Below are 144,179 nucleotides of genomic sequence, written 5' to 3'. Positions count from 1 at the left end.
TTCTATTTTTTCTTGGAATGTATTTATAATAGCTGCTTTGAAATTTTTAGCTGCTAATTCCAGCATCTGATTCCCCCTCAAGAAAGTTAGTTTCTATGGATTTTTTACCCCATGTAAGGATCCCACTTTCTTGTTTCTTTGCATTCTCCCTCCCAATCTCTCTCCCACCCTCCCTCTCTTTCTCTTTCTCTCTCACACTCTCTCGCTCTCTTTCTCTCTCTCTCCCAGTTGAAACTGGACACTTTAGAGAATATATTTTAGAAACTTTGAATTCTGATTTTCTCCCTTTGGGAGGTTTTTTACTGTTTGTTTATTTGTCTGTTTTGTCAGGTGACTTGGCTGGACTAATGAAATCAGCCACACACAGGAATTCCCCAGGCTACCAGTAGCTTTTCTTGAAAAAACATTTCTCAAATTGTCATGTGCCTTTGGTCAATTTTTAGTCTTGAAATCATTGTTTTTGTAAATGCTGCTCACTGTCATCATTGCTTTTTTGGACAGGGGAAGTGCTAAGTATCTCACTAAACCATTCTGGAAGTCCTGCCTCCTGCAAGGCTTTTTTAAGACTTAGCCCCTAAAGACACACAATATCACTCTGCCTCATTCTACTGGTCAAACTAGTCACAATGCTAGGCTTATTAACTTTTTCATGGGAAAAGTAGCAAAAAGTTAAGAAGTTAAGTGTAAGCATACAGGGACAGAAGAATTGTATTCGTCTTGCTGGGACAATCTATCACAGTATGAAGATAGATGATTAATAGGTAGATAGAGAGAGAAAGGGAGAGATAGCTATGGTTACACAGGTGGCTATAGACACGGGTATACATTTAGATAATTACAGCTTCCTTAACCTTACATAAATACTTAATGAGAAATGAAAGATACTTTAAGGAAAGGACAGAAATAAAATCAGTTATTGAAAAGAATCCTTTCTTTTAGATATAGTTTGCAATGTCTAAATTTAGGTAAATTTAAGAAAAACAGTTTCAGAGGGGGAAAATGTGTACTTTTGAAGGGATAAGACTTTCCTAGTCTGGTTCACTAGCACAGTCGGCTATACCATAGCCTTAATGAGGCATAATTGTGAGACAGCTTCCTTTTCAGAGAGAACTTTTTTTTTGATCCTCCCTCATAACAAGACCACACAGTAGATAAATCTACTAATGAGAAAACTAAGAGATTAAATAAATTGCCTACATAGATGATAAACAGTGGAGGCAGAATTTAAACCCAGGCAGTCTGTTTCTATAGTCTGTGCTGCATTCCAAACATAAACATAAATTCTCTAAACTATCCACTGTTTGGAGTCTTCTGGTCCCTTTCAAAGTCCTCTAGTTCTTCCTAGCAATCTCCTGGTATGTCCCAGGTATATAGCACTTTTGCTTCTGTGTGGCATCCACCAGTTTGCTCCTCTAACATGCCTGTCTGGCTCCCTGTGGCTATGTCCATGGCTGAGACCACCAAATCAGTCAAGCCTCACGGAGGCAATGTCTGTTGATGTTGTTGCTACACCACTGCTACCTCTGTCCTGCTAATGCCCCACCATGCTGAGCTGCCTCTGCAAGCCTAGATGCTGCCACGAATGCCCAGCAGGTACAGCTGCTGCCAGTGCTAGCAAAGCTTCAGCCTGCCAACAGCAGTGCTGAGCTAAGCCTGGCCTCTATATCTCTCTCCCACTCCACAACTTCAGGCAAAAGTCAAGGTGAGCAAGCTGGGCTAAGCTAACGATGCTGCTGTATCCAGACATTATCCTTCTCCATCTGATGCTGAAGTCTAGATCGCACTTGTGGGCTCCACTCTCTTCTTCCCTTAGGATGAATTTATTTCCAAGAGGTGATTTGATCCAGAAGTAACTCAATTTTTGGCAAGTCTGCTCCACCAGGGCTATATTGAGACTCACTGTGACAAGTCCAGTAAGGTCTATTAAGTTCTGTTAAAGTTAAGCTGAGATCCCCACATTGTCATCTTTAACATCAAGAAGTGTTTGGCACTATTCACTAGATATATCTATGTAGACTGGACCAATATATTAACATTAGTTCCCCATGTTATTAACCAGTATTCATTTCTGGTGGCTCTCATTCTGATAAATGGCATTTTCATATACAGCAGGAAAGAGTTATTTTCATGAGAAACATAAGGCTGACTTTTACCTGGATATTCTGACAATTGAGTACAATTTGTTGCTTTAGTGTGAATTTCAATATGTTATATTGCCTGGAGATTAAGGCAAAATCTCCTGGGATGGCTTGGTACAAACATTTTAAACCAAAGATGATTGACCAGTATAATTATGTTTTTAGTTTCTCATTTTCTTTTACTTGGTAATATTTCCATGAATGAATAAGCTGTCTTCAGGTTAAAGTTAGATGTTTTTCCCTAATGTTACATATACTTTTTTAGGTAAAGAAAAGTTCACTTAGCATATTAGAGTTGAATCTTAGTAAACCTAAAGGAACGACTATACTTCCTATTGAGATTCTATTTAATAATTTATCTAGCAAAGAGATTCTGGCCCTATGGGAAACTATAGGTAAAGTATACAGAATTGAATACTTAGTTTTTTCTTGAATTTGAAGTATTTTATTGCCTGATTTTTAACACAATGTATGTAGAAAGACTAGCACTATATAAAGTAAATACCTGAGAATTTTATTTTTTTACTTAAAAATTTGTAAATTATTCTTCCAACTCAACTCTGCAGTGTTTTATGTTAATAAAACTAATTTGGTATTAAAAATATGACAATTCAAAAAGAACACCCACTGAAGAGGTATTTCTTTTAAAAATGTATCTCACAAGGAATCTGAACCTATTAATTTCCAAACATTAGTATATTTGCTAGGTCGTTGTGCTTTTAGTACTTACACTTTTGGAATTATTCACAGAAGAGCTATTCTTTGACTACAATAGACATATTGAGAATGACATGTTAAAGAAACAGGTAAAGGGAAGATAAACTCCACATTTCCTTTTGGGGCTGTGCAGTTATATAAATCATAATTAGGAAGCATATTCTTTTTAAATACAAAATAGTTAGAAATAGTTTCCACTGTAATTAGGCAGAAGAGGAAGGGAGATTTAACTGAAATTAACAGTGTTAGACTTTTTCCTGAGATCTGCAGGCATGGGCAATTCTGTTCAAATTAGTACAACCCCTTCCTATTACTTTTCTGTTCCCTGGTCTCATTTTTTAATTCATGCACAATTTAAGGGAAACATTTTTATAAATCTGATGCTTTGCATATAGTTACAAGTACCTTTGTATAACAGGCCCCAAATCATAACATTTAAGTATAACCATGTCTGCATGTCTGAATGGTAAAGACTCTGCAAAAGGCAATCCGAGTAACATTTCATCGTGTGAAATCTGCCAAGTAAGTAATTTTAATCACACATCGATTTAAGTCTTGCATTGGCGACATTTATTTTCACACCTATGTTTCTCATAAAGGAAATGTTTCACATTTTAATAGTGGTTCTTTTACAAACACAGATAGCTGGATTTGAGATTTCTTAAATGAGTTATATTTGTTGAGTTAAATCAATGTGCAAAGCAATACTTGGCATATAATAAATATATGTATGTGTTAGCTATTACCATTCACAAAAGCAGTCGTAGTAGACAAAGGGGGATTTTAGAATTGGATAAAAGTCACATATTTGTCCTGGTAACATCTTTGTCACCCATAAAAAAACAAAATGTCAACAAGTGAAGTTAGTGGACTCTGGGCAGAACTACACTGGACAGAATTTCCAAAGCTCTCTATTCTAGAACTATTTGTTCTTGCTTTATTTTATTGCCTACCTCTACCACATTTTAGCAAATAAACAGCTAAGAAACATACCTTTAAATTCTGTTTTTAGACTATTGCACACCAAAGATTCAATTTGGTGTGCAATAACTGTTCCCCAAGAGCAATCCAAAGTGTAATACTTACATCCACCAGACTGGATTCTCCTCCCACTAGGTTCTCCCTCCCTTGGTATGTCCCAGAATCCTCCAGGACGGTTATCTGTTATGGAAAACATGACATGTTCCCCTTTGTCTTGTGACAAAACTTAAGACGGTTCCCTTCCCAAGGCAGCTGAATTCCACAAATGCTTCGAGAAGCTGGATGTCCAGAATATGTTGCATTTGTTTCTACTTGTTATTGCAGCTAAAAGATGGATAGTTCAAAGAAAGTCTCCACTTGTACACAGCTGGCATTGGGTCACACTACTGCTCCTTCATGATGATTGTTGTTGCATTCTCCAGAGGTGCAAGTATGTTAGCACAAAAATTGGTCTGAGCCTCCAGTATGACAGAGCTTAGCGTCACTCAGACAGTCACTTCTAACTGCAAGGCCTTCTCCACTGCCACACCAAGGTGAATGGCTACTTTGGGAGTGGTTCCATTTTCTCCCACTCCATGCGCCCAAATTCACAGTTCCCTCCTCACCATACACTCAGAGCAAACCTCAGCTTAACAATTCTGTCTCTATCTATTGTTATGGGAATTTTTCACCCAGAAGCTTCAGTGCATTATCCTGACCTTGTCAGGGTACCGGGATCATTCATTTTGGATAATTTCTGACATTAATGCTTCACACTCACTGATCTTGCCACGTCTAAAGCAGCCATTAATCCCTTCCAGTGTACTTTTCAATTCAGACATTGTAGTTTGCAGCTCCAGAAGTCCAATTTGGGTCTTTTAAAAATACCTTCCATGTCTAACTTTTAGAACATATGAATACAGTTATTATAATTACTTTAACATCTGTCTGCTAATTTTAATATTTGTGTCAGTTATGGTTTCAAGTGATTGATTTTTGTCTTTAGGGATCGTAGTTTTCTGCTTCTTTGCATGCCTGGCAATCTTTGATTGGATTCTAAACATTGTGAGCTTTAACTTGTTGGGTGCTGGATATTTTCTAATTCCTATAAATATTCTTGAGTTTTGTTCTGGAATGCAATTAAATTACTAGGAAGTAGTTTGAGCCTTTTGAGTCTTGCTTCTAAGATTTATCAGGTAGGACCAGAGCCATGTTTAGTCTTTGACTAATTACTGCCCATACTGAAGCAAGATCCTCTGCGTACTCTGACCAATGCCCTGTGGATGAGAATTTTCAAATCTGGCTGTTGAGAACAGGAGTTATTCCCACATGCCAATGAGTCTTCTGATGAATGGTCTTGGGGTCACCCTGAATTCCAGGATTCTGTATGAGTGTGTAGTTCTTTCCATTTTGGTACTCTTTCCTGTGAATTCTAGCCCCTTTGGTCTTCCTGAATTCTCAGCTCTGTCTATTCATCTCAGGGAGTCTTCCAGCTCTGCCTCTGTTTCCCCTCCTTGTGCTACAGCTTAGAAACTCTCTCAAGGCAATAAACTGGTACAACCATAAAGGTCATCTGATCTGTTTCCCATCTCTTAGGGATAATTTTCCTTTGTTGCCTGATTTCTGCTGTCCTGAAAAGCAGTATGTCATATGTTTTCCCCATGAATGTGGGTGTGCTGGTTTGAAACTGTTATGTACCCCAGAAAAGCCATGTCTCTTTAATTCTAATTCAATCTTGTGGGGGCAGATCTGTTGTTTAAGGTGGGACCTTTTGATTAGATTGTTTCTATGGAGATGTGACCCCCACTCATTCAAGGTGTGTTTTAATTAGTTTACTTGGGTCCTTAAAAGAGTCAACACAGGAGATGAGAGAGCCATTTGAAACCACAAATGTTTGGAGTTGTCAGGCCAAAAGATGAAATCCAGACCTTGCTGAGGAGAAACTATTTGAGGACCCACAGATACTTGGAGAGACAACCACTGGAATCAGAAGCTGGAAGCAATGGAGCCCAGCAGCCAAGGACTAGTAGACATCAGCCACATGCCTTTCCTAGCTGACGGAGGTCTGGCCTTTCTCGAGTGAAGGTATCCTCTTGTTGATGCCTTAATTTGGACATATTTGTGGCCTTAGAACTGTAAACTTGTAGCTGTAAACTGTAAACTTGTAATAAATCCCATCTGTAAAAGATAATCCATTTCTAGTATATTGCATTCTGGCACATTAACAAACCAAAACAATGGACATCGTTTCACTGAGGACATAATATGTGAGGAATCATCCATCATTTTGATCATTACTTGCTTCAGTGAACCAACTAGTGGAAAGAGACCAAGCTGTTTTAATATTACCACACATGTTCATGCAAGACTGGTAGCATCATTTTTCTGCTTCCAGTAGAAGTTACAGACTAGATGCCAAGAAAACTACTGAATATGGCCCTGTTTGCCAATGAAGCAGAGAAAGTGAGCTTGGGCACTCTACTCTCCACCCTCTAACCCCACCAAAGGGCACAGAACAATGATGTTCTCCACATAGGGAGTGAAATGTTAAACAGAGCTAGTGAAAGTGAAGACTCATGGAATTGGACATATGAAGAAAATTAAACTCACAAAGAAGGAAAATAAAATACTGTGTACCCTTCTTTAGAGTAAAGTTAAATCAAGGCGAGTTAGAGTAAAGTACATGCAGCTGGTGTGGTGAATGGAGAGAGAGCGATCCTGTCAATGAGAACAGCATCTCCGAGCCATCTTTTGCATGCCTTATAAGTGAAAGCAAACCACTTGGATTATGTGGCCTTTTCCTGACTTGAGCTTAATTGTGCCATTCAAAAACCAGAGTCTTAGTGTCAAAACACCTAAGATGAAATTCGGCATTTTATTTTACAAAATTATAGTCACAATTATAATTACTGTTTGAAGGGTAAAATTTCAAGAAGCCTTCTCAAATTCATTCCCCAGTTCCTACTATAACTGATTTTTAATGTCCAATTGAATGCTTTTCTCCTCATGCTACAAATTTATCATAAAATGAATTTCCAAATACTATAATTACATGAAGGACTCAAAGATATTTTCCAGATATAATGCCGAATCTTTGTTTTTATTATTCCAGTGCTAATTAAAATTTTAAAGCAGTTCCTCTCTGGAGAACAAATATGACAATTAAATCCAGGAATTCCTTCTTAAATGATTTTCTTTTTAAAAGAACTACCAATCAATAAGTAAAGCAGCATCACTGTACTGTTCACATCAGAAGTGAAATTATATACATTCATTATGAATACTGACATGGATACATATCCCAGGTTGTGTTCAACAGGCAGAGGTGACTGCAACTGCAGCTTGTAAGAGACAGATAATATAATTTTTTATTAAGTCACTGTGCGTAACAATCATGCTTGTATTTTGCATCCTAAAAAGGCAGAGATAAGCACCAGACATCATAATCACCATTCCAAATATGAGCCAAATCCATAAAATGACAAATGTTTTTAAAAGCCTTATGTCATTCATTTATTGCCAGTTTTATTGATTGTCCTCTATGGAAAAATGTGACAGAGAAGAAAATATTAATCATTGCAAAAAAGTTAATCCTATAACTAGTAGTCATTGAATTTTACTCGGTGTAGTACACAGAGCCTTGGACTGGGTGTCTGACTGTGGTTATACTAGCCCATGGCTTAGTGACCTTTGGAAAGTTGCTCACTTTACCCTGCACTTTAATTTTCTTATCTGTAAACTAGATTGTATTTTAATTGCATTGCAGCTCTAAATTTCCAAGTTCTTACAAAACATGAATTTGTCTTTATTTTTAAATCAGCGCAAGTAGAGTTATGGGTTAAATACGTTCTTATGATGAATTAGAAAAATTACTTAGATCACAATGAAATCATGTTCAGAATTCCCATTTTGGTAAGTTGGAAGGATGACCTAAATTCTAAAGCAGATGCTGCTACTTGGGCCCTAGTGAAAGGCTTGCATAAGAAAGCTCTGACTCAAGGTTGGGTCATGGGTGTGATGACGGGGGACGATAAGAACTTAGCTACACAGATGACGATTCAACTAAGGCAATAAGTTTCATCTTTGTAGACAAAGGTCGACACAAAGCTATATTGACTCAGATGACTTTCTGTTGCAGGAACTAACAAGAAGTTCTCTAGGAACTTCGGAATGTCAGAGGGTAGGGCTGTAATTACGGCCGTTGCCCTTTTGATGATGGCCTGATAAACCACTAACAGTTTGAGAATGGTGGCTAAGAGAAGCTGAAAGAACTGGAAGAAAGACTTTCTCTATTTATAGATGGAGGTGTTCTCTTTCTGTCCTCAATAGCAGAATTGAGGTAACCACTTGTAGGAGTGAGTGAGACCCAAGCACTCTGCATTACTCAAAGCTGTTTTTTTATTCCATCCACCAAGCAAGAGCTATTTACTTTGTACCTACTAAGTCTTGGCCCTTGTTAAGTAAAACAAAATAACCAACTGCGTTGGGCTTTATCAGGAAGGACCGCTTTCCAAGAAAGGTTTTCCAGAAGACAAAAATATTTGACTGTAGGGGCTTTCCACGAAAATGGAACAGGGGAACAGAATTGCAGGTAAGCAAATACCTGTTGATAAACCAGTTTTGGTCCAGTAGACATAACTTATCAGAATGGGCAATCATGTCATACTAACCAACATATATCTGCTCCCCCCCTTTGTAAGGCCACCTTCATGTAAAGTGGAAACTTAACATCAGCCAATCAGAACAGTTCCTTTCTTGCTTCTGTCTTTGCCCTAAACAAGCCTTCCCTTATCACTCCCTTGGCAGAGGTCCTTATCACTCCCTTGGCGGAGGTCCTTACCACTTTTGGTTTGGTGCTGTGTTCTGGTTTGCTAGCTGCCAGAATGCAATATACCAGAAATGGAATGGCTTTTAAAAGGGGGAATTTAATAAGTTGCTAGTTTACAGTTCTAAGGCCAAGATAATGTCCCAATTAAAACGAGTCTATAGAAATGTCCAATCAAAGGTATCCAGAGAAAGATACCTTGGTTCAAGAAGGCCAATGAGGTTCAGGGTTTCTCTTTCAAGTGGAAGGGCACATGGCGTACACAGAGTTTCTCTCTCATCTGGAAAGGCACAAAGTGAACACAGTCACAGTTCCTCTCTCATCTGGAAGGGCACATGGCGAACGCGGCATCATCTGCTAGCTTCTCTTCCTGGCTTCCTGTTTCCTGAAGCTCCCTGGGAGGCATTTTCCTTCTTCATCTTCAAAGGTCGCTGGCTGGTAAACTCTATGCTTCTTGTGGCTATGTTGTTCTCTGTTCTCTCAGAAATTTCCTTTATTCTCCAAAATGTTTCCTCTTTTATAGGACTCCAAAAATTTATCAAGACCCACCCAAATGGGTAGAGACATGTTGTCACCTAATCCAGCTTAACAACAACTCTTGATTGGGTTACATCTCCAGGGAGAAGATCTAATTACACATTCAAACATATAGTATTGAATAGGGATTATTCTGCCTTTATGAAATAGGATTTAGATTAAAACATGGCTTTTCTAAGGGACAGACATCCTTTCAAACCAGCACATGCTGCCAGATTCATGAATCATTTATTGACCAAGTAAACTTTAACACAATTTTAATAATGCTTTAGTTTATCTTTATCACATTCTTCTAGGTAATGGAGATACAAGAAAGACAAAGCTTCTGCTTGGTGGAGCTTTCATTCTAGTTAGAGAGACAGACGATGTTCAGTGAAATAATTTCAGGTGGTGAGAAGGTTATGAAAAATATGAAAGAGTGTAATGGAATAGAAGGTGTAATGAGGAGGGAGAAGACAGTAGAAAGGTAGCTAAGGTAGTCAGTGAGGTCCTCTCTGATGAGATGACATTTGAGATGATTCTGGAATGGTGAAAAGACAACCTTGCAAAGATGTTGGGGAAATGTTTCAAGCAAAGAAAATAGCTCATGTTCCAACTCACCTCTTGAAAGGCTTGGGTCAGGGCAGCCTGAAGACCAAAGAATATGCCAGCCACAGGCTCAGACATGAATTTTAATTAGGGCTTATGAACAGGAGAGGATTATTCCTGTTGATACCCATTAGGAAATGGAAATCTGTGCTCCTCAAAAGGTAGGGAGTGCCAAAGGGCATCTTATTAGGGTTAACGACAAAGAATTTTCATGGGGTGTGACAACAGAGTTTTAGCAGGGTCTTGTGACACAGGAGTTTGAAGATTTGTTGCCCGCAGTGATCAGGGGAGGGGAGTCCAAATGCCTTGTTTACTATACCATTTGTACATTCTTTGTTCCCTGAGGAGGTCTGATGACCTTCCATGTCTGTCCTGGTCATATAGGAGGCAATGGGCAATGACCTGCTGTCAACATGGTGGGGAATCCTGGGTCCTGGATCCCCACAGCCTAGGAATGGGACTCCAGAGTATTCCAGGAACAGAAAGAAAGCTAGAGTGAATGGACCCCAGGGGATAGTAAGAAAAGAGGTCTTGCAGGTGCTCTTAGATCATAAACAATATTTCAATTTTACTCCAATTGTATTGGCATTCATTCAGAGTTTTATGTTGGGAAGTAATGCAATTTATATTTTTTAAAAGACTACTCCAATTGCTGTGTATACAGATTTGTTTCTGATTAGAAAGGAAAAAGCAAATTTCTTATTTTAAAAATTTTGTCAAGATTTCTTCAATAAAAGAATAAAATTATATTTTAAAAAGCATTCGCTTTATCTGTGTGTTCATCTGAATGTCAAATATTTGCAATAGACATTTATGAGGAAAATTTGTGGTCTGATTGTACTCTAATCCATGTAATAAAACAATCTCTGAGGGAAGAAATAATGTGTAATAACATCTAAATGACTAGACACTAAAAAAGGACTCTGGAGTGGACAGGGTAGATGGGAAGTGGGGGACAAGTTTGATCATGGGAGGAGATAACCCATGAAATAGAAATCTCAGCACAAATATGAGGTCAACAATCAAAAACATGATTTATAGAAAATTGCCAAAAGGAAGAACACAGCTAAAGAATAAATTTTGCTCTAATAAAATAGAAGAAACATGGAATGATGAGGGGAAAAGGATTTCTTTTGAAAGAGACAACGTAGACATCTTTTCTTAGTTTATTTAACTTAATGGATTGAGATTTGGGTGATTATTACAGTACAAGGTAGTAACACATGCTTATAAACATTTAGAATTTTTGTGAATGACTTTGACCAGTACAACAGTGTGGGGGTGTGTTTCACTAAGTACTAAAGTACTATATCTTAAGGAAAATACTTAGAACAAACAAAATAAAAACAAATCACAGAAAGCTAAAATAGAAATTTCCAATAATCTTATATATCTAAGAAAACCACTGTCTTAACATTTCAATTTAAGTTTTCCAGTCTTTTTCTATGCATCTATCTTTAAATAGCAGTTTCACATTGTAGTAACATTTTACTGCCTGTTTTTATCATCAATGCATAAGTACATATATTACATCACTCACATCATTTTAACTTTTCTACAAGCCTTTATTACCTAGTAATTAAAACAGCTGAATAAAGCATCATAATAAAAATGGATTACTATTTCAGAGAGCAAATCTGGCAAAAAATATCAGTATATAAACTTAGCTTAATTTTCACTTATAACTAAAAGAAGAAATGAATATTTCTTTCACTTACATCCTGTCTGGCCCAACATTTATTCATTTAATCCATATATATTAACATCATCTATGAATTGGGCTCCCTGCTATACAATGTGGGGAGTATAGAAAACACAATGCATGATGCTAATCTCAAAATGAATGGGAAAAAGGATTCCTAATATTACGCATACCTAGAAGACAGTTCTAAAGTAATAAATATAAGATTAAGACAGTGTATAATTTAAATTCTGAAGAATTCCATAACAAGGAAAAGCTGATTTCATGAAAGTGAGATTAATTTCTTCAACCTAACACATTTGTACCAGATGCTGTGCAAAATATGATAACAGCAAGCATGAGGTAAAGGCCCAGCATTCTAGAGCTGCCTGTCCCATGCAGCAACCACTGAACACATGTGAGCACTTGAAATGGGTCTAGACCAAACTGATGCTCTGTAAGTGTAAAGGACACTCGATTTTGAAGGCTTAGTATAAAGGAAAAAAGAATGTGAATGTAGCATCAATAATGTTTATATTGAGTTTTATATTATCTAAAAGGTGACATTTTGGATATATTAGGAATACATAAAATATATTCCTAAAATTAATTTTGTTTGTTTCTTTTTCATTTTGTAATATGCTACCAGAAAATTAGGAATTACGTATATGGTTTACATTATATTTTTATTAATCGGCACTCCTCTGGATTGTTAAAATCCAAGTGAAAGTGTGGCAAATTAACGCCTTGTAAGACAACACATATGACGTACCAAGTGACAGGGAAGAGAAGCTATAAATTGTCAAGAACCTACGATATAACTCGCAGTTAAGAGGGAGAGCAGTCTTGGTGGACCCCAAGGAAGAAAGAGAGAAAAAAGGAAGAATGAGAAGAATGGAGAAAAAAAAAAAAGCAAAGAATGAACAATGAGAGATACCGTGTTTTTGTGAGAAGCATATTTAGCTTTGGATAAACTGAATTTCAGGTGATGGTGGAATATGCAGAGAGATGTAGGCAGGCAGTTTTGACCCAGAATCTCAGGAGATGGTTTGTGATGGGCAGAGTCATACGACTGAGTTATTCAAGGGAAGGAAAGAAAGAAGAAAGAATGTCTGACTTTGTAAGAACTGCATATAGAGGGTAAGAGGAGGAAACTGATTCCTTAGAGAAAATGGAAAGAGGAGAACAGAGCAATGTAGTGTGATGGAAGACTGAGAGGAGAGTTGGGGATGGGGAATGGTTCATTCTTTTATTCTTTTATGGCTTTTGCATACTTTAGTTCATTTGTCATTCACTATACATTTCTTAAGCATCTACTCTATGCTTTAGGTATGGCGAGCACTAGAAATTTGGTGTTGGAAAAACTATGGTGTAAGGGGAGGTCTAGCTGAGGCAGGCTATGGAAATGGAAAGAAAAATGTACAGATTATGGAATTTTGCACAACTGATGCTTAGATCATAGAACCAGAGCAAGAATCGAAACTTAACCAAAGACAGGATTAGAAGATTACTAAATAAAACATATAATGAAGTCAACAAAATATTAATGGTATTTATTTTGCCCCATGTAGATAAAGCTTGAAGCAGGGTTTCTCAACTCCAACAACATTAACATTTGTGCCAGCTAATGCAGAGGGGTCTGTCCTTTCCATCATAGACTATCTAATAGCATCCAGGGCCTCTCCTACTTAGGTGCCAGCAGCACTCCCCAGCCCCCAGCTGTGATAATAAAAAATGTTCCAGTTTCTGACTTTATGAATTTGCTTTTTCTGATTAGGGTAGGGAATGGGAAGTTAATGCTTAAATTGTACAGTTTCTACTTGTGGATGGAAAAATTTTGGTAATGGATTATGGTGATGGTAGCACAACATTGTGAAAGTAATAACAGTGTGGATTTTTATCTTTGAATGTGATTACAAGGGGAAATTTTAGGTTGTATATATGTTACTAGAATAAAAATTTTAAATAATACATAGGACTGTACAACTTAAACAGGGAACCCTAATAGAAACCAAGGACTGTAATTAATAATTAATACACTTACAATATTCCTTCATCAATTGTCATAAATGCACCACACTAATGCAAGAGTTAATAATCAGGTGATATATGGGAACTCTGTATTTTCTGCATGATTTTTCTCTAAATGTACTTCTCTAATTAAAAAGAAAGAATGTCCCCAATCGTTGCCAGGAGAGATTATCCCCAGTTGTAAAACACTGGCCTAAAGTTTAAAAATTAGCAAATAAATTATGTGTGGTAAACAATATTAGGTAAAGTCATGCTAGCAGATGATTCCTTTGACTCTTGGTAGGTTATTACAGTAGAATTTTATTTCTTGCTCACATGTGGTCCAATTAGGCCTGTGGAGCTGGGGAGGAAGACGTGATCATTCAGAAGCTCAGACTCTCTCCAGCTTGTCACTCGACCTTCAATCGTGTGGCTTTCCAGATCCCTCGGAAGGTTGACATTTGCCTGACAGACAAAGGAAGGGTGCGCGGTCACACAGGCCGTTTTCATCAGCCATGTCTGGAAGAGGACCTATCGCGCCTCTCCACATTCCGTTAGCCAAAACGGAGGCATACTTCCACTACAAGGAAAACGGAAATGTTGTCTGGAAGCGGATCCAACAGGAAAGGGAAACGTATTTCACCAACAATCCGCCAGTTGCTGCCAATAAGCCAAAAGTTGCCTTGGACTTCAAGTTTAATTTTGTCCTTAGTTATCAGATTTGAATGGCTACGTGAGTCAAATTTTAAAAACTGTTGTATAAATTTTCATATATTTAATGGCTGTGGACAGCCACTTTTGCTTTTGAGTCAAAAGTACTGAGTTGCAGAAATGCAGAGGAGCAACAAAATGAAAAGGAGTGCTATAATGAATGGCACACATTCATTATGCAAATTACTGTGTAATCAGTTGGGGAAATTAGCAATGCCGGCCTTCAGGGAGATATTGAACAGAATGATCAAGTATTATGAGTGACGTCACAGAAGGCGTTCAGACCTTGAACTTGTATCCAGAGTCACTATAGGAAAATGATGTGGCAGACTTCCTCAGTGTGGGTACAATTACTTCATGTGTATAACACTTGAAATATTAATCATCAAGAAGGTGAGTTTTCCTTAAAATCCTCTGTAATAATCACTTATTGTCCTTCTGAAACCTATGACGTGTTTGAAAAACAGAAACAGAGTCACAGTTTACATAAAATAGCATTAGTGCTTCATACTTCCCTTTCCTGTTTTTTATTTTTCCTTTCACTATTCTAGCACTGCCATCATTAACTAAGAAGTGAGGCAGTACTTACACTACCAAGATTGCAACACTAATTTCTGAATACCCCAAACAAACAGGAACACCTGGTGTACCAGAGGCCAAAAAATAATGCAATGCCATCCCATCTTGGTGCATATCGGGGAGGGGAAATCTCCCAATGTGCTAGTTAGCCTGGTTGACCAAACATATGTCTTATACTTTGGATCTTGTAGTATGTTTTTCCCTAGAAAAAATATTATAAATGTTATATTTTGCCTAGGTCAGCTGTAAAGATCTACATAGCCAATGCTGTAGCTATGATACAAAATTATTAGTGGAGTAGTCTGGACCGCCCATAAATAGTACAAAATTCCTTCTATTAGACTTGGAGGCAGCATGGTGTGGGAAGTGGCAGCTGGGGCTCATAAGTACTAACTCACAACATTGCTGGATGCATTACAAAGACAACAAATAAAAGGCATGTGGCACCAAGAATGTGCCACAAATACTGGTTCTATTTCATTCCATTTTCTCCTGCCTCCTCTTTCTTTCCACCTGAATGCAACTGCTTTTATTTACATTTGTTTCTATGGTGTTCTGAGGTGCAAACAAAACAACCTTTTCAAAAAACAAGATAGAGAGTTCCTGCAAATGAGCTAAGCCATTCCTAGAAGCAGTGTGGGACATGGCAAATCACACTGCGTGCAGTCCCCTCACAGTAACACAGGGAAAATAAAGTTCAAAGAGACATCTGGAATAGTCATGATGGGGAAACAAGCATAAACTCTGATCTTGCAGCCTGATTATTTTTCTATATGTGTGAAGAGAGAAGGGATTTTTGCCTTGGATATGCCCCTAGGCCTTTATAAAATGTTTAGCAACCACTGATTCTACATTCCTCTTCTTCCTGACAGCTGCCAATCTGTGTCACTCTACTGTACCAGCAAAATAAATTCGTGTGAGGGAAGGCCAGCACAGGGCAGAGGTGGCCAGCTTATCACCTAAGACCTGCTCCTTTCTGGAAAGGTAGAGTTCTCGCCGCCATCCAGGGACTAAGTTTCCAGCTCCTTTGTGTTGTTGTTGTTGTTTTGGTTTTTGAATTTTTAATAATATAGGCACACACCGTCCAAACTATCCAAAGTATACAATCAATGGCTCATGGTATCATCATATAGTTGTGCACACATCACCATGATCAATTTTAGAACATTTTCATTACTCCAGAAAAGAAATAAAAAGAAAACCCCAAATCCTCCCTTACCTTTTATCCTCCCTATTATTGACCCATAGTGTTGGTATGGTACACTTGTTACTGTTGGTGCAAGAATATTAAGATATTACTGTTAACTATAGTCCATAATTTACAATTGGTGCATTTTCCCCTTATACCCCTCAATTGTCAACTCCTTGTAATAGTATTATATGTTTGTTCTAATTCACAAAAGAACTTTTTTTAGATTTGCACAGTTAATCACAGTCATTGTCTACCACAAGATTTACTGTGTTGTACATTCCTTTGTTTTAACCTCCAACTTTTCTTCTGTACATGACTCTAAGCTTCCCCTTTCCACCATATTTACGCACAATTCAGTCTACTAATTATTCTCACATTAATGTGCTACTATCACCTCTATCCATTTCCAAACATTTAAATTCAACCTAGTTAAAATTCTGCACGTTAGGCAACCACTACCCGTTCTTTAGCCTCATTTTATGTCCTGGTAACCTATAATCTGTGTTTTATGTCTATGGGTTTACATATTATGATTAGCACATATTAGTGAGATCATACTATAGTTGTCCTTTCGTGTCTGACTTATTTCACTCAACACAATGCCCTTAAGGTTCATCCATGTTGTTGCATGCTTCAGGACTTCATTCCTTCTTACTGATGAATAATATTCCACCATATGTATACACCATATTTTGCTTATCCATTCATCTGTTGATGCATACTTGGGCTGTTTCCATCTTCTGGCAATTGTGAATAATGCCACCATGAACATGGGTGTGCAAATGTCTGTTCACGTCTCTGCTTTCAGATTTCCTGGGTATATCCCAAGTAGCAGGATTGCCAGGTTGTAAAGTAACTCTATACTTAGCTTCCTGAGGAACTGCCAAACTGTCCTCAACAGACGCTGTACTATTTTACATTCCCATTAACAGTGAATAAGTATTCCTATTTCTCCACATCCTCTCCAACACTTGTAGTTTCTTGTTTGTTTAGTAGTGGCCATTCTAGTAGGTATGAGTTGATACATCATTTTGGTTTTGATTCGCATTTCCTTAAAAGTTAGTGAAGCTGAGCTTGTTTTCATGTGCCCCCTTGCTTTTCGTCCCTCCCCAACATTTTTTTTGGGGCATGGGCAGGGTCCCGGGCTCCCTTGCTTTTAAGAGGAATTACATGACTAGTTCTAGTTAGTAGTTATGAGTGGAAGTAACATGTATGACTTCCAGGCCAAGGAAATTAAAAATCCAGCGTAAATTCTTCATGTTCTCTTCTTCGTGGCAACCTTAGAGGCCATATGCTGAATTGCAGCTTCACAGAATGGTAAGGACTTAAATTCCTAAATCACTGCCTGGAGGAGTCCAGTCTAGGAGAGTTCTCCAACAAACAATATCCACTTTGGTTATGGCCTGGTGAAAAACTTTTTTGTGGTCTATCACAGATATATTGGAGCTTCTAGTTTGGGCAGTTAAGCTGCTTACTAATACATGGCATCATTGACTAGATTGGGATTGGTCTGATGATAAATGGCAAATGAATGGTGTCAAGTATAAATGTTGGCAGACACTTAGAGAGGGATAGATGGTTGCGGTCTGGCTGGTTCAGTAAATCTTACTTAAGAAGGGATGTGAGCTGGGTCCTGAGATTGTATTAGAGAGGAAGAGAAAAATAAATCCTGGCAAGGACATCAGCATAAGCAAAGGCATCCTGTAGCAACATGGAATGTAGGCTTGTAAGACAGTAAATAGGCTAGCTTGGCTCAAGCATGAATTTGAAATGAGATTTTGAGAGGTTAAGGACTTTTGGATAGAAGGGAAGTGGGGCTTTAATGACATACCATGAATTTGATCCTATCAGTGAATGGGGCTCACTAATTGTTTTTCCTTTTTTCTATAGTACAATGAAAAGTAATGATAGGAAGAAGTAAGATAATGGGAGATGGAAGAGCCAAGGCAGCAGGTAAAGTGCTGGGAAAAGCCAGGAATAAGGTGGGAGGTAGTGAAATTATGGTAGCAATCAGTATTGTCGGCCCAGCAGCCATTCCTTATCTGCCAACAAATATCCTGATTTTAATTGTGGCAGCAATATATGCTGTCCTGAAAATGAATTGGGATTTTCAAGTCAACCATTTCCATCATGTTCCTCTCTACAAGCCGTGGCTACCAAAGGACCACGTGAGGCAGGTCTGGCCAATGAGGTGTGAAGGACCTGGGGGCTTCTGGGATTTTTTGTTCACTAATAAAAGGGACCCGCTGCTTAAGGAAAAAAAGCTTTTGCTCTTCCCCACCCCCTACTTCTTGCTTTTGAATGAGATTGTGACGCCTGGAGCTGTGGCAACCAACTTGGGACCACACAACAAAGATGGTGGAATGGAAAGACAGGCAGAATTTAGTTTCTTGATGACATTGAGCTGCTAACCACATTGATACTTGCTAGCTCCAGACATTATTGTTATGTGAAATAATTAGATTTCTTTATAGATTAAGCTACGATTAGTTAAGTTTTCTGCTACTTGGAGCTAAAAGCATCCTTAACTTATAAACTCCACAATAAAGCTCTTTGTCAAAACGGCTAAGATTTTCATATGTTCTAACCCCAAGGTAGGCTGTATCTGATGATTTCAATAGAGACATGTCTGAATTCTGGGTAAAGAGATTTTAATGCCACACAGGCATATACATATCTTAGGCCCAGGTACAAAAGATTAACTGAGAATGAAAGAGTCACTCTTTAAAAATTGAATTAGAAAGCAGGACATTAAAGGAAGATACATAAACTGCAGAAGTCAAATATTTAGTCAATTCACTAGATTAACCATCAATGATAACAGTAGAAATAAATGATGTAAAGCATTTGGAAGAGAGAAGGAAATTACTACACCTGCAAGAAACAGTGTTATTTTGTCCAGATCATTGACAATAAGAACAATCTTGAATTAAATCTTCCAAATAAGAAGTGCTATAAATCATTCCTCACATAAAAATTTAAGAAATGACTCAAAATCAGTGGGAGTCATATTATTTATATGAAAATACATACACACTGTTCAATGAAGAAATAATCAGCCCTGTTAGCAACTATTTTATGGTGAAGGTAATTGGAAAACAAATTCATAAAAATCCTTTAAAGCCTTGAGCAAAATCTAAGCCCCAAGGAACAGAAAACAGAATTCTGAAGTGTGTCTCCAGTAAAGCAGAAGTGATTGAAAGAAGAGAATGTGCTATTGGCCTAAAAGCCAAGATTATTTCTATTTCTAACCCTCTTCCTGTCTGGGAAAACTACTCTGTCCTGGGATTGTGTGTTCATATGTGTTTCAGCAGCGTGCCTTTCCATCAATTCCAATGCCTGGGCATATTGTGGCTTTCAACAAATGTTTGTTGAATGAAAAGCTGAAGTGCTATATTAGTTTCCTATGGCTACTGTAACAAATTACTGCAAAGTTTGTGAGGTAAAACAACAGAAATTTATTGTTTCACAATTCAGGAAGCCAAAGTCCTTTCACCAGAGCCAAAATCAAGGTGCCAGCAGGGCTGCGCTCCCTCCAGAGGCTCAAGGGAAGAATCTATTGCTTAATTCTTCTGGCTTCTGGTGACTACTGGCATTCCTTTGTTTGTGTCTCCATCACTAATTTTCAAGGCCAACATCTTCAGATCTCTCTCTGCTCTGTCTTCTTACAGCTTTTTCTACATTTGTATGTAAAATCTGTCTCTCCGACTCTTGTAAAGATACATGTGATTTGCACTTAGGACCCATCTGGATAATCCAAAATAATCTTCGCATACCAAAATCATTAACTTAATCACATCTGCAAAGACTCTTTTGCATGCAACATTAGGTGACATTCAAGGTTCCAGGGCCTATAAAAGATATCGTTTATAGGGCCATTTTTAAGTTGAATACAACAGCATTTCAAAAATGTGACGAACTGAAAACAGAAGTGATATCAAGAAAAAACAGCACAAACAGGAGAAATAATGTTCCTATTACTCATATAGATGGATTTAATCGTCTCAATGAAGTAAAAATCTTTCATTCCAAAGAAAACAAAACTTAAAGACAACTTTATTGGTAAAATTAATGTAGTAATAAAGGAAATTTCAAACCAAACAGTCAGTGCTGTTTGGAAAATTCCAGGCCTTGTCTCTGAAAGAAATAATTAATATTACCTAAGGTGAAGAATGGATCTATTAGTATTTTTATAGGGAACATAATCCAAAATCATCATTGCTAGCATAATTCAGTCGGACTCTTTATGGAACAAAAGAACATTGGGTGTGATCTTTTCCTAAAACTAACATTATTTTTGCAGATTTTGGCAGATACTAGAGAGAGAAAAAAATACTGCCAAGAATTCTGAGATTACAAAGGCTGAAAGGAAATGTTGAGTGAATTAAGCATTTCAGGAAGTTTATAACTCTCTTAGAATGTGGAGCTTTTATTTAGTGGACTGAAAAAATATATGAAGATAACTGAAATTCGTAGAACAACAGAAATCTTGACTATCACTATTATTTTTCCTGCAGTTTCTGTATCTCGCCACTTTCTCTCCTTGTATTATTGCACATCAGGAAACCCAATAAAAAAGCCATGAAAAAGTTATAGGAATAATAAATCTTCAATTTTATTTTTGTTGTTGTTTTTCTGAATATTTTCAAAACCTCAACATGCTAACAACAAAGCAAGGGTATTTATATATACATATATATATATATATATGTATATATATATATAATTATTAACATTTCTTTTAATGTCCACATTTTAAAGTTGATCCTAGAATTCCTTGCCTAGTAAATATTTATTGAAAAGTAAGTATTTATTGAGTCCCTATTTGCTGAACTAATAACTGTACAGACTGAATGAATGAATGAATGAATGAACAATGGATCATTGATACTTTGTGCAGGTAGGTAAAGTGAACCGATTCTCCCCAGGACGACCCAAATGAGAAATAGGAACATGATTCTTGCTTGTGAACTGTGAAACCTGCTGCCCGTGGGAAGTTTAGCATAAGCACCAGTCTGTGCATATCAGAAAACCCAGTAGATAGATTCTCAAGGTGGCCTGGATACAACAACAAGGAATAGAGAAAAAATAAACTGATCATTTCACTTATTTTATTTTTTTTCTTTTTTTTCACATGGGCAGGCACCGGGAATCGAACCCGGGTCCTCTGGCATGGCAGGCAAGCGTCCTTGCCTGCTGAGCCACCGTGGCCCACCCTCACTTATTTTATTTTTTATTGAATTATTGTTGGGTGAGTTTTGGGGGGCTATTCTCATCATACTCTTGGAAAGTCCTCCTCCTTCTCTTCCTCTTTTTTTTTTCCTTCTCCTTTGGCCCCTCTTTGTCCTTCTCTTCCTTGTTCTCCCTGCTGTGTACTTTTCCATTTTGTGCCAGTCATTGGATAAGTTCATCATTACTGACCAACAAAAGTTAGATGTGGCATGCTGAACATTTTCTGTGCTGAAACTACCCCTGACATCTGCAGCTGTTTTGAGCTCTTGGAAAAAGTTAATCTAAATTACTTAGTCCCAAAACCAACTGAAATTTTTAAGTAGTTGCAAAAGCCAAATAAAGATCAAGAATAAGTCACAGGCATCGGGAGAACAAGCTAATTAGCTGGGATTAGAAACCCCATGGCCAGTATAGGTTTAAACTCAGTATTAGCCAAGTCAGCTGCAATGGTACTCTTCCTTTTCAAAGCTAAGTAAAACTTTTAAGCTTGGAAATGCCTGGATTGACCATTGGAGTTTAAAGAATTTACATGCCCGATAACAATGACCCTGTTCAGGATGGAAAGAAATTGGTTCCAGATCCTCCCTGCTCCCTGAGTAATCGAGCCCATTTGTAATTCGCAGGGTCTGCTTCTCTCGTTGTGAATCCAGCTTGTCATTTTTGTTGGTTTGTGATTTTTCCTGAATCCATGTGTGCTGAAAGAACTTAAGGGCCTTTTACTTACTGATAGAAGTAAAGGGCCAAATAGTCTCACTCTAGGGTCAACTGTTGACAACATTTTTGGAGATGCTCCTAATTCTTGGGTAGCCTCATGTATATAAAAGGTTCAATATCCTTTGTAGAGTGTGTAATTACAGGGACCTAATACAAAAACTTTATACAGAAATTCCAAGTGCAAAGGGAGGGGGGTGTGCGCATTAGTGCACCTTGGGTATTTCATGCTATGGTGGGTCTACTGATCAGCCCAGCTGCCGTGGGGAAGAATTAGCCAACAAGTCCCTCACCTACTGAAGAACTTAGGGTCTTACTTCCAGGGACTTTCCTTCTAGTCTTTCCTGGAATTTGAACTGAAGGTACTTTACCTCAACAATTGTGATATATTATGCCCATTAATTCTGGATTCTTGGTAATCTTTCTACTTTATTCATGTATCCATCCATTCATCCAATCATTCATTTATTCAGCAAGCAATTGATAAACATATATTGAGTGCCAAATATGGAACAGATATGGGGGGGGTGGGGAGCAGTGGGGTGTCTGATTTCTATCTAAGTTGAAACTGACCAGAGGTATCCTTTTCAAGTTATTTCTAACTATTATAGACTCATTCAACACTGCATTATCCAATATCAACTATTTAATCTAGATGGGTACTTGTGATGGTTCATTGGTTTCATAGGAATAGAAACCCCTATACCCCACCCCCACTAGCGTCTGCCTAGACCGTCGCAATGGATTAGATCTGCAACAGGGACTTTCAAGGTCCAGAAATTCCTGCAAGTGTCAGTAAGAGGGAGGAAAGGCAAGCACCGCTGCAAGGGGAGCAAGTTTGTCATTGAATTTTGACATTAGGCATGTTGATCTTGATAAGACGTGGTGGCCCTCTAGGCAGCTCTAACGGGTTGATACTAATAAAATCCTCTGACTAGGATGAGTCTTAGACTCAAAATTTTTACACACATACACTCTACAGCATGGATTTTAAGGTATTTTGTTTCTTCCAGCAAAAAATTGGAATTTCAGGCAGAGTAAGAATAATATTTGATAGCAGGTAACCATTCTCAACCTCCTTTAAGTGCACTTTTTCCCAAAGATCTATTATCATCTCTGCTCCAGGTAGCTCAAACACAGGGCCTAATGATAAGTTTGCTGTCTTTCCAGACCACGTTGAGTTTAAGAGATTTGATGTGTTTTGCCTTATCTGAGTTTTTTTTAATGCTTCCTGTTTGTCACAGCTTTATGTACATTATTCCATACACTTTTCCTCTCATTTTTCATTCATTGTATATATTGAAGTAAATTTGATCCACATTTTCCCTTTCATTTATAAGAAAAGCATCAAAATATTTGACCCATTAAACGTTTAGTGAAATGTCAGATGATCTTTTCAATAAAAAAGGTTTCAAGGGCTAAAATTCAGGAAGCTGATTTGCCAAATTTAAACACACTATAATCTCAAAAAGTTTAAGATTGCTTCAAAATGTGAAATTAATAAATACAAGATGGACCTATAATTTAGAAAAATATATCGTTCTTCTCTTTAATTCTTTTTTCTCTAAACACTGTTTTATGAAAAAATAATATAAATGTTACACAGTTAAATGGATCCATTTGCTTTAAAGTCTTTTTTTTTTCTTTCCATTTGTTGATTTTGAAATTTGGAACAATTGAAACCAGCACTTCTGAAAGTATGTTCCATAGAATACAAGTCCCTCAAAAGACATCTAACCATTAGTTTCCCAGAGCCTGCCCATGTAAAAGAAAAAAAAGAAGATACTTAACCAAAAAGCCACCTGTCTTGTCAACTAACTATAGAAATTACTCCATAGTATTTCCCATCTGGGAGATGTACAATTTGTGTTATCATCTGGACCTCTGAAAGAATGAATGAAAAATAGTAAAAGAACACATTTAATTGTATTTAACACAGCAGTGCATGCTGAGCAAGTGTCTCTACTATTATTATGGATTTCACTTTGGGAAGTTTTGACTAAGTTTATCATGGTTATCAAATCTCAATTTCTCCTCTTCAGAGGATGGAGGCAATATACTGCAGTGGTTAGATATGTGAACTTTGGACATAGACAACCTCAATTCAACTGCAAATGGCTTAACCTCTCTAAGCCTTAGTCTTTACATCTCTAAAGTGGGTATCATAATAGTACCAATCTCATTGGGTTGTAGGGAAGATTTAAATGATAAACAAGATTGTAAGCAATATCTAACTAGTTGGCAATAGAAAGTTTTCAAATTTTTTATAATTTTAATTTTATTGCTGTCATTATTGTGTCTTGGACATCTGTATCTAAGCTACTGATAGATATGGAGGTCATTATTGTGATTTCCCTCTGATCTTGTCATTCATAAGCAATGGGTTTACCCTGATAATGGACCCCTCAATAGTACAACTTTTGATATCAGGAATCTGCTCCAAACATTCCCTAGTTAGGAGAGGTCAAACTCATTTGGAATGAAACTGCTGAAATAGGTAAGGCAACTTTCTTTTCCTTCGCTACTTTTCACCTTTTTCCTTTTCTCTTCCTCTTTTTACTTCTGATGCTTTCCAGCTCCACTACTGCTTTGATTAATTTTCTCAAGTTCCCTCTCTTTCATACAGTATCAACTGAATGATTACCTAACTGTGCTAATTCACCAATTCAACAAATATCTTCTGAGTGTTTAAGTGGTCCTTAATTATCACTTTTGACAGTCAACTCCAAGATATGACTTTGTCAAAGTGTAGAATCAGAATGTTTGCATGACATGAAGAGAAAGAAAGAAAAGAAAGCATTTTGCTTCTTTGGCAAGCTACCTGTTAAAAGAGCTGAAATTCAAGAAGTCTCTTCATTAAAAGAGAGATTGCAAGCACAACTGAAAGAAGTCATAGACCTAGCAGCAAAGTTTTAAATTTTTCTGTGGTAAGCACACTTTTCCTAAAGCTTTCCCTGAAAGCTGCTGACAGAGCTTTGGCAAAGCATTCTCCGCGTTGGCTGATAAGCTAAACCCTGTTTTATATTTAACTCACTCCAGAACAGGAGGGGTAGGCGCAGGGACGAGTTGTTTATAAGGGTAGCCGCAACAATATTCTCGTCAGTTCTCTCCCTCCGGCCCAGCTCCTCTTACGAAGTCTCTTTCCCAACCGCCTTGTTTTTACATTCATTCTTAAGTGGCTCGTGGAATCGCGAAGGGAGAGGAAAAGAAGCGAAAAGCCAGGGAGAGGTGTGGGAAAACGAAAACAGACAAGCAGGCCAGGGAATTCCTTCTAATTTAAAAAGGAAGTCGGCTGACGTTAGTTAGTTGAATTTAACATCCTTTTATGTGTCACACTTGACTTCGGAAACAAAAATGAACTTTGAGGAGGGAGGAAGCTCCAAGAGATACTGCATTAAAAAGAAACATGTGGCCATTATCTGTGCAGTCGTGGTGGGTGTAGGATTAATCGTGGGACTTTCGGTGGGCTTGACCAGGTGTGACTCCACCACACCTCCTGCCCCCTCCCACCTTCCTCCCGCAGCCAGCACTTCAGATCTTCCTCCGCAGGACCGGGTGGTCTGCCCTGCCAGTGAAGATGAAAATGGACAGTGGACACGCTTCAGGCTGCCGGATTTCATCAACCCGGTGCACTACGACCTGGAGGTGAAGCCCGTGTTGGAGGCAGACACGTACACGGGCCGCGTGGCCATCTCCATCAAAGTGAGCGAGCCCACCCAGTACCTGTGGCTGCACTTGCGGGAGACCCGGATCACCCAGCTCCCAGCGCTGACGCGGCCCTCGGGGGCGCAGGTGCAGGTCAAGCGGTGTTTCGAGTACAGAAAGCAGGAGTATGTGGTGGTCGAGGCCGCAGAAGAGCTTCCGCCCGGCGATGCCTACCTCTTGACCATGGACTTCTCAGGCTGGCTGAACGGCTCCCTGGTGGGATTTTATAGAACGACGTACACGGAGAATGGACAAATCAAGTAAATATTAATGTTTGCTTTACTTCACCTAAGCTGACTTATGCCTTATCTCCATTTCTTTTCTTTCCCTTTTCATTTTCCAACTTTCAGTTCGTTTGCTGGCCTGAGATTTGTCATTGGTTCTGCCTATTTCAAGTGGGAAGCAAAAGTTCTTGCCTTGCTGTACTTTCAAAGACTGTCTTGAGATTTTGGAAGTATTGAATGACCTGCATCGAGTCCAAAATTAGTGTAAGCTTTTTATTCCATCAGGAGAAACCGAAATAGACTACACATCTTATCCTTAATATTTGCATAAGCATGTGTATGGTACATTTCACTAGTGATATTCTTGGACTATATGGCAGTGATTTTTAAACTGAACTTTTTAACTAATATTGCATTAAATATAGGTGAAATATTGATACATGTCAATTTTTAATTTTTCTGTTTTATTGGAGGAAAGAGACCTTGAAATATTACATGAAACTAAAGGAATTGTCTTTGTGTCTTCATTCTGGAAAGAAGGCAGGACTCAGTCTTTTTTATCACATATGGCAGAACCAGGTTTACACATGGGTTCTGCCCATGTGTAATAAAATAATAAGTTTATTATTGAATCCATATTCCAGTGATAGCACTGAGGATAAGTCTTTGGGCTTGTTGCCCATCATGCAGTGGGATGTTAAGCCTTTTTGCAACGTAAAAGCTATATATTAAGTAATTAAGTTCATGTAAATATTTTCCCACAATCCTCCAATCAAAGATGATATATCTACATCTATTTCTATGTCTAAGTCTTCTTATCTAGAGCTATGTAGGTATATCTATAAATACCCATAATTCATAGATACCTGAGTCTAGGAAAGATGGTATTTGCCTTGACAATAGATCAGTGATGATTAAAGGGCTATGTGAAAGGAATAATAAACTCTCTCATTGAACTCAAAAAGCCTTCACACTGTGGGTGTGGAGCTTGCATTAGAGAGGAAGGCTGCACCTGAGGTCTGACAGCTTAACTGCTTCGATCTTTGCTTACTTAGATTCTGAACAGCTAATGGTTAAGGAAGCTAGTGTCAGAGTTCATAAATATGAGCTTGTGACCAGCCCCACGAATATCTCTTTCTGTGGTTATTTTAAGGATCTTTTAGTACAAAGGAAGTCTTTTTGTCAAAATACTTCCTATTGTTTATCAGAGAAACTCAAAGACTAAAAAGAAATGTTTTTATATCTGTTTACTTTTTGATGCATGGATAAATTAAGTAGAGATGACAGTTTAAAGAAAATGTTTGCAAGGATTGCTTGTGCTCATACAGATGTTGAAAGTATAGAAAATAATTTTAAAACTAGAATTAGAAAAAAAAACTTTAAATAAGTTCACTTCCCAGTGGTAACTCATATTAACGTTTTAAAGTACATACCACTTTCTAGATAATCTAAATTATAATTAGGTTATCTATGTATCTATCTATCTATATACCTTTTAACTTAATATATTATAAGCATTTTATCTTATTCCAAATATTTTCAAGAACCTGATTTTGAAGGCTGCAAGCTTCCATTGCATAATGTACAGTTATTTTATTTATTTACTTTGCATCGTCAGGCACTGGGACTCGAACCTGGGTCTCCAGCATGGAAGGCGAGAACTCTGCCTGCTGAGCCACTGTGGCCCACCCTGTACAGTTATTTTTTAAAAACTGGTCTCCTAATGTTGGGCGTTTGAGTTGCCACCAATATTTTATTATTCTAAACAAGCCAGAGAAGAGCATGGTTGTAAATACATCATTATGCATACATTCATCTATTTACTTAGGTTAGGATATATTCCTATAAATACAGTTACTACGTCAACAGGTATGCCTATATCAAGAAACTTGCAAAATTTATTGTTTATTTATTGCATAAATAATATACATTCATTTCAGAAACTTGAAAAACAGAGAAAATTATAAGAAAACGTGAAATCTATCCATAGATCCATCATCCAAACATTGATAACATTTAGGCAGATACCCCTCTCGTATTTTTTTTAGACATAGATAAATGTGGCATTAGTATTCTGTACATAGTATTACGTAACAGGCTTTTTCAATGTATTGTCACACTTTACCATGTCCTTGATATTCTTTCACAAATGGTTAATACGTGCATGCTAATCCATTGTATGGTTACAATGTAATTTATTCTATTTTTCCTTTAAATTTGGGCTTTTAGGTTGCTCCTGCTTTTCATCTATAGACATCCTTATAAATAACCATTTACAAATGTCTTCTAATATTTCTAAAAGAAAATTCCTAGGAAATTGGCCAAAGCTACATATGTATAAACATATGTATGTGAGTTTCTGTATAGATATATGTGTGTATATATATTATATGTGTTTATGTCTCCAAACTGACTTTCAAAAATTGTATTCCAAATTGTGTTACCACAAGGTTCCTGTTTCTATCAGCTTCGCTGATGATGAAATGGTTTTTCTAAGTGTTTGCCAATTTGATAGAGGAAAAGGTACAATATTCTGAAGAATATTCACTTTAAATAGATTCCACATAAAAATTCATTCGTGTACAGGAAGGCCAAAAGATATGGAACAAAGTTCCATTAATAACATTTCTGTTATATACTTTATCAGTTTATAAAAGTATTGCATACTAAAATATGTATTCTTTTTGGGCTGACTTTTTGGATTATTTTACAGTATCAATTAATTTTACCATAAAGTATATACCTGAGAATGGACGTTCTGAAACTCAGCTGCTTCAACTGGTTGTCATAAAATACTAAATTACAGACAGATTGGCAAGGAAGAGCAGGGCTCAGCTGGGTTCTCACTGAAGATTGGTATTCCTGATTTCGCTGTTTTCATTGGAAGCATCTGAGGCTCTTACATTACAGTGGACGCTGCTGGTTTTGTACTGCTCACACGGTTTTGGAACAATTCTGGCACATCTTCAATAACCTCATTTAGACTGAATGGAATATTTTTTGTTTTTCTTGTTATGAAATGCTTCAAGCCTATGAGAAATGTGCATAATGTTTCTTTCCACGTCTGAGAGTAACATTTTCACAATGCAAACCTCCAGGGATTCTCAGCCACAGCGTCCATATAAGGATTGCAGAAAAGAGCTGATTATGTAGCACTAAGAGGTATCCTTTCATACCACATAGTGGGCTTCATAATCTAGGACATTCACAGTTAAAGTTTCCTAACTTTCCAGATCATCATAATGACATATTTCAAATATACTGTCAAAATTATATTTTCTGACTTTTTTCCTTAATGTAAAATGTAACTCCAGTATTGATTACTGGCAATTTGGGATATTAATGCGGCACACGTTATTCTGTTGGGCTATTAATGTGTCACCATAATGCAAACTAAATATGATTGCACTCAGTAGTAATCAAAGTTACTTGATTTCTGCAAAATACAACCAGGAATTGAATTTCACGAAGGGGAAGAACTACCTGTGCTTCTTTCCCTCAAGAGTGAGTGGCAAAGGGTGAGGTAGAGAAGGAGGCGGCTCCAGTTGAGTGTTCCCTGGCAGTAATATCTGTCTCATCTTGCTAGGGTCAGAGCTGTCATGAGAATTGGAAAGAGAAAGTTTGAGAAACTTCAGAGTCACTTTTCCTTTATTGTCTAACCTCTTCTAACTCCTTGGTCTGTTCCTTAGATTGTGAGGAAAACCACTTAGAGTGTTGGGACTTTGGAATGTTCCCTCTGTCCACGCCCTCACACTCCCCACACCCTCTACCTCACTTGGCTTTCATAGGATTCGCAGCTGTGCTCTTTCCAGCCAGAATTCCCCTCTGTTCAAATCTCCAAAATATACAATATTTCATATTCCCCAAGCTTCAGCATTTCCTCCTCAGCATTTGAATTGCTGTTGTACAGCATTTCCTAAAATATATTCCATAGAGCTCTAGTTGCCTGGGATTTTAATAGATATTGCTCGGAAAAAAGGTGGCGGTGGTGGGGAGGTTCTGTGGCCGCATTTGTTTGAAGAACAATGCTAAATACAAATGCTGGATTTTTCTTAATGGCAGGTATTTTTAGAGACTTTTGTATGGTATTGTCCATTTTGAATCTTAAGAAGCTGCTGTAGTATGCATTGTTTCCCAAGCTTATGTGGCTGTGGAATCTTCTGCACAGTCTCTGAGAGAAAGGCTGTGTCTCATTTACTGCCTAGCACACCGTGGGCACTTAAATATTATCACATGAATAAACAGAAACATTTTCATAGGAGCTTTCATATGACTAGTGTCCTCTGGAACATGCTGAAACATGCACTGTCAGAGCCTCTTTCCATATAGAAGTCCATCTGCCACCAGTGAGTCCTCTACCTTCCCACACAGCCAGGGTGGAAAATTCCCACCCTTTTCCTTTTCTCCCCACCCAGTGTGTGAGAATAAGGAGTTTGAAAAATCTTTTTTTTTTTTTTTTGACTCAGGAATGCGGTCTTCATACTTGAAAGACTGAGAATCATTGGAATTGACAGGAAGTACAATAAGAATTTAAAAGAGGGGGAGATCATTTCTATTTTTGGTATTCAGAGTATTCTTTGTAGCATTGGTGGAATTTAAGCTGAATTTGGATAGTATGGTGAGATTTCAATAAGTAGAGGCAAGTGAGAAGGTAAAAACGCAAAAAGCAAAGATCCCAAGTCAAAAAAGCATAGTGGGGACAGCAAAATAAGTCTGTAGGAGAGGTTTATAAAAAGATGCTGGCTAGAGATAAGTCTAGAAAACTCACAGGGCAGTGAAAGAAAGGTAGTACAACAGGCAATTTAGGAAAATGAAAGAAAGGTAGTACAATAGGCAGTTTGAAGGGGAAATGAAGAGGCCTTGATGACTATTTGGATATGAGTGGTGAAGGAAAGAGCAAAATCAAAACTGGGTATATGGGAGATTATTGCAATGATCCAGAAAAGAGAAGATAAGGACCAAATAGGACAGTGATTTCAGGACAGAGAGAAGAAGACACAATGGAGAAAATAGTTTAGAGGTAAAATAGTCAGGAATTTATTGATTGATTGACTATGGGATAGGGTAGGTTAAAATTATAGAATGCCCAGGATATCTGATATAAGTGATAGTCCACGCCTTTGATTGAAACTGGAATTAGAAGAGAAGGAGTAGGTTTGGAAGGGAAGATCATGCATTCAGTATCTGAAATGTTGAATGCTTATGGGACATCTAGGAAGAGATGTCTAATAGGCATTTGGATGAATAAGTCTGAAGCACAAAGTAAGAGCTCATGGTAAAGATCTAGGGGTTAAGTGGAAACATGGCAGAAAAGAAGCCAGTGAGAGGTCTTAGATTGTGTGTGTGTGTGTGTGTGTGTGTGTGTGTGTGTTTGTGTGTGCACTGGGGTGTATCTAACATGCATGGGCAAGTATACTCACACGTGTAATTTTGATCTTGAAATTTTAGTTGTCTGCATAAAGTCAACTACTCATTACATCCGTAGATTGATATATTGAGCTCTCTGTATACTCATATCAGAGAATAAATTTTTGTCTTGTGTACTTGCTGCAGGAAGCTTAATAATTCCCTTTATGCTGGAAGCAAGGAGGCAAAAAGAAATTTTATTCGACAGTATGTAAAGCCTTTAATGCCTTCTATGTAGGGGGAAAAAAAACAATTGGAAAATGTTGTTTAAATAATTATCTGGTTCATTCAACCCAACATAACAATATTTGAGGGTCTGAATAATCTAGATGGGTTACTTTGCATCAGTCCAGCTCCCACTCCCAAATTCTGGAACTCTTTACCTAGTCTGCATAGACACTTAAGGTCTCATAGCTGTCTCTATGTCATCAGAAGCCCTTTGTATGAGTTTTACCACCAGGCCTTGCTGGATTTTGCTGGCTTGTGCTATTAAATTGCTGACCATAGCCTAAGATTCTTCTTTGGAAACAGTGAGTCCAAGATGATTGATGAGATGATCAAGTATTTTTGTGGTGTTTTTCTTAAGATTCACTTTTCTGAGTGAACCAAGCTATGACTTGCGACAGCACCTCCTCTCCCTTCAGCTTTATCTCAAGTCACCTTGTTCTGATGTCCTCAGAGAAGTCAGAGGGCTGTTCTTCCCTTTTGTAAATTAATAAGCCACATAGAATTTTTTTAATGTGCTGGATCTAGTAGTTGACTTATTAACATAACACAGGGAGGCCCCTATGGAAAGATGGCTTACTTCAGCACATTTGCCCGGCATAATTATTCAGGACAGGAGATTCACTGTTGGACATATTATTCATTTAGCCAGGCTTTTTCCCTTAATTTGCGACATGATTCATCTGACTTCAGAGAAGAAGTTTAATCACCAAATAGAAATTCGCCAAAGAAGTTTTCATTTAAAATTGTTTTGTGCTGCTGTCTCATATTGTCTTAATTTGCATATATTTAGGAAATGTTTAGTGACCGGAAACATAATTTAGTATATGTTATATTATATTATTTTATATTAGAGCATATAATCTCGTATTATGTTGTGTTATATATGGGCTTTTAAGCTATTCAGAAGTTCATAAAAAATAACAGATTACCATATTTTAAAATAATTATATTACTTATAGTGTTTGCACCCAGAGTGACTTTGTTTCAATAGAGATATTCCAGCCAAATGAATGAATTTTTAAGTCTTAGATTGTGGAAAGGGCTCTACCAGAATGCCTAGTTAGCCTTGTAGAGCTAAAGGAAATGGAGTGATGAATACCATAATCCTGTTATGTAAATTTCAAGGGAGTTTCAAATGTATCACTACACGTGATCTCTCCACCCCAGCACCCCAGCCCTGGGAAGAGGCCTGAAATGCTCTGGTAACTGAGCTTTACTGATGCAGTCTTTAAAAATTGAGAGGCTAGTGATTTCCTCAAGATTATACTTAAGAGACAGAGGTAAGTTTGGAACGTAAGATTTTTTTCTTTTTTCTCTTAGATGAGGATTTTCCCACATAAAATCATACTGGCTGTGCACTTTAAAAAATAAAAAATATATGCATTTGGTAGCCCGGCTGTGTGACCGTCACTTTACCAGTATGTGTCCAATAATTGATACCAGTAATTATGTTGGAGTTTCTCTGACTAACATTTGCTGAGACAAAGGACCTCTGAGACACACGAGACACAACACACAGAGGTGTTTCAAGTGCTGTTCGATGTCTTCTCTAAAGGCCAGCTCAGGGATCATTCTAACTTAGGATGGCAAGTTTTGCCTAGAATCACATAGAACTTCTTTAAGAGAGGAGATGAGGAGAGGATTTAAAATGTTTTTCTGTCTTGGGCACTCAGAAAGTATATGCTGTCTATTATAGAGCAGAGTGGAATGGAATGGCTGCACACCTACCCAATTCCCTGGAACATTGCCTAGGAAAGTGTAATTCGACTCCCTCCTCATCCTTACCTCCTCGCGCGCACACACACACCTCGGCACACAAACATATATTCCAAAATTAGGTAGCCACCTTATTTCTGAGGTGTGACTAAACTAAAACATTCTTGCAGAAAGATACGTTTTCTTCTCCTCTGCTTCTAGAAGAAATTGAAGACTTCAGAAGAGAAAGGCAGCTGACTCAAGCTTGGTTTGGAGCTTGGTGGAGCTTGTTATAAAACCTTAGTACCCTGGGAAAGGGTCTACATTTCTTTTTTATTCTAATATATTTGTAATTCATTTCAATCTGCAAGGTGTTAGAAAGTTCAATTGGCTGGTTAAATGTAAAGATCACAAAACTAATCATAAGTACTCTATTGAATAAATTTTTGGCTGAGACTTTTATTTTTCTGGTCACTTTTTATTTTTGAAATAATTTCAAGCTCACAAAAAAGAGTTGCAAGAATAGTATAAGAAATGCCTAGAAACACTACCAAAATTCACCAATTGTTTGCATTTTGGCCAGTTTCCTCTCCCTCTCTCTCTGTCAACCTTTAGAGGAAAAAATGAGACTGTGTGTGTCCCTTTAAGCCTCAGTATTCAGTATCTATTTCTTAACTGGAGCATTCGCTGACATACCACATTATAGGTATGAAAATCAGAAATTTAACACTGATGTAATACTATTATCTAATCTGAAGTCCATCATCAAATGATCAAATTTCATTAATTAGCCCAAAAATTGTATATTATATATGCCTTCTTAGATACTGTTAAAGTGAAACAGTCCCTTAGCCTTTCTTTGTTTTTCACAACCCTGGTATTTGTGAAGAGTACCGGCCAGCTATTTTGAGATTTTCCCTCAATTTTAATTTAACAAACTTAGCTCAGGATTTAAAAATGCAAGTTAAGCATTTTTAGGAACCAGAGGGATAGGCAGTCGTATCAGAAGACACATCGTGTCAGTTTCTTCTATTATTAATGATGTTAACTTTGATCATTTCATGAAGGTGATTAAGGTGATATCCAACAGGTTTCTCCACTATAGAGTTACAGTTTTTCCCTTTGTAAATAATTTTTGGAGAGAGTCATTGAAATTATGCTAATGTCCCTTTCCTTAACAAACTTTCATGTACTTGTTTTGGCACCCACTGGTAATTTTCTAACTATTATTCTTTCTAAAATTTACTGTAATGAAGGGCTTTCTTTTCTCCCCATTTATTTATTTACTCCTATTTTTATGTCAATAAGGTTTCATGGATTCTTATCTTGCTCAGTGAGTTACGATCCCATTATTTATTCTGTTGTTCGAATTTCCCCAGATTTCCCCAGTGATAATCATCTCAGGATGGATCTTGTATAATTTTCACCTGTCCACATGATTCTTTGAGTACTTCCTAAGTTAAAATATATATATATTTTTGAACTACTTTCAAACTTATAGGATGATTATAAAAAATAATACAAGCCTCATACTTACCCCTACCCCATCAGTTAACCATATTTATCATTTTAATATTTTGTCACATTTGCCATATCATTCTGTCTGTCCAACTACTTACCTATCTCTATCTATTTATCATTCATTTTCTGAATATTGAGTATAGATTGTATACATCATGCTCTTGGAACACTTCATAGTGCCATATATATTTGCTAAGAATAAAGATATTCACTTATGAAATCACTTCAAGTGCAGTTATGAAGTTCCAGAAATTTAACATTGACATAAAGTTTGCAGTCTATGTCCCAGTTTTTTCATGTGTCCCGATAATGTCCCTTTGTGCCTTTTCTCCTCCCTTGCTAGATGCCATCCAATATCATGGGTTGCACTTAATTTTCATTGTCTCTTTAGTTGCCCTACTTCCTTAGTTTTTGGCACAGCAATGTTCCAGAATTATCTTTGTGCTTTCCGGCCACAGCACTGGAATCAGTCATTCTTCCATGGAATTCTGGTTCTTTTTAGTGGAGAGTGGTATTTAAAAATCAACATCTGGAGACTAGCGGTGCTCCTTGCAACTAGCCTGTCATTACTCTTAGTTCCACTCAATAGACAGAGCTGGGACACTTGTGTTTCTGTGTGTATATGTCTAACTATATCTAACTATATCATATTGATATTTGCAATTTCAATTTAATATCAAATTTATAGCTCCCTTTCTAAGAGTGAGAAACCTGGCTTCAATTATTTTTAATAATTTTTTCATTTTCTCAAGCCTATAATACAGAGAAAGTTTTATTTCAGAATCATTAATCCATACTACTGCAAAAAGACAAGCCTAATCACTAGATTAAATACAGTATTTATTTATAGTTTTTAAGGTAAAATTTATGTACTTTGAAATGTACAAATCCAATGGACACGATTCCATTAATTTTGACAAATGCATCCCTCTTTATAATCCATACTCCTATCAAGATGTAGAATTTTTTTCAGTCACCCCAGAAAACTCCCTCCCTCAGTCAACACCCTCCTGAAAGGTAAAAACATTTATAAATTTATTTTACATGTATTAGCTTGCTTGGTTGAGTTTTTATTTCCTGAACCACTTTATTTTGCTGTATTCACATGCCATACAATCCATCCAAAGTGTACAATCATTGGCTTTTAGCATAATCACAAAGCTGTGTGTTCATCAGTTTCTGCCTCTCTACTAGCTGTTTCGGAGGAAGAGTGAGTCCTGGAGCTCCTTACTTCTCCGTCTTCCCCAAAAGTTCTTTCTTGGATGAGTTTTTAACAAGCGGTTTTTATATCCAGAGTGTTTTTGAAAAAATATATAAATATTGTAATTTCTTTTAGATGCATTTTAACCTATAATCTTTTATTTCTGAGATAAATTGATGCTTATAAAACAACCTTGAACCAAAATAAAATGCAGACTCTTATCAAGGCTTACAATATCCTCATAATCTGACCTTTGCTGACCTTTCACCAAACTTTTCTTTTGCGCTAATCTCGCTGCTTCACTGCACTTCGGCCACACTGGACACCTTTTAGTTTCTCAGCCACACCAAGTTCTTTTCCATCTGGGGGACTTTTTAGTTGTTGTGCCCTCTGCTAGAACCCATTTCCCTTAACCTGTACCTGTCTTTATTTTTTTCATTATTCAAATCTCAGCAAACCATCATCTACTTAAAAAGGTCATCCCTGACTACTCTACCTAATGTTTTCACCATTTTTCCGGAGTGGCTGTTTATCACTTCCCATGTTTTATTTCCTCTATTGCCCCTTCACTCTCCTAAATTATCCAATGTATTTATTTGTGCATTAATTGTCTGTCATCCTGTAAGAAACCAGAGATCTTATCTATATGGTTTTAGTTATTTCTTCATCACCTAGTATAAGGTCTGGCAAGTGTGCGTGTGAAGGGTTCCATAAATAGTTGTTGGATGAATGATTGTGTGGTGGAAGAGCTGTGCATTCTAAACGGGACGTTTTCTTGGTCTTAGCCTGCATTCTGGTAGGTGTGGTCCATTGTAAATAAGATCACTTCAAGATGCTACTTCGGTTAAAGTGTGGCCCAACTGAATCAGGTTGGGCTTTAATCCAAACTACTGGGGTCCTTTATAAGCAAGTGAAAGCCAGACAGAGAGAAGCCCTGGGGAAGAAACTGGAATTCAATGGAAATTAGAAAAGAGAGGAGAGGGTATTGCCATTTTTATTGTCATGTGAGAGAGAAACCAAGGACCAGAGATCCCCAGCAGCCAACCCCAGAACATCACAGGTTTCTGAGAGGAAGCATCGCCTTGCTGCTGCCTTAATTTTAGACATCTCCTAGCTATGAATCTGTGAACCAACAGATTCCCATTGTTTAAGCCTATCCATCATATAGTATTTGTTTTAGCAGCCAGGAAACTGGCAGTTCTTGACATCATAAAGTAGGGTCCACTATGACAAGTACCTTTAAAAATGTGGAAACAGTTTGGAGATTGGGTTTAGAGGCTGACAGAATTTGTGAGGTGCATGATAAGAAAAAGCCTAGATTTCTTAGACTGTTGGTAGTAATATGGACATTAAAGGTACATCTGATGAGGCCTTAGAAGGAAATAATGATGGAGTTATTGGAAAATGGAAGAAAGATGATCTTTGTTATAAAGTGGCAGAGTACTTGGCAGAACTGTGTTCTGATGTTCCACTTAAAAAGTGGAAATTTTAGGTGATGAACTTGGTTCTTTAGCTGAGGAAATTTCCAAGCTAATGCAGAAGATGCAGGCTGGCTTCTCCAAGCAGCTTATAGTAAAATCTGAAAGGAAATGAGTAACTAAGAACTGAAAAAATATAGACATTTATGGTTTAGAAGATTCCACATAATTTGGTCTGAGACTGGTGACAGAAGCAGCTCTATCTAGACTCCGAGTTTTAGTCTCCATGGGATAAGGCTCCATGTGAGGGTTTAAGTGAACAACCTGGCATTCCTGGAGAACCTGGCCACCAACCTAATGCTTGGAGAGGTTGAACCAATGTTCAGGGAGAGCATGGCTGCTGCACAAGTACTTGGAAGGGGTGAGTACTTCCACTCCATCAGGCCTGGAAGACAAATCTAATGGGGTTTGCCCTTCTGGGTTTGGGACATGTCACCCCTGTTTCCTTCTAATTTCTCCCTTCTCAAATGGGAATATCTGTCCCATGCCTTTTCCACCATTGTATATTGGAAGCAGACAACTTATTTTCTAGCTTTCACAGCTCTTGGACTATTTTACTCCAGAATAGACCAAACCCACAGCTGATTTTGATGAAACTTTGTACTTAGCATTTCTGAAATGGCTTAAGGCGTTTGGGACATTGTGATGGAATGAATGAGCTTTGCTTTGTGGGAAGAACAAGGCGGAATGTGATGGACTGAATTGTTTACTCCAGTTTGAACATGTTCTTGGTCTTGGTTTTCACTCCGATAGGTGTGGTCCATCTTAAATGAGATCTCTTCTAGATGTTACTTGAGTTAAGGTGGGCCCAACTGGAAGAGGTTGAGCTTTAATCCAGATTTACTGGAGTCTTTTAAAATCGGAATGAAAATCAGACAGAGAGGACCCAAACAGAGAAATCTGGGGAGCAGCCAGAACTGGAAGCTAGTGGAACAATGGAAGAGAAAGGAGCTCATGCCAGCATGAATATTGCCCACCGTATGACTGAAAAGTCAAGGACCCAGGATCCCTAACATTCAGAGACTCTGGAGGAAAGCATCACCTTATTGATGTCTCAATTTTGAACTTTACCTAGCCTTAAAACTGTGAGCAAATAATTTTTATCATGAAGCTAATCCATCATATGGTATCTGTCTTAGCAGCTGGAAAACTAAAACAAAGCAAATCTAAAAATTTACCTTCATATACTTTATGATATGCCTTCTTTAGTCCATGAGAATCCTGAAGAACAAAGTATCTGTTACAGAAATTATTAAGGAACATAACATTTCTTTCTTCTTGCTTTTTTTATTCCTTTTATTTTGCTTACTTTTCTAATGACCAAATATATAACAACACCGTCTTATTATGATATACTTAGATGTAAAAATTGAGATAGTCATTGATTTTTGAGCATTTACTCAGAAGAATATTTTCATTTTGAAATTATGGAAACATTAAACATTACCAGAACTTTAGCTTGCAAAAGCATATGCCTAGTTAGATCCATAAAAGAATTCTTTGTCTCTTTTCAAAAGCAGACTTTAAGCCAGGCCAAAGAATACCTCACCTGAGGGATCACACAGAACACTGCCTTTGTATAGATATAAATTGAGGTTTGTGTCCCTGATGTAATGTAAATAGGGAAGAATGTGCCACTAAGAACAGGATTTGGGGACTCTGGAAAATGCTGCTCTACGCTGTGATAGGATACAGCTGTTCATTTCTTGCAAGGCCACTTAAAATAAGCCTTTGGTTTTGGCTTTGCTTTCATCTTCTTTTTGTTCAATGGCTTTGGGGTGGAGAGAGTGATAATTGGATTTTTTTTTTTTGCTCATCTGCAGTTAACAGATTTTAAGTCATGGCACCCAAATATCAAAATATAGGCATAAAATATTAAGCATTCTTGGGATATTTCATTTATTTAACCTAAAAATTCCAAGAAAGACTTCGACAATTATTTGACAGACTCCGATGTGGAATCTCATGTTAAGAAATGCAATAGCTATAATTTTTAATTGCTTTTCCTATAGACATAGAAATGTAGGGGCTGTCAGAAGAGGCAACATATGTTTTGTTTATGTGTTTGTTTCCAAGGAGCATAGCAGCCACTGATCATGAACCAACAGATGCCAGGAAATCCTTCCCTTGTTTCGATGAACCCAACAAAAAGGCAACTTACACAATATCTATCATCCACCCCAAAGAATATAAGGCGCTTTCAAATATGCCAGTGGCGGTGAGTACTTCAAAATTTCTGTTTGTTTGTTCATGCCTATTATCTGTTTACAATATCAGGCAAATTACCTGATTTGCTATGGAAGAGTACCCACCGAAATTTAAAATTAAATGTGCACTAATAGTTTATTTAGAGAATTGAGAATACATTTTGGCAATCTCTTTTTCTTTGAGTCCTAAAAGTCTTTAACCCAATATCACAGTCCAGTTAAAAGCCACTTTGGGATTTCTAAGCAAGAGAGAATACAATGGACATACATGAGCTGGGCTCTGCTTAACTGAAAGAATCCCCTAGTCATGAGAAACGAAAGGCCAACTAACAGAATTACAGGCTTTAAAACGTTTGAGAACTTAATCATTGTCCTTAGTTTGCAGGTGAATATAAACCCAGTTTTATCGATATAGAACTATTGAAAAAAATCTTAAATATTGAGGTACAGAATCCAACTCCAGGGAACAGCATATCCATAGACTATTTGGCGAATGGCAGGTGCCTGTTAAATGTTAAAAGATGACAGACCACAATAAGTTTTGTTTGTATAATTAACACAAGACTCTTTTTCTGTTCGTCATCTTAGCCCCATAATGAGTAAGAGTAGTTAACCAAATTTTCACAGCCTCAAGGGTCACATTCATACTTCCGTAAAATTGTCACCTACCTAGTACCAGGAGGACGCACTGCCCCGAACTTTATCTCACATCTTTCTTCTCCACTATCTGAAATATCAAAGTTGAGATTCTTCCATTTTAATTGTAAAATATTCTTTGGAAAAATAAAGATGATAATGAAAAAAAGTAAAAGCAAAACTTCAAGAAGGTTAAAGTATAAACTATCCTTCCCCATCCATGCCGCAGTGTGAACTAGTTTATCAACTTCTTTTTATTCTGGTGTCCAGCACCTGAAGAACTGACTTTTGATTGAAGAAGAGGAATGAGTAAACTTAAAGTATGACATGCCAATCCAGAAGATTGAATCAGGACAAAATGCAATTGGAATGTCTTGGCATGGATGGTGGGGGAGTGAAGGTGGGAGGAAGAAGAAAGCAAATTTTACCAAATTCTGCTTGTCTCCCCCATATGCTCTTTCCATTTGCAGAGTGTAGCTATTCACCATCTATAGATGTTCTGTTCCTTATCCAAGTAATAGTCCTGAAGGAAGGATAATATTCTGGGTAATTAAGAAATCAAAACTAATATTATTAGGTTTCTAGACAGGGGGTGGGAGGAGAGAGATAGAAAGACAGACAGACAGACAGAGAGAAATTTACCTTTCAGGAGTCCCACCACTTTTATAGGAGGACATGTACACACAAGCATGTCTTGTCCATTAAGCATCAGAAGTCCAGCCTACCTCGATTTATCCTGTTTAATAGCTCCCTATTGTAGTATAACTTTGAGAGTGGCTACAGCGGGTGGCAGGAGTTGGGAAAATACTCATAATTGAATTAGGATTGGTAATGGGCAGTGGGAAAGGCAAGGTGAGACTGATTGGGGCAGTAGTTGCACTGGGCAAGAGGATCCTTCTGTCTCTCTCTCTGTGGTGAGCAAGACAGTGACTTTATTAACCATGTTTTAAGTCTTCAGTGTAGACAACCAGGAGTGGAAAAGAGAAGTACACCTCCTGCTGTGCCTGGCACAGCTATTGGACTTCTGCATATAGTCAAATCGGCTGATTATCTATTTAGTTCTTGCTGCATGCAAGGTATTACTTGTTCTTCATTAAGGTCTCGGAGTACTCCCCCCAAATAAGATAAGGATAGTATGTTTGGTGTAGAAAGATAAATAAACTCCTGTTCAGGTTATATCAGAGTCAAAATTTTATTTCTGCATGAGACATCTAATGCAGTGTATAATTCAATCCCTCTTTCAACTGAAAATACTTCACAGTACTGAAAATAAATGATAAAGAACTTCTGACTAGAAAGCTAGGTTTGTCTTGTACATGAGTCATCTTTTTGATAAATGAAATATTATCTTTTGTTTTCAATAGAAAACTGAGTCTGTGGATGATAAGTGGATTCGAACAACTTTTGAGAAGTCTGTCCCCATGAGCACTTACCTGGTGTGCTTTGCTGTACATCAGTTTGCCTCGGTAGAAAGAATGTCAAACGGGGGAACACCTGTGAGTCATATTATACTTTCAAAATGTATCATGTATGGCATTTGTAATTAATGGTCTACTTTTTAAAAAAATAGTCTTCTTACACACAACAGGCTATCAAATCCCAAAAAGTCACCAGAATCTGTGAGCTTGATGTTATACTGAAAAAAGCAAATGGAAGTGAAAAGAACACAGGTGAAAACTAAACAAACCTGACAGACATAGAATACATAGTCTTCAGTTGTTTAAGGTGAAAAATCATTATAAAACCAAAGCTGGTTCCTAAGCACACCAACATAAATATATTAAAGTATTTGGGGATACCCAATCTAGTAAGATAGTTGAGTATCTGTTGTTGTGGGGTTCCAGGTAGAGAGAGAGAGAGGAGCTACAGGTGGATGATTACCATTAGAGTAGCACTGAAAAGTTTCTGGTGCCACTCCACATGCAAGTCAAAACAGACCAAGAGGGGAAGGGGCAAGGGTAGCAGCTCAGTGGCAGAATTCTCATCTGCCTTGCAGGAGACCCAGGTTCCATTCCCAGACCTGGCAGTTTCCCAAAGAAAGATTAAAAGAAAAAGGAAAAAAAAACACCTCCTTTGTCGAAGAAAAAATTTAAAATAATAGGGAAAAAAAGCAGGCTAAGAATCAAGCATCAAAAAGCAATTTTTTAAAGTGTAATAAAGTACGATTAAGCTCATTTTTTCTAATCAGCATAACCAGTTCAGTAATTTTCTTTTGAAAAATGACATAATTTTACCTAATTATTTTTCTCTTTGGGGGAGTCCTTATTTTGCTTAGGTCCTACATATTTGCTTAGAATGACTATTAGTTCACCCACCTCTGTACCATATAGGGTATTATATATGCATTGATACATATTATATATGTAACACTTCATATAATCTTTGTAACAGAATGGTCTTATAAGGGAATTTATCATGACCTGTTTCTGATGGAATTGAAGTTTAAGGAGTTTTAAGTAATTTGCCCAAGTTTTCATCCAACTGGCAAGTGATGGAGCCTCAGATTCCAAATTCTTCCCAAATAGTGGGCCGTTTTAAGCCTTCAGAAATGTGATATTCTGAAAATAGCTTTACCTCTTTTGCCGTAACTAGAGGGTGGGTAGGTTCCTTTATTTCCTATAAAACTGGCTCCAGGAAAATTTACCTTCACTTTAGTGATATCGGGGTTGACATTACGATATCCTAAACCTTGTTTTCCAGCATGCTTCCCATACTTTATCCAAATTATAACAAGTGGGAGAATTCCCACAGGCCCTCAACAAGGGGTTTTCTATCATGATGACTCATGTGCCTTTTTGTCTTCCCACATCACATATGTTCCTTTGATAGCATCTTCAGTTGTGGTAAAGGGTACTATCAGCGGCTTATAATACTAGGTGTGAAAAAGAGATGCCACCAGAAAGAGAAGCTATTTCTTTCTAGATTGTGCTGAGTGTCGTTAATGGAGTCAATTTAGAAGTGAGGACACTAATCAAGCCTCTTTTCGTTCCCTCCTCATAGCAAATGAGGACTTTTTGTCTGAAGGTGCTCTCCTTGTCATCCATAATCCAGCTGCATGATTCTCTTTCACTGTCTGCAGGTGTTTGCTACACTAATTTTTTTTAAGTTATCATTATGTTCCAGGCAAGTTTTTCTTTTCTGGATAGAAGCACCAAGATAAAGCATAAAAAATTAATTCACTAATGATGATGTGGTTACATAACTAAAAATGATGGAATGAATCAGTCACCAGAGGACATTGTATCTGGAGTTATTTTCTAATAGTGACAGTGAGTCTGAATTTCTAATGCAGCTCTATCACCTGTCCTCTGACCAAGAGCACTGATGTATAAGTTGGTATACTCACTGGGCATGTCATTAGAGCTGTTCCAGTTTGTTGGGGCTCTAATGGTGGATTTTATGTACAGGATTTGGAGTGAAAGAATGGAAAATATAATTTAAACAAAATCCCAAAATGTCCTTTAAGTGATAAACATTTCTTAAATAGTTCTCTCATAAAAGCTGAGCGCATGACATTCTATCTTAAATCATTTGGGTGGGAAATGAAGATAATATATTGACACAGTACATCACTTTCTCTTCATCTATCTAATAAGAGAGGAGGAGAAAACCAAACTCCCCTTTGAAACTTCCCTAGGCTCTGAGTCAGAATTCAGAGAAAGTGAATCATGAAGCTAAATAAATAAGAGTCTTTCCCCTTCCTTCCACTTTTTCTGTGGAAGGTTGGCATCCAGATATTTCCCTCTTGCAGAATGCCGAGGACAACAAACAGACAAACAGCCGCTGGGCTGTTTTCTTAAAATGCTGAATAGACTCTTACCTGGAGAACTTCAAGGCCTCCAGTGTGCATGTTTAATGCTTCACAGTGAATTCCTTCTCTTTGGGGACGTTGGCCTGGCTCTCCACGCAACCACTCTAAATCCGAATTTAACAGTTTACACCTAAATAAACTGCTCCTACTCTGATTTCCCACTCCCGAGAGAATTACAGGAGACCAATGTATTTAAATCTGTGTAAGACTGACAAAAGAGGAAACCCACAGCAGCCTCACAGACCTACGTTTTTAAAGCTGAATAGATAACCGAAGACAACCAGGCATTTGAGGTAAGCAAGCACTATGAAAGAGGAAATCCAAAGTAAATAAACAGAAACACACAATGGGGGTAAATAGTGATGACTGGAGAAACAATATAATTTAATACACACACACACACACAGTCACCCTTTAAATAGTACACAAAGATCCAAGAAGGTATGGCTAAAAAAAACAAACAAACAAAAAAAACAAAAAAAAAAGGGCGGGCCACGGTGGCTCAGCAGGCAAGGATGCTTGCCTGCCATGCCAGAGGACCTGGGTTCGATTCCCGGTGCCTGCCCATGTAAAAAAAAAAAAACCAACAACAAAAAAAGAAGATATGGCCACCATGAAATAAAAACCGAAAGCTGTGAGAAAACTATCGGAAACAGTAGTCAGAGTTTAAAAACATGATTAGCAAAGCGCAACCTGGCTCTGACCCCAAGAACCTATGCTGACCAATTCCTTCCAAAACCAGAGCTCAAAAGCCGATAGCTTCAGTTCCTGCTCACAGAATGTCCACAGAGATGCTTATCTTGTTAGAGCCCTGATAGGTCTTGTGGGTTTTCCATTTTAATGTTATATCTATCATTTCAGTATGTTAAGAACAGTGGGGGTACATCAAAGTGTCAATTTACTATCCCAACTTGATCCAAAGTCCCTGTATTATTTTTTGGTAAAAAAAATTTAAACCTGTAGCCTGATTAATGTTGGGTAATACACCATTTTTAGGAGAAATTTCATGACTAAAAATACCATTCTTATCTACTCTGTTTCTGGTGGTGTTAATTCTGGTTCATTAATCACTTGCTTCAAGATCAGATTATACTGTGTAATTCAAGAAACGTTAACACCTGCTTAAATTCTTTTGCGAGTGTTTGCTTCTCTGGTATGAGTTCCTTTATATAGTAAAATACGAATTCAAGACCTATACTCTTCTTAATTTATTACTTGGCGAGAGCATAGCAGATATTCATGGTTGAATCATGCATTATGCTTAAAAACTCCTTGTTGCTTGCTCATATGAAAAAAATTAGATGAGCAGACCCAATCCTATAAATTTGTTAAGAAAAAGGTAAAGATGGTTTGAAAGCGGTTCAGAAGACTTTTATGGCTCTGCATATTTTCTTTTTTAAAGTTTGGTTGCATCACACTTTGATTCAATACTGAAAAAAAAAACGTAACTTGAAGTAATTTAGCAACAATTGAGTCTAGCCAAAGATAGCAGGATTTTTTCCAACAAGAAATCTATTTTTGAGGCTTTTTCAAGTTTAGTTGATTAGGTAAGTAAGAATTTTAAAGTAAATGAAATCACTAAATTGCAACCCAGAATTAAAAACCAACCAACAAATCCCGAACAAAGCTTGGAGGGATTATATAACTTCTTAATTATGTGATAATTCACTCTTGAGTTATCAATTAAAAATTGTGCTTCTGTAGTTCTAAAAGAGCCATAGCATGTGAAACAATATCCCCAATAAGCATGTTATTAAATGGATAGCTGAACCCAAACCTCTTATTGGGATATACTGCAACTCATTTTCCAATCCAGAAAAATAGGGATTATAAATATATTTTTTGTGCTTAAAGTGATAAATATAATATACACACTTTTTGGAGAATTTAGAAGAGAAGCAAGAAGTAAAAAAATAAAAAGTACCCATATTGCCATATAAAAAGTCATTTTAAGTCACTAGATTTGTGGTGACATCTCAGTACATTTGACCTACACCCTCGGTAACTTTGCCAGAGTGTTCTGGTTTTTTGGCAGTGTTCTATGAATCAAATTTAGGAGAAGTTAAATAGCCAGAGTGACCCTGTTCTTGAGAAAGAGTAAGTTCTAATTAGGCCTTGAATTTTGGGGGGATATTTGCTTTGTCTGTTGCAACGAAGGATGCCTAAATAGAAGCAGTTATCTTATAGAAGAATATATAAATTCTGGCCAAGTTCCCGTGGCTTTCAAGTTGGGAAGGACTGCTCACTAAGAGAATGCTGGTAGAAAGTGTATTCATTTAATAAGGTTCATTCCTAAACTATATTAATTCTAATAACTCAGTAAAAGAGATTACATTGTACCTTCTTCATAAAAGCCTTATAGGATAATTCCTGACTAATTAATAATAATTACACCTAGCATTAAACCTGTGAATGAATCTTTCCTACTTCTTATGTCTCCTTTATTTCTTCTATCTTAACCTATTGTGTGTCTGGGTTAGAAAGATTGTTCAAGAGCAGAAAGTATGTATGCCATGTGTTCATATTTATGGATTTTCCTATATGGAATTAGTGGAAAAAAGCCAATAACCTTGTTTTAGTAGTCAGAGATATAGCTAAACTTTTTATTCTGACATAATTTTAGATTTACAGAAGATTGCAAAGATATGAGTTCTCACATAATCTTCATCTAGCTACCTCAAATGTTAACATCCTATATAACCACTTATATATTTACCCAAACTAAGAAATTAATATTTATACAAAGCTGTTAACTGAACTATAGCCTTTAGTTGGATTTCACTATTTTTCCACTATTGTGTTTTTTTTTTCTGATCCAAGATATGATCCTTGATACCAGATTGTATACAGTCATGGTACCTCCTTAATTTCCTCCAATCTGTAGCAATTTCTCAATCTTTACTTGTTTTTTTATTGATCACAACACTTTTGACAAGTACTGGTCAGATATTTTGTACAATATACCTCAAGTGGGCTCATCTGATGTTTTCTTATGATTAGGCTGGAGCTATGGATTTTGGGGAAGAATAACACAGAAATGAGGTATCCTTTTCATCTTATTATAATGGGGGACAGATCATGGCGCATTATAGCAACATAGTGAGGCTAACTTTGAAAACTCTGCTAGATTTTTGCACTGTAAATTACTTTTTTTTTCCATACCTCATTTGTTAGAAATGATCACCATGAAAAGCCTACACCCAGGGGGCTCCTGGAGGGAAAGGGAAGAGGATCAAAGAATTCATGGGCATGTGTTATAACCACCATAGTGTGAATAAATATTTTCAGAAAGTTAATTTGAGGCTATGTAAATATCCCATTTCTCCTTAGAGTTTAACCATTCATTTTAACATTTGTCAGTGGGTCTTGCCTGCAGCAGTTATTACTGTGCTATTCAAGTGGTAATTTTCTGTTTCTCTCTGGACAATTTTTTAAATAGGTTTATTTTATTATTTAAAGAGGACTTTTACTGTGGCTTTGTTAATTTTTCAGAATGTCTTATTTTTATTATTTTTATCACATTTTTAATAGGACTTATTTTTTCTGAATTAATAACTTTTCTTAGATTATGGACTATTAATCTTCCTTCAAAGAGTCTGATTAGTTTAGGAAGCCATCAGAGAGTGCTAATGTTTAATATTCTTTAAGTTTATAAATATATAAATAAAATGGTAAAAAATGTGATATCCTACAAAAAGAAATTTAGACTTTTTAGATATTTAGTTTTTATTCTTTTACAAATTGTGCTCAGTAATGTAATTCCTAAAGTTCAAACACCTTAAATTTTAACTTAAATGAACAGCAAGCTGCCCACAAATACTTAGTGTAGCCTAACTGACAATGCTGAGCTTCTTTCCAAATAGCACTTCATCACAAAATTGAGTTCTAAAATCAAAGCTCGGAATCCATTCTGAATTTACAAATCCACAAGCAAGGAAAAAAAAAAACAGTCCTTAGTCACCCAGTCAACTTGAAGTCAAGTGTGGTTTGCGAGGCTGCTATGAGAAATACCACACACTGTTTGGCTTACACAATAGGAATTGTTTTGGCTCATGGTGTTAGAGGCCAGAAGTCACAAATCAAGGCATCAATCAGCAAAGGCATACTTTCTCCAAGAGTCTAAATTCTGGTACTGGCTTGCCACAATCCTTAGATGGTTTTTGGCTGGCATCTCTGTATCCTGTCACATGATAATTATCCTTGGTCTCCTTCTATGTCTGCTTATTTGTTGTCTTTCTGGACATCTCTGACGGTATCCAAATTTCTTCTGCTTAAAAATGACCCCAGTAGTATGGATGAAGGCTCATATCTTAATTAAAAATAACATCTTTAAAAGGTTCTATTTATAAATGGGTTCACACTCCCAGAAATGTGGATTGAGATTTAGAATATATCTTTCATTAGGTTACATAATTCAGCTATTATTTATTAATAGGTAAGAGACAAGCTAAAATTAAGGAAAAATACATCACATTCCTGTATCCTGAAAAAAAAAAGTATCACTTATTCCTTTCTCCTAGGAGTCCTGCCTCCCCTCCCGACATTTTGCTTTCCCCTGAAAGAACGTTTAGAAGGACATAAATTTATAAAATCCAAAACATTGCTGGCATCTTCAGTAATAGTAGCTATGTACCTTAAATATGCATTTATGGAGTTTAAAACAATATGGGATATTAATAACAAAATGGAGATTCCTTTAATCAGATTATTTTATATGTCTTTATTGAGCATCTTCTATGTGTACAAGGAGATGCTAAGCCCTAGGAAAGGAGTAAAATATACCAAGATATAATCTGTGCCTCAGAGAAGCTTGCAAATATGGTTGGGAGTGATAAAACACAATGAATTACCAACATGATTCATATGGAAAACAGAGGCGATCACCCACCCCTATCCAGGGTCACCCAAGTGTGGTGTAGTAGATCCTATTTTCTGCTTTAGGGACCTGCAAAGGACCTAAGCCATATAAAGGGGTATGTCTCTTTGAAGTAGTTCAGATGAGACTCAGCAAAACCTCAAGAAATGTGTAGATTACGCATCTGCTAAATGACTGACAGTGGAAAGATAGGCTGCTGTTGATTGGTAGAATGATCATATATGTTGTCATTTATAAAATAGAAATGATAGAGAAGGTGTTTTAATTATATTGGGACAAGAGGCATAAATGGTGTTTTAGTTTGCTAAAGCTGCCAGAATGCAATATACCAGAAAGGGAACAGCTTTTAAAAAGGGAATTTATTAAGTTACAAGTTTACAGTTCTAAGGTCATAGAAACGTCCAAATTAAGTCGTCCAGAGAAAGGTACTTTAAATCCAAAGAAAAGGCCGCTGACGTTTGGGGTTTCTCTCTCAGCTGGGCAGGCACATGGTGACATCTCCTAGCTTTCTCTTTTGGCTTCTCCTTCAAAGGATTTCCCTGGGAGCATTTTCCTTTTGCATCTCCAAAGGTCTCTAGCTGTGTGGGCTCTGTCAGCACTAAAGCTGTTTCCAAAATGTCCCTCTTAAAGGACTTCAGTAAGCAAACCCACCTTGAATGCATGGAGACACATCTCCATGGAAGCAATCAAATAGATCCCACCCAGCAATATTGAATGAGGATTAAAGAACATGACTTTTCTGGGGTATACAACAGTTTAAAACCTGCATAAATGGTAAGCAAGAGACATATGTTGGGCATTCCTGGCCTAATGTGGATATGTGGTCTGATATTTACTTTTCATGTGTTAAATTGGCTAGGTTAAGGCATCCAGTTGTTTGGCCAAGCAAACACTGTCCTGATTTTTACTGGGAAGGTGTTTCTTAGATGGATTTATATTTTTGGTCAGTATGGCTCATTATATCTGCAACCGACAAAGGAGATTACCTCAACAATGAGAGGAACTTCCTCATGCAGTCAGGTGCTTCACGGTTGTGAACTGAGACCTTATTATTCTCAAGTAGGCAAGGAGGAAGCTTATATTTAAATCCTTTTCAAGCACTGAAATTCTAAATGCCAATCGAAAATTCTTACATAAAATGCTGGTGCCAGTTGTACACTGGAATTAAGAAATTGTCAGGTTTGTGAAAGACAATATGGTAAAATACTGTGTATCATAGAATAACTTCAGTGGGATCTTGAGTAACACCTTATAATTGCTATTTCTGCAGCAATATTTTTATAGTGACAAAAATGGAGTCAAGAAACCTCCTACAGTTCAGAACAGATAATGTTGCCAAGTTAGTTTGCCTTAAAGGCATAAAAAGCTTTTGCTTTTCAGAGCTCTTTGGATTTTATAAATGTGGATAAGAGATGGTGGGACCTGAACCAGTAAAAGGATTGGGATAAAATAATCATCAGTGATGCACACATTCTATTCTATTACTAATATTGTACCAGATTCATAGGGTTGATGTGTAGAGTAAAAGAGATATTGCATGGAAAGTGCTTATCATATTTCCTTGCAAATTATAAGTACTCATTAATATGAATAATTAATCATAATAATTTTACATTGTTGTGCTTTCTACTTGGTTTTGGCTTAAGAGACACAAATATTCACTGAATTTAAATCTAGACATAAATCCTACAGGGAGTTCAGGACTTGAGTCAGTCATTCTCACAGAGGTAGAGCTTTCTAGTCATTACTGTCAAGTAAAGGCTGGCAAAGAGGCCATAGGAGTGACAGCAACCTACTAGGAATTAATTCTCATGGACACAAACCCTGGAGACACATGAATGAAAGGATAATATTAAGAATTCTAAAAGATTTTTGTTTTACACTAGATTTCAACATGATAAGGAAAACACAACAACAAAAATAAAGCAGATGTGTCATACCTCCCAAAGTAGAAATCAGCCCAATAAAAGTTTTGGAAATCCCAATCTTTTACAATTGACACCAGCTCAATAGATTCAGTGCTTTGAGAAATGACTGATAGTATCCAACACTGGTGCACCAAGGGAATTTAATTTGCTTAAGGAAATTACTGTCTTCAAAAAATAAGTAAATATATGTATAAAAGTTAGGTTCCTGAAGCCTTAGAAACTTCTTATTTATATATAGTTTTAGATATAAGATTATATATATGAAGAATATATATATATACATACATATATTTGAAGAATATATGTATATATATATAGTCAAACTTTTAGGAAATTCTTGAAAAATAAAGGCATATATGACTCCTTTAGAAGCTAAAGAGTAAAAAAAATATTATTCATGTATCTCCCTCCCCCTCCCGCATTATTCAATACGAAAAGAAGAAGAAAAATTTCATCTCAGTAAAGCAAGCACATAAACTAGAAAGACAGCAGTTATTATTAAAAGGTGGTGCCAATTTAAGGGTAATTTCCTCAAGTTTGTTATGAACAGCAAGGCTGAGGTTTAGCACATAATGGAGTAGAATTAGTCAATGCCAAAGCCTAGGGAAAAGAGAAGGAGATGCTGACAGAGCTTATGTTGAAGATGAGGTCAGAGAGCAGAAAAAATTGAGCTGAGAGTGAGGGAAGGTATCTGCAAAAGGGAGGATGCTCTTTTAAATCACCCAATCTAAATATCACAGATGTTCTGCAGTTAAATTGATGCCACATAAGCAATTCTGAGATTCAAATGTCAGACAATGATGGCATGTTGATGGAGTCTTTAACTTAAAATATCCTTGAGATATATGCCAGATAAGACATTCATAGGTATGATTTGGCTAATTATGTTACAAAAGTAATGGGCTGTATCTAGGCACTTGGTGATTTCTTAGTTCAGCTGATTAAAGCAGTGGTTTTCAGAATAAGAGTCGAGATTACAGGTGATTTGTGGACTGGCCAAACTGCAAAGAAAGAACCTTTTCTTATGGGATTGAGTTTCTCAGAGACAAAAGAGAAAGGGACTGCTTTTATTTAAGAGCACTGCCTTCCTGCTGCTGCCACCAACAGAAATAGGAGTAAGAATCACCAGATCATGTGGTCGTAGAAGCTCACTGATTAAACAGAGTCAATCTACTGGCATGAGAAATGAGAAAATACTGGTAAAAAGAGCACACAGGGTCCTTCTCCTCCTCATCGCTCCACCTACAATGGGAGACCTGACTGTTGTCTGCTCTTCCTCCTTCTCCACTCTTTCTCTCACTACGCAGACACACACACCCTGTGCAGCATTACAGTACAAAGGGTGCAGACAACAGCGGAATGAGGCAAAAGGAGCTGCTCCTCCCGAAGTGTTTCATGGTAGAGAAAAAAAATCTTAGGGGGGTTGACAAGCTGACTAGCTCACAGAGGACAATTTCTGAGAATCTCAGTTTGTAACACAAGTAATCTTGGATGAATGTGATGACTTTGGTTTCATATGAAACAATTACCTTTACTTTGTTCCGTGACCATCAACTAAGAGGTCAGTTTCACTAAACTCTCTAGAAAATACATGTCATTGATGACAAAGACTACAGGAGGGCAGTGAGGAATAATCTGTCACCACGTCTGAAAGAAAAAGAAGCCAAACAAAACACCTCAAAGAATGCTGTGCTGATAACTGAGTGAGTTGTGTTACCTTTGGAGTTGAAGATGAACACATCTTTATTTATGCAAATAAGGCAAGACCATCAGCTACCCAATGGATGTGGGAACAGTGAACCAACTGGTAATTTAAGGGGTGCTCTTTCCGAGCTCCTCCTTTCAGTTACTGGATCTTTCCACTGTTCTTCACTTCTAATAACAGATGGGTCAAGATGTGTGGCTAAATGAGTACCAAAATTATCAGTGCATTTGGAATAACAAAGAAAGAAAATAGGCATCACTTTTCCTTCTTTTTTATCGTTCTTATCTTGGGTCTCCTGGTCTAATGAAGTAGAGGACCTTGTACTTAACACATGACTGTATCTTCTGTTTTCCTTGAGAATTTTGAAGCAAATCAGTGATAGTTTAACTTCATTGTCAACTTGGCCTGGTTGTTTGCCCAGTTGTTTGGTCAGGCAAGTGCTGGCTTGATTTTTACTGTGAGGATATTTCATGGATTTAAATTAGTAAACTGAGTGCATCAATGGTTGATTTCATCTACAATCAACTGAGGACATGGCTTTCAACAATGAGAGAAGTCTCATCCAGTTAGCTGAAAGCTTTAAAAGAAGAAGCAATGATTTCAGCAATCAGAGGAGAGAATTTTCATCTCTACTTCAGCATCAGCTCCTCCTAAGGAATTAGCCAAAAATCTTCACAGGAGTTCCCAGTTGTGGCCTGTCCTATAGAATTTAGGCTTGTCAATCCCCACAGTCAAGGCAACCAACTCCCATAATAAATCTCATAATATTTGTATGCGTATATAGTCTGTTGGTTCTGATTCTCAGAAGAAACTTGACTAACACAAGGTCTTGGGTTCAGTGGGTATATTTCATTTGAATTTCTAACAAGCTTTTAGTGGAGGAAAATAACTTTTTTTTTCTCATATTCAGAAGCACTTGCACATCTATGGTATACTTGTACACAAATCCTGGAGTCCAAGGACCATATCTACTTGCCCAACACTATGATTAGGAAGATTCTTGATAATTTTTTATGAAGTCATATGTGCTTAGAATTGGGAGAAAGAGTTGTGTATTTGGCTTTATTTATAAATTATGTCATAGGGGCACAAAATTATAGTTTAGTGACTCAGAGAATGAATGTAGCTTACCAAGCTGCCTCCCTGCCCAGGAAATTTTGGACCATTATATTTTAAGCTCTGGGAGTAGAATAGTTAAAAACACCAAAAGGATAATTTGGGTAGCACTGAATATAATAGCACAAGTGGAATAATGTGCATCTAGGTGTTCTTCAGATGAGAAAAATCTGAAGATTTTTCAGATTTTGAATATGAACTCATTCCCTCAAAGACAAATTACACGGAAATATAGATAGGTAGGTATTGGGAGAATATACCTTCGAAATAGAAAATAACTTTTTGTTGTTGATTTTCTTAAAATAATAACATTTTTAAATGCCTAAGACACCGTGCCAACCATTATGTCTTAAAATACTTCAGTGAGTGTGCTGGTTTGAAAGGAAGTATGCCCCCTAAGAAAAGCCATGTTTTAATATGGATCCCATTTCTTAAAGGTAGAATAGTCTCTATTCAATGCTGTGTATTTGGGACTGTGATGGGATCATCTCCCTGGTTGATGAGATTTAGTTAAGAACGGTTGTTAAACTGGATTAGGGGATGACATGTCTCCACCCATCTGAGTGGGTCTTGATTAGTTTCTGAAGTCCTATAAAAGAGGAAACATTTTGGAGACTCAGAGAGAGCAGAGAATGCTGCAACACTACAAAGCAGAGAGTCCACCAGCCAGCGACCTTTGGAGATGAAGAAGGGAAATGCCTCCCGGGGAGCTTCATGAAATAGGAAGCCAGGAGAGAAAGCTAGCAGATGATGCTATATTTGCCATGTGCCCTTCCAGCTGAGAGAGGAGCCCTGACCGTGTTCACCATGTGCCTTTCCAGATGAGAGAGAAACCCTGAACTTCATCGGCCTTCTTGAACCAAGGTATCTTTCCCCGGATGCCTTTGATTGGACATTTCTATAGACTTGTTTTAATTGGGACATTTTCTCGGCCTTAGATCTGTAAACTAGCAACTCATTAAATTTCCCTTTTTAAAAAGCCATTCCGTTTCTGGTATATTGCATTCCAGCAGCTAGCAAACTAGAACAGTGAGTTAAGAAATATTGCCTTTTACACATGAGTTTTAGAGATGTGAAGTGCTTTGTTCAAGACCAGACATCCAGGATTAGGCAAAACTGGAATTCCGGTGAAGTTTATCTAATCCAAAGCCCACCCGCTTTCCACTATATCATATATCATAGTTTTTATGTTCTAGCAAACAAAGAATAATTTTCACTGAATTTTTGTGTTTTTTTTTAATAGCTCACTGTTTATGTCCAGCCAGAACAAAAGCACACAGCTGAGTATGCTGCAAACATAACTAAAAGTGTGTTTGATTATTTTGAAAACTACTTTGCTATGAAGTATGCTCTTCCGAAATTAGGTGAGAATCGTTTTTATTTTCTAATTTTTAATATCACCTTTGTTTTCACCTGTTGACTAACTTACCTACAATTATATCATACTTAGCCAATGGTTATCCAAAAGTGTATTTAGTGTATGCGTACAATATGTGCCAAATACTTACTAGATGCTGAAAGATCCTGCTGGTTGTTTCTGGATTCCCCCAAGCATAATGTCTATACCCTGCTCTTATCTAATAAATGTAGGGTCTTTTATTTCCAATGAAAGATTAAAGTCCACCTGGATAATGATGGAGCCAGAAATCGCAACTTAGATCAGTCACTTTTAAAATTAGTATCCTTCCTGAAAGATTATATTGCCTTGGTACAGTCAATAATTTGGAAAATAATAGGGAGCCATGACGCTGTGAGAGTCCCATGTCCTTCCACTCTTTCCAGCATTGAACAAGATGAAATCTAAATTCTCCAGCAGTTCAAATGAGACACTGCTGCTTCTTTAAAAAGAAATATTTTAAAATAAGGAGGCAGAAGGGACCATGTTTCCTTTTTCAAATAAAGGTAAGGCTATAATCAAAACAGTGTAAATATGATGAGACTGTCTATATCAGGAAGGTTTTATTAATAAGCTTGAGTCGGATTAGCAAAGACTTTAAATATAACACCTATATAGATGTCTAAAGGGATGAAATGAAGTCCACGAGAAAACAGATCAGCAAACAATTGACTTCCATATTTCTGTTTCTACCCTAACTTTAATAAATTATCTATTCAAAGCTACTGGAATAGCAAATTCTCTACATGGGAACAGCTGTGTCTGTGAGTAAGTTTGTAGATACTACATTTTCTCTTCAATGGTAGCAGCTCTAGTTTTTGATTGCTTATCAACTATTACAGAAAGAGACAGAAAAGCAACTTTTCACCACGATTGTAATAATACTTAATAAAGTATTAAGCACACAAGCTTAAAAGTTTTTTTTTTCCTTTTTATCTCACTTGTACCACCCAAGATAACCTAGGAAGTGGAATTTCGCAGATTTATTTCTTTCTTCCCCTGTAACTTTTCCTTTTCTTCCTTTTCCTTCTCCTTACTTCTCTCTTCCTTCTTCATCATAATCTTTTATATGAATTTCACCACTTTCAGAATCGATTCTATGTTACACTTGCCTTAGAAATAAATATTTATCCTCAAAATAGATAAACGCACTGGAGCTCATTAACTGTAATGGCAATACTCACAAGAAAACCGAGGTTACAAAATTTCTTTTTGTTCAAGGATTCCATGCAAATGTACACTCCAAAGCAGAATGCAAAATATTGTCCCTTGGAGAAATATTTCTTCATCTGTGAAGTGTCATTCTTGACACAACAACCAAATCTAAGAATGATGCTAACAAGAAAAGAAAACTATTGCTGTGGTGCTGACCTCTAGATACATCCATTTTTATCCTTTTATAAAAAGCTTTAAAACTCATTATGTTAACCAGAAAGAAAACACATTTTCTTTTATGTTAGATGAATATTCTATTTATTTTCATTTTAGAGCCTCATTTAAACATATGTAGTAATAACGATATTACATTCTGATTATTAACTGCGGCAGCTGCATTTTCTCCACTGACCCAGCTGAGCATTTTCTATTTTGGGATTTAACATAAATTCCAAAACAACAATCTCCTGTTGTCAGATAATATGTCTAAGATTGTAGACTTCAGCAAATATAAGGAGTAGAAAGCTCTCATAGGATCTCATATTTTAGGATGGAAGGGAATTTAGAGTGAATATAGTCAATTTTGTATCTCTCCAACTTACTTAATACATGTAAGTGTTATATTATTATATGGCACACTATTGGATTAGTAGGGAATCAGGTTGACTTCAAATTGTGTAAAATTAGGAAAAAAGAGTTTTGTGTTATCTAATGTTCTGCATATTTAGACAGAAATTTATTTCTGTACCCTTAGAGGCTGTGTACTTTTAAGTCCTCACTTGAAAACTTCATTCTCTTATTCCTCACCTCTTTATCCCCCAAAATAGGTGCTCTGTGTTACCTAAATGGAACTGTGAGAAAAAGGTCAGTGCTTATAAAAATGAAGTACAGAGAGGAACAAAAGATCTAAACTTACGGAGTCCTTTAAAAGAGCATTTCTGGGCGGTGCGATGGTGGCTCAGTGGCGGAATTCTCATCTGCCATGCCGGAGACCTGGGTTCGGTTCCCAGAGCCTTTCCATGCCAAAAAAAGAGAGAAAGAGCATTGCATTAGTATTAGTATGCTTCTTTAAAACAAATAAAAGACATGGATATCTGGAACCAACAGGAAAAGCTCTATGGAAATTTTGAGAGCAATAGGACTGAAAAGTTTATATAAATAGATTACTGCTTTTTACTGTAAGAAATTATTTTTAGCTTTCAAAAAAGCACATTCATCTAAAGAATTTAATTTGGTAAGAAATGTTATGAACAAATGGAAAGGATATATTTCTCACTGTATTCTCTATTTTTTTTTTTCCAAAGATAAAATCGCTATTCCAGATTTTGGCACGGGGGCGATGGAGAACTGGGGCCTCATCACTTACAGAGAAACTAATCTGCTCTATGACCCTAAGGAATCGGCCTCGTCAAACCAGCAGAGAGTGGCCAGTGTAGTTGCCCATGAACTTGTGCACCAGGTATAGCATCTTAGGCATCAAATCAGTTTGGATTAAAAAGCTGGCTCGATACCATAGGAATGATTTAATTAAATAATAATTTAGCAACAAGAAAATAGCTAACTCAGGAAAATCCCCCACGAAAGCCTCTCTTATTGCTGTTACACATTTTACCATAAAGAAATTTAAAACACATTGTTTTGCCTTTAGCAAATCCACAGAAGACCTTCTACATCTCCCTATATTCCCAGTCACACTTCAATAGGGATGATAAGCTAAGGAGAAAATTGACTTTAAAAGTCAAGGCGAAAAAATCAAGGGAAATAAAGCAGGAAATTAATGTCAACCACTTCTGTGTCACTGTGACAAACTTTACATAGATAAATGCATTAAAGTATTACAGGCTTTTCTATACACAGTAAGCATAAGAATTTATACCTTTTTTTTTTTTTAATTGCCTGCAATTTCAGTGGTTTGGAAATATTGTGACCATGGACTGGTGGGAAGACTTGTGGCTAAATGAAGGGTTTGCTTCCTTCTTCGAGTACCTGGGAGTAAACCATGCGGAAGCAGACTGGCGAATGGTGAGCTCTGAGCACAGTGCCTGGGCTCCCCGCACCCTCGCACTTCCAATTCTCTGTTTCCCTCATGCCAAGTTGGGAGCCTTTGGACTGTGAGTGCGGCCATAAGTCATGCAGCCATGTGAGGGTTCCACTGTGAGAATGGGGTAGAGCCGGCTGGTTTCCCTTGGATTGATGCTTGTGCAGAGTCTATTCAGAGTCTATATTGTGTAAAAATATGAATGTGGGCGGGCCGCGGTGGCTCAGCGGGCAAGAGTGCTTACCTGCCATGCCGGAGGACCCCGGTTCGATTCCCGGCCCCAGCCCATGTAAAAAACAAACAAACAAACAAAATATAATAAAATAAGAAAATGTTTAAAGATGTTTCCCTTTCTTCCTCCTTTCCTTCCTTCCTTCTCTGTCTTTCTTTAAAAAAAAAAAAAAAAAAAAAAATATGAATGTGTAGATGTGTGAAAGTAGGGAATTACAAGAACTGTGTACTATGTAGACTACTGCCCTCTACTGCGCAATAAAAGACAATATTAAATGTTTGAATGCCTGCAATTTCCATAATCTGATTTTTAAAATGAAAAATTATTGTACAACGGTCACTTCTTTAAATATTGTGATCTATATCAGGGGTTTTCAACCTTGTCACTATTGATACATTGGACCAGATCATTTTGTTGGGGAGCTGTCCTGAACACTGTAAGATATTTAGCAGCATCTCTGGCCTCTGCTCACTGGATGCCAGGACACCCAAACCCCAACGGGACTACCAAAAATGTCTCCACATGGTGCCAAATGTACCCTGAAGGATAAAATCTCCCCTTTTGAAAACCACCAATCAGCATTCAAAATTGCTGAGTCCATAATTTATTGAAAATAAACTCTATGAGTGAAAAATTAATTGGCTCTTTATTTTCCTATCAAAGTAGCACGATGTGCTTCTTATAGCAAAATGTTCTGCTTAGCAAATAAATTATGTTTTAATAATGTCTAATATCCCAATTTAGCATTTCAAAACCACTGATTAACTTCCAGAACAATTTAGCGTGCAGTTCTTAAATGAAATTTTAATCCTGTGATCTAACACATTCATTCAGTCATCGAACACTAAAGGTAACCCAAAAATGAGTAAGACACATTTCCTGCCCTTTAATAATTTCCAAATTAGAGAGTGGTGGGGAGAAGGGTCAGATAAATCAAGATATTCTGTAAGATAGCTTGATAACTACCACGTAGCACAGCCTCATTTCACAGGTGAAAAATCTAAGGTCCAGCAAACTAATCTAATTTTCCCAGTGTCATACAGTTGATAATAAAAATAAAACTAGAGTCAAATTTCTTGACACCTCGATCAGGATTCTTTTTACTTACCTGAAACCTCTTGAAAACAAACTCCAAACCAATATTATCTTGATTTGCAGTCATTACTTAGCAATAGTACCTTGCCTATTATAAAGGGAAACCACAAAACTAGAAATATTAAAATAATATTGCATGCTCCTTTTTAGCAACTATTTTTAATTAAGTAGGACCGGTAATGTTTTGTTTTTCCTTTGGTTGACAGTGATTTACGAGCTCTAGATTTCAGAATCAGAATAGCGATAACAGCTAATGGGTTGGGTTTTCACTGTGCTACAGATACTATGTAGGTAGAATACTTTACATAATTATCCCATTGAATTCTCATCTTCATCATTCCAAAAAGTGGGTGCTGCCATTACCCCTATTTAGCAGATGAGGGAACTTGCTTGAACTAACGCTCCTAGAAAGTGGGAAAACTGAAGTTTGAACCTAGGAAGTCTGACTTCATGTTAAACCTCTCAACCATTCTCTTATACTGAGAAAACCTAGAACTGCAATGAGGAGATGCATATTAGAGTTCAAGCTTAACTAACATTTTCTTCCATTAATTACTAATCATCCAAATTCCAATTAACAAGAGTTGATGTGGAAGAAAAAAAAAGGATTTGAACATCAATTGTAAGTTTGGCACTTTGATATGCTGCCTCATTTAAGTCTCAGAACAACTCTGAGATGATAACAGCATTCCCATTGTAAAGAAATGCAAATGGGGCTTGAAAAGTTTGACATGTGCCCAAAAGTTACTCAGAAGTAACAGAAACCAAATTCAAAAATTCCTGTGTCTTCTAGGCCTCTCATAGGGGAAGATTTTGAAGGAATTATAAATAGAAAAAGGTAATGATATCAATAAGTATACATGAAACATTAATTTGGGAACCTAAATTGTTTTAAACAATATGAAAGATGGATTATATTTTTTCCAATTTTTATAAAGTAGATGTTTTAAAATAGGAACCAGTATAAAGGAAGTGCGATATATTTTTTATTTATTCTGTCATTTCAGCGTGACCAGATGTTAATTGAAGATGTTTTACCTGTACAAGAGGACGATTCTTTGATGTCTTCACACCCAATTGTTGTCACTGTGACAACCCCTGCAGAAATAACATCTGTTTTTGATGGAATATCCTATAGCAAGGTGGAGAAAATATGACATTGCTTTGAAAATCTTCCTGTTCAGTGGAACTGATCCATACTGTTCAAAAAACAGGAGTTTTCTGTAAAAATGTAATTTTATTGACATATCTCTACATATCATACAATCCATCTGAAGTATACAATCAATGGTTTATGATATCATCACATAGTTGTGTATTCACCACCATGATCATTTCTAGAACATTTGCCCTACTCCAGAAAAAGAAATTAAAAGAAAAAAAGAAAAAGCCCCATACATCCAATACCACTTATTTCTCTCCCTTATTGAGCCACAGGGTTTAAAATCCAATTTTTAAAAGAATTCCTCTGTTCACTTTTGTTTATAGCTGCTTTCATTCTTTCAATTGACCTTTAACTTTTTAGCAGCAATTTTAGAATTGTTTTACTTGATTGTTTAAAAAAGACAATAAACCTTTTCCTGTCATATTGTCAATGCGAAATGTCATATTTGTGTACACCTTTTCTAGTAGAATCCTTTATTTCTCTCAGTAACTTTGTAAGGCCAACTCAATTAAAAGAATTTACTTTTAGCCATTTTTTAGACAAGATTTAAAGCTGAGTTTGTTTGTTAGCATATTGTAGATGCGGCACTTTTACCTATTTAAACTTTGTGAAAAGTTGATGAAAATTTGTCGTGACTGTCTTAGTTTCCTAGAACTGCGATTCCTATACAAGGTGGCTTAAAACAAGAGAAATTTATTGTCTCCCATTTTTGAAGGCTAACAGTCTGAAATTAAAGTGTCAGTAGGGCCATGCTTCCTCTAAAATACATGCAGAATTTCCTTCCTTGCCTCTTCTAGCTTCTGGTGTTCGCTGGCAATCCTTGGCATTCTCTGGCTCACAGCTGTAGCACTTTAACCTCTACCTCTGCAGCCACATGACATTCTCTCTTCCTGTCTGACTGTGCCTCTTTCCCCCTTCTTATAAAGACATCAGTCATATTGCATTAAAGACCCACCTTACTCCAGTATGAACACATCTTAACTAGTCCAACTGCACTTACGTTTTTTCCAAATGAGGTCACAGTCTGAGGTACTGGCAGTTAGGACTTCATCAGATCTTTTTGGGGACACACTTCCACTGGTGACATTGACTGCTCTGTGATATCTCCTGGAGCCACTCCTCCAGTCATAGTCCACATTTGTCAACAGTTTCACAATGTTTGTCTTTCCACCCCAGCTTCTCAGGGTTTGCCCACAACAAGGTGTTGTTCAAAATTTACTGCAAACTAAACGTTGTAAAAAATGATCATGGTGATGAATACACAGCTATGTGATGGTATTGTGAGCCGCTGATTGTACACCATGTATGGAATATTTGTATGTTAAGAATGTTTGTGTTTGTATGTTGTTATAGCAATAAAATTTTTTTAAAAATTTACTGCAAACTAATACATGCTTGTTATCCTGGTTGGTAACTAAAGCTTTATTTGTCAGAAAATTGTAATTATTAAAATGAATACTAGAAAAAATGGACTTGAGCGTTTTTCAAAACCTATAATAGGTTTTGAAATTTATAGAATCACATTTTTTGGCTTTCCTTCTCATATTGTTCCCATTGCCTCTTCTCAGACTTCCTTTATTCATTTTTCTTTCACATTCTTAATAATTCTTTTTATCTTCCTGTTAAAATGACAATTTCTAAATCCATTAGAGCATATTCTGATAATCCATATAGGAGAAGTTTCCATTTGCTGAATCACTTTCTCCCTGAGTCCTAGACTTTCTCCCTGAGTCCATGGGTTTAAGATATTAGGTCAGAAATAAATAAATGTTTCTAAGTCTTTAGCTTTCTACTAGATACAAAAATAATTTAGAATGCGTAATAAATCACAGTAAAAATTACTACCTTAAGTGGGAAGCAAAGTTTTCTGTTCAGCTACTTGAAAACTGATAAAAAAGTTTTAAAAGAGTACATTTTAATACTAATCATATACATGAAAAGAAAGTAGAGAGAAGAGGTATTCATCAGATTCTTCAAATAAGAGGAAAACAAATGATATAAACCACTCTTGAAGGAAAAATTTTGTGCCTAAATTGCATATCTATTTATAATAAACTATTTGACCAGATAATTCCTCAACTATCTACTTCACTCTACTAAATAAAATTTTTGACTTATTGAAATATATTCAGTATATTAATATAATATATATAATTAGATATATAATATATGTATATAAGTAGCCAGAATTTTACCTGGGAACTACATTATTTCCTTATTCATCACAGAGTGTGATTTTTCTAAGACTCCCTTTCTAGGAGTTTCTCTTTCATTGAGAAAGCCCCATCTGCTGGTTCATTTGGTGAAATGCAATAATTATTTGAACCTCAAGACATTAAAAGTGATGGCTATTTTAGCAGTTTTTCTTTACCTTTACGTTATTTTAGAAGTCTAGATTCGGGGATGTGGCCTTTAGAAGTATAAGATAAAGGGGGTATGCCAAGTCATGTCTCTTTCCTAACATCATAGAGCTACAACTATGTAATTTAGCAGAATCATTCTGAAGAAATAATCTCACAAATATGATCATAAAATACTAATGAAAACAGTGATCATTAATATTTGTTCTTACATGTCCTTTATTAGTTTAATTCTTTAGTTTTTTCCATCTTAGGGAGCTTCCATTCTGCGAATGCTTGAAGACTGGATAACACCAGAAAATTTTCAAAAAGGATGCCAGGTAAGATTTGTTACTTTTAGATTTGTTACTTTTGGTATTGAAAGAGAACCACACCGATATGCGGTTGACACATATTAAGATATGTGATTAATTGAGGACAATTCCCTGTCTACCTTTGCTCTCCTTACTTGGGATAGTTAGTATAACAAAAGCTAAAAATGCGATTTCATACCCAATTAAGCGTCTATACTTGTATCTATAATTGCCATTTAGTGGAAGTCTCATGGAGAGGTTTAATTAAACACATGGCTTAGTTATTTCTGATTCTATTAACATGATATAAAAATATAAATCTATCTATAATGTTCTTTCCTTACAGTGAGTATAAGACTCTTCCTTCATTGATTTGCAAATGGTTACTGTAAATCTTCCTATTATGATATAGTCAATGAATTAAGAGGGTTTGCTTCCTTTCTGAAACAGTAGTAACAATAAACATTCTACGGCATTTCACACATCCCACTAAAGCTGATTACTCCCAGTGGGTGCTTTAGTTTTGTTTTTGTTCCTGTAGCAGACTTTTAACCAATTCTCCCAGGTTCTTATGTTATCTGAGTCAATCGATGCAATACGTCCCTACCACTAGCTTGCCTGATGATGGTCAGCCACCTTCTGGCCTAGAAATTGAATTGTCTTTCTGCTCTTTTGCTTCACTTCCAATATACCTACCGTGATATCCCAGGTCATCAGGCAGAGCAGTGCTGATGGCACCCAGTTCCCCGAGAAGGTTAGAGCACCATGCTGCTCCTTTCCCCAGGACTTCTTTTGGGCATGGTTTCCCAGGGCAATGTCTGCGGGTCATTCCTGTTGGTCTCTCTAGCACCAATTCGGTGATGTCAACTGTTCTTTACCTGGCTCTCATGTGGCATCTATTTCCTCTGTTGTACCAGAGCCCCAAAAGAAAATGACCACCTTCTACCTCACACTAAGGGGACTATAAAATAAAAAATAAGATCAAGATTTAGGAAATATTTAGATAGCATTAGTATTTTACTCCCTTGTCCATTAATAAAATATTCTGTGTGGATATAAGGTGCAAAGGGGAAAGCTCTGTGCCTGTGCTTGTATGTACATTAAAATATCTTGTAATTCTTCCATCAGCTTTCAACTCAAAATTGGATATCTCTTCCCTCATTGTGAGGGAATGAAAAAACACAATAACAACAATGATAGAAACCACACACACTGGTCCAGGATTCAGAATTCCTAAATTCTAGATTACCTTGCGGTAATCTAAGGCACATCCATTTTCTTCACCCTCAAAGTGCAGGAGGTGTATTATATAATATTTAAGATCCCTTCCTGTTCCAAGAATGTAAACTCAAGACTTTGTGAGTATACAAATACGCTCCTCTAAATAAATTTAAAGAAGACATCATTCGAAAATAAAAGACAGGGCGGGCCACGGTGGTTCAGCAGGCAGAGTTCTCACCTGCCATGCCGGAGACCCAGGTTCAATTCCTGGTGCCTGCCCATGCTAAATGAATGAATGAATGAATGAATGAATGAATAAATAAATAAATAAATAAATAAACAAATGACAATTAAAAAGAAAAAGCAGAAAAAAGGACATCGTTCAATAGAAATTGTCTCTGACAATTAGCTGAGGTTATAATTATTACAGTTCCAAGTGGCCAGTTATTTTATTAAGGTAGAATGAATGATTCGTGTGAAACACTGGAATGAATAGCTGCCATTGATGGAGAGTTGTTGCATTTCCATTCTTCTCCCTTCCTTTGCCTGCCCTCTGGTGGTAGTGCTTAGCAGTGAATTAGTCAAGAGTCTTCTACGCTTCTGGAGCAGTATCTCCTGCTCCAGTATCCAAGAGACACTGTTTTTCTCTCTCTATTCCTTGAAAGAAGAGGAGTTTAGAAGATAGGGTGACTTAGGTTCTGCACCTACTTAAAATTATAGCAACTCAAAGTGAAAATGCTACATGCAAATTTAATTATTGATTATTTTCTTTGAGTCTGAATACTTATTAAGAAGGTTCTATTTCTATTTTTTTCTTAATTCTGTGTTTTAAATGGGATGATTCTAGAGTGTAACAGAGTGATACGGTAAGAACTCTGGCAGGTTCCCTGAAGAAACATCCTACAGTGGCCAGTTATGAAATTAGGAAAAGACTGGGAATTTTCTCTGGAACTTTATCACACTATATCTGAAAACTCTTACAGAGGGAGAGGTTTTGTGACCAGAATTGCCAAAAGATGAGCCTTCTATTTCAAAAGTTTGTATTTTAAAAATATTTGAAGAGTGAAAATTCTACTTTAAAGGGAAAAATTTCCACAATAATCCACTGCCACCATCATCATTTAAAAGGTTGTATATTCATTTCCTTGGAGGAGGGGCCCCCACACTACTGCCTGTGGACCAAATCTGGCTCGCCACCCATTTTTGAAAGTTCCACAACTAAAAATGGTTTTTACTTTTTTAAATGGTTGAAAATATTCAAAAGAAGAGCAATATTTTGTGACATGTGACAGTGGTGATGAAAGTTAAATTTAATGCTGATAAATAATTTTGGGGTGGTGGGGGAAGACAGCCACACACATTCACTTATGCGTTGTCTATGGCAGCCTTCATGCCACACAGGCAGAGTTGATTGGTTGTGATAGGGATTATATGGTTCTCAAAGCCTATCATATTTATTATCTAGCTTTTTACAGAAAAAGTTTTCTGACCTCAGATTTAGAGCCAACTTCATGAAATTCATCTTTGCATTTCACCCCAGTCACTTGTGTGTGATGGGGCCATCTTGTTTCTAAGGAAAATACCATCATAAATTAAGGTAGAGAATGTAGCCAGTGGTGAACATACTCATGCCACTAATGAGGATCATAGAATTATGATCTGTCTTCATAGTCAATGGATCAAAATTATTTATGGACTTTTTTTTTTTTTTTTTTAAAGAAAGACAGAGAGAAGGAAGGAAGGAAGGAAGAAAGGGAAACATCTTTAAACATTTTCTTGTTTTATTGTATTCTGTTTCTCCGTATTTGTTACATGGGCTGGGGCCGGGAATCGAACCGAGGTCCTCCGGCATAGCAGGCAAGCACTTTGCCCGCTGAGCCACCGCGGCCCGCCCTATTTATGGACTTTTGACTGCTTGCTGATTGCCCTTAAGTATCTTCTATTGCCTTTCCCAAAAGAATTAAACTCCGTCTCTTTCCTTTCAGACTAATCTGATTAGACTATACCAAAAGAATAAACATACCACATTGATCAGAAAACATATCCACTATACCTTACAAATAAATTAGTATTTGTGCAGTGTTTTTATAGTTTACAAAGTATTTTACTTATGGTTTATCATATGATTTTCATCATATGATTTCATCATATGATTTTCATATTGTAGACCTGCAATATTCTATCTTAGAATAAAATATGAGCAGGGGTTCTGAGCAGGGGTTCTGCTCATGTTGTGGAATTCTGAGAAAAGCAATTTAAAAATACTTATTATCTTTTACATGCAGATTTATTTGGAAAAATACAAATTCAAGAATGCAAAAACATCAGACTTTTGGGAAGCACTGGAAGAGGTATGAAAGAATGACTCCAAATATTTCATTGTCTGATTTACCAATGCTTCGCCGATTATTTCCTTGTCTGATTACTATAACTTTTCCCCCCTTATTTGTTAGTTAACTAATCTCTGTGTTGTATAAATGATAGGCAAGCAATTTACCTGTGAAGGAAGTCATGAACACCTGGACAACACAAATGGGGTATCCTGTGCTTAATGTAAAAAATAGGAGGAATATCACACAGAAACGTTTTCTGTTGGACTCAGGTGCTAATCCTTCCCAGCCACCTTCTGATCTTGGGTAAGGCTTTAGAATGAATTTCAAGAGAAAAGCAGCAATTTTGTGAACAATGTCATTTGCCTTAAATCCTCGTCTTGGGTGTATGATTGATGAGTGTTAGTATAAGGCCACAGTGCCTTTGTGGGAACAAAAGGATTCATACATAGCTGAGTGGTCTCCAGGTTCAAAATGGCGGGCAGAATGCGTGCATTGATGTCCTGTTCTTCCAAGATATCATTGAGGTACTAAAAGAAATGAACCCATACAGGTGAAAAAAAAATCTAGGGAGGCTTCATATGCGACCTAGAATTCTGGAAGAAGAAAAGCAGAAGGGAAATTATTGTAATGAAACATAATAGTAAGTGGCCTTGTAATGGAGGCAAGAGTTGATCTTCCTTATTCTTGCACAGGCTTTGGGCTTGGTGTCAGCATAAAAAAGTACAGAACAAGAATGTGAAATGAGGCAGAAAATAGGGCCATTAACTTAAAGCCTAGACTCAGGACAATTGTGCCAACTGGCCATTTACCCCCATACACACTTTCTTCTCATAACCACCCATCCTTTGCACAGAACTCTTAGTAGTCTGTCAGTCAGCCCAGATAAAAATCCAGAGGATTTATTTCTAACAAAATGTCTAAAGAAATTAAATCAAAGGGCAGAGGAACACTAAGGGTATCCATTTGATTGGGATGCAACCATTCCTCATTACTGTACTTACAAGATGGGTAGGCTGGAGCCTGCCAACCTACCCTCATACTGTTCAGAGATCCCAGGCAGACTTCCCATTCAGCAGAGAAAAATACACCTCCCTTCTCAAAAGTAGAGGGACTACATACTAGCCACCAAGAATAATCAAATTTAGTTCTTCTTTCTTAAATATGAATGGACAAAGATCACAAAACACATGAAAAAAATCTTGAAATATTAAAGGCAAAACCTTCTGTGACAAACAAAAAAACCTGACACTAAAAGAAAAATAGTTGAGGAAGCAGATAAGAAATTTACGTAATCTATTCAGAGATCAAATGAACAATGATATGCATTCAACAGGAACAGAATGTTTCAGAAAAAGACAAAATGAAAATTTAGAAAAAGAGCTCTGGAAGATTAAATATTAGTTGCCGAATAATTAATAGGCCAATTAGAAATTAGAAATGAATGTAATTCTCAAAAAAAATGGGCAGAAACACATAGAGCTAGAAAATATGAGCAAGAAGACCAATATGGAAAGTATAGCCTCCAACTAATTGGAGTCCCTGAAAAAGAAACAGAAATTTGAGGGGTGGAGTATATCACAGAAATAACAGAATAAAGGGTACAAGCATTCTGATTAAAAGTCCCCCCTGAGTTCACAGCTGAAACAGAAGACAAAAGAATAAACATTCTAAAATAAAATATATTCTATTGAAATTTCAGAAAACAAGGTGTTTGCTAATGCTGCCAGAATGCAAATATAAGAACTGGATTGACTTTTATAAAGGGGATTTACTAAGTTAAAAATTTACAGTTCTAAGGCCATGAAAATGTCCAAATTCAGACATCAACAAGCGTATACGCTCACTCAAGACAGGCCAATCACATCCAGGGTTTCTGTCACAAGGGAAAGCACATGGCGATGTTGGTTGGCCCTTTGCTCCCAGGTTTGTTGCTTTCAGCTCCTGGTTGCAGTGGCTTCCTCTCTGAGCTTCTCTGGGCCGTCACTTAGCTTCTCTGGGGCAAGCTCTGGATTTCAGCTCTTAGCTGTTCTCCAAACATCTGTGTCTTGGTTTCATTTCTCCATTCTATGTGTCAGTTCTCCAGGCATCTCCAAACATCTGCATCTGCATTGGTTCTTTGAGGATTCCAGTAAAGTAACTAAGGCCTACCTTGAATGGGCAGGGTCACAACTCCATGGCAGTAATCAAACAGAAAGTCCCAGCCCAAATAATTGGCTTGCCCCCACAAGATTGGATTAGGATTAAGAGGGCATGGCTTCCCTGGGATACATCACGGTTTCAAACCACCACACAAGAGTGCAGGTGTTGCCCTGGCATCAGAATTCTTCACAGCGACCCTAGCTGCAAGCAGAAAATGGAGCAATGCCCCCAAAATAGTGAAGAAAAAATATTCTCAACCTGGAATTCTGTACTCATTTAAACTAAACGAGTATGAAAGCATAGTAAAACATTTTCAGAGGTGCAGCCACAGAACGTGTTACAGCACAGTACTTCTTAGAAAGGTCCTTAAGCCTGTCTCCAAATGGAGTTGAAGGATTGTAAGAGAGAGAGAAAGGGAATAGGGAATATAAAGACAAAAAAAGAAAACATGGGACATAGGACGTAGAAAACTGTACATCCACCCCAAGAGAGCCTGAAAGGAGGAGCAGGCTGACAGCTATCCAGTAGTCTCATGCTGCTGCCAGTACCTCTAGGAGCAGAATGGCTTAGGGCTAAGATACTACGATCTCGAGGAAAAAGAGACATTCTATCCAGTGGACACTGTGATTGGGAGGATGGAGAAATTTGAGGATTTAATTAAAGCCTCCCATTTGGGTCCACAACAAAAAAGAAAATCAGGAAAGCCAAAAGAAAAGGTTTTTGGCTGTACAAATTGTGATCCAAATATAATCTGGATCCAAACTGAGATCCAAAAACAATGTAAAAATTGTGATCCAAAAATTTGAAGTCAGTAGAATGATGTTAATGGCATTGATAGACTGTAAGAAAAGAAGTTAACAATTTGACCCTGATGTTATAGAGATTTTTATTTGAATAGCTCAAATGCTGTTTAAATGTTCAGGAGAACATTAGAGAGGGAACTCTAACTCCAATGCACTTCTTGGCCAATGTTAGGTATGTTGTACGATTTCATAAATGTTATTTATTGGCTTTGACTTTTATAATTAATCAATGGCAAACATGTAAATCGTGTGATGGTGGCAGAATAGACTGTAACTGTAAACAATTGTGACATTGTAATAGGAAAAAACTAGTTGACAGAGAAAGGAGGTATAAGGGGAAGATAAAGTGGAAGAAAGAGTAAGGGTACTGACTCAGTGGTGTGCTGGAGTTGACTCTTTTCCCAACTCCAGGCCCACAACATTCTGCTAATGGCTTGAAATTTGTCAGGATAAGAGCATTGAATACAAATAGGCTACATTTTTTTCCCCCTGAGAGTCTATTCCGCATTTACCAGCACTTCATTGGATATCCTCATTTTCCCACTAGGAGAGTAGTGAGACTGAAATCTGTGAAAAAAGAAATGGCAGTATGAGTACATTATTTAAAGGTATAGTTATAACCTCTAGAACATCTAATAATTTTATTTTGTAAGTGTTGATTGTTAAGGGGAAAATGGAACATGAAGTAAAATAAGTGAGCTAAATCTCCCTCTCTACTGGGACAAAATAAATATTGTCTAAGTTAATAACTAGAGGTGTTTAGAGTTACAGAGTTAGTCATCAGAAGCGTAAACACAAAAGCACTTACAAGGGGATACACATGAGAGTGGAACTGGCCTTTCAGAAGGGTGGAGGAAGGCAGTGTGCCTTTTCAGCCCCAGTCTTTCTAGTTTTAATTGATGAGGGTTTATTTACAAACTTTAGATTAAATTCTCCTGACTATGTAAATAGCATTCAGAAACCTAATCAAATTCTCTTGGGTTTATTATTTATAAGAAACATCTCAATTTAATCATTTTTTTTTTCAAAACACCACTACTTAAAATTTTCTTAAATTCAATATTTCATTTCAAAATACAAGCATCTACAAAATTAAAGAAGCAGATTTATAAATCTAAGTTTTAAAAAATCTCCCCATATTGTTTTATGAATCCAACAAATTTGAACTCATAAATGTGGCATATCAAAGTGGGGGATATTTTCAGAATGTTAAACATCAAACATTTAAATTTCCAGAATAAGATTTTTCTAGACATTTAAGTATGCCCGCTGAATGAAGCTTTTAGAGAAGCATTTCGATTAAAATTGCAAATCCAATAGGTCATCTTGTCTAATTTGTCAGATTTTTTTAAACATTTGAAATGTAAAATCTGAGAAAGCATACGCAGCATAGCCAATGACTTAAAAACTTATCACATGCAAATGTTCTAAGAAATGATCATGATGATGAATATGCAACTATGTGATGATATTGTGAATTACTGATTATACATGTAGAACAGAATGATCATATATTAAGAATGTTTGTGTTTCTTTCTTATAATTTTTTTTAAATTTAAAAATTAATAAAAAAATTTTTAAAAAACAAAAAAAACTTATCACACCTGTATAACTTACAACTCGTATGAAAGTTGTAATATTGTATTCATTTCTTTATAACCAAGTGGTTACTTCTGTGTACATTTCTGGGTTGTCAACTCTCCTAACTGCAGGGAACAGAATCAGGGTCTCAGGACCTCTGGCCTCTGAAGCAAGACCCTGAATGTGGGTTCACCGCTTGAGACTTCAACCCAGCCTCAGGCTACCCAGCTCAGTCCCCTCCTAGGATGGATCCTTTCCAAATAAGACAATATAGTGTATTCCTGGTGCCTGAGCATTGTTCCGATTTCACCCATGCCCAATTTTTATTGCCCCTTCTTTCAACTTTTTTAACACTGGGTTGGGGTAGGGAGAAGTTTGTTCCTGACCTCAAATCACTGGTCTTTAATTTCTACTGCCAGATTTCACTAAAGATGCCCTTCACCCTCCTTATCTCTTTTTGAAAGATCTCAGTGACTTAATCTTATAATCAGTAACATATAAATCATCGCGAGATCAATTATTCAGTAGCAATTAGGGTGACATAAAGCAAAAGAACTGTAGGGTGTTAAGAAGGTGTTTCCAAGGGGTGCCTGTTTTAACTGGTGGGGCAGGAGGTGGATTGGGGTAGGGAAGGTCACAGAAGATTTTCTGAAAGAAGAGATATTTATGCTGAGCAAATAGGGCGTGTGGGGGGAGTGAGTGTACAGGAATATTCAAAACAGAAACTGTATGTGTACATAAAGGCCTCAAAGCTAAGAGGGGGCATTGCATAGGCAATAATATGCAACACTTATTGAGAATTTATTATGTGGCTGGCACTATTTTAAGCACTTTAGATGTAGTTTACTCTAACAGATGACAAAATTGAGGCAGAGCAGAGAACACTGTTCAGAGTCACACAGCTAGTAAATGACAGAGCCTTGATTTGAGCCCAGGCAGTCTGGCTCCAAGAAGCTACAAGAATGCCAGTGTGCTTAGAGAGAGAGCAGAGAGTGCCTGGGAATGGTGGTAGGAGAGGAAGTAGATGGGGAAGGCAGGGACCAGGTCATGTAGACCACGTTAAAGATATTGGGCAATAATAAACACATCAGAGACTTTTTTGTTTGTTTGTTTTTGTTTTTTGCATGGGCAGGCACCGGGACTCGAACCTGGGTCTCCAGCATGGCTGGCGAGAACTCTGTTTTTTGAGTCATTGTGGCCTGCCCTAGAGAATTTTTAAAGTAGAGAATTAGCATGGTCTTGTTTCCACTGTTCAAAATTACCCTTTGCCTGCACTATGGAGAATAGGTCAGCCAGCCCAAGAGTGGAACCGAGGAGACCAGTTATATCTATACTACAGGGACCCAAGTGAGAGATGAAAGAGATGATGTGGTGGGACGAGGATTATGGGTGCAGGGTGGACGGCTGTGGTAGAGGTCCCAAACGTGTGGTTGAGCTCAAATTTCTAATTAAGGAATAAACAACATGCAGGGAATTCAGTTGACAAATTCGCAGAAAATGATCTCCTTTTAAAGTATTGTTCTACGATAGTCATAGCCATGTTTCAAAGCCACCAGAAAGATTCTTTAAGATATACTTTATAATACTTACCTCTGAGATAGGTAAGAGAACTTGCTTTCTGGTTTTGGAAACTAAGCCATGCTGGCAGCCCACTTAGGTATTTCAAAAAATTTGAACTGCCAAGTACTTTACTATTCAAGGCATCAGAAAAGGAAGACTACTCAGAGCTGTTAAATTGGGTACTTCCAAGATGCGAGTTAGCACCTCAACTGGAGAAGCAACAAGGAAGCCAGTTGTGTTCATGTTTTGAAGACTGTTACAGGCCTTTCCTCCTGGAAACCTGACATTCAGCACTCCCCAGTAAAGGAGACTTAGAGGACTGGATATCTTGCTATAACGCAGATTCCAAAAAAATAATATTTCACACTCAACAAAAGACCAATATGAGATCACTTGGGCAGTGTCTATACATACATTTGCATTATCTCTTCTTTATTTTGGAAAGCAGAGAGCATGATGGAGGGAACCTCTTTGTTTTCACTTTTTCTTATTCATGACGTGAATTGTAACATAGCCCTAACTTGTTTTCTGGTAATAATTCAATCACAAAATCAATATAATCGTTTCTGTGATTTTTCTTTAACAATTATAAACTGGTTCTTTTATAGCTACTGAATTATGTTCCAGCAAATTAGATTGGCCATATTTAGTACTGCTAGAGCCTTTGGATTTTAAATAAGAAAATATTCTCTAACAAGCTTCCATTGGGAAAGTTTACAGTAATTGTTACTACCTGTCATGTATGCCCACTGATTTGTTAAGCCAGAGACACATTCAACACTATTTTTAAACTTCTGGGGTTTGTTTTTTAGCGACGCATTTGTTATGAATCCCTCTCTCACACAAACCGCAATTTACTATTAAGTCGACTAGACATTATATCAGGTCTAAAATGAAGTTTTAAGTTATAACAAACCTCTCAATTTTATTCACCATGATTTAGAACATGGAACTTATCCACATTTATACTTTAATATTTGTCTGTAGTTCAAATACTGTTTTCATTTTATTTAGATTGATATACGCATGGTCTTTAGGGATCATTTATCATGAAGTCAATATACTTGACACATTTTTGTAAAAAGAAAAGGTATATACATGTCAGAAAGAAAAGATAAAAAAACGTGTTCTCTGTTAAAGAATATTTGTTAAAAATCAATATAGCTGTTGAATAAATATGGGAGAAAAGGGCATATCAAAAGTGATCTTGCCTTATTTTTCACTTTATTAAAAAAAATAGCTGGTAATATAAGCTTTCATGGACTTAGAAAGGAATTGGTCCTTTCTCCAGCTCTGATGTTCATCTGCGTTCTATTCAGAGGTAGCTCTACTGGGCAGACGACATGGTCAGTTAAGTTGCACTTTGGCTGAATGGCTTCTGGTAAATATTTTCTCTCTGATCATATATTTCAAAATTAAAGAATTCTTACTGACCAGAACCTTTTTATAATTTGAATGGCCCATGCATATATAGGTTACTGTTCAATACTGTGGATATGACCACCTCTTAGAAATGAGCCCTTAGGCAAGATCACATGCCTTTGGGAGTTCAATCAGCCAGGAGAATGGGCATAAAGTGTGTCCTCTTGGGGTAACCAAAGCCATTTTCCTAACTGACTTGTTAGATTGTAAATTATACCTTTAAAAAATAAAATCCGATACTAACAAATTTTTGCTAATGTGTGGGAAACTGTCTTTTCATTTATGCAATTAGTATTTCTTGCCATTTTGAACTCTCGAATCTATTGGGTACTCAGTTTATATTAGATTCTGTAAGTGTCTAAAATTATGAACGTTTCTGGTCCCAACCTTCTATCATTTTTGACTTCAGATAGTCTTATAGACCTCAGAGAAGTACTTTTATACATGATCTGCTAGTAAATTGTATCCCCCTTTTAGGCCTGGTTTCCCCCAGAGACCAGGCTTTAGCGCAGATAGCCATGGTGTAAAATCCCCACTGCACCTGTAGGGTATCTAGATGCTGTGTGATCTGTTGTCTGTTTCTGTCAGGTAACAAACAGCATTGGGGGACAGTGAGGAGGAGTGAAATGTTAGTCTCCCAGGCAGCACCAACTCTTCAGAGCGGTGAAGAAAGAGTGAAATAGGAAGGTGGCTTGTTTTTTTTTGCATGGGCAGGCACCAGGAAGTGAACCCGGGTCTCCCGCATGGCAGATGAGAACTTGGCCACTGAGCCACCGTTGCCTGCCCAGGAAGATGACTTTTCAAAAATGTTTCTACATCTGTCTTCTGAAAAACTGCAAGCAAAACTCTCTTAGTCTGACTCCCTTAAAAGCAGACCCTGAGATGATTATTCACAGGAAAGTGATTCATTAAGAAGGAATTCTAGGAAAGCTCTGTAGGAGAATGAGGAAATGAGACAGGAAGCCCAGCGAATGTACAACATCAAACACGACCCACCGAGGATAACTCTGGCTCAGCCCTGCAGTGACGTTCTGGAGACAATGCAGATCACACTTCAGAGGAAGCTAGAGGAGACTCACACTCATCCGTCTCTGGTTAAGGGCTGCATCCAGATGACGTAAATTCCGAGGCACTTCTGGCTGTCCTTGCTCAGGTAGCCTTAGGGCAGGCCTTTGATTGAAGTGCTGGCTGTTGGGAGGGAAATCACACTGGGAGCCAGTGTGTTCAGCAATGACCAAGGGAATCAAGGGGTAGGGGTGGTGCTGGGACAGTGTCTCTATAGGACTCAAGAAACAACTCATGTATCGATGCTATGAAACTTACAGCCAAAAGCATTCCACTCCAACAAAATCTCCAAAGGAGCTAGTAAAAATGCAATCCTAGAAAAATATTTTAATAGTTAGAGAACAAAGGATTATATTTTTTTCATGTGGATGGCAAAACTATATTCTCCCTGAGTTACATAAATTTGATTTTATCTTGAAAAGGAGAAATGTCAGCCCTCATTCTCGGTAAGGGACTTGAATGATCACAGATCAGGAAAAACTAGCCAACTTTCCACAACCAGTCGATGGAACGTAGATTCATCTTCCCCCTAGGTCTCCTTTATTTTCTGACTGATATGGGCTGATATGAGAACAAAGATCAAAACAACGTTTAAGACCTCTTTTATGAGATTTCAAGACGAAAATGTTAAGTATGTAGTATATCAAAATACAAAGCTAAAATCCTCTCTCCCATCCCACAGTGAAATACCAAGTATAGCTAAGGAGAACAAAGTTGTAAAACCCCTGAAATACGCTTACCTGAAGATTATCCCTTTCACTCTCTTTCATGTGACTCTGAATAAGAGAAATTTAGAGAAGAGCATGAGACTCTTTGGGGATGGAGGTAGTGGTATAATTTGAATTTATTTCTGAAATGCATTACTTCCTTCACCAAGTATGCTGTGTGTATATTCAGTGTATTGAATTCTAAAAATATTTGGTATTCCTTGATAGAAACTATAGCATAATAGGGTGTGTGTATATGTGTGCGAATGCTTAATAATATAAATATTATATTTACACAGTGTTGTTAATAGTTATAAATCCCTCAAGGCATTTTATTAAATAATCTTTGTCTTTAGGTAATCTTTTGTGGCAAGGTTCCATATAGATTTATAGAAACTGAGATCTCCTGTGATTTAGCTTTGTCACTGAAGAGTGCTGCACCATCTGTATTATTATTATATACTGGATGATCACCTTTAAGGAAAATATGCTTCTCTATGACTTTTTTTTGCTTGTCTATGATTGTTTCTTTATTTTCTCTTTCTAAATTTATTTTAGTTTTCAGTAATTACAATTGAATTTTTCTTTTTAAAAATTTTAGCTATACTTGGAATATTCCAGTTAAATGGACTGAAGATAATCTATCAAGCGTTATATTATACAAAAGGTCAGAAAACGGAGGTAAATATCATCAATTGGTTTATTTCTTCCTTGAATTAATGTACTGCACTAAAATAAGTGTAAAGAGCAAATATAAACTGGAATTTACATAAATTTCAGCTAAAATAAACTCTTAAATAAGTAGTTGATGATTCCAAATTTTTTCTGCGATAATGAGAACTTTTCTACCTTGAGATATTCATTTTAATGATTTAACACAATTGGCGCAATAAATGCTCATATTCAGCGGAGAAGGATCACATATCCCACCACTGGAAGAACAAAATACAAATTTCCTTCCTTCCTTCCTTCCTCTCTTCTCCCTCTCTCTCTCCCACTCCCTTCTTTTTAAGTTTTTTCTTTATATAATAAGCCATTGAACTTCCTAAAATGCTATATGGCAGACCCTGCTTAAAATGCTGTCATTAAATTAGTCCAATCATTTTTTTCCAAATTAGCATGACAAGAAGGATTCTTTAATCTCTACAAAGGATTTTTTCTAAGTGTCAAGGTACTTTATAAATATGTATTTAAATGATTCCTAAATTACTTCTTGTGATAAAATTCAGCTATGAGTGTTAAGCAGAAACTTAAATTGACATGAAATTTATTTCTGTATTTTATCACCGTTGATTTGTCTTTTCTTCATTTGAAAAATTTGAGTTTCGTAAAAACAAGGAGACCTTATCACATGTTCCCTCCTCCAAGTTAAGGAAAAAATAAATAAGGCAGAATTTAGTACCAGTCCTTAGAAGGATCCCACTTTCTATAGTTTTAATGCTGCATTTTGTTTTGTGTTTTGAAATAATTTCTTATTTAAGACATACCAGTCTCTTCTTCAGCCCATCCCATGAGGACTTGGTTTCAGAATTTGACATGGACTCTCACTTGCAGCTTCTTAAGGATAAAAGTAGATCGCTTATTCTTTATTTACAAGAAGCAAACTATTCTAAAATATTAATTCAGCATGATTTCCTCTTGCAAGTAACTTTTTTTACTGTAACTACTATTCCCAGTAGTTATTTTTAAAAAGAAAATAGTTTTGTTTAGATATAATTCACATTATATATAATTCCCCCCCATTTTAAAGTGTGCAATTCATTGATGTTAGTATACTTACAAATATGTGTAACCATCACGGTCAATTTCGGAACATTTTCATCACCTTAAAAGGAAACCCCATATCCTTCAGCTATTAGCTGTCTTATCCTCCCAAACCTCCCAGTCTTAAACATTGATTAATAGACATTCTGTCTTTATAGATTTGCCTTTTCTGGACACTCCATATAAATAGAATCTTATGATATGTGGTGTTTTGTAACTGACTTCTTTTGCTTAACGTGTTTTCAAGGTTCATCCATATTGTAGCATGTATCAGTACTTCATTCCCTATATTTCCAAATAATATTCCATTGTATGGATATAAACCTTTTGTTTATCCAGTCATCAGTGGATGGGTATTTGGGCTGCTTCTACCTTTTGGTTATTATGAATAATATTGCTATATGAGCATTCGTTTTCACCTTTGGGGTCTTTTTACTTTTACTGTAAACTTTACCAGCTCCTTTCAGGAGGTGGTACTGGAGGTGAGATTCCGTTCTGGTTCCCTTCTCAACACGGGTCACTTTTACAATGAAAGTTTGTTTGTCATTTATGTTAATGTTTATAATAACCTTGTGGTCAGCAATTTTCCTGAGTTCTTCCAGAACTCCTAGGTCAACACCTTTTATCTTTGTATTTTGTATACATTTATGTTGTCTTTCAGTACGAAGATTTATCTTTTGTGGTTTGTCTTCTTGCCATTTCCTTATTCATAAGCACATTTGCCAGAGGAGAATTGAGAATTGAGAATTGAGAAAACAGCAACAAAAAATGCATAATAGCACTGACAAAAAGGTGTAAGACTAGGATTTATTGGGAAGTTTTCAGTGGGTTTTGGTTTAACTATTGCTACACACTACTTCCCTTTGGTCATCTTGGATAATTGAAGGTTGGAAGAACATCTCTCTTGGCAGCTACTCAATGTGTCGTTTACAAGTTTTAAAATGTGACTAATTTATCTACTCTTAGACAATTATCCAGCCTCTTCATGAACTGAGGTTTCCTTACTAGTGAATTTTCCAGATAACTAAAGCTTGGTCAAAAAATTCAAGAGTTAACAGCAAAAATTGTTCTAATATGTATTTTGACTTGTTAGACAGAATATTTAGAATAATTAATTTAATAATTATTTCAAGCAAGTAGTAACTAAGAACTAACTTATGTGCTAGGTACTAGAGTAGACTTGGAGATGAAGCTGTAAAAAAAACCACAGTTCTTATCCTTACGGAGCCTATTATCTAGGGAGGATCAGAGGGGATAGGAAGGAAATATAATAGTGTGCCATGAGTGCCAAGGGAGCTCACAGAAGAAGCAGATTTGGGAGTTCAGAGAGAAGGTTACTAACGAAAAGACCATCTGAACCAAGACGTAGGGAACTGAGGGTAGAGTTTAGAATAGCAAAAGGGTTGAAAGCCTGTAGAGGGGAAGTATGTTCTGGAGAGAGAGTGCAAATATGGAAGAAAGAGCAGGGAATTTCACAGCTCCTCTCCATCCCTTTGTCATTTAACACACTTTTCTATAATATTGACTTATCTGTGCCTCCTTTCCACAAAGTATTCCTTGAGGAAGCAGATCTTATATTTTTGTTGTTGTCGGTCTGTATCTCTGGCAGGCACAGCTATCAGGCCTCTCCTAACTCTTTATTGAATGAGGGAGTGAATAAATAGAGACTCTGATGTCTATAGAGCTTCAGTTACAAACCTACCTTTATCCGAAACTTCAGAATCATGACTGGTCACTTAGCCAGAAGCAAACTAGCCATCTCTTCCGACTTCAAAGTGCTCGCTCCATTTTTAGGCTCTGCAGTAAGCTCCTGTTTCCTGTCTGAGGACATCTTCAGCTCTCAGTTCAGAGCACAGATGACTAACATGTCCTGAGCAACCAGCTCAGGTTACCAGCCAACCCTCCTCCTCTTGGTTTCTTTGATGATTCGTGAGTTAGAAATCTCCCAGGCAAAAGTGGGGCTTTTCCCAAAGCATTTTATTTACATTTGTACTGTACATGATATTTTAAACATTTTTTAAAAGTAACATGTAATTTCTAAGAACAACAACAAAAAGACCTCTACTTCAAAACCTTCTCTGGCTGTTTCTCAATGATCTCTCCTCTCACCTTCTGTAGTATATTTTATGCTGTCAATTTCCTAAGCCCTTATATTCCTTGTATTCTTCCTTTATTTTTAACAGCACTGTTGTTTTAGTAAGCTACATATGTTGTCTCTTTTCTTCTCAAGTAAATTATGAGTTCCTTGAAGTCAAAAACTATGCATCATACTCTGTGTCACTTGCCCACCCTATTCTCAGCAAGATGCTGTTCACATCCTAAGAGTTTAGTAAGTCCATGCTTAATGAAGTTTTTTAATCCCAGGCTGCTGTACTTTTAGAGATCATCTGTGTACTTTTAAATTACGTCTCTAACTTTAGTATCAGCTATTATTTTAGATCTTGCCCGTGCATCTATATTTAGTAGTACACTAAGGTTTTGCTTTTAATTTGCTGCTTTCTAACATTTAGAAGGAACTGAAAATTATCCCATTAGACCATAATGTCTAGGAGGGGATCTAAAACCTAGGAAATGTATAACTTGGTGAGGACCATTTTATAACTTACTTCCAGATTTGAGAATGCATTCTGGATGATTCAGATAACCAAATTCTGACTATCATATAATAGGACATCATTAAAAGTTGATAATAGTCATATTTAAATGTTTCATACAGAAATAAAGATGTCCCGTTTTGTTTGTATTTGATGACAGAGTCTTTCTTCTTCATATCAAACTGAGTCTCTTGGAATGTCCAAATTTTGATCAGGTCATTGTGGATTCTGGGAGTATTCCTCAGTTAGGCTGGTTGAGCTCAGTTTCATCAGTTCATCCCTTATCAATCAAGTCTTAGAAGAATTATCCACATAAAATGAGTATACAAGAGATTACCTAAGAATGCTAAGCTGTTAATTTATACAGATAAAATATTTCAGTTAAGTGAGCCAAAATGCTCATGTTAGCATATTAGAGTATATCATCCATGGAAGAAAATTAATTTAGTAAGGATAAAGGGAGAATTAAGGTAGTTCTGCTGTTTTAGAGATATCGTCAAGTGTGACAGCTTCATATATTATATTAGCTAGGGAAGTCCCATTGTTGCATTTAGAGGCTACCAGTAGTGGTTTGATCCAATAAGTTTCTTGTTCATGCATCAGTTGAATGGGGGTGGTCCTGACCATACAACTGTCTTAGGTGGCTTTCCTCCAAATGATGACTTCTTCCTTCTCCTGGTTCCACCACCAGTGCATCTTGGATGCATCTAGCCACAGATAGAAGGCGATAACGGAAGACCAAGCATGGGAGGGTTTGTGGACCAGGCCTAGAAGTGCATTTATTACTTCTGCCTACATTTTCTGGCCATTTCTCAATAATATGCCACGACCTCAATGCAAGGGAGGCTAGTAAATACAGTCTAGCTTTATAGGCAGGCGGAAAAGGAAACAGTGAGGTGAACAGCTAACAGGTCTCTTCCACATACACTTTCCTTTTTAGGACCAGACTAGTCAAATGTCCTGGACACATGTACTCACTCACTTACTTAGGCACCCACCTTCCTTTGGCTGACTGAAAACACACTGATGGATCCTCACAGTATAACTTTCCTTTGACATTATTTCTTTCCAATCCCCAAAGTCATCGCTAATGATAATGCTTCCTCACAATAGGAAGGATGCATTTTTCTAGATTCCTGCTTATTATATATTACATATTAAAACTATACCTTCCTTTTCAGGGAGACTCTCAGGGAGACTGAAATGTAGGAAAGACCCTAGAATTATTGGTAACATAATCACTAATACTTCCTTGAATGGGTGATTTGTTGAAAATTTTTCCATAAATGGATAAGTCATTTTACATTGGATTCATATTAGTCTTAATTTCAGAAATTGAGAGTTTCTTCCTTGACCTCAAATTCTGATTATATAAACCAACTTGAAAGTTTTAGCTCTCCCAGTATAATTTGTGTCATTAGTCAAAAAGTACCACTCTTGTATCTTTCAGCTGTTTTATTACAAAGTCAAGTACAAAATTTAATTAAGACATAAACTCTGTCATTTTCCACTGAAAGAGAATTTGCTTAAAGGACCCACACAGCACAGAATTTATATCGCCGAAAAAAAAGTTTCTTCCTCTAGGAATTTCAGGTTATTATTAGCTATCTAGTTGTTTAAAGTTTGTTATAATTATTTAATAAAATAATTAGATTAAAGAACTGTTATATGTGCTCTGTTACTGAAAATATGCCTGGGTTGATATTAAATAGCCTCTGGATGAAATTTTGAAAAGGTAATTATCAGTCTTCTCTAGCATCTAGACAAATAATATTTTTAAAGGAATTGCCAAGAAAAATCCTCTATCCAGGAATATTTCATTCAATACTTTTATGCATAGAATTAATAAGAAACAGAACAAGATGAGTTATAAATTGAGTTGTAGAATATTGTATGGTCATCAAACTTATATTTTCACACATATATAATGCAGTTGCAAAGTGTTTACAATATAATTTCAAGTGAAAAAAGATTATTAACCATACAATGGCTAGGATCTCAGTACACGTACTATGTGTTTGTATGCGTGTGTTTATGGAAGTTGTACACACACACACACACATGCACATAGAAGATAAACAGCATAATGTAAACTATGGTGGGTAATTTTTATATTTTTTGACTCTTTTGTATTTTCCAAATGTTCCACAGAGAACACACTCTGCATTTATAATCTGAAAAGAAAGTAAAGGGGGTAAAAAAAGGAAGCATACATCTTTACTTCTACACCACCTAGAGTGGGCAACGATATTTTAGTCCTACTTACTTCATTATATAACTAAACACCTAACAGCATTTTGCTGCTGACAACTATTCTGAAAGTAGCAGGAACTTGGAAAGTCCTTAACTACTGACTTCCTGGATATCAGCTTCCTCATCTATAAAGTGAGAAAAATCACAGGAACTCTAGAAAACTTAACTAGGTACATATAAAGCACACTAAAATGCTGCAGCATTTAGATGGATTGTCAGGAACTTCTCAATGTTATTTATATTTTCTTTACTATTTATAGAAATGATGGCATATCCCCTTTCATAATAATGGGAATAGCTACCATCTGTTGGACTCATAACTATGTGACCAATGCTTTATGTATGTTATCTTATTTATATCTTCACAACAGCCCTAGGAGGGAGTTATATCCTTATTTTCTTTGTGGTGGTGAACTGGGACACAGAGAGGTCAACTAATTTGGCTAAAATCACACAGCTAGTAAGTCATAGAGCAAGAATTTTACCTTGAGTCTGTCATACTCAAAAGTTTGGGCTCTTTCTCCTATAATATATGATTCTATGCTTAGCAGGAGACACTCCTCCTGGTACAAACATTCAAAATGTACAGTTGCCAAAAGATTAGCTTTCTTTCAACAACTCGTCCATGGGAGAATGACCAAAAAAGATAAATACTACATGAGTGAGGTAAGGGTTTCCAATTTCTCAAGTACCTATTCTGAAAGTTCCTAAAGAAACTTATTGCCTTGTTGAAAAGTTATCCATATATTATGAAACACCCCTGTGCCCTGGATATGTGCCAGACCTTGCAAACACTTCCAAATTTTAAATCATCTTTCCTCCTAAACTTACTCATCCTCCTCTATTCTCTAATGACAACATCATTATTCATCTAATCGTGCAAGCCCTCCTCACCTCTTCTAACTGTCCACATAAAATCAGAGAACAGTTGGTATTGATTTTACTCGTGATGTGTCTCTTGTATACCTCACCTCCTTCTATTTTCGTCATTTCAGCATTAGTGTAAACCCTCAACTTCTCTTGCCCTAGATTATTACAGTGTCCTCTAGTCTCCCTGACTCTAGAACCTCCTTCCAATATATCTACTATATCACTATCAAAATTATCCTTCTAGAAAACAGATTTGGGCATGTTATTTCCCTGTCAATTCAACTCAAAACCACAGCGAGATACCTCTTCGTTCCCACGACGATAGTTATTATTGTTAAAACAGAGATTAACAAGTGTAGAGAAATTGGAACCCTCATGCATTGCCAGTGAGAATGTGAAATAGTACAACCACTGTTTAAAACACTTTGGCAGGGCGGGCCATGGTGGCTCAGCAGGTAGAGTTCTTGCCTGCCATGCTGGAAACCTGGGTTCAATTCCCGGTGCCTGCCCAAGCAAAAAAAAAGAAAAAGCACTTTGGCAGTTCTTCAAAAAGGTAAACATAGAATGACCGTATAATCCAGCAGTTCCACCTATAGGTATATATCCCAGATATCTGAAAACAGGAACTTAAACAGATCCTTGTACTCCAGTGTTCATAACAGCATTCTTCACAATAGATTGTGAAGAATGCTTGGTCTTCCATTATCACCTTCTATCTGTTGGCTAGATGCATCCAAGATGCACTGGTGGTGGAACCAGGAGAAGGAAGAAGTCATCATTCCTACAGAGGAATGTATAAATAAAGTGTGACATATCCATACGTTGGAGTACTGTTCAGCCACAAAAAAGAATGAAGCTCTGATACATACAACAACTTATATGAATATTGAAAACATTATGCTGTAAAATAAGCCAGACATAAAAGGACAAATATTGTATGGTTTCACTTACATGAAATATATAGAATGAACAGATCCACAAGACAGAAAGTTTAGAGGGTACCAGGAGCTGGAGGTGAAGGGGTCAGAGGGGAGGGAAGAGTAAGAAGTTATTACTTTAAGTGTAAAGAGTTTCTGCTTTGGATGATAAAAAGTTTTAGTAATGGAAAGTGGTGATGATAGCACAACACTGGAAAAATAATTAATGCCACTGAATTGTACTCTTAAAAAATGGTTAAAATTGCAAATTTTATGTATATAACACCACAATAAAATGGTTAAAAATTCCCTATTTCCCATCACTTAGAAAATGGATTCCTTAATATGGCATGTAGCTCTTCAAAAACCTCTGGCTTATATTTTGAGCCTCATCCCCAATTTTCCAATATCACACCCTATGTTTTCACTACATTAACTACTTGAAATGCTTCAAATATACCAAGTATTTCCAGGCCATTATTATAATTTTCTGTGGGGGGGGGGGATGCATGGTCCGGGAATCGAACCCGGGTCTCCCACATGGAAGGCAAGCTCCCTAACACTGAACCACCCACGCACCCCCCATGCCATTACTTAAATTGCATATTGTCTGTGAAACAAAAGAGTATGTGCACTGAAAAGTGTAGGAGTGATATAAATAACCTTAGCAAACATTGGTCATGTCAGAGCATTAGTATTATTTTAAGCAAGATAATTAACTTCAGTATCTTTTACCTAAAACATCTGTTCCTTCAATGTTGGACTTCTAAAATCCATTTCCTAGAGCCCTATGCAAATATTGGATGCTACTTTAGAATGAAGTTTAATTTCATAAATCCATTGATGAAGAAACATTGATATAATCAGTTGAAATAAGGAAGTAGAGAACTTTACAAAGATAAATAAAACTGGAAGAGCAAGTATGAAATGGATTACAAAATCAAGAATGTTGTATTTGGATTTTAGTCTTCTTGCAGATCTTCTTGACATTTTAAAAGCATTACTGATTCTCAAATCATTGTTCTGCTTAGCAACAGTCATTTCTATCAATTTAAATGTTGATTTTAATAAACAAAATACTTTTTAATGTTTACATTTTTATCTCCTCCCAAGGCTACCCCAGTGAATATTCTTTGTGTAGTTAATCCATTATGATTAGGAATATATGGACTCCCCCCAGAAGGCACGTACTTCTCTGTCTTTAGGCATTGTTTTCTTTTACTGAAGGATTGACAAGTGCAGAATTGCTTTACCCATTTGTAAGCTTCTGCCAATAAGAAGTGTAGTCAAATATTACAGGACACTTATTTATTTTTCAGCTAGCTCACTCCGGTGACGTTCTGAAGTTAGACAACTAAATAAGAATTAGTCTTTGGAGGTTTGGAATCAAATCAAACTTGACTTCTTGAGCTAATATTTCTTTTCTTGTCTCTTGTTTTTACCCTCTGGGTCTAATTTCCCTGTGTTTATAGTAAATGCAGACATGTTTCTCATTAATGTTTATTTACTACCATAGGAATTACTTTGACCTCTTCTAATCCTGATGGGAATGCTTTTCTCAAAATAAACCCAGATCATATTGGATTTTATCGTGTAAATTATGAAGAACCAACGTGGAACTGGATAGCTACAGATCTTACCTTGAACCACAAAGTAAGAGATAGCAATGGCTGTGAATTATTTTTTTATTCTAAGAATATCTTAGTGATATTCTTTTTTCAACACATTTTGCTTTATTTAAGAATCGTGTTTCTTACCTCTTTTTCTTCCTCCTCCCAGAACTTTTCTTCAGCTGATCGTGCAAGCCTTATTGATGATGCTTTTGCTTTGGCAAGGTAGGTTTTGGAATGAGACAAGGTCATTTAAAATACCAGGGGTTTTATCATAATGTGTTCTAATGGATTACACCAAAGTTAGCTAAACCGCAAGCATTAATAATTAATCATTTTAGTTTAAAACATCCAAATTCACTATTTATAACATGGTTTTGCATAACCCTAAAGCCGCCTATTTTAAGTTTAGATGATTGTCATAGCCAAAACACTGATATTAACCTTGAATTTACACACAAAAACCCATCTACCTTTGACTTTGAGTAGGTTTTGCCTTTATCAGAGTTCTCCAGCTAATTACAAGTGATATTTACAAATGCTCAGAAGCACCTTCATTATTTGATTTAACGAAAATGGCAAGCAATATATTTCCCCAATTCTTTTCTTTGAGCTAAAGCCCATTGTGAGATAGTATGGCTAGAACTGCCAAATCTTGTTCAGATCATTGGAGTATGATGCTCTGGGATTGCTCAGAATTAAAGTGCCATTGAGGAAAATTTACTTTTTATCTCACGATCTGAAGGGAACCTGCATTTAGAGGGGAAAATCAACATCGATTGGGAAAAGGTAGAAGCAATAACCATAGTACCTCTGAAATTTTTTCAGGTAGTTTAACAGCATGAATGCAACAAGTATTTATTGAGTATCTGCCACTTTTATAGGAGCTATGGACACAGCTGATTTATTTCACTGGCTTTGAAGTGGACTCAAATATGAAGTGGACATATTAAGAATTAGATGCTCCTTCCTTAAGACTCCTCTTATGGCCCCTGTGTCTGGATTAGATATGAGGTCCTTGTATTTCACCACAATGCTATTGTCATTATTTATTAAATTTTTCCTTTGCACCCACTAGACTATAAATTTCATGAGAGTAGGTCCCCAGACCATCTTTCTATTCATTTTATCACCAATCTATGACTGTTTCTGGCCTGTAATAGATGATCAATAAATTTATGCTGAACAGATGGCTGGAAGAATACCACAATAGCACTAACAGCATTAAATAACTCTTTGACACAAGCTTCCTAAATAGTATGATGGAAAACCTTCTCAGCATTCTTCAAAGAGGAAATTATAAGGTTAAAACATTGGCTCTTAAACTAGATTGAAATCCTGACTCCATTTAGGTTTGAATAAATTTCTTAACCTCTCTGTTTCGCTTTCCTTATCAATAAAATGGACATGACCTCATTAGAGTCTCTTGAAGAATAAATGAGATATTTATTTATTCCCAAAAGATTATCTGTTTTTCCAAAGATTGTTGAACAAACTGTATTACTTGATGTCCTAGTTTTCTTGACTGCTCAAGCAAATATCATGCAATGGTTTGGCTTAAACAATGGGGATTTACCGGCTCACAGTTTTGAGTCAAGGACAAGTCCAAATTAAGGTGTCATCAAGGTGACGCTTTTATGCCAAAGACTGGTATTCTGGGGCTGGCTGCCAGTGATCCCTGGTCTTGGGCTCTTCTGTCGCATGGAAATGTACATGGAAGCCTCTCCTGACCTTTCCCTTCTCTTCTGGCTTGTGTTGACTTTCAGCTTCTTGCTTCCTGTGGCTTTCCCTCTATCTTTCTGAATTACATTACACTTACAAAGGACTCCAGGAACAGGATTAAGACCTGTCCTGGTTGAATTGGGCTACACCTTAATTGAAAAAACCTCATCAGAAGGTTCCACTTAGAATTAGTTCAGACCCATAGGAATGAATTAAGTTTAAGAACATGTTTTTTCTGGAGTACATAGTCCAAACCACCATACTTGATAATGATGATTCCAAGAATTAATGGAAGAATGTAGTTTACCATTTCTTGTATTGACTCACCCAAAATGCATCCACCATTGATTCATACCAAAACAGCTGCATTTTATGAAGCTGTTCTGAATCTGAAATTTGGATCCCTAGTGTGGATACCAGACACTAGACAATATGATTCTTCAAGTTTACTTTCCCAGATACATATTAGAAAATTATTTTCCTTCTGTTACATAGCACATCATTCATTCATTTAATAACTATTTATTGAGAACCTACAATATATATGATACTATTTTAGATCCTGAGAAATTAAGTTGTAAAAGAAGATGCTCAACAAATATTTATAAACATAATAGAACTATTTATATTATTTTCTAGAAAATACTACTGTGAATACACTGTTACTTTTCCCAAAGTTTGGTATTTCGGTGTTGGAAATTACACAGAACTGTAATATCTCCATAGTTTAATTCTCATCTCAATACATAATGTAGACAATGCTTTTTGTTCTAAGATGAAGTGAAAGCTTCTTTATCAGCTCTCTCTGAGTAACTGTGTATTGAGCAAATAATTCACACAATTGAGTTATTTTTCTTACATTTGCTCAGCCCTTGCCCATAGCCTCCTAAAATTGTGAAGAGTTGCAGTAAGGGAGAAAGTGAAACAAATTGGGAAAACAAAAATATGTAGCATCGTACAACAGTAGATCTGGAAAATACCTGGTAAGTCACCTGACCCAATTTCCTTCTGCAACACATGAGGAAAATGGGTATCAGGGAAGAGCAGACTCCACCAGAACTTGATGAAGGCCATGTCCAGATCAGTTTGAAACTTTAAGGGGGAAGAAAGCAGAAAGGTGTAGAAAATAGGTAAATGCTAGTGGTTGGATTAAAATTTCCATATTTCCACTCAGGTGTTCAAAAAGAAATATAACTGTTCTGTTTAATAAGCTGGACTAAAAGGGTGCATATGAAAATAAATGCATTTTTTATTCCTTCTGTCTCATCAAAGCCAATCTGAAGGGCTAGTTCTTTTACTAGCTGTTTTAGTTTGCTGAGACTGCCAGAAATGCAATACACCAGAGATGGATCAGCTTTTATAGAGAGGATTTATTTAGTTAAAAATTTACTAGTTTGAAAAGGCACATGGTGATGTCTGCTGGCCTTCCCTCCCAGCTTTTGTCTTCAAATGGCTTTCCCCAGGAAATGTCCTTTTTGCATCTCCAAATGTCTGGGTCTGAGCTGCTCTGAGCTGCTCTCTTCTTACTCCTCCTTTCAAGCCTCACTCATCCTCTTAACTGACTGCAGATGTAATCAGACATAGATGAACCAAAAGCTGATGATTTAAGTCTGTAGCAACAGAACAGCTGGGTACCATCACCTGGTCAAGTTGACATCTGAACCTAACTACCACATTAGCCCTGAATGGAATATCAGCTGTGCACATGTCTTGGTTTCCTTGCCTTGCCATAACAAAGTACAACAAATTGGGTGGCATAAAACAATAGAAAGTTATTGTCTCTAGTTCTGGAGGTTAAATGTTTGAAGTCAAGGTATTAGCAGGGCCCTACTTCCTTCAAAGTCCATAGGGAAGAATCTATTCCATGCCTCTCCTGGTCTCTGACAGCGCCTTGCCAGCAATCCCTGGTGCTCTATGCCTTCATCTTCACGTGGTATTCTCTCTCTGTCCAGATATCCTCTTCTTATAAGGATACCTGAAATATTGGATTAAAAGCCCACCCTACACCAGTATAACCTCATTTTAACTTGCCTAATTCCATCAGTAATGACCATATTTTCAAAGAAGGTCATATTCTGAAGTACTAGGGACAAGAAATCCAACATATCTTTTTGGAGAACACAGTTCAACCCACAATAACACGTGACTCTTTTGGTCAGTGTAAGGAATAAAAATTCACCAGTTTCAGTCCCATGATATACCCAGTCCAATAAAACCATCAAAGCTTTTAACTGCATATAAAGCTTCTCTCTGCACCCAACTCATGCCAACTTCAGGCTGACCCTCTGTAATGGGAATGTTTTGCTTCATTTCCTCTCTGTTTCCCTGCTTGGAGCTTTTATTTCTCCTCACTTACTAGGCTGCCTCTATTTGTCCAGAGTGAAGGCAAGAAACAAAGAGGAAGAGCAGGTGAGAGAAAGAAAAATCCTGATGATCTGACTTCTTTAGGTGCTCTATAAACTTCAAAAGTGTTTAAAGCTGACTCTCTTGTGGGGTATTTTCATGATATTTCCACCCCCCCCCCACACTGATATACCATTGCCAAGGATCTTTCTCCTGCAGTTCCTTTGAGGTAGGAAGGTGTATCTACTCCATCTGGTTGCCTTTCATGAGTCCTTTTATCACTTCAGCATATAGCTTTGTCCAGTGGTGGCATCCTCAACCCTCCCAGGACCCTCTTAGTATCTGTGACAACCTCTGATTCAAATCTTGACCATAAGGAGCGTTCATGTGCAGCCTCATCTCTTCACTCTGAGGTCAGACAACTAACTAACCATAATCTCGTCCTTTAGAATTTTCAGGGTATCAGGTTTGATGTGTGGGAAATGCATGGAGGGGAGAGCCCTCACAACTACAACACTTTCCAAAAGCCTTCTTCTAAAAGTTCTCACTCTCTCCCTTAGCCTTTGAAACCTCTTTTATAGACTGGTAGTTGGGTTATTAGGTGAGGATCACAAACTCTGCTCTTAGCCATGGACGCCCTACTATGATGGTCTTGCATCTTACTCTGGAGTACAGGCCAATGGTGGCCTTGCCAAAACCAAGACAGAAAGAATTCTTTTTTATCGACCTTTTACTGTAGTTTTCTTTTTTCTTTCTGGTAATTTATATTGTGCTCTGTAGCCCACTGTGTGCTAGACCTTGTGAAAAGGGTGGGGGCTAACATAAGTGAAAGCAGAGACTTCTAATTATCAAGCCCATGGGTGGGAGAAGGGGTCACTAAGTGTGGATCAAATAATGAAGAGGATAGTTTAAAAGACTACCTAGGAGCAGTCTGAGAGACTGTGAGAAGATGGTGGAGTAGGAAGCTACGGGAATCAGTCCCTCCACTGGAAGAACTATCAAACACGCATAACTATCTGAATCAACTATTTTGAAACTCTGGGGTCCAATAGAACAATGTATAGCATCCAGGGAAGAGTGGGGGAAGAAGCTGGTAAATTATGATAAATACCAGTAAATTGCTCTCTCTGCACAGTGGTTAACTTTGCCCAGCCCCCCATCCTTATAGCAGGCATCAGTGGGGTCTGGCCACTGGTGAAACTTGCTGATGCCAAAAAAGGGACGTAAAAATCCACTTCTCCAAGATTCAGTGGGGAAATGGACCTGCTGGTCACAGCTCTTGATTAGCTGCTTCAGGCTGCTTCAGATTACTGGTGACCTGGCTTGAGAGCAGCTGTTCCTACTCAAACTGGACAGAGGTGTTGGAGGGGACTTAAAGATGGTACACTTCCTCAGAGCTGTGGAGGATAGTTAAAGGGCTATATTTGCTGGGCAGGCCAAGAAAGCACAGCTTTGGGAAGCCATGGAAGAAGATCCTGGCACCCCTCCTGCCTACTCCCTCATCTCCTCTCCAGGGCAGTGTGGAGCTGGCAGGTACTCCCTTTGTAGGTTCTTCTGGTTGAGAAAAACAGACTTGGAAAATTTCTGTCCAGCATGCCTCCCCTCCCAGAATTTACCCTCCAGACACAAGCAACTTCAGTCAATCTATGCAGTGTAAGAAACAAAGAAACAGGAAATGGTGACCCATCCAAAGGAAGGGGATAAAAATCCAGATCACCCCAATGAAAAAAACTAGACTGTGGACATACTGGTCAAAGACGCTAAAAAATAATCTTTGGTATGCTCAAGGAGATGAAGGAAAATACAGAGAAAGAACTAAAGGAAATCAGGAAAGCAATGAATGAGCAATATGGAAATCTTAATAAAGAGAGAAATTTTCAAAGAAACCAAGCTGAACTACTGGAGTTAAAGATCACAAAATAATTGAAATGAAAAATTCCCAGGAGGATTTCACCAGCATATTGGAGGTGGCAGAAAAAAGAATCAGTAAGCTCAAAGACAAAACAATCTAAATGAATCAGACTGAGGATCAAAAAGGAAAAAGAACCATAAAAAGTAAAAATAACTTAGGAGACCTCCGGGACACCATCAAATGTACAATGCATGCAGTATGGGAGTTCCAGAAGGAGAAGAAAGAGAGAAAGGGGCAGAGATAATATTCAAAGAAATAATAGCAAAAACTTCCCAATGTCATGAAGTTCCAGTATGCACATGCACATATGCAATATGCAATTCAATATGAAGATATGAATATGCACACTCAAGAAGCCCAGAGAACATTAAATGGGATAAACTTGAAGAAAAATACGGGTCATCATATATTGATCAAACCTTGGAAAGGAAAGGACAAGGATCAAGTTAAAGCTGCAAGACAAAAGCAGGATATTATGTACAAGGGAGTCCCAATTAGATTGAGTACTGGTTCCTCAATGGAAACCATGAGGCAGGAAGCAGTGGGTTGAAATAGTTAAACATTCTCACATAAAACACTCCTTTTCTCGGCCTTGTTTATACTTTAAGGATGACTATACGCTTTAAATCATAAATCCTTCTAAATAAGATCAGGAACTAAGAAAATAGAGAAATCATCTCTCAAAACTGAAAACAAACTTTGTATCATACCTAATTATATGATGCCAAATATTTTTATTCTTAACTATCTCTGCAATATTAGGTCATCCAGTAATCAAATTCTTAATCCATTACTACAGGGAGAAATCAAGATATAATTACTTTATTCTTCATTCATAAATGACCTCAAATATAATACCCCTTGCTGTATTAGTATTCCTAAACCCAATAATTAAAAAGCCAAACTTTCAAAATGTAATTTGAAAAGATAGCATTTCTATCTGAGATTCTTTTCAAAAGCTAGGACATGATTTTAAATGATTCTAGAATCATTTCTAAGGTGTGGGAAGAGACTAATTTCTTTAAATCTTGAAATGTCAATGGTTCGTCTTAATTTCTGAAGAAAAAATCGATATTTTATTTACCAAGATAATTGGTAAATAAATAAAAAGGAGATGTTTTGGTGTAAAATGTAAGTTCAATTTGAATGTTTTAAGTATTCTATGATTTATTAAGAACTTTTCTTTCCTCTTAGTATGGAAATGTAAGTAATTTCAGTATGCTACATTTAAACTGATACATTTATACATCATAACCAGCCTGTAAACCTAAATTTTAAAATTTATTATTTGTCAACATTAACTGCACAACTAAATGACTTTTGTTTTAGCTGAATTTTGCTATAGTGATTTTTGAAATGTACATCTTAATGTTCTTTCTTCCTCTTTACTGTTGAATATATTTTCATGCTAATGTATCATTGGGAACAAACTTTTTTTTTAATTTTTAAATATTTTTTAAACATAACATACAAACACGAACATTCTTACTGTATGATCATTCCATTATTGGTATATAATCTGTAACTCACAATATCATCACACAGTTGTTTATTCATTACCACAATCACTTCTTAGAACATTTGCATCAATCCAGAAAAAGAAATGAAAAGAAAAAAAAAATTCATACATACCATGCATCCTCCCCCTCCCCCTCCCCCTCTTCAATCACCAGCATTTCAATCCACTAAATTTGTTTTAACATTTGGGAACAAACATTTTTGACTGGCCCTCAACAATAAATGCATTTCCTTGATTGTTTAGTAGAAGAATTCTCATTAGCATTCATGCTATGATCCCCATAGATGTACCTTCAGTCTAATGGAAACTACTGTTTATTATTTTAATTAACTGTGTGTGTTTTTTCATCTCAGAGCTCAACTGCTTGATTATAAGGTGGCTCTGAACTTGACCAAGTATCTCAAAATGGAAGAGGATTTTTTACCATGGCAGAGAGTCATTTCGGCTATAACCTACATCATTAGCATGTTTGAAGATGATAAAGAGCTGTATCCTATGATTGAGGTGATGACAATGTCATGATATCTTATGAAAGTAAATGTTTATCCATTAGTAGAATAGGAAGCTTTCTGGAAGGAGGAGCTAGCTCCTGAGGAAACACAAAAATATATCTGCCTGCCAAGTGAAATCAAAGAAAAATGCAATGACTCAGCTAATCAAAGCAAAAGATGTTACCTTTTCTTTTTCAATTTGTAGTGTATCAGTACTTATGATTCAGTACTGTTAAAATACTATTTTAAGATACCACTTAAAAGTATTTTGGCATTAGACGGAATAAAATAATACTTTATTTAAAATAGACAACATTCTATACCTAGATATTAACTGGGTCTTATTTTACAGAGATAAAATGTAAATTTCCATAGTGAGTGATTTTATTGCACAATAGTCATTCTGAATACTGAGCTTATCTTTGTAATTTCTATTTTAGACAAATTCTGGATTCAAATCTGTAGCTGTTCCTCTTACTAAATGAAATTGCTTGGATAAATGGTTCCATAATTGTAAACTTAAACATCCTTTGTAAAATAAGAATGAGAGCACTTGCCTACTTATGGTGATGGGATACTGAAGATCAAATAAAAGTCCTTTGTAAATCCTAAAGCAATATACAAATATTAACTATTGTTATTGTTTACTCAATTCTTGAACCATGTTTTTAATGCAACAAGTATGTCAGGTGTTATTCTATTACCTATTTTGACTAAAAATGGAGGTAGAAAGGGGCCTACCAAACTTTTATAAAACATTAGAGAAAGGTCTAAGATGGTTCATATGTTTAGGATTGAAACAAACTTGCAATGCGATAACTGAATACATCTCTTTCCTAAGACTGGCCCGGAATTCTCTAAACTAATAAAAAATTAAGATACTAGGGGCATTAGATTATAATGCACAGGAGATGTTGCTAAATAGTAAATTGTTATTCATTTTGTATGATGCTTTATTTCAGGAATACTTCCAAGGTCAAGTGAAGCCCATTGCAGATTCTCTGGCATGGGAAGATACTGGAGACCACCTCACAAAGTCATTATCTTTTTAAACCTAATATTCATTAACATTTGTTTGCGTGTTTTAAGGCCTTGAAAAGTGTTTATGGCCTAAGCTCTGTGCTTGTTTATCTTCTAAGGTTGCTCCGTGCCTCTGTGTTAGGGCTTGCATGCAAGATGAGCGACAGAGATGCTCTGAACAACGCATCCCGGTTATTTGAGCAGTGGCTAAGTGGAACTGTAAGGTGACTATTCACTGAGTTTTACCTTCTAGAAGAGCTTGAGTTGGAAAAATGAGTAATGAGAATCTCTGAAACACTGTTTCTTCTTCTAGTCTTCCTGTAAACCTCAGGCTTCTGGTGTATCGGTATGGAATGCAGAACTCTGGCAATGAGGTTTCATGGAACTACACTCTTGAGCAATACCAGAAAACTTCATTGGCTCAAGAAAAGGAAAAACTGCTCTATGGATTAGCATCAGTGAGAAACATCACTCTTCTGTCAAGGTAAGTTTGGGCTTTTATTTAACTTAGATGAATGGTATTTATGACTTAAGTGTCATAGTTTCTTTAAAAATCTAACTGAAGAAGATGTCCTTTCCAAAAAATCCATTAAAAATTATTTTCCCTGCAAAAGACAAAATAGCCAAGTAAGAATAGTTTTTAAACAGTAGAGAAATGTAATGTCATGAAAAAATAATGGAGGTAGGCAGTTTCCAGTTTTGTGCTGTGTCTTAATGTTTTCATCCCTGACCCGAGCTCTTTCTCTTTCTGTTTTGTCATTCTTAAAATATTGGATGTCTCGTGACTTCTAGTGGGTATTCACACAAACATGTTCAGTGAAGGAAGGACAGGAACGAAAGAGTTTCTCCTCACAAGGCTCGGTCTTTTACATCAAGGCGACAATGGTCTCTTCTTCCCCACATAATCTACAACTGGTCATGTATCAACCACTTGATTATTCATTGACTAAGATGAACTTGATTTCTTTTGATTGTCTAGGGCCAATCATGCTTCCCTGGGGATGAGACAGGGGTCTGTCTTTCCTAGGATCAAGGAGACCTAATGATCCCTGAACAGAACTGTACTCTGTCAGCAGGCAAATAGGAGTGTCTGCCCCAATGTGCACACACAACAAACGTATTTGCACTCTACATAGGAGGTACACAGACCACTTGAAGCTCATCTCCTCCTTTTCCACACCCATGTCCCTAATTGACTACCTTCTGCCTTAGTGCATTTTTTGCATAATTATGACTTCTTAGGTATTCACTTCATACCTTTAACCAACATTTATGATGTCTTTTCTATGTATAAGTATATACATTGTGAGAATAAGAATGGGTAAGACATGATAGTTGCCCTTGGGAGAGGGAGAGGCATTAGAATGTAAACAGTAAATGACAGTGTAGGAGAATATATGCTATAATAAAATGTCTTCTGCACTCTCTGTAAGTGTGCAAGTTATCAACATATTGCCTTGCAGCTCTAAATCCACCCTCCTTTGCGCTGTTTTGTCCCTCGGACTCCCCACTATAAACATTTCTCCTTTGCTAACTAATCAATGTTAGGCTTTGTCACTCGAAGGTGCCAGAAGGATATTTCAAGGCACAGCAGAGAAGGGAGCTTTACTTCTTGGCTCCAATGTGTTCTTCTTCTTGCTCCTATAATGTATATACCAGTGGCAGATAGGACACCATGTTCTCCATCTTGTGGTGTGTGTTGGCAGTGCATAGGGTGGCTTCCTACTCAAGAGTGCTGGCCAACAAGCACACCAGTACATGACTTCCTGCTTACTCCTGCTCACCAACCCTAGTATACCACGTGTGGACCCAGAAAACTTCTCCCCCATCTGGTGGGCTGCAACCATACTCTCTGCATCAGGGTCTACATCTCAGGCTTCAAGAGAGTGGTGATTCTTTTTTTTCCTTCATTTTTTCATTAGAGAAATTGTAGGTTTACATAAAAATCATGCATAAAATATAGAATTCCCATATATCACCCCATTATTAACACCTTGCAATAGTGTGGTATATTTGTTACAATTCATGAAAGAACATTTTTATAATTGTACTTTTACCTATAGTCCATTGTTTACAATATGGTTCACTGTGTTGTACAATTCTCTGTGTTTTTTTTTTAATTTTTATTCTGTTACCATATGTACAACCTAAAATTTCCTCTTTTAGCCACATTAAAATATATAATTCTGTCCTTCCAGTAGTATTCATAATGTCCTGCTACTGTCACTACTATCCATTGCCAAAATTTTTCCATCAACACAAATAGAAATGCTGTGTAATTTAAACATTAACTACCCACTTCTTACCCCTACCTGGAAATCTATATTCCAGTTTATCCATTCATCAGTTGAAGGACACTTGGGATGCATCCATGATGCCACTATGAACATTGGTATGCAAATATCTGTTGGAGTCCCTGCTTTCAGTTCTTTAGGGTATATACTGAGAAGTGGGATTGTCAGGTCATTATGGTAATTCTATACTTAACTTTCTGAAGAACTGCTGAATTGTCTTCCATAACGGTTGCATCATTTTGCAATATCCCACCAACAATGAAGGAATGTTCTTATTTCTTCGTATGTTCCACACTTGTAATTTTCCAATTTTTAATAGTAGCCATTCTAGTGGGTGAGAAACAGTAGTTGTAGTTTTGATGTGCATTGCCTTACTGGCTAAGGATGTTGTGCCAGTTTGAAACTGTGTGTATGCCAGAAAAGCCATGCTCTTTAATCCTGATTCAAAATTGCTGGATGGGATCTTTTTGATTAAGTTGTTTCCATGGAGATGTGACCCACCCAATTGTGGGTGGGACCTCTTGATCAGGTGATTTCCATATAGATGTGTCTCCACCCATTTAAGGTGGGGTTGCTTACTAGAGTCCTTAAAGAGGGAACCATTTTGGAAAAGCTTCAGAACCCTCACAACCAGAGACCTTTGGAGATATAGAAAGAAAACACACCAGAGGAAAACATTTGAAGAAGTGGTGAGAGAAAGTTAGCAGATGTCACCATGTGCCTTCCCAGCTGACAAAGAAGCGTGAACATCATTGGCTGTTTCTTGACTCAAGGTGTCTTTCCCTGGATGCCTTAGTTTGGACATTTACATGACCTTAGAACTATAAACTTGCAACTTACTAAGTTCCATTTTTAAAAGCTATTCCATTTCTGGTACATTACATTCAGGCAGCTTTAACAAACTAAAACAGATATTGAGCAGCTTTTCATGTGCTTTTTGACCATTTGTATATCCTCATTGGATAAATGTCTATTAAAGTATTTTGCTCATTTTTAAATTGTATTTGGACTTTATTGTTAACTTGAAAGATTTATTTACATAGCCTGTGTTTTTGTTTGCTGAAGCCACCAGAATGCAACACACCAGAGATGGATTGACTTTTAAAAAGGGAATTTATTTAGTTAGAAATTTGTGGTTCTTCAGAGCAAAGGCACTAGCTTTCATCTGAGAGTCTTTGTTACATGGAAAGACACATGGCAACTTCTGCTGGTCTTTTTCTTGGCTTCTAGGTTCCAAAGGCTTTCCTCAAGGTGAGTCCTTTCTGTATCTCCAAATGTCTGGGCTGAGCTGTAAGTGCTAAGAGGAGGTATGCTGAGCTGCTGAGCTCTCTTCTGAACTCTCTCTCTTTTAAGCCTCCACCTAACTAAATTAAACCTCACTCATTGTGGAAAGCACTCCCTGCAAATGTAATCAGCCATAGATGAGTTTCACATACTGATAATTTTAATCCACAGAAACAGAACAATGGGGTATCATCACCTGGCCAAGTTGATACCTGAACCTAACTGCCACAGCCTGGATAGTAAACCTTTGTGGTATGTGTGGTTTCCAAACATTTTCTTCCATTGAGTAGGTTGTATTCTAATTTTCATGGTGAAGTCCTTTGATGCACAAAGGTTTTCCATTTTGATGAGGTCTCATCTATCATTTTTTTCTTTTGTTGCTCATGCTTTGAATGTAAAGTTTAAGAAACCACAGCTTAACACAAGGTCCTTAAGGAGTTCTAGGTTCTTATATTTAAATCTCTGGCCCATTTGGAGTTGATTTTTCTATATAGTGTGAGGAAGTGGTCTATATTCATTCTTTTGCATATGGACACCCAGTTTCCCAGCACCATTTGTTGAAGAGACCATTCTTACCCAATTGAGTGGAATTGGCACCCTTGTTAAAAATAATATGGGCATAAACATAAGAATTGATTTCTGAACCCTCAATTTTATTGCCTTGGTCTGCACACTTATCTTTGTGCCATTATCATGTTGTTTTGCTTACAGTGGGCTTTGTAATTAGTTTTAAGATCAAGAAGTGTGAGTCCTCCAGCTTCACATATTTTCAAGTTGATTTTGGCTACTTGGGGCCTCTGACCCTTGCATATAAATTTTATGATTGGATTTTCCATTTCTACAAAGAAAGGTATTATTAGTTTAATTGGGACTGCATTGAATCTATAAATTTCTTTGGGAAGGCTTGACATCTTAATGATATTTAATCTTCCAAAATGAACATGGAATGTCATTCCATTTATTTAGGTCTCCTATGATTTCTCTTAGCAATGTTTTATGTTCTCCTATGTACAAGTCCTGTACATCCTTGGTTATATTTATTTCTAGATATTTAATTCTTTTAGTTGCTATTGTAAATGAATTTTTTCTTGATTTCTTATTCAGATTGTTCGTTACTAATGTATAGAAACATGCTGATTTTGGGTATAGAAACTCAGCTACTTTGCTGAGTTTATTAATTAGCTCTTGAAGCATTGTTGTACGATTTTAATTTTTTTTTTTTTTGCATATAGGATCTTATCTGCAAATAGGGAAAGTTTCACTTCTTCCTTTCCAATTTAGATGCTGTTCTAGTTTGCTAGCTGCTGGAATGCAACATACCAGAAATAGAATGGGTTTTAAAAAGGGGAATTTAAAAGTTGCTAGTTTACAGTTCTAAGGCTGAGAAAATGTCACAATTAAAGCAAGTCTATAAAAATGTTCAAATTAAGGCACCCAGGGAAAGATACTTTGGTTCAAGAAGGCTAATAAAGCTCAAGGTTTCTTTCTCCACTGGAAAGGCACATGGTGAAATGGCAATGTCTGCTAGCTTCCTCTCCTGACCTCTTGCTTCATGAAGCTCCCTAGAGGCATTCTCCTTCTTCATCTCCAAAGGTCACTGACTGGTGGACTTCATGTAGTTCCCTTGCATGCTGCTGTGGTTTTGTAGCTCTCTCCTTGTTCTCAAAAGGAGCTCTCTCCAAAATGTCTCTTTTATAGGATTCCAGTAAACTAATCAAGACCCATGTAAAATGGGTGGAGACACGTCTCTATCTAATCAAGTTCATACAAGTGATTGAATCACATCTCCATGGAGATAACCTAATCAAGTTTACAACCTATAGTACTGAATAGGGATTAGAAGACACTGTTGCTCCCACAAGATTGATCAGGATTAAAACATGGCTTTTCTAAGGTCCTTTCAAACCAGCACAGATGCCTTTTATTTAGTTTTCTTGCCTAATTGCACTGGCTAGAACTTCTAATGCAAAGTGATGAGAGTGGGTACCCTAGTCTTGTTCCTCATCTTAGAGAGAAAGTTGTCAGCCTTCCACCATTGAGTATGATGTTTGTTGTGAGTTTTTCCTAGATACCCTTTATCATGTCAAGAAAGTTTCCTTCCATTCCTAGTTTTTTAAGTGTGTTTGTCAAGAAGTGGTGCTGGATTTGTCAAATGCCTTTTCTGCATCAATTGAGATGATCATGTATTTTTTTCCCTTTTTTTCTGTTAACGTGGTACATTGCATTTACTGATTTTCATATGTTTAAGCTGTCTTGCATACCTAGGATGAATCCCACCTAATCATGGTGAATAATTATGTTGATGTGTGTTGGATTCCATTTGCTAGTATTTTGTTGAGGAGTTTTGCATCTATATTCATAAGGGCTATTGTTCTATGGTATTATTTTCTTGTTATTACTCTATAGCATTCAGTATATCCTTATATGGCTTTAGTATGAGGGGTATGTTGGTTTCATAGAATAATTTAGGGAGTTTTCCCTCCTCTTCAAATTTTTGGAAGAGTTTGAGCAGAATTGGTTTTAATTCTTCTTGCAATATTTGTTTAAATTCCACCTGAAGTAATTTGATCCTGGGTTTTTCTCTCTTGGGAGGTTTTTGTACTGATTCAGTCTCTTTATTCACTATTGGTTTATTGAGATCTTCTATTTCTTCTTAAGTCAATGTAGGCAGTTTGTGTGTTTCTAGGAATTTGTCCATCTCATGTAGGTTACTGAATATATTAGTGTACACATTGCTCATGGTATTCTTTTATATTTCTTTATATTTCTGTGGGGTTGGTAGTCACGTCCCCCCTTTCACTTCTGAGTTTGGTTTTGTGCTCTCTCTCTTTTTTTCCTTGTCAGTCTCCCTAAAGGTTTATTGCTTTTCTTATCTTTTCAAAGAATCAACTTTTGGCTTTGTTGATTCTCTCTGTCATTTCTTTATTCTCTGTTTCATTTAGCTCTGTTGTAATCTTTAATATTTCCTTCTTTCTGCTCATTTTGGACTTAGTTTCTTCTTTTTCTAGGTCCTCCAGTTTGAGGTTAAGTCTCTGATTTGTACTCTTTCTTTCTTTTTAATGTAAGCATTTAGAACTATAAATTTCACTCTAAGCATAGCCATTGCTATGTTGCATAACTTTGGGTATGTTGTGTTTTTATTTTCATTCATCTCAAAATATTCCCTAATTTCCCATGTGATTTCTGCATTGACCCATTGATTAAGAAAACATGGTTTAATTACTGTATATTTATGATTTTCTATTTCTCCCTCTACTATTGATTTCTAGCTTTCATCCATTCTGGTAAGAAAAGATACATCACATGATTTCACTACTTTTTAACTTATTGAGATTTGTTTTATAATGTAACATATGGTCTATCATGGAGTATGATCCATATGCACTAGAGAAGAATGTGTATTTTTCTACTTTTGGGTGATGGGTTCTACATAAATCTGTTAGGTGCAGCTGGTTTAGAGTATCATTCAAGTATTCCATTTTCTTATTGGCATTCTGTTTAGATGTTCTATCCATTTTTTTATCTTTTAAAGTTTTTAATTCTACCTTTTTTGTGATAACATATATGCAACACAAAACTTCATAGTTTAGTCAATTTCATGTGTTTAATTCAATAACATTAATTGCATTCACAGTAGTGTGCAAGCACCACCACCATACATTGCCAAACTTAAAGTTGTTGTTTAACATTTTTATTGTGAAAAACAACATATACAAAAAAGCAATGCATTTTCAAAGTGCATTTTAACAAATAGCTACAGAACAGATTTCAAAGTTTGGTATGGGTTACAGTTCCACAATTTCAGGTTTTTCCATCTAGCTGCTCCAAGACACTGGAGACTAAAAGAAATTTCTATATAATGATTCAGCAATCATAAGTACACATTTAGCTTAAGCTTGCGTAACAGTAGCCTCCAGAATAGCCTTTTGACTCTATTTGAACTCTCTTAGCCACTGATACCTTATTTTATTACATTTCTTTGCCCCCTTTTGGTCAGAATGGCATTATTGATCCCACACTGCCATGGCCATGCTTATCCTTGGGAATCATGTCTCACATTATCAGGGAGACTTTTACCCCTGAATGTTATATCCCACATAAGGGGGAGTATTCTAGTTTGCTAGCTGCTGGAATGCAATATACCAGAAACAGAATGGCTTTTAATAAGGGGAATTTAATAAGTTGCTAGTTTACAGTTCTAAGGCCTAGAAAATGTCCCAATTAAAACAAGTCTATAGAAATGTCCAATCAAAGGCACCCATCCAAGGAAAGATACCTTGGTTCAAGAAGGGTGATGAAGTTCAAGGTTTTTCTCTCAAGTGAGAGGCACATAGCGAACACAGTCAGGGCTTCTCTGTCATCTGGAAGGGCACATGGCAAACACGGCATCATCTGCTAGCTTTCTTTCCTGGCCTCCCGTTTCATGAAGCAACCCAGGAGGCATTTTCCTTCTTCATCTCCAAAGGTCGCTGGTTCATGGACTCTCTGCTTCGTGGTGCTGCAGCATTCTCTGCTCTCTCTGAATCTTACATTCTCCAAAATGTTTCTTCTTTTATAGGACTCTAGAAACTTCTCAAGACCCACCCAAATGGGCAGAGACATGTCTTCACCTAATCCAGCTTAACAACCACTCTTGATTAAATCAAGAACTGATTACAGTTTCAAACATACAGCATTGCAGAGGGATTATTTTACCTTTATGAAATGGGATTTTGATTAAAACATGGCTTTTCTAGGGTACATACCTCCTTTCAAACCAGCGCAGGGAGGTTAATATTTTTTCATGCAGAGTTGGGCTTAGAGAGAGAGGGGCCACATCTGAACAACAAAAGAGGTTTTCTGGAAGTAACTTTTAGGCATAGCTATAGGCAGGTTTAGCTTCTCCACTACAGAAATAAGTTTCATAAGAGCAAACCCAGGCTTGGCCTATTAACTTGGGAGTCCCTGATGTTTCAGAGAGTATCAGGGGTTCCACAGGTGGGAAAGTTCAATAGTTCCACATTCTTTCTCCAGTTCCTCAAAGGACTTTCCCAATACTTTTCAATGATCTGCCCAACAAACCCTGGGATGCTTCCGGGAATGATTACATTAAGCTTTGTAGAATTACAAGCCCTTATACCAATTCTGGGCTCCATGTGTTTGGGTTGTTTAAATGAGCTATCCAGGCAGTTTGATTTATATTGTTTGTTACAGAAAAGTTAGGTTTTGGACAAAATAAACCTCACTGTCTTTGGTCTCATACAGTCGGTGAAACTCTATAATACGAACAATATCATCCTTTGCCCTGTATTCTCATTTACCTTGGTCCCAACCAGATTGGCTTTATTCTTATTTCTAATTGAAGTCTGATCTCTTTTTTGGCTACTTAACTGTTGTATGTAGTAATGCTGACTTTCAGAGCTCAGAATTCCGACTTTGAGTCTTAGGTGTCACACAGGTACCAGAATTTCCAGGGAAATGCTAGTTTATTCACATTTAGCACAGCATCTCAGAATCTAGAAATACACTTACATCTCCAGACTAAATGTGACTGCTATAAGAGCTTGTAATCTAGGCCCCAATTTTGTTATAAGTACTTTCTAAAAGAGACCATTGCAATATTTGTTATTTTATTTCTGGTTTATTTTGCACAACATAATGTCCCTAACTCATGACTTCATTCTTTTCTGTAGCGGCACAATATTCCATCATATGTACATACCTCAGTTCACCTTTCTGCTTCTCAGTAAGTGTATACTTCAGCACCTCCACCACTTGGGTATCAGGGTAATGTCCAAAATAATCCATTTCTTGCAGTAATCTCAGTTAGTTGTACAGTCATCAACTCTCAATTTTCACTAGTCTAAAGAGAATAATAACAAACCCAGCCTCACCAAATAGCAAATCTAAACCTCCCCTTAACTCTTATCCTCCCCCCTACCAATTATTTACCCCTGGTATTGCTGTGGTACTGTTGATGTCTTCCTGTTAACTATAGGCTATAACATACAATATCAATTTCCCCCTTCATCCCTCTATTATTGACTCTTTGAACAAGAGTCATGCCTTTGAAGTAGTTCATGCAAGAGCTTTTTTATATTTGTGCTATTAATCAATGGAATACATGGCTCTATACAACCCCTTTCAATCATATTCAACTTCAATATGGCTCCTTCAATAAACCCACTAATGAACTATCCTCACTTCTATCCATTCTCATACATTCAAGCTCAACTTCATTAGGTAACCATTCATCCATCTCTTGCATCTATGTACTTCTAGTTCCCCTATAATCTACATTATAAGCTTCTGAGTTTACTTTTAATAGATTCATATTAGTGAACTCATACAGTATCAGTCCTTTTGTGTGTGGCTTATTTAACTCAGCATTGTGTTCTCAAGTTTCATCCATGTTGTCATATGCTTCAGGACCTCATTTCATCTTACTGGTGCATAATACTCCATCCTATGTATATAACACATTTTGTTAATTCACTCATCTCTTGATGGGCACTTGGATGATTTCTGTCTCTTGGCAATTGTGAATAATGCTGCCATGAATATCAGTGCTCAAATGTGTTTGTGTCACTGCTTTCAGCTCTAATGGGTATATACTGAGGTCTGATATTGCCAATTCATAGGGCAATTCGATATTTAGTTTTCTGAGAAACCACCAAACTGTCTTCCATAGCAGCTCTACTATCATACATTCCTACCAGCAATGAATGTGTTCCAATTTCTCCACATCCTTTCCAATATTTTTGTAGTTTTCTGTTTGTTTAGTAACAGTCATTCTTATAGATGTGGAGTGATATCTCATTGTAGTCTTGACTTGAATTTCCTTTGTAGCTAATGAAGATAAGCATCTCTTCATGTGCTTTTTTAGCCATTTGAATTTTTTCTTCAGAGAAATGTCTATTCATATCTTTTGCCCATTTTACTATTGGGTTGTTTGTTCTTTTGTTGTTGAGTTGTATGATTTCCTTATTTATACAGGGTATCAATGTCTAATATGTGTTTTCCAAATATTTTCTTTGGAAAATTGAAAAATTTCTTGAGTTGGCGGCCTCTTCACCTTTTTGACAAGGTCTTTTGAGGCATAGAAACACTTGACCTTGAGGAGTTCCATTTATCTTTTTCTTTCACTGCTTGTGCTTTGGCTGTAAAGTTTAAGGAGCTGCCTCTTATTATTAGCTCTTGAAGATGTTTCCCTATAATTTCTTCTAGGAGTTTCAGGTCTTTGATACACTGAGTTAATTTTTGTATAGGGCATAAGTAGGGGCCCCTTTTCATTCTTTTGGCTACTGATATCCAGTTTTCCCATGCAAATTTATTGAAAAAACTTTTCTCTCTCATTTCAGTGGATTTGGAGGCCTTGTTAAAGATCAATTGACTGGAGATTTGGTTGTCTATATCCACATTCTTGATTCAATTACATTGGTCAATATTTCTATCTTTGTGCCAGTATCATGCTCTTTTGACTACTATAACTTTATAATAAGCTATAAAGTCAGGAAGCATTTGTCCTCCCACTTTGCTCTTCTCTTTTAGGGTATCTTTAGCTATTCGATGTCTCTTTCCCTTATAATCAAATTAGCTTTTCCAAGTCTTCAAAGTAGGTTCTTAGAATTTTGATTGATATGTTACTTAGCGTTCTCTAGAGAAGCAGTATCAACAGGAAACACTTGCAAATATAAAATGTATAAACCATGGTGAGTGGAAGTCCATGTTGCTGAGCCCATGCATAACCTCCATCCCCACAGCCATGACCACTTTGTTCATGAGCCCATTGGGCAATGACAGGAGTTTCTGGGGAAAGAGACTGACTGGTATCCACAGAACAGGTCATCTTATCCACTTGATTATTAAAACCTTCCTCTGCTGAAGTCACCCTCTGGTGTGTATTCATATGGGGCACAAATATCTTCATGTTTTTAGCCCACTCAGAAAGGTCTATCCACATACCTCTTCCCCATACATCTTTGTCACCAATTTTCCAATTATGGTCTTTCCAAGTCCCTGACCATTCAGCCAAACCATTAGCCTATGAGTCAGAATATATACACACCTCTGACCAGTTCTCCCTCCAGGCAAAATGAACAACCGGGTGCACTGCTCGAAGTTCTGCCCACTGGGAGGATTTCCCCTCACAACTGTCCTTCAAGGACACCCCAGAAAGGGGGTTGTAGTGCTGCAGCTGTCCACCTTTGGGTGGTACCTGCATATTGTGCTGAACCATCTGTAAATCAGGCCCGAGTTTTCTCTTCCTCAGTCAATTCACTGTAAGGAATTTCCCAAGAGGCCATAGCTCTGATCTGGGAAAGAGAAGGTAATATGCCAGGAGTGGTTTTTGGACCACTTCTTCATGTAACTTACTTGCACCTTCAGGACCTGCTCTGGCCCTATTTCGTATATACCATTTCCATTTTACAATAGAGTGCTGCTGCACACGCCCAACTTTATGGCTTGGTGGGTCAGACAACACCCAGCTCATGATAGGCAACTCAGGTCTCATGGTAACTTGGTGGCCCATGGTTAAGCGTTCAGTCTCTGCTAAGGCCCAGTAGCAGGCCAAAAGCTGTTTCTCAAAAGAAGAGTAGTTATCTGCAGCAGATGGTAAGGCTTTGCTCCAACATCCTAAGGGTCTGTGTTGTGATTCTTCTATACGGGCCTGCCAAAGGCTCCAAACAGCATCTCTACTTGCCAGTGACACTTCGAGCACCATTGGATCTGCTGGATCATATGGCCCAAGTGGCAGAGCAGCTTCTACAGCAGCCTGGACCTGTTGTAGGGCCTCCTCTTGTTCAGGTCCCCACTCAAAATTAGCAGCTTTTCTGGTCACTCGATAAATGGGCCGGAGTAGCACACCCAAATGAGGAATATGTTGTCGCCCATATCCAAAAAAACCAACTAGGCATTGTGCCTTTCTTTTGGTTGTAGGAGGGGCCAAATGCAGCAACTTAGTCTTCACCTTAGAAGGAATATCTCAAAATGCCCTGCACCACTGGACAGCTAGAAATTTCACTGAGGTAGAAGTCTCCTGTATTTTTGTTGGATTTATCTCAAATCCTCGAACATGTAAATGCCTTACCAGTAAGTCTAGAGTAGCTGTTACTTCTTGCTCACTAAGTCCAATCAACATGATATCATCAATATAATGGTCCAGTGTGATGTCTTGTGGGAGGGAGTAATGATCAAGGTCCCTGAAGACAAGATTATGGCATAGGACTGGAGAGTTGATATACCCCTGAGGTAGGAAAGTGAAAGTATATTGCTGACCTTGCCAGCTGAAAGCAAACTGTTTCTGGTGGTTCTTACTAACAGCTATTGAGAAAAAAGCATTTGCCAGATCAATAGCTGCATACCAGGTAACAAGGGATGTGTTGATTTGCTCAAGCAATGATATCACATCTGGAACAACATCTGCAGTTGGAGTTACCACCTGGTTGAGCTTATGATAATCCACTGTCATTCTCCAAGACCCATCTGTTTTCTGCACAGGCCAAATTGAAGAGTTGAATGGGGATGCAGTGGGAATCACCACCCTGTATCCTTCAAGTCCTTAAGAGTGGCAGTAATCTCTGCAATTCCTCCAGGAATCTGATATTGCTTCTGATTTACTATTTTGCTAAGTAGGGGCAGTTCTAGTGGCTTCCACTTAGCCTTTCCCACCATAATAACCCTCACTGCATGAGTTAGAGAGCCAATGTGGGGATTCTGCCAGTTGCTCAGTATGCCTATTCCAATTATACATTTTGGAACTGGGGAAATAACTACAGAATGGGTCCAGGGGCCAACTGGACCCACTGTGAGATGGACCTGACCTAAAATGCCATTGATCACTTGGCCTCCATAAGCCCCCACTCTGACTGGTGGACCAGAGTGACATTTTGGGTCCCCTGGAATTAATGTCACTTCTGAACCAGTGTCTAATAATCCCAAGTATATCTGATCATTTCCTTTTCCCCAGTGCACAGTTACCCTGGTAAAAGGCCGTCGGTCTCCTTGGGCAAGGTTTGGAAGAACATTAACAGTATAAATTTGTGGCAGTGTAACAGGGTTCTCTCCAAAAAGGACCTGGCCTTCCCTTCATTCAAGGGGCTCTGGGTCTGTAAACTGTCTCAAGTCTGGAAATTGATTAAAGGGCCATGACTCTTTGTTTTTGTAATTGAGGTTAGACTTCTGTTCACTTGACCTAGAGCTCTTTTGTTTATATAGCTCAGACAAGAATTTAGTAGATTGCCTATCTGTTGTATTTCTAGGTACCCCATGATTTATTAGCCAGTGCCACAAATCTCTATGAGTCATGTAATTTTGACTCCTGCTTTGAGTTTGCTGTCTATTGTAATCCACCCTGTCTTTGGTGATTAAGTGCTGCTATCTGGCTTCTGCCAACTCAGGATCTGGTCATCCCCATTGTGTTTAAGGATTCCAGTTCAGTGACAGCAGTTCCTACAGTAATATCTGACCTACAGAGAAGTGCAACTACAGAGCTCTTCAGGGATGATGGCACTAGTCTCACAAATTTATTTCTCACTGTTCTGGTAAAAGATGCATCTTCCAGATATTCCTGGGGTGTAAGAGCAGGCTTTGCATGATAAATCCACTCTAACATTCCAATCTCTCTAAGCCTCTGGATCCCCTCATCTACATTATACCAGGGCAGTTTTGGCATTTCAACCTCAGGTAATGTTGGCCACCTTTTGATCCATGTTTCAACCAACCACCCAAAGAAACTGTTAATACCTTTTCTAACCCCTCAAGCTATAACATTGAATGCAGAATCTCTGCTTAGTGGGCCCATATCAATAACTTCAGCCTGGTCCAGCCCTATATTCCTCCCACCATTATCCCACACTCTTAAAATCCATTGCCACACATATTCCCCTGATTTCTGTCTATATAAATTGGAAAACTCATACAATTCTTTTGGAGTGCAACATACCTCCTCATGTGTGATACTTTGTACCTCACCTTGAGGGGCCTGTTGGGACTTTAGTCTAGTTATAGGTCTGGAAGTAATGAGGGGTCATGGGGGTGGGTCATGTAAAGAATTAGAAATATCTTCCAAGCCATTTGCTTCAGGGCCTTTGTTTGCTGTTTCATCTGGTGAAACGGAATTAATCAATCTAGGGCTAATCCCTTCAGGAGCAGGTTGGGTGGCCAACTCATCAAGGCAGGCTGGAGGTGGGGCGGCTATGTCCTCAGGGAAGACTATTACAGGGTTATGTAGAGAAGACTCAGCATGACCTAGGATTTCAGTCTCACCCCCAACATCATTATCAATCCATATGTCACCATCTCATTTTTCAGGGTTCCGCTCCTCTCCAATCAATGCCCTCACTTTAACGGCAGACACAATGCAACATTGAGATTTCAGTTTGTGTTGTAAAGTTGCTATTCTAGCAATAAGATTCTGAGTCTGATTTTCAGAGTTCTCAAATCTACGGGTCAGTAAATAAGATTTTCCTTCAGAACACTCATAGAAACTTCTACATCTGTCAGATGGTGCTTAAGCTTCTCGTTTGAAGCCTTAAGCCCATCTCTTGCACTCCTTAAGTATCCAATGTATCTTACAACAACCAGCCAACATCTCTATACCTTTATTAACACAAAACCCCATAAAGGTGTCAAAAACATTGTCCCCCAGAGCCTGGCTTCGTACAAGCAAAGCATTAAGAATTGAATGGTAATATTTTGACTATCTCTTTTGCCAACTCACTCCATGGATTGGGAGTGTCATTCTGATTACAGGAATCAGTGTCTTTGAGTCCAGTCAGAGTAGAAAACCATTCATAAAAACCCATTTTTAAGATTCTGTTTCTTAAAAACCTCTCCTGGTACCAAGTTGTATTAGTTCAGGTTCTCTACAGAAACAGAATCAACAGGAAACACTCACGAATATAAAATTTATTAAAGTGTCTCATATAACCCTGGGAATGCACAGTCCAAAATCCACAGGGCAGACTGTGAAGCTGACGATTCTGATGTAGGGTCTGGACAAACTCCACAGGAGAGGCTTGCCAGCCAAAGCAGGAAGAGAGCCTGTCTCTTCTGAATCCTCCTTAAAAGGCTTCCAATGATTAGCTTAAGCATCACTCATTGCAGAAGGCATGCCCTTTGGCTGATTACAGATGGGATCAGCTGTGGATGCAGTTGAACGTGATCATGATTTAATTCTATGAAATGTCCTCATTGCAACAGACAGGCCAGCACTTGCCCAACCAGACAAACAGGTACCACCACTTGGCCAAGTTGACACATGAGCCTGAGCATGACAATTGGTATTGTGTTGATATGTAGATAAATTTGATAGAACTGACATATTAAATACATTTAACCTTCCTATCCATGAGCAGGGGATGTCTTTCCACCTATTTAGATTTTCTTTGATTTCTTTTAACAATGTTTCATAGTTTTCTGTGTGCAGATCTTTTATATCCCTGGTTAAATTTACTCCTAGATACTTGATTCTTTTAGTTGTTATTTTGAATGGATCTTTTTCCTTAATTATCTCCTCAGTTAGGTCATTATTTGTGTATAGAAACATTGCTGTTTTTTGTACTTTAATCTTGTATCTTGTCACTTTGCTGAATTTGCTTATTAATTCAAGTAACTTTGTCATAGAATTCTTAGGATTTTACAGATATAGGATCATGATATCTGCACATAATGAATGTTTCACTTCTTCCTTTCTTATTTGGATGCCTTTTATTTCTTTCTCCTGCCTTATTGCTATAGCTAGAACTTCAAGTATGTTGTTGAAGAATGGTATTTATAAGGGGCATCCTTGTCTCATTCCTGATCTTAGGGAGAATACTTTGAGTCTTTCACCATTAAGTTTGATGCTAGCTATGGGTTTTTCATATATGCACTTTATGACATTAAGGAAGTTTCCTTCAATTCCTACCCTTTGAAGTGTTTTATCAGAAAAAGATGCTGAATTTTGTCGAATACTTTTTCATCATCAATCAAGATAATCAGTAATTTTTCTCTTTCAATTTGTTTATGTGTTGTATTGCATTGATTGATTTTCTTGCATTGAATTATCCTTGCATTCCTGGTATAAACCCCATTTGGTCATGATGTATAATTATTTTAATGTGTTGTTGAATTCAATTTGCTAGTATTTTGTTGAAAATTTGTGGATTATGTTCATTAGGGAGATTGGTGTGTAATTTTCTTTCTTGTGGCATCTTTACCCAGTTTTGGTATTAGAGTAATATTAGCTTCATAAAGTGAATTAGGTAGTGTTCCTTTTTCCTCAGTTTTTTTGGAAGAGTTTGAGCAGGTTTGTTGGTAGCTCTTTTTGTAATGTTTGATAAATTCCCCTGTGAAGCCACCTGACTCTGGGCTTTTCTTTGTAGGAATATTTTTGATGACTGATTGAATCTCTTCACTTGTAATTGGTTTGTTAAGATTTTCTATGTCTTTTCGAGTCAGTGTAAGTTCTTTGTGTGTTTCTAGGAATTTATCCATTTCATCTAAGTTGTCTAGTTTCCTGGCATGAAACTGTTTATAGTATCCTCTTATGTTTTTTTTTTTTAATTTCTTCAGGACCCCTGGTAAAAAACCTCCCCCCCACCCCCATCACTTCTGATTTTAAATGAATCCTCTCTCTGTTTTTCTTTGTCAGCCTGGCCAGGGGTCCATTGATTTCACTGATTTTTCTCAAAGAACCAACTTCTGGTTTTATTGATTCTTTCTATTGATTTTTGTCTTCCAATTCATTTATTTCTGCTTTAATCTTTATTATTTCTCTTCTTCTATTTGATTTGGAGTTAGTTTGCTGTTCTTTCTGTAGTTCCTCCAGGTGAGCAGTTAAGTCCTCAACTTTTGCTCATTCTTCTTTTATAATATAGGCATCTAGGGCAATAAATTTCCCTCTCAGCACTGCCTTTGCTGCATCCCATAAGTTCTGACATATTGCATTCTCATTTTAATTTGCCTCCAGATATTTACCAGTTTCTCTAGCAATTTCTTCTTTGACCCATCCATTATTTAATAGTGTGTGTTATTTAATCTCCATTTATTTGTGAAAGTTCTGGTTCTTTGGTGGTTATTGATCTCCAGCTTTATTATGCTGTGATCATAGAAAGGGCTTTGAATAATTTCAATTTTTTTAATTTATGAATACCTGTTTTGTGTACCAGTGTATGATCTATCCTGGAAAAGGTTTCATGAGCACTAGAGAAGAAAGTATATCCTGGTGTTTTGTGATATAATGACCTATATATGTCTGTTAGGTCTAATCTATTTATCACATTGTTTAAGTTCTGTAATTATTTATTTATCTGGTTGTTCTATCTCTACAGGAGAGTGGTGTATTGAAGGCTCCCACTATCATTGTTGAAACATCTGTTGCTCCTTCCAGCTTTTCCAATATTTGCCTCATGTACTTTGGAGCTCCTTGATTGAGAGCATCAGCATTTATGATTGTTATGTCTTCTTGGTGACTTGTCCCTTTTAATATTATGTAGTGTCCTTCCTTGTCTTTTATAACACCTGTACATTTAAATTCTATTTTGTCTGATATTAGTTTAGTTACTCCTGCTTTCTTTTGGTTACAACTTACATGGAACATCTTTTTCCATCCCTTCATTTTCCATCTATTTGTATCCTTGTGTCCAAGATGAGACTTTTGTAAGTAGCATATAGATGGATCATATTTTTTAATCCATTCTGCCAATCTGTATATTTTAATTGGTGAGTTTAGTCTGTTAACATTCAAAGTTATTACTTTTAAGGCATTTCTTGAGTCTATTATCTTATCTTTTAGATTTTATTTGTCAGATCTATGTATTCTCTTTCCTTTTTCTCTTTTTATTCCTTAAGTTACCCTAAATGATGTTCTTCATTTCTGTGTCCTCCTTAAGACCCCCTGTTCTGTTTTTTTTTTTTTACATGGGCAGCCACCTGGTTTTTGTTTCTTTGTTTTTTGTTTTTTTCTGGCTAACAGGATTCCCTTTAATATTTCTTACAGGGCAGATCTCTTGTTGACAAATTCACGCAGCCTTTGTTTGTCTGTGAAAATTTTAATCTCTTTCTCACTTTTTAAGGGCAACTTAGATGGATAAAGAGTTCTTGCCTAGAAATCTTTCTCTTTCAGAATCATAAATATATCATACTACTGCCTTCTCACCTCCAAAGTACCTGTCATTTAGTTCTAATTCAGTCTTACATAGTTTCCCTTGTATGTGGTGAATCATATTTTTTCATGTTGTTTTCAGGACTTTTTGCTTCTCTTCAACATTTGAAAGTATGATTCGTATCTGCCTTGGAGTAGGCTTATTTGGTTTTATTCTATTTGGGGTTCTCTGGGCTCTTTTGATTTGCACATTTATATCTTTTATATGGGTTGGGAAGTTCCCCCCATTATGTCTTCAACTAATCTTCCTTTTCTTTTCTCCTTCTGTGTCACCAGTGATTTTTATATTTGTGCCTCTCATGTTGTCCATCATTTTCCTGAGCTCCAATTCCAGTTTTTCCATCCTTCTTGCCATTTGTTCTTTTGACATTTGAATTCTAATTGTTCTGTCCTCTAGTTCACTTACTCTTTCTTCCACATCTTCAAATCTGCTGTTGCATGTTTCTGGTATGTTTTTAATTTGATCTACAGTATCTTTCATCTCTGTGAGATCTGCTATTTTCTGCTTATTCTTTCAATGTCTTCCTTATTGTCTTCTAGTGTCTTCTTGATATCCTTTATGTCATTAGTCAACCCACTGAATTTATTTAGGAAAGTTGTATAAACATCTTTGAATTGTTGTTCCAGATTCTGTGTCTCCAACGGTATTTTAATTTGGTCATTTGGCTGGGCTGTATCAGCCTGCACCTCCATGTGCTTTATGATTTTCTGTTGCTTTTGAGGCATTTGATTATCTGATAAGGTTATTTTGAAAATTGATTTCCCTCACTCATCTAAGATGTGTTGGTTTGAAAGGATGTATAGACCCTAGAAAAGCCATTTTTTAATCAAAATCCCATTTTGTGATGGCAGAATAATCCCTATTCAATTCAATTATTTGAATTGAATAATCAATTCAAAATCACAATTCAGCTGTGTGTTTGAATCTGTAACTAGATAATCTCCTTAGAGATGTATCCCAATCAAGGGTGGTTGTTAAATTATATTAGGGGAGATGTGTCTCCACTCTTTTGGGTGGGTCTTGATTAGTTTCTGAAGTCCTATAAAGAAGGAAACATTTTGAAGAATGAGAGATTCAGAGAGAGCAGAACAGAGCAACATAGCCACGAGAAGCAGAGTCCACCAGACAGTGACTGGAGATGAAGAGGGGGAGCTTCATGAAACAGGAAGCCAGGAGAAGAAGTTAGTAGATGATGCCATGTTCATCATGTGCCCTTCCAGATTAGAAAGGAACCCTGACCATGTTCACCATGTGCCTTTCCAGATGAGAGAGAAACTCTGACTGTGTTTGCTATATGCCTTCTCACTTGAGAGAGAAGAGAACTTCATTGGCTTTCTTGAACCAAGGTATCTTTTCCTGGATGCCTTAGATTGGACATAGATATAGATATAGACTTGTTTTAACTGGGACATTTTCTCAGCCTTGGAACTGTAAACTAGTAACTGATTAAATTCTCCTTTTTAAAAGCCATTCATTTCTGGTATATTGCATTCCACCAGCTAGCAAACTAGAACAGATTTTGGTACCAGGAGTGGGGTACTGCTGCAGTTTGCAAATATCAAACATGCTGGAACAGCTTTTTAAATGGATAAGGTTAAGATTTTGGAGGAGTTTGATAGAGAAGACCTAGAATGCTTTGAAGAGACTGTTGGCAGAAAGGTGAACTCTAAAGCTACCTGTGGCAAAGCTCTAGATAAAAATGAGGCATTTATTATTTCTGGAATAATACATAATAATAATTATTTCTGATAGGAAGATGAGCCTTGTTTTAAAATGGCAGATAATCTGGCAAAATTGACTAGTGGCTTTGGCTGGAGGGCAGATTTTAAAAGCCATGAATTTGGATATTTAGCAGAAGAAATTTCCAAATTAAATGTCAAAAGTGCAAACTGGTGGGGGCCAAGATGGCGACTTAGTAAGATACGTGCATCTTAGTTCCTCCTCCAAAGCAACTACTAGGTGAACTGAAACAGTGCAGAACAGCTCCTGGGGCTACGGCAGGGAATGGACACACAGCGTACCCCAGTCTGGACTGGCTAGTCTGACTGAGATACTTGGCTGCGGTGAGATCCCCGAGCGGCGCGCGATTTCCCGAGCAGCGGTAGCTGTGGTGGCTGGAACTCCTCCCTCCCTCCTTCCCGGGCTGGCTGAGAGTCTCAGAGAGGCAAGTTTCCCAAGCCGAGGTGGCCGGCGCCCCTCTTTTGCGGGCGGCTTCCTGGTCCAGCTACGAGTTTCAGATCAGAGGGCTATCCAAGCCGCGGTGGCCCTCCCCCACGGGCGGCTTCCTGGTCCGGTGGGAAATTCCCCAGGCCGCGGCGGCCGGTGACCAATGCCCCTCCCCCGTGGGTGACTTCATGGTCTGGTGGTGAATTCCCCGGGCCCGTTGTGGCCGGCAACCAGCCACAGGGTCCCCTCAAGCCGCGGCGGCTGACCCCCCCACCACGTGCGGCCCCCCGAACCAACGGAGAGAATTGGATCGGAAATCCCCAGGCCGCGGAGATCGGTGACCGGGAGGATCCCTTCCAAACACGTGAGACAAACGTGTGCCACGAGCGCCACCTACTGGGCAGGATAAGAAAAACAGAACCCAGAGATTTCACAGAAAAATCTTACAACCTTGTTGGGTCCGACACCCAGGGAAATCTGACTAAATGCCAAGACGCCAGCAGCAGAAGATAACAGTCCATGCTCAGAAGATTGAGAATATGGCCAGTCAAAGGAATAAACCAATAGTTCAAATGAGATACAAGAGCTGAGACAACTAATGCTGAATATACGAACAGAAATGGAAAACCTCTTCAAAAATGAAATTGATAAATTGAGGGAGGACATAAAGAGGACATGGCTGAACATAAAGAAGAAATATAAAAACTGAAAAAACAAATCACAGAACTTATGGAAGTGAAGGATAAAGTAGAAAAGATGGAAAAAACAATGGATACCTACAATGATAGATTTAAAGAGACAGAAGATAGAATTAGTGATTTGGAGGATGGAACATCTGAATTCCAAAAAGAAACAGAAACTATCAGGAAAAGAATGGAAAAATTTGAACAGGGTATCAGGGAACTCAAGGACAATATGAACCGCACAAATATACGTGTTGTGGGTGTCCCAGAAGGAGAAGAGAAGGGAAAAGGAGGAGAAAAACTAATGGAAGAAATTTTCACTGAAAACTTCCCAACTCTTATGAAAGACCTAAAATTACAGATCCAAGAAGTGCAGCGCACCCCAAAGAGATTAGACCCAAATAGGCATTCTCCAAAACACTTACTAATTAGAATGTCAGAGGTCAAAGAGAAAGAGAGGATCTTGAAAACAGCAAGAGAAAAACAATCCATCACATACAAGGGAAGCCCAAAAGGCTATGTGTAGATTTCTCAGCAGAAACCATGGAAGCTAGAAGACAGTGGGATGATATATTTAAATTACTAAAGGAGAAAAACTGCCAAACAAGACTCCTATATCCAGCAAAATTATCCTTCAAAAATGAGGGAGAAATTAAAACATTCTCAGACAAAAAGTCACTGAGAGAATTTGTGACCAAGAGACCAGCTCTGCAAGAAATACTAAAGGGAGCACTAGAGTCAGAACCAAAAAGACAGAAGAGAGAGGTGTGTAGAAAGAAGGAAAGTCAGATATGATATATATAATACAAAAGGCAAAATGTTAGAGGAAAATATTATCCAAACAGTAATAACACTAAATGTTAATGGACTGAATTCCCTAATCAAAAGACATAGATTGGCAGAATGGATTAAAAAACAGGATCCTTCTATATACTGTCTACAGGAAACACATCTTAGACCCAAAGATAAACATAGGTTGAAAGTGAAAGGTTGGGAAAAGATATTTCATGCAAATAACAAACAGAAAAGACAGGAGTGGCTATACTAATATCCAACAAATTAGACTTCAAATGTAAAACAGTTAAAAGAGACAAAGAAGGACACTATATACTAATAAAAGGAACAATTAAACATGAAGACATAACAATCATAAATATTTACGCACCGAACCAGAATGCCCCAAAATACGTGAGGAATACACTGCAAACACTGAAAAGGGAAATAGACTCATATACCATAATAGTTGGAGACTTCAATTCCCCACTCTCATCAATGGACAGAACATCTAGACAGAGGATCAATAAAGAAATAGAGAATCTGAATATTACTATAAAGGAGCTAGACTTAACAGACATTTATAGGACATTACATCCCACAAGAGCAGGATACACCTTTTTCTCAAGTGCTCATGGATCATTCTCAAAGATAGACCATATGCTGGGTCACAAAGCAAGTCTTAACAAATTTAAAAAGATTGAAATCATACACAACACTTTCTCGGATCATAAAGGAATGAAGTTGGAAATCAATAATAGGCAGAGTGCCAGAAAATTCACAAATACGTGGAGGCTCAACAACACACTCCTAAACAACGAGTGGGTCAAAGAAGAAATTGCTAGAGAAATTAGCAAATACCTCGAGGCGAATGAAAATGAAAACACAACATATCAAAACTTATGGGATGCAGCAAAGGCAGTGCTAAGAGGGAAATTTATTGCCCTAAATGCCTATATCAGAAAAGAAGAAAAGGCAAAAATGCAGGAATTAACTGTCCATTTGGAAGAACTGGAGAATGAACAGCAAACTAATCCCAAAGCAAGCAAAAGGAAAGAAATAACAAAGATTAGAGCACAAATAAATGAAATTGAAAACATGAAAACAATGGAGAAAATCAATTAGGCCAGAAGTTGGTTCTATGAGAAAATCAATAAGATTGATGGGCCCTTAGCAAGATTGACAAAAAGAAGAAGAGAGAGGATGCAAATAAATAAGATCAGAAATGGAAGAGGAGACATAACTACTGACCTCACAGAAATAAAGGAGGTAATAACAGGATACTATGAACAACTTTACGCTAATAAATACAACAATTTAGAGGAAATGGACGGGTTCCTGGAAAGACATGAACAACCAACTTTGACTCAAGAAGACATAGATGACCTCAACAAACCAATCACAAGTAAAGAAATTGAATTAGTTGTTCAAAAGCTTCCTAAAAAGAAAAGTCCAGGACCAGATGGCTTCACATGTGAATTCTACCAAACGTTCCAGAAAGAATTAGTACCAATTCTCTTCAAACTCTTCAAAAAAATCGAAGTGGAGGGAAAACTACCTAATTCATTCTATGAAGCCAACATCACCCTCATACCAAAACCAGGCAAAGATATTACAAAAAAAGAAAACTACAGACCAATCTCTCTAATGAATACAGATGCAAAAATCCTCAATAAAATTCTAGCAAATCGTATCCAACAACACATTAAAAGAATTATACATCATGACCAAGTAGGATTCATCCCAGGTATGCAAGGATGGTTCAACATAAGAAAATCAATTAATGTAATACACCATATCAACAAATCAAAGCAGAAAAATCACATGATCATCTCAATTGATGCAGAGAAGGCATTTGACAAGATTCAACATCCTTTCCTGTTAAAAACACTTCAAAAGATAGGAATACAAGGGAACTTCCTTAAAATGATAGAGGGAATATATGAAAAACCCACAGCTAATATCATCCTCAATGGGGAAAAATTGAAACTTTCCCCCTAAGATCAGGAACAAGACAAGGATGTCCACTATCACCACTATTATTCAACATTGTGTTGGAGGTTCTAGCCAGAGCAATTAGACAAGAAAAAGAAATACAAGGCATCAGAATTGGAAAGGAAGAAGTAAAAGTATCACTGTTTGCAGATGATATGATACTATACGTCGAAAACCCGGAAAAATCCACAACAAAACTACTAGAGCTAATAAATTAGTACAGCAAAGTAGCAGGTTACAAGATCAACATTCAAAAATCTGTAGCATTTCTATACACTAGCAATGAACAAGCAGAGGGTGAATCAAGAAACGAATTCCATTTACAATTGCAACTAAAAGAATAAAATACCTAGGAATAAATTTAACTAAAGAGACAAAAAACCTATATAGAGAAAACTACAAAAAAACTGCTAAAAGAAATTACAGAAGACCTAAATAGATGGAAGGGCATACTGTGTTCATGGATTTGAAGACTAAATATAGTTAAGATGTCAATCCTACCTAAATTGATTTACAGATTCAATGCAATACCAATCAAAATCCCAACAACTTATTTTTCAGAAATAGAAAAACCAATAAGCAAATTTATCTGGAAGGGCAGGGTGCCCCTAATTGCTAAAAACATCTTGAGGAAAAACAACGAAGCTGGAGGTCTTGCACTGCCTGACTTTAAGACATATTATGATCAAAGACATTTGATCTTTGATAAGGCAGTCAAGCCAATTCACCTGGGACAGAACAGTCTCTTCAATAAATGGTGCCTAGAGAACTGGATATCCATATGCCAAAGAATGAAAGAAGACCCATATCTCACACCCTACACAAAAGTTAACTCAAAATGGATCAAAGATCTAAACATTAGGTCTAAGACCATAAAACAGTTAGAGAAAAATGTAGGGAGATATCTTATGAATCTTACAATTGGAGGCAGTTTTATGGACCTTAAACCTAAAGCAAGAGCACTGAAGAAGGAAATAAATAAATGGGAACTCCTCAAAATTAAACACTTTTGTGCATCAAAGAACTTCATCAAGAAAGTAGAAAGACAGCCTACACAATGGGAAACAATATTTGGAAATGACATATCAGATAAAGGTCTAGTATCCAGAATTTATAATGAGATTGTTCAACTCAACAACAAAAAGACAGCCAACCCAATTACAAAATGGGAAAAAGACTTGAATAGACACCTCTCAGAGGAGGAAATACAAATGGCCAAAAGGCACATGAAGAGATGCTCAATGTCCCTGGCCATTAGAGAAATGCAAATCAAAACCACAATGAGATATCATCTCACACCCACCAGAATGGCCATTATCAACAAAACAGAAAATGACAAGTGCTGGAGAGGATGCGGTGAAAGAGGCACACTTATCCACTGTTGGTGGGAATGTTAAATGGTGCAACCACTGTGGAAGGCAGTTTGGCGGTTCCTCAAAAAGCTGAATATAGAATTGCCATATGACCCAGCAATACCATTGCTGGGAATCTACTCAAAGGAATTAAGGGCAAAAAATCAAACGGACATTTGCACACCAATGTTTATAGCAGCGTTATTTACAATTGCAAAGAGATGGAAACAGCCAAAATGTCCATCAACAGACGAGTGGCTAAACAAACTGTGGTATATACATACGATGGAATATTATGCAGCTTTAAGACAGGATAAAATTATGAAGCATGTAATAACATGGATGGACCTAGAGAACATTATGCTGAGTGAGTCTAGCCAAAAACTAAAAGACAAATACTGTATGGTCCCAATGATGTGAATCGACATTCGAGAATAAACTTGGAATATGTCATTGGTAACAGAGTTCAGCAGGAGTTAGAAACAGGGTAAGATAATGGGTAATTGGAGCTGATGGGATACAGACTGTGCAACAGGACTAGATACAAAAACTCAAAAATGGACAGCACAATAATACCTAATTGTAAAGTAATCATGTTAAAACACTGAATGAAGCTGCATCCAAGCTATAGGTTTTTGTTTTGTTTTGTTTTGTTCTTACTATTATTACTTTTATTTTTTTTTCTCTATATTAACATTCTATATCTTTTTCGGTTGTATTGCTAGTTCTTCTAAACCGATGCAAATGTACTAAGAAACGATGATCATGCATCTATGTGATGATGTTAAGAATTACTGATTGCATATGTAGAATGGTATGATTTCTAAATGTTGGGTTAATTTCTTTTTACCATTAATTAATAATAAAAAAAAAGTGCAACCTGCTTTCTCCTCACAGCTTATAATGAAATGTAACAGGAGAGAGATAAGCTGAAAACTGAACTCTTGAGTACAAAGAAACCAGAAATTGATGTTTTGGAAAATTCTGGGCCTCCAGAAAGGGACACCACAGAGAATAGTGCCCTGTGTGGGGATTGAACCAAATGTGGAACCAGTCAGCCATTTCAGAGAAAGCCAGGATTGGATATGGAGTTATCCAGGAAGGATTTGTGGAAACTGCTTATGTCTGATGGGCATGATTCAAGCCTACTACATAGAAAGCCAACGACAGTGCTGTGGGACCTGTATAAACAGAGCCACTGCCAGTCTGGACTGGGGGGGGGAGGTCAGAGAAGGGACACATTGGAGGAAAAATTACTTCAGAGGCAAAGCCATGGAGGCTGGGGTCTGAAGTCAAGAAACCTCGGGCCAGGAGAGCGGATCCACCCAAGCATGGAGAGGGTCAATTTTCCCTGAAGGCAGAGGATGGGCCTTCCACCTTGTTGCAGTGGAAGAGTCATGCCACCTCAGGCTTTTGAGAAGGTATAGCATGCTCCTTGGGGATTGGGGAGAGCCTGGCTGCTACCACATGGATGGGTTGAGCATGTGCCTCATAAATGGCAGAAAGCCCAGGTGTGGCCTGATACTTGGAGAGGGTGGAACCGAGAGAAAGGTGGTCTCCTCATTGTCCCCCAAAGTTGATTTAGAAAGAGGTGGGCCACTGCATAGGCCCCTGGAAAAGGTGAGACTGCCGCTTTCTAAAGCCAAAGGATAAATGACTTTCAGACTTTGAAATCTAATGGTCTTTGCCCTGCAGGTTTCGAAACTGTATGGGTCCTGTCACCCTTATGTTCCTTTCTCCCTATGGAAATGGGTATATGTGTCCTATGAATGCTCCTCCTTTGTATGTTGGGAGCAAATAACTTGTTTTGAGTTTTTATAGGTCCAGAGCCAGAGGAGAATTTTGCCTTAGAACAGACCATGCCTGTAATTAGCTTTGATAGGAGTTTGTACTGTTTCTAACTTTGTATTTCATTTGTAATGTTACTGAAATGGTTTAAGGAGGAAATTAACATATTTTGTATATGGGGAAAACGTGTTTTTTTTAGGGTTCAGAGAGTGGAACGTGATGGTTTGAAAGGATGTATAGACCTTAGAAAAATCATGTTTTAATCAAAATACCATTTTGTAATGGCAAAATAATCCCTATTCAATACAAATTACAGATTCAATATGTTTGAATCTGTAATTAGATGGTGCAATACAAATAAATAAATATGGAAGTAGGCATTAATGGAAGAATTAGTATAAGACTTACAAAGACAAAATACCAAAATGGCAGAAGGAAGTACTGCATTATCAGTAGTTAAACGTAAATGGATTGAACTCTCCAGTCAAAACAGAGATTGGTAGAATGGATTTTAAAAGGTATGGCCCAATATATGCTGTTTAGAAGAGACTCACCTTAAATTCAAAGATGTGCAGGTTGAAAGTGAAAGGATGAAAAAAAAATATGGACCATGCAAATAGTAGCTAAAAGAGAGCTAGGGTAGCTATGCTAATATCAGATAAAATAGATATTAAGCAAAAACAGTTAAGATGGACAAAAAAAGTCATTATATACTGATAAAGGGGTCAATTCAACAAGAAGACATACAATTTTAAAAATACATTTACCTAACAGCAGAGCCTATAAATATATAAAACAAATCCTGACAAATTTGAAGGGAGAAATAGACGATTATACATCAATTGTAGGATATTTCATATACCACTTTACTAAGTGACCTTAGTAATTCCCCATTTACAGTTTGCAGGATTTTGAGTGATTTACTTCTTCCACTCCCAGTGAAATGGGACTCCTCCCATCCCTGGGTGTTCTCTTGAGTGACAATGCGGACAATCCTTATTTCAGGCTGCTTCAATGTAATTGTTTCTTCACACTGTTGGAAGCTCTCTGAAAGCTGTTTCTCTGCCCTCAGGACAAACTCTGGGAGGGTAAGCCTGACATACATTCCCTAACTCAGTCTCTCAGACTTCTGCTCAAAAGATTGGCATTCTGCTTCCTCTGGAATAGGGCCAGGAACCTACAATGGAAGTGCACATTGGCTCCATCCTGCATTGTCAAGGGTTGGGGGAGGGAGGGGCCAGCAAGGACACCCAGGAGCTTCTGTGGTTTCTAAGCTGTGTTTTCTTGATTTAGCACCAGCATGATTAATGCAGCCCTCTAAGTGTTTTCTGTAGTTTTGAGATAGTTACTGTTTTTAATCAGATTGTTCTCTGTAGTTGATTGTGGTGAGCTAAACTGAAGCTAATGCCTTGAAAGCCCATATTCAACTCAGAGTATGCCTACTTAGTAAATGGATTAATCCTGTGGTCATATCCTGTTCCTTATTCTATAATTGGAATAGACATATTTGGAAACTGGCAGATTCCACACATTGTCTCTATAATATATAGGATGAGAACTATTATGGTAGTAAAGGCTAATAGAACCCCCTAGAATGTTCTCTCCCTACCATGATAGTAAACCAGAGCAATACTACATCCCTTGGGAGATTATAGAGATTTGTGCCACCATCAGAGAGCTGAAAGATGCAGAGGTACTGATGTTTAACATATCTCTTTTTACTAGCCTATTTGACCTGGGCAGAAATCACATGGAACTTGGAGAATTACCAAATCAGGTGGTGACTCCAATTGCAGCCACTATTCCAGATATATTATCTTGAGTAGTGCAATCAACACACACCTCTGGTACTTGCCATGCAGCTATTGATCTGACATGTGTCCTTTTCTCAATACCAATTTGTGGTTTGCTTTTGCTTGGGAGGGACACCATATGTCTTTACCATTTTTGCTTCAGTGCTATGTCAATTCTTTTGCTCTTCCATAATACAGTTCATTGAGCTCTTGAAACATCACACTGACACATTAATTTGGTGACATTATGGTGATGGTATCTGATGATACCATCAAATACTTCAAGTATACTTTATCAAGTACTTTAGATGCCTTATGATTCTAGTGAAACTCTTGTGAACTAGAGAGTAGAAGATAAATAGCACAAAATTCAGGGATCACTACCTCAGTGAAATTTTTGGAAGTTTAGTGATCTAGAGCACATGAAGATATACTCTCCAAGGTGAACTACAGGTTGCTCCATCTTGCCCCATTTATCATACACGCAGAAAGATTTCTTTAGTGAGTTTGGTGACCCTTGAGATTTTGGAGGCAACATATTCTAAATGTAAGTGTGCTACTTCAACCCATTTACAAACTCTTCCAGTTTTGAATGGCACCAGATAAAGAGGAGGTTAGCAACAAGTCCAGGCTATAGTAAAAACTTCCCAGGAATTTCTTTTCTTATCTGAAACATAGATAAATGTGTTGTTTTTGTGAGTGTATATTTGCCCACACCAGTGAAAGTACAAAGAAAATGTACTATCTTTATTTCCTAAAACTGTTCTGATTATTCCCAAGAGTTCCCATACTGTTAAATGATGAGGCAGTAAGATGGGGAATAATTAATATTGACTATTATCATCTGTCAATCTAGTTTTAAATCAAACTAAAATTATGGTTTAAGTAGTTTTTTTTTAAAATAAATATTCAGTCTTCTAGGGTTTCTTCCCTTCTCATGTTCCTTCTGTGTAAGGAGATATAAGTCATTCTGTGGTTGTGGAAAAGGAGCCCTCTGGTCTTTGCTAGTTTTTGCCTTAAGGTGTTTACCTATTCTGACTGTAGACCAGAGTCAACTTGGTTTTTCATTGATCACATTTTACCTGCTGGAGCACGATCTTTCATTCAAAGATGAAAGCTGTGGTTCAAGATATTTGCCTCTGTTCATGAAATGTATGCATTGTATGATGCTTTTATCTTCCCAGAAGCCCCCTCAGCATCCTACATCTTATAGGTATGCTGAAGAAACTTCTAGGTCCACCTACACAGTACTCAAGTCAAAGGAACCACGAGCACTACCCAAACCCATTAATCTGCTTAGGATATACTATAATTATAGCCAATTAATCTAGCATGTAAATTAGGGCTGTGCAACAGAGAAGTCAGTGGCAAGACTTCTCGTCCGTTGAGCTGGAGACCCAGGTTTGATTCCCAGTGCCCGCTCATGCCAAAAAAAAAAAAAAGCTTGCTTCTTGCCATATTGGACATAGCACAAGGGTAGAGATTAAACTCTAAGACTTTTCTCTAGAGACTGGAGGGAATGATTTTCTCCATTCCCATTTCTCAAAGGCAGGCCTTCTCCAGTTTTACATGAAATGAATCTCTATGGTCACATATGCTAGCCTGGGTGTTGCTATATTAATAAAACCATAAAATTTAGAAATATATTTTCTCTTTGACAAAGACTGATTGTTAAAACTGTTCTCACAACTCAATATGAACAGTGATCCTTTAGTTCAAGGTATTATCTCTTATTCCCCTAAAGATTCAAATGAAATGAGCCAATGGGTAGAAAGTCATGGGATAACAAGCCTTGGAGAATATGAAAATCAACCCCATCTATCAGCAGTAGATATCTATTTCTGAGGTGCTTGCCTCCTAGTGAATAAAATATGTGCTGATCTTATCTGGAAACATTTTTAAAAATAATAATAGAGACTTAGAAGTTAGAAATACACCTTAGGTACAGCTATGACAAATTTAATAAAATCTATCCATCCAATAATTTAATTTATCTTGGACTTATTTGTGTTATGCTGTAATTATAGCCAACTAACCTAGCCAAATAGGTTAAATAAAAAGGTTGCTTCTTGCAATCTAGAGTAGAGCAAATTAAGTTTAACTGTTATGCCATAGAAAATAAGAGTATGAATACTATCCCTTAATTTACTGTTTTTTGTTGTTGTTGTTTTCAGTGGCATAGTAGATAAGAGGGTGAAGTGCTCCTATTCACTAAATGCTACTAATTTTTAAATTAATAGTTTAAATTCTGTTTTTATTGTTTGTAATACTTTGAAAACAATTGTTTATCATTCCTACAGTTTAAATTTCACTTGTCCTCAAGCCTAAGTTGTTCTTTAAAACAAATATATTAGAAAAAATTTAAATTTTTCATCATTTCTCATATATAATCATCAGCTGATGCTTCAGGAATTGAATTTCTGAAATGAAACTATGTTCTACTGAAATTGGTGAACAATAAAAGAACATTTTGAATTCTATTTGGCTTTTCTTAGGTATCTAGATCTGCTCAAGGACTCAAACCTTATTAAAACTCAGGATGTGTTTACAGTCATCCGATATATCTCATATAACAGTTATGGGAAGAGCATGGCCTGGAACTGGATCCAGCTCAACTGGGAATATCTTGTCAACAGGTGCGATGATCAGATAATTGTTTGTTGTACTCTTTGTCTAATACCATGAACATGTTTTTTCTTATTCTTTTGGGTATACTTTCTCTGACAGCTATACAATACCTGAAATGTTATATTATCAATGATAAAAGAACATGGTATTTTTCTTCCAGGGAAGCAATATACTAGTAAATATTAGGGCACAATTCCTTTTCTGGAAATTATTGTCCATGGATAATCTATGGGATTCTGAGACCTGGAGAGATAACTAAACTGCATTATTTTTAGTTTAGTTACAAAAAAATTAATATAAGCCTGCCTGTTGTGCTAGCACCTTGCACAATGGTAGGCACATATTTAGTTTTCAAGTAAAACTTGATGAAATTTTGAATGAGAATTCCTGGACCTGGTTTCAAAATAGAGTACTATATCTAACCAAGGTTATATATAGGCAATACCTTTTATTTCCCCTGGCCAGATAATTAAACTTCAGTTTCTTTAATACTGCTTAGAAAGAGACTGTATTTGTCAGGCAACAGCAGTTTTAAAATAGGAAATAGCAAGGGCAAGAAAAGAGCAAAATCAAGGGAAGTGGTTTGTTTCCAAACTTCTTATTTTTTTAGCCCCATTTAGAAGAAATACTGCCTTTCTTGATCCTGATCCTCCAAATATAATGCCAATTTCCTTCAAAAATACATTTGACAAATTATAGAATAAGGATATGTCCCCAATAAAGGCGTAAACATTGACTTAAAATACCTTTACCACCTGTAATTCCCATGATAGGAAACAGCCTCTGTTATCCCCTCTTGCTCTCTTCTTTCTACCCAGCCGGCCACACTGACTAGTTGATAATAATAATGACTTCTTCTGAAAAAAAGACCAACTGAAATCACTTTTATTTCTTTTTTCTTTTCTACCTACAATTCACCAGAGTGCCATTGTTTTCACGTACATTTCTTTTACTTTTGAGATCCAGAGTATATCTCCAGCCCTAAACCAATATACCTTACATTGCTTTTGCCTATTTGTGAAGACTGTTTGCCGTTTCTGTTCTTGTGACAACTGAGTGTAACTGCTTATCCATTTCCGTAAAGATTGGCCTGTGTGTGTGTGTGCATGCACACATGTGCTTTGTTCATTTGTGTTTATACTTTTTTCTGTGAAATTCTTGGTTTGGAATTAGTAAGTCTACCAAGAAGAACACGTTGTTATCTGGGGGTAATAGTTAATATTATATGAGGTAATACACTCCATTTTGAAAGATGCATGCCTAATGACAGGTACTATATATTTTGGCTTAAAAAAAGACTGTAAAACTATTTTTTTGGTGAATGTTTTAAGAAATCTACATAGATGAGGGACAGTGCTTACTTTTAAATTATTATGAAAAGATTAAGAAGTAATATTCTATTTTGCATATTAAAATCACTATCCCTTTATTGTTTATTAGAGTGTTTCTCAAGGTCTAGTTGAATAATTATAGTGTGATATATTTCAAATAATATAATTTTCATTTTTAGGAATTATTTAACTTTTATATCTACTAAAAATTTAGAGGTATAAAAATTAGATCTTACCTTATCATAAAGCTCATAAACATCTGGCCTTAAAATACATCTATTAGACATAATAAACTCATTTTTTCCTAGAATAATAAATGGGCAAACAATTCCCAGAGCTAGTTCTAAAACCCTAGCCCAAGGCTTTTAATATTTCCTCATGCTCTGATGATCTAATTCTCATGAGGTATTTCAAATGGTCCCAAACATAAAACTGTATAATAACCATATGTCTGACACACACAAAAAACACCCAATATTAATTAAAATTGGTTTGAATAAGTGTAATTTCCCCATGAAAATTGGATTAAACAAACTAAACAGAAACAAGTCAACTTCATCCAAATATTTATTGTCACTTTAACATAAATAGGCTGCAAAGCTTTTGTCTTGGATTTTCACAACTGGTGGCCGCACATTAATGTTCTTGCCAGTTTGACATTTAACCACAAAGTCCTAAGACACTTCAGAAATATTTTGCTTTTGTTTCTTCACTAAACTCTGAAATCAAACTGTGAAGTTGAATAAAACCAGTAAGATCATAGCATGGTGTGAAAAAGTTTGATTTTAGTTTATCAATGTGGATGAAAAATGAAGTCAATGGGACATAACTGAAGCCATCTAAACCCTATCTCATAAACAAAATAATTTAATAAGCATTTAATTAAAAGTTTTGTGTACATCGAAACTATTTCTCTTGGACATCACAATAATTATTTCATAAATATTAAATATGAGAAGATGATTTTATATAACTATTTTTCAAAATATTTAAAATATAATTAAATCCATATTTCAATTTTAAAATAAAAGTAACCAAAGGTAAATATATATATATATATATATATATATATATATATATATATATTTCCCTTATTTTCTACATTTTATGTGATATTGGCATCTTGGAATGAGCATATTTTGCTCTTACATTTCTAATAATTATTCAAGTAGCTGCACACTTTATTCAATTTAGTCATTGCTGGTTCCCAGATATGTCCTTTAATTTTTAGTCAATAAGAGCAAAGTAGAAGAACATTATAAAAATCACTGAAGAAAATTGTTTAATTATCTGCAATTAGCAGACTTTGAAAATATATTATGTGGTCATTACAGCAACTTAGTGATTTCCTCTAAAATTCCCAATTTCTTACTATAAATGGATATGTTTTGTGCAAAATGCAGATAAGCAGAAAATAAGAATACAAAAATCAGCTATAATTCCACCACCTAAAAATAAATGCTGTTCTCATATTACCCTTTTTCCTTGAGTCATTGTTCTATGGCTGTTTACTTCTTTATTTTCAGAAAGAGCAGCCTATACATACAGTTTTATAACCTACCTTTCACATTATACTAATGTCTTTTCAAGTCTATAAGCGTGCTTTCTCAATGCTATTTTTTTCTTTTTCTTTTTTTATTATTATTTAATTTATTTTGTATTATCAAACCAAAACAACTTACAAACATGAATATTCTTAACATACAAACGTTCTGTTTGGTGTCTCAATGCTATTTTTAATGGCTTTATAGTATTTTACTGTGTAGCTGTAACTTATTTTATTTAGCCAATCCCTAACTGCAGGACAATAGAATTTTTTCTGTCTTTCCACTACTAAAATAATATATTGCTAAGCAAAATCTTTTAAACTGAATTTCTTTGTTCTTATTGGGTGTCCTTGAAAACTTCCTTAGGATACAATTCTAGAAGTAATATGCTTGAGTAAAGCAGGCATTCTTTTTTTTTAAGGAGGATTTCTGATTAAAAGTTGCCATTCAGAAAAATTTAACTAATAACTTTGCATATTTTTCCAACTCCCACCTATACTCAGTATTGTCATTTAAAAAACATCTTTGCTGACTGAGTAAATGAAAAATATCTCATGTTAAATAATCATTTTCTCATCCAATAAATATTTTAGAGCACTACAATGAGCTAGGCATTATTCTTGGCACTGGGGATACAGTAATGAGGAGAAACAGTCTTGGTTCTCTGTCCTCATGAAGTTTAGTGTCTAGTGACTGAGATCAAGATTTAGTAAAGAATCAAAATATGCAAGTATACTTAGAACAACATAATAATTGCCAATAGAAGAGTTTCAAGGTATACTGAAAGAGTATAAAGGGGGAACTTATCAAGTAAATAAGAGTTGGAGGTAAAGGCTGATGATGCTTGACTTGAGTTCTGAAGGAAGGCCAGGATTTAATTAGAAGGAGAGGACAGTAATGTCTGCCTGAAGGCTTACTATGGAGAAAGAGGGAGGTGAGGGCTAATTCTTACAGTCAGGTTAAGATTTGGGCTTTTGTTCTAAGAGCAGTGGTATGTCATTAAAGAGTTTTAAGTAAGAAAATGAAGTGATCAGTTTTGCGTTGAATAGAGAGCTCTGGTGGTGAAGTAGTGAAGTGAAGTGCAGATGGGGGCAGGAGTGGATTTGAAGGGAGCAGTTAGAGAGCTATTCTATGGTAGTCCCAGCAAAAGATGGTGGTAGAATGGATTATGGATGCAGCGGTAAAGATGAAGAGTTAAGAACAATAACATTTGCAACTTGGTGGTAGATTGTGGTGATAGAAATGAGAGAACAAAGTGATATGACAAGGATAATGCTTAGGTTTCTAGAAAAGATAAGGTTTAAGGTTTGCAGAGGGAGAACCAGGAGTTCAGTATGGAATATATACTGCCTGAGTTTCTTTTGAGACATGGAAGTGGAGATTGTATCAAGGAGTAACCTTGTTAAATACTATTTAAAATTTGAATAAATTGAAGACTGAAGTGTATTTTGTATTTATTGACATAAAAACTATTGGTAGGGGGCACAGGGGTAGTTCAGGGTAGAATTCTCGCCTACCATGAGGGAGACCTGGGTTTGATTTCCAGCCCATGAATTTCCCCAGAACAAACAAATAGACAAACAAACAAAAATTCAACAAATGGTGCTGCAATAATAGGATACTCACATGGAAAAAGAATGAAATGTGACCCCACCATACAGCATGCAAAAAAACCCATTGATAACTCTAGAAAAATGGGATCAGAACCCAAAATGAGGCAAGTTGACAAATGAATCAGTGGTGAGGAGCTGGAGCCAAGAAACAGAGAAATCTCTTGAGAAATCTGACTCTCAATGGGAAGGAGAGAGAAAGGATATAAGGAAAGAGATGCTTGATAAAAGGACAGGTTCTTTCCTCCTTTTTTATATAAAAAGTATTTGAGCATACTTAATATTTTTAAAAGCTGTTGAGAAAGATCCAGTGGTGAATGAGAGGGGAAAAAATTTTAAGTACGGTTTTTAAAGAAAAGTAGGGAGGAATGCAACCAAAGCACAGGTGATAGGAGAGGAGCATGTCATGTCTGCTTATATGTTTGTAAGACAAAACGTGTAGGAATTACCATGACTTTTCTCCATGAAGAAGTCAAGGCCATCTTTGGAATGAAGGAGGGAAGAGAGAAAAGGAAGAGATGTTGGAAAAGAGTGAAAAGATTTGAAAAAGGCTATTCAAAGAGGAACAGTATGGGTTGTGCAGGGTAATGTAGGAGGATTATTAGTGTGGAGGGGCCATTTAAGATTGCTGTGCATGTAGTACAATAATATGGAGAAAGATGAGTGGTTTCCCTTCCAATACTTACTCACCCAGTGCAAACCAGAGAAAATGGACAGCTGATTTCATCCACAAGTGGAGTTTTACTAGACACAAAGGATTAAAATACAAGGGAGTTTAGGATTTAGGCAGGAATTTTATTAAAAGTGATGGACCATGATGTCTAAACTAAATAAGGAAAGAAGTGAAAGAAAAGACACACAGAAGGGAAAGAAGGGACAGGGATGGTCACTAGGTCAGATGCACAAGTAAAGTAAAAGAATGGTAATAGTGGAAACCGAAAGGTGAATTATGTCATGGAGAGCACACACATTTAGTTTTAGAGGCAGAGTACTTATGGTGATTGCAAGGCATAACCATGAGAATTTGATGGCTCATGGAGTGGAGAAAAAAACATTGGAAATGAAAAGATCAAGAAACTAAGAAGCTAAGTTGGGTAACTCTTAGATATGGACCTTGAAATCACCGAGGAAGATGGCATGGCTTGAAGAAGAGAGAATGTGATGAGTGAAATGCCAAAGTAGTAATAAATAAGGGAGAACAACCTGAAGGAAGTGAAGCTTTTAAGCTGTGGAGGATAAGGGTTTGGAAGGAGTGATGGGAGCATGGAGCACACCAGCCCACTTCCTGACCTGGTTCTAGGAGAGGTACCAGAAACCAAATGTTCTCAAATGAGACTTAAGAGATAGTAAAGGGTTAGTTCCAGAAGGCTAGGTGGAAGGATTTAAGAGGTTGAGAAGATCCAGGAAGCTGTGACAGTGGAAGGAAAGACAAACCATTAAAGGGACAGTATTAGAGAACAGATACCTCAGGATCTTACATTTTGGATCATGACTGATGACAGAGAGGATGAATGACATAGCGAACTTAAATTCAGTAGTGTCGGTAACTGGAGTGGCCACTGGACCTAATGCACTGAGAATCATGATTAATTACTAGACCATTTTATCTTTTTCCCATTGGTACATGTTCCCTCTTTATTTCTTCTGTAAACTACTGATTCTTTCTTTTACTAATTTCACGTTGGCATATTTACATGGTAAAAGCATTTGCCCTTTTATCATATATGTTGCAATGATTTTTCCCCACTTAGTTTTTTACTTTAATTTTGCTTATGGAGGATTTTTTTGTATAAAGCTTTTAAATTTTATGCAACGCATGTTATCATTTTTATCTTCATGGTTTCTTCTTTTGTAATGTGATAATTTTTTAATGTAAATTTCTCTTACAGCTTGCTTACCTATATATAGATATATTTTCTTCTATCCCTCCCTAACATTCCAAGGGCTTAGGTTTTATACAAAAAAAAATTGTGGTTGTTTTGTGTACCGTGATTAGTTGAGATAGGACTTTTGACCATAAACACAACCGTTTATATTATGGTCTGTAGGGAAGCTTCTGATTCTTGGTCTGAAGGAGTGAAATTGCAAAAGTCAGAATAGAATATCGTCTCCAGAAATTCTATTTTGGCATTTACTTCAAGAGTTGATGTTGAGCCAGTCTAATATAGATCAAAACCCTGAGCATGCCATTAGCTAATAAAACTTTTGAAATAAGAATAAGTAGCCTGTATTCAAACTTGAGGAAGATGTGTAGGTGCCAAGATAAAGGTTAAGCTGCTATAATAGAAATGCAGAAATGCAGAGACTTAAAGAACATAAATAATTTCTCACTCAACCTAGAATCCTGAAGTAAATGTCCAAGTTTTACGGTGGTTCTCCTCTGGGAGACAATTCAGGCATTGAGATTATATCTCTCCTATGGCTCAAATATCTCCTTGAACATCATCCTATCTGGTGACTGAAGCTGGCTCACAGGCACTTCCATGTTCCAGCTTGGGGAAGAAGGGAAAACAAAGAGTCTAAGGCAAGCAATTTCCCTTTATTTGAGGGAATAAGGCTGAAGTTGCACATATCACTTCTATTCACATGCTATTTGATAAGAATTTGTTTATACTTAGCTGTGAGAGAGGCTGAGAAATGTCGTCTCTAGCTGAGTGCTTATGTGTGCAGGAAGAAAGAACAGACTAACAGTCTACTTCACCTGGGAAAGTGGTATGAATCCTTCTACAAAAAGAAGTGCAGAATTTTGAAGAATTTGTCCTGACAAGAATTAAGTTAAATGCAAAATGTCATTTCCAGTGTTTTGCTTACTTTGACAAATAATTTTTAAAAACTCACAAAATTGAAAAGAAATGTCTGCATGTAGAGAAAATATTTAAAATTCTAGACATTTATACTCCTTTTTACTCCCCTAAATTTCTCTTCAGATATACCCTCAATGACAGAAACCTTGGTCGGATTGTCACAATAGCAGAACCATTTAACACTGAACTACAACTCTGGCAGGTATGACAATAAATCCCTCTATATTCCTTGTCCAGGAAGAAAATGAATTAAACCTTTTCTTCAAATAGAGATGGTATTTTGTCCATTCAAATCACAGAAAACAATGAAAGAGAAATAATACTTTAATAAAATGCCTACATTTTTCTTCTGAACTTGAAAAAAATCCAATAACTAAGAAACAAAGTTTTAAAGTTGAGAAACATGTGGCCTTGGGAGGTGTTGAAGGTTACATGAGACCACTCACTTTACCAAAATATAGACCAATGGCTCCCTTTCCTGGTAAATATAACCCTAGAATTAGCTGGTCAAGATTAGCTGGTCAAGATTCTGTTCCAATCAGAACTCACAGTTTTGGAAGTTCAAAACTAAATCCAAATCTTTTGAGTTTCAAATATCTCATTTTCCAGTAAAAAAATAAGTTCATTCATGTTGGACAAAGATATGTTTATGAATTTTAAGCTTCTGTGTATTAGATATTGGAATGTTAAGATTCTTTTGTGTATTGAGGAACAAAATAACTCTTGCTTTTGTAGATAGCAAATAATACTATGGTTGAGTTTGAGGGGAAAGTTTTAAAAGGAAGTAGAAGGATAGAACAAACTTTGTTTTTTCAAGCCCTTAGTAACTGAACGGAAAGTGTATTAGAATACTCCATACGCCTGGAAAGATTAAGCAGAGCTGTCATTACATAAGCCAGATTTTGTTGGGAACACCTTGATGAATGCACAGAAAATGTAGAAACCAGCAGAAGCAGAAATGGGCAAGCAGCCTTTGGTATACTACTCTCTGTCTTCAACCTGTCAGAGCCTTTTTGGCATAATATTCTGCCAGAAGTCCAAAAGCCATGGGTAATGATTGTTGATCTGAACGAGATGCACTCAGTCTGAATGAGGGACTAAGAGGTACATCTCCCTATTGTGAAATGATGTTGAATTTCCCGATAGGGAGGAAACAAATCCATACTTCAACTAAAATTCTTGAAGAATAATTTGGCTTAAAATGACTTTAACTATTTTCCTTTCTTTTCTAGATGGAGAGCTTTTTTGCAAAATATCCAGAAGCTGGAGCAGGAGAAAAACCTAGGGAGCAAGTTCTGGAAACAGTGAAAAACAATATTGAGTGGCTAAAACAAAACAGAAATGCCATAAGAGAATGGTTTTTTGATTTACCTAGGAAAAGTTAATGTGTTCAAATATATTTTAATTTTGTAAACGATTTTTTATCCTAGTAAGCAATTGGCAACCTGATTATAAGCACTCTGGAGGGAGTCTTATAAACAGGAACTGCTTTTCTGTTTATATGCCTTGCAAACTTTTCAATTGTTCCTCTTTGTTTATGATGGAAGATACTAATAGAGTATTTAATATACTCAGGGATTTCCTCTAAGTGTACTTCATAGGAGATTCTTTATTAACTGAAGAGAATTTAATAGTCATTTTAATGTCTTTAAATATCATTCTTTATGTATCTTAAATCTGTGAAAATAGAACACTTTGGTCTTACGTTTGCATTTTTAGTACCAAAGAAACACACTTAATCTTCCTTCTTGACTGCTTTTTGTTGTTGTTGTTTTTATTTTTTGGCATTTTTTTTTCTTGATTGATTTTTAAAGTTTAAATACCATTACTTGAGGGGCCAATATTACCATCTTAATCTTTATTATTCAGAGTTATACATACCTAATATCATTTCATTCGCCTGTGTCTTATAACTTTAAATCCTACCAAGGCAGCTTGGCCCTAAATTTTACTCAAAGATGGCATGAATTAGCCAAAGAAATGGCTGCTACCTTTGCTCTTAAAAATCAACAAGCGAATTCTCCTCTCCTTTTAAAAATAAATGTGAATGATTACCTTGAAAAAACATATTGTTTTACTGTATCACTTTACTTTTGAATAAAAATGGCTTCAGTGTTCTTTAAATAATTTAACTGTGACAAGTATGATTCAAGAAACCCCGTCATTTTCATGCTTCGTACTCACTCATCTTGCTCCGTTCCTTATAAAACTCTTCAAATATGCTATGAAATTAGAGGGAGCATAGTACTTCAGGGATTTTAGAAGAAAATGGTTAAATAATGGGGAAGTGGTCAGGAAAGAGAAAAGGCTGATTACTCCATAAAACTAAATAGAATTAAAACTTGTCTTTGACCTCACCTAGCAATCTAAGTGTGAAAATGGGGAAACCCATGTATGTCTCCAGCATGACCCTGCATATCTGGGGACATAGCTTTTTATAGATAACAAGGTTTATATATAAACCCTTAGATTCAAATCCATAAAGAACAGCAGTTATCAAGTTTACATGCATAACTTGATTAAAGACATCAATTCATAGAAGCCAGTGGCGAGAATATATTTGATACGGCATTCAATGACTAGTAGATCCACAATGTAAATCCAATAAGCAAGAAGATAGTAAACTACTATGTTCCAATCTGTTATGTCTAGAAAATCCAAATTTATTTGGAACTTTCAGAAGCATAAAGTAATTTAGGATTGGCTTGATGAAAATTGAAGCACATGGAAACAACCAAAATCTATGCTGTGACTATTTACTGTGCCCTTATCCTGTGCTCTGAAACTCTGTAAATTTCCCTATTGCTGTCTCTTAATTATCACTTCTCAAGCCCCGAAACTTAAAAAAAACTTAAAAGGAGGCAATTTCTACATAAATTTTTAAAAAAGATTTTAAATATTATTTTCAAATACTTCAAAAGAAAAAAACTCAGTAGTTCCATAAATTATCAGGAAAACTACACTATCCTCATGAGAATTAACATCCTGACTTCAAATTCTAACCACAATCAGAACCAGTACTTCAAGTCTATGTATTGTTTCAAGTGGATAAATGAAGAAGTGGTTGGTGATGAAATTTATTTCTGTTTTAAGTAATAAATACATATTTTTTAAAATGTAAGTTTGCAGGAGATGGTTAGTAAAAATAGTCTGCAATCAGCCTACAAGTCATTCTTTTTCATTTCATTTCATTCTGTCACTCTGTTTTATTTTCATTCCATCTTTCTGTTTCCTTTCAGTTCCAGCGCACACACAAAATGAGGATGACTTGTTAGTTCTCTTCACTCTGCACATGGCAGTGAGCTGCATATCCTCCACTAGATCCTTGGGCCTTTTCAAGTAGTATTTGGTTTTTAAAGGGCTGATGACCAATAGGAAGATCTATCCCAAGCAGAGGTTACTATTGTCTTTGTTTGGTTTCTGTCACGATTTTCACTGGAAAAAATACTTGGTATATTGTTTCCAGAATAAAACCTTCAACTCTGAAGAATTAACTGGAAGAAATAATGATCAGCAATGTCTTGCAGCAAGATGTAGGACAAGGCTGCTACTCCCTCCCTTCTGGTCAGCCTACTCCTGTATTCTTTTTTTTTTTCTTTTTACAAGCCTATCTTTATTTGTAAAGAAGAATATACAACTAAAGCTAATTTGATTTTTTAAAATTAGCTCATTTAGTGATAATGTACATTTTATAATAAAATTGTAGAAAATACTGATATTTGATAGTTTAAAGTACCATTCATGTAAAATCATGTTGTAGCATGTAAAATTTAATTAGAAGATTCATCATTCACGAAAGTACATGTATTTTGTCAACAAATCATGAGAACATCATCACAAATTTGCTTAAGATACAAAACAAAATTCAGTTAGATTCAACATTTAGTATTATAAGATTTTAAACTGAATCCAGATTATTTTTGTTATTGAAGTGCACATGACATAATTGATTCAGACTATCAATGAACTGATATTTTATTGTTTAACCAAAATCTGTTGGTTTTACAATATGTATAGATCAATTATTTCACCAATAATTTAAAGGATAAAAGATCTAGCTGAAAACCCCACTGACATATTCTTAGCACAATAATTAAAAGTACTAGGAGCTTTGATTTTCAGGAATACACACAAGATAAATTTCTATCGTACAATTAAAATTTGTACTAAAAATCAGTCCCTAAAGTATTTTTTTCAAGAGAAAACTTTTTATGTTAAAACTTTGTTTAAAAAAGAGAGAGGTAGCATGTGAAAGCATTTTTACTTAAAACGTTGAACCCCTGCACCAATTATATTATAGATGCAATTTAACCTTCTACATACTAATGTTACTTTGCCGTTCCAGAATCAAATTTATAAGACTCACAGAATGTTAAAGCTGGAATGCCATTAAAAACAGTGGTATGTAAATGGAATATCTTCAGTGAATTCAACAAAAACTATACTACATTACATAATATTGTGCGTTCAGTTAATAGTTTAGTGGTAATATGTTTAATGGTAATGTGAACAAGATATATTTAGATGTATTTTGAGTCAGTCAAGTGATCTTCATTTAATCAAGACTTTACTTCTTCATATGTTTTTACCATATGGAAAAACATCCTTCAAAACAGTCATTTGATTCTTCATTGCTTGAATAGCACACAATCATTATAAAGCTATCCATATTAGTCCTACCATAAAACTAATTAATAAATAATTCTGGGGAAAATATTCATTATCCAGAGAGGACTTACGTACTTCATAATATTCTATTCTAATTACAAGCATATCTTAGTTCTTGTGTACATTGTACAATGACACATACCAAAAATATCAGGCAAAGAACGAAAGCAGCCTTACTCTTAACTTGTTCTAAGTGAAGGCATTGCAAAGTAATAAATAGCCTCATAAAACTAATAGCGATGACTCTACTTGTCAAATACCACATACTTCCCACAAGCGTAGGCAGTGTTCCTAGAAATCCCATTAAAGACAACCCAGTTTCTTTGTATAAAAAAAGTGCACAGGGCAGTGCAGTGGTGGCATAGTGGCAGGATTCTTGCTGGCGGTGCTGGGGACACAGGTTTGTTTCCTGGCACCTGTCCATGTAAATAAAAAAAGGGGGGGGAGTAAGAAAAAAAAAGGTTTATCTTGCATATAAAATTCTCCTAGTTTGAGTGCATTTTTTTCAACCCAAAACAATCCACATGACTTGAATATAAAAACACACCAACAAAACACACACAGGGACATAAACAAACAAAAGGAATGTTTTCCAGTGAGATTGGGAGTAAGAACAAGAACAAGTTAAGAGTCTCCCACATTACCCAAGTCAGTGGAATTGCCTTTTAAAACATAAATTATACCTATGTGGAATAAATTTGTGAATTTGAAGCTATAGAATGGACAAAACACCAACTTGAACAACTGTTAAAGAGTTTCAAAATTCAAGAACATAACTTCAATGCTTTAAAAGTGACAATTGGCTTGATTTCTTAGAAATGAAAACCAAATGTATTGCAGAAAATAATTTATTACAATTAACAACAGTAAAAACATTAAGAAATCAAAATAAAATACTGGGAACATAAGAGCTGAGGTTCCCAGGGTAACAAAAGAGATAAAATCAGACCTCTTCACATTTAGAACTTTAAAAAAATAGTTAAAGGAAAAATTAACTGGGCTCTGCATAGCAGGTTAAATATGCAATCACTTCAAACAGAAACGATCTGGTCTCTTACATGGTTCTGCAAGTGTGCTCTCACATCCACTTTTCCATAGACAAAATAGCAAAAGCACATAAGACCATTAGCAAAGGCCCCTTCGTTTTAGACTTAAGTTCACCTCTGATCCAGCCAAAGTTTACATTAGCAGTGATCAAACCACTGTTTTATTAATATTATAAGCTTACAATATTTTTTTCCTCATGCCTATTCCAGGTCCTAGGTTCAGAGGTATATGCTTTAAACCAAATTTAAGACAAATTCACAGGCATCCTCACTTATAACACATTCAAAGAATGGCTTTATAACGTTATGACTGTTCCATCTTCTTCTAAGAGTATTTTATCTGAAGCACATGTTTCAAATTTTGTGTTTGTGCCACTTGCTACGGGTGCCAAATTCACTTCATTAGAAGGAATGAAACCATTCAGTCCGGACTCGAAGCTGAGCTCCACTTGTGTTGGTTCCAGGCTCTCAATCATAGGAATGCCTCTGGGAATCTGTCGTGGCACTCCATTATCCTCAGTAATAATGTCATCTTCATCACCGTCACTGGCTCGAAGCTCGGCTTCAGATGCTGGGGACAGCCAAGAAGGCTGTTACCAAGAGACTGGCCGGAGCTGCCATGACGTTATTCCTCGGGTTTGCTGGCCTCAGCGTCATAATGAGGTTGCGGCTGTTTGCGATCATCATGTCTGTGACCTGACCGAGGCTCTTCCCTGAACCTTGTATGCCACTGACCTCCAGGACCTCGTGGTTGACAGCAAGCTGTCCCGTGCCCTGGGCCAGGCCTCCCGGGACCAGGCTGGAGGTGAAGGTGCCCGGGTCCTTCTCCAGGCCGTGTGGGGTCAGCCTGACACTGCAACCGTCCCGGATGTAGAACCCCAGGGGCTTCTCTGTGCCTTACTGGTAAAGACGAACCCTGCCATGTGTTTCTGGGTGAATATCCACGTCGATAATAGAAGACACAGGTCTGAAGTCTTGGGGCAAACTAATGACTATATGTGGCTTTTTCCTATGGTTCTCAAGACGCAGTACATTGGTTAAAGCATTCTTCTTCTTTATTAGCGCGTCTGTACCAAAGGCACTGTAGTCTGCTGCTTCTGGTTCTTCACCTGCGCGGTGCCCAGGCAGCCGCTGCCCGCTGCGTGCCGGTGCCTGCGGGTCATGCTGACACCCGCCGCCCCGAGGGGTGCGGGGGCGAGTGCGCGGCCGGAGGGCTCAGACCCGCCGCCTCTCCTCCACCTGCAGAGGGGCCGCTTCGGCTCCGCGCGGGCTCGGCTCAGCCAGCTGCCACGGCGGTGGGACCTGCGGGCGGACTCTACTCCTGTGTCCTTGATCCCTGCTACACACCCACCCAAATATAAACTAGGAGTTCAAATAACTACCCATGAGCAGGAGACTGACAGGCAAGGAAAGTGTAAGAAACAGAAGTATACAGCTGGTTGGTGAAATATTAGTCTAAGAATAGGGTAGGAGCAAAATTCTATTAACAATAATTCTCGAAGGTGATTGGGGGATGGGGGGAAGCAGCAGGGAGGAGATTGGAATTACCAATGGAACTTTCCAAAATATGGTTACTGGATAATCATAACAAACTCTTTTTTTTTGCCAAGCATTATTTGAAACACTATTACTACACATACATTAATTTTTACATTTAATCTTTACAAAAATCCCATGGAGTGGGTACTGTGATTATACCCATTTTACAGATATAGAAATTTGAGCTTGAACAATTACAAAGTTTGTCAAAGCCCATAAAAGTACTTTTTGGCACTAACCTGTGTCTGAACCCACAGGCAGTTTACCCCCAGAAACTATGTGGTCTACCACTATGTTATGGTAGAAATATAAGCTTCGAAATCAGAGGAATCTGGGTTTGAATTTCAGCTACTTAGTTGAGTGCCCTTAACCTCTCTGCTGTTCAAGTGATAATAACAGTAACTGTCCAATGGGTTGTTGTGGAAACTAAATACAAAAGTGCATGAAAAGGACCTGGGAGATAATCATTCAATAACTGTTAGTTGCTATTATTGTTATTATACTATCTCCCAGTCACCTCTTGTGCCAGTTTGAAAGGATGCATGTACCCTAGAAAAACCATGTTTTAATTCTAATCCCATTTTGTAAAGGCAGCCGTTTCTTCTAACCCTTATTCAGTACTGTATGTTTGAAACTATAATGAGATTATCTCCCTGGAGATGTGACTCAGTCAAGAGTGGTTTTTAAGATGGATTTGGGGAGACGTATCTCCGCCCATTCGGGTGAGTTTTGATTAGTTTACTGGAATCTTATAAGACAGAAAACATTTTGGAGAATGAGAGAGATTCTGAGAGAGCAGAGAATGACACAGCCATGAGAGGCAGAGAGTTCACCAGCCAACAACCTTTGGAGATGAAGAAGGAAAACGCCTCCCAGGGAGCTTCATGGAATGGGAAGCCAGGAGAGAAAGCTAGCAGATGACGCCATGTTCACCATGTGCCTTTCCAGATGAGAGAGACTCCCTGACTGTGTTCTCCATGTGCCTTCTCACTTGAGAGAGAAACCCTGAACTTCATTGAGGCCTTCTTAAAGCAAGGTATCTTTCCCCGGATGCCTTAAGTTGGACATTTCTATAGACTTGTTTTAATTTGGACATTTTTCTCGGTGTCAGAACTATAAACTTGCTATTTATTAAATTCCCCTTTTATAAAAATATTTATAAAAAGCCATTCTGCTTCTGCTATATTGCATTCTGGCAGCTAACAAACTAGAACACCATGTAAAATACTACTTTGGAGAATATAAAAAAACTTAAATTCAGGAATAACCAGACCTAATCTAAGCAGCTGTAAGCCCTGAAGGTATGTAATGTGTTAAACTATGCTAGTGTTACAAAGAGTCCCAGCATCCTCCTTGGAAGAGAATTGTATTTTCTCACCCCATTTTATGCCAGCATGGGTATGTGACTTGCTTTGGCCAATGAAATATGAGAGAAAGTAATGTCTGTCCATTTCAGGCAGAAATGTGCAAAGCCAGCACATGGTTTGCCATGTTCTCCATTTTCCTAGTGCCATTAGACTCGGCGATGTTCACGATAAAGGCTGCTCTACCGGCCTGAATTCCAGAATGAAAACAACAAGAGAGGAATTTAGCCGGCACACATACCCATGTATTGTGAGTGATAATAACACTTTGTTTTTGCAAATCACTGAGATTTTGAGATTGTCTGCTACATCATCAGAAGCTAACCACTTTGTCTAATATAAACAAGAAAATAATATTAAATATAAATAATAAATATTTATATATTTCCTGTTCTTTCTCCTCCTTCTTCTTCTATCTCAAAGTTAGCAAACATTTCCTTGCAAGCCAAATTTGGTAACTGACTTGTTTTTATAAGGTGTTCCAGTTTGCTAGCTGCCAGGATGGAATATACCAGAGGCAGAATGGCTTTTAAAAAGGGGAATTTATTAAGTTGCAAGTTTACAGTTCTAAAGCCATGCAAATGTCCAAAGTAAAGCAAGCCTATAAAAATGTCCAATCTACGGCATTCAGAAAAAGGAAACTTGGTTCAAGAAGGCTGATAATGTTCAGCATTTCTCTCTCAACCTGAAAGGCACATGGCAAATGTGGCAACGTCTGCTAGCTTTCTCTCCAGGCCTCTTGTTTCATGAAGCTCCCCCAGGGGTGTTTTGCTTCCTCATCTCCAAAGGTCTCTGGTTGTGTGGGTTCTGTGGCTCTCACGGCTCTGAGCTTTTTCCAAAATGTTTTCTCTTTTAAAGGAGTCCAGTAAACTAATCAGACCCACCTGGAATGGGTATAGTCACATCTCCCTCTAAAGGTTAATACCCACATTTGGGCGTGTCACATCTCTGTGGGATAATCTAATCAAGCTTCCAATCTACAGTACTGACTAGGGATTAAAAGAAATGGCTGCCTCCACAAAATGGATCAGGATTAAAATATGGCTTTTCTAGGGTACATAATCGTTTCAAACCAGCACATAAAGCTTGCAGTTAAAAATAATTTTTACATTTTAAATGACTGAAAAAAATCAAAAGAAAATAATATTTTGTGATACATGAAAATTATATGAAATTCAAATCTATGT

The 144,179-nt window shown here is 36.9% G+C and overlaps 1 protein-coding gene, 1 long non-coding RNA gene and 1 pseudogene across 6 annotated transcripts; 1 reads left to right on the top strand and 2 right to left on the bottom strand.

Moving 5' to 3' along the window:
- Positions 1-24,931: 24,931 nt before the first annotated feature.
- ENPEP (glutamyl aminopeptidase) lies at positions 24,932-136,119 on the top strand. Its single transcript, XM_077142544.1, has 20 exons — positions 24,932-25,846; positions 39,416-39,557; positions 41,547-41,678; positions 54,862-54,982; positions 57,474-57,628; positions 58,078-58,191; positions 60,542-60,676; positions 63,314-63,379; positions 66,859-66,924; positions 67,058-67,209; positions 76,785-76,864; positions 86,098-86,234; positions 86,361-86,416; positions 94,041-94,191; positions 95,141-95,214; positions 95,318-95,422; positions 95,512-95,682; positions 126,951-127,091; positions 134,499-134,577; positions 135,608-136,119. Exons 1-20 carry the CDS (start codon positions 25,236-25,238, stop codon positions 135,758-135,760), a joined length of 2,841 nt encoding a protein of 946 aa, XP_076998659.1. The 5' UTR covers positions 24,932-25,235; the 3' UTR covers positions 135,761-136,119.
- Positions 35,487-61,812, bottom strand: LOC143668034 (uncharacterized). Of its 5 annotated transcripts, none has more exons than XR_013168256.1 (8): positions 61,700-61,790; positions 60,573-60,666; positions 57,086-57,182; positions 41,616-41,818; positions 40,611-40,705; positions 40,216-40,273; positions 38,518-40,050; positions 35,487-35,670 (listed from the first exon to the last, which is right to left on the bottom strand). It is a non-coding gene; the product is annotated as an uncharacterized LOC143668034 (long non-coding RNA). The 5 variants fall into 5 exon arrangements; XR_013168257.1 differs by having other exon boundaries at positions 35,487-38,576; positions 39,033-40,050; XR_013168259.1 differs by having other exon boundaries at positions 38,518-38,560.
- Positions 136,120-139,970: 3,851 nt separating the features above from the next.
- LOC143668577 (partitioning defective 6 homolog beta pseudogene) lies at positions 139,971-141,292 on the bottom strand (annotated as a pseudogene).
- Between the last annotated feature and the right edge of the window lie 2,887 nt (positions 141,293-144,179).

This window comes from Tamandua tetradactyla, chromosome 24, assembly GCF_023851605.1.
Source record: "Tamandua tetradactyla isolate mTamTet1 chromosome 24, mTamTet1.pri, whole genome shotgun sequence".
Taxonomy (NCBI): domain Eukaryota; kingdom Metazoa; phylum Chordata; class Mammalia; order Pilosa; family Myrmecophagidae; genus Tamandua; species Tamandua tetradactyla.
Note: the sequence above shows the minus strand (reverse complement) of the source record. Positions and strands in the feature narration are given on the sequence as shown.

What these genes read in the sequence shown, in the direction of transcription:
- ENPEP (XM_077142544.1), top strand. Translation starts at nt 25,236, where the DNA reads ATGAACTTTGAGGAGGGAGGAAGCTCCAAGAGATACTGCATTAAAAAG. An exon ending in CCCATGAACTTGTGCACCAG is followed by an intron (nt 57,629 to 58,077) that starts GTATAGCATCTT and finishes CTGCAATTTCAG; the next exon opens with TGGTTTGGAAATATTGTGAC. An exon ending in ACTGGAGACCACCTCACAAA is followed by an intron (nt 95,215 to 95,317) that starts GTCATTATCTTT and finishes TTATCTTCTAAG; the next exon opens with GTTGCTCCGTGCCTCTGTGT.